Below are 112,639 nucleotides of genomic sequence, written 5' to 3'. Positions count from 1 at the left end.
CATATAACTGCAGCATTCTCCTTTCTCAGCATGATCCAGACATTTTTAGCTACACGATTTGCTCTGTAGAAGCAGTCAAGGTAATAATTTTTGTGTTGTTTTAACTTTTTTTTTATCAAGCACAAATTCGTGAAACACCCTGTAGATCCTGACACACGTTTTGCCATGTACAACACCAAAAAAAAAAGCATACAAATATCTATTGGCATTCTGGAAAGTGTTAGAGGTGATTTACAAATGTGTAGGCTAATGTTGATTTTTTGTTAAAGGACCATGCATTAATGTTTGGTATAACATAATTTATTTAGATATTCTGTAAGATTAAGTTATAAGTTTGATTAATGTTGAGAAACTATTTTTCAAGTTTTAATTACTGTATTAACTAGGATATATCCTGTGCTTAAAGCACGGGTCAACATTTTTAAAAAGTTTATAATATAATAATAAAAAATATTGTTTTATTTAAAAAAATATTTTGTTTGAGATAATATTTATTTTGAATTGTTATGTAAATCTATTAGTCTATTTGAATTACTTATTATTTTAGAATATTATAGTATTTTATTTTTGTTGTATTATTACATTTTTATATTGTTTATTTGTTGTATTTGCATCATTATTTTATGAAATATAAAATAGTAATTTTAATATTATAATTGTGAGCAAATAAAAAATATTAAATTGTCATTTATATAAATTTAGTTTTACCAACCCGCCAATGTGGAAATTAAAACACACATTTTCATACATTGAGTAATATATTTTCGTTTTTAAAAATTCAAATCACAACATATGCAGAAAAAATATGCATTTTATTAATTATAAGTATTATATGAAAATTCTAAACAATTTGTAAATAAAATAAAATAAAGATGATAGGAGAATCATAATTTAGTTATTAAAAATAATTGTATTGTATACTTGGATATAAAATCTTAGTTTTTAAAACTCTGATTGGTTTATATATATTTTTTAAAAAATAATTAGTAATTTCGTCTATAATTTATTAGAGAGAAAATATTTTTTTAGATTTTTTAATATTTGATCTGTGAGTGTTTTTTATTTTTAATTAATTATATTTATTTAAATTAGTTAATTAAGCTTAATTTCTAATGGCAATTGAATGTAATTTTTTACACATTTTAAGGTTAGTTTCATATTTGTACTTCTCAATTAATAATAGTAGGATTTTAATAAACATGTAATCATACTAACATTTTCATAAAAGATTTAACAAAAAAAAAAAAAAAAAAAAAAAAAAAACATTTTCATAAAAGAACACTATGAGATTTCGTTTGGCCCGTACGTAGTACGGGATTAATACTAGTAAAATATAATGCCAAGATCCACCTTTTTACTCTTTTGCTGTATGATTTATCTCAATCATTTTCTCATGTGCAGCCATTAGCCGAAGGTACTCATGTTTGAGTCAATCTACTAACTTCTGCAAGATTCAGTATCTGTCAAAGTCAAGTTACTTATGGCGCAGTTGGTGACTTCCTTGGCAGTCATGGCAGAAGAGAGCGTCTTTTTTGTCTGTTCAGAGTGGGTCGTACATCTAATTGCAATCTATGCTGGCACTTGAATCAAAACTTGGCAGCACTAAAAAATGTTACTACCAGTGAATATGTTCATCAAGCTAAAAGATAATTTAGATATCCCCAAAGAAAATCATGGTGTTCAAACTATTCTGCTTTCTAAACTCATTTCAAAAGCAGAGAACATGAGAAATTATAACAAAGAGGTTAACTGTCTAATAAACTATGCAAAATTGTGTTTTCCATGTATAAAAAATTAAGGAAATGGATTATTTATTCAATCATACAGCATATAATAGAGATCATACCAGCCAAATAATATGATGTGATCTTGAAGTTTTGTCGTTCAAAGCAGTTTCACCTACTTGCCTTTGAGCTATAAGAGCAAATGGAAAATCACATAGATGAAAGGAAAAAATGATTACCAATATATCTCATGAAAGAGACAATGAGTCACATTTCAATTTCATCAACACATTTTGAGGATTTGCCAAACGTATGCACCTAGACTACTATCACCATCAAAGTTGCTGAGATTGTATATGTCTATTTCAGCAATTAGCTTAGTGTTTCCGACCTTTTAAATACCTCTGAATCATCTACCAGTTCAAGGGGACCAGTATCACGATTTAAAAGGTCAGCCAGAGTCTCTTTATAGACAAAGCTCCTTTCTTGAGTCTGCATAGATTTTACAAGATTCATGGGTTTAGAAGAAGACATATCACCTCTAACAAAGGCACAGAAATAGGGACCTTCAATTTGGTCACTCACTTTTCTTATATGCTCGTATATATCTTTAACAACACTTTCAGTAACCCTCAAGTGCAAGTCTAGAGATTTCTCTATTCAACTTTATTTACATCTTTTCTCAACTGCATAATCCTGTAACTAAACCTCAGTCTCCTCCTCATTCGGGGCTTGCGAGATAACTCCAACAACTTCTTTTGCTTTATTTCACTCTGTTTACAACGACCATAGCAGATCTGCAACCTGAAATGATAAAGTATATACCAAAACAAAGGGTCGCTCTAAACACCTAAAATAAAGTCACAATTTGAAGTTCTGGACTATGGACTACGGCACAATGGGTCAACAAATTTAGTATATACCTGCGTGCACTTCCAACTTCCTGACTCCGATTGTAGAAAACTATACCCCATCTCATTACGCAGCTTCAGGTCGTGCAATTGCGTCTTCACCAACCCTTTTTTCCTTACCGAATGGTAAAGACGCAGTATCAACATGATTCTGAAATGAAAATAAACTTCTTTTTGTATGATATGAAGCAACTTTAGTTTTCATCTCTGCCTCAAAAACAAGACCGACACAGCAACTTTGACAACCCAAAAGATCATATACAACTTCTATATATTATGTATACACTGTTATGATACTTTGTACTTAAACAAAAGCATATATTCTACTAGGTACAGAAGATGTACAAAAAGGGTCTTATGCTTCCTACTTACAAGTATGCAGATCCGAAGCTCTTCTTCTGTCCTCATTGTTTATACTTTCACTCACTCTTTTTCTATCCTTATGCGCACAATAAATCTTCTGTCCTCATTGTTTATACTTTCACTTACTCTTTTTCTATCCTTCTGCGCACAATAAATCAGTTTTCACTCTGCAAATAACCGAGAGGGCATGAGCACAACACGTCGTTTCTTATTATTTTCTTCTTAGTTATATTTCTGCATCTTGGTTTCTGGAGAATGTCTCGGATAAAGAATGAGTGCCAACGCTAAAGAGACCACAAGACCAACCACTCCGCTAAAAGGCTGTAAAGGGCGGTTCCCTGCAATCCAAGCCGGGGAACTTGGGTTGTAGGTGAGGAATCCACCTGACTGTAGTAAAAAGCTTGTTGCTATGGTTCCTGCTCGCAACCCGATCGGAACAATCAGATTTCCTTGGCTTCTTGCACGAGCTCCAGCGAGCGCCAACGACAAAAGCCATAACCCTGGAATTGATCTCAGGGATCTGGAGAATTCGACAAGAAAACAAAAACAATCAGTATATAGTTTATACAGTTAGCATTACGCTACGGTACTCCTCATGAACAATAGTTGTGTACAACTGCAGTATGACATACACGTATACCCAGTTCATCCATGATCTATATAACAATAATATACTTGGAAAAGATATATACCTTTGGAACAAGGCAAATATGAAACCAGTAATGATAATGCTTTGATGGTAGCCTAGATCTATAGCAATCTCATCAGGCATCCATGATCTGAAGAGCAACTCTTCCACAAGCACAACAAATGTCGCAGCTGAAAATCCTCTTACTATTAGCATAAGCAATTGCCCGCATCCCTTGAGACACTTCATGGCATCAAAAGGATGTGGAAAATATGGCGGTCGAGAAAAGATTGCAGCTCCTAATATTGCATTTACGAACTGTATTAATAGAACGACTGTCATGCCCCCTGCAAAGGCCTTCAAAAACACTTGAATCTGCAAGAAACCTTATAGTATCATTTCTACTGTTTTAAAAGCATAAATGTATGGAACTGAAGAAAAGGAGAACATATGAAGTTAAGGGAAAAGGAAAATCACAACTACGCCATATATTTTTGCTGTTTGAAATTCAAACAGGTCCACCAAGATCTTTGTTGAAGCAAATTGGCATTTGTATTATTTCCTTGTTTTCATATTTATGAGGGAAACTGATGCTAATGCGCTCATAAAGAAATCCAGAAGGCAGGATCACGGAGTATTAATGGTCAAGAAGTTTTCTCCAGCAGTGCAACGAAAACCAAACTATTTTAATCTCAGTGTTACGTTTAAGGTTTTACCTTTACTTTGACTGATGCCTTAAAATCAAGCCCATATTGCATGAATGGGTTTTCATACTTCCGTACTCTCTTTCCCCACAGCATGACAAGAATAAAAACAGCAACATAGAGGCCAACTACACTAGCTAATTCCGCCACTCTAGAGGGATTACTTGTAGACCAGCTCTGGAGAAGTGTTGGAAGCAATGGAATCACAACCGGTGACCACAAAACGAGCAACATCCCAATAAAGCCCACAGCCCTAATAAAAACAACAAAATAACGATACACACGAGAATCATTAGGACCAGCTGATATGAAGAAGAATCAAAGGACCCAACTTATGGTAAAATCACAAGAGTATGGAATCTTTCACATGATTGTTATCAGAAGAGAATGTAACATGTTTAAAACGAGGAATTTACTAGCAAACATGTATTGAAAACATAGCATATTAAGAACGGGGAATCACTCACAAACCTGTAGAGAAGAATAAAACGTTAGTTCTCCTGTTTGTCTTTAATTTTATGGGAATGGTTAACACACATCGATAGGTAAACATTCATTATTTAAGACCCACGTAAACCATAAAAAACAAAATTTAGTAAAAACATTCTGCCAACGGTAGTAAAAAAATAACAGAATACAAATATGAGCATCCACATTTTTTATTGATAAGAGACTACTTTAAAACTAGCCACATAAGTTCCACGATACTGGAAAGAATCAACAAAGATGCTTAGAGAGAAAGCAGCTTACCTCTTGAGCAAGGGCCACTCATCCATACGCAAAAATTGGATTAGCTTATCAGTTAAACTCATAGCACCACGAAGGCCACCCCAAAGCAGAGCAAGTTTGCCAACTAACTTCAATATACCACCCCTTTGACCCAAATCTGCCAACATTGCCACAATCCTGTTCACATGAAAACCAAGGGCTTTTAGATCAAGAAGAATCTTAAGGCACTGACATAGAGGAATTGACTTATCTACTTTTAATACCTATCCTGATCCACTTCACCAGTTTCCTTTGTTGGAACAGCAGGACCAGCTATGGACATGGCTTTCTCAGCAAAACTTGCCACCATATTGCTCTGATCGAGCTTTCCCGATTCTTTATGTTGACTATCTTTCTCTGATGATTTTGACATGAAGCCACCTCTTTGTGGATCCTGTGCAGGAGACACTAATTACAAGGACGAACATATATATATGATCTCTTCCTTAAATATTTATCTGAATGCTAATGTTAAACAATACCTCGTCTTGAGCCAGCATCGCAGATGCTCCCAAAGCAGCTGTTACAGCACCAACCATGACACCCTCATTGTTAATACTTTGCAGGCCAGATTCCACCATTTCTCCAATGGTCGAGTTGTTTTGTTTGGTCTCCTTGCTCACTTTGCTTGGCATAACACTCGTTGTTGCACCATTGTCACTAACCATGACACCCTCATTGTTAATATTTTGCAGGCCAGATTCCACCATTTCTCCAATGGTCGAGTTGTTTTTTTTGGTCTCCTTGCTCACTTTGTCTGGCAGAACCCTCTTCGCTGCACCATTGTTCTCGTACTTTTGTGTTCTACCCGGGACAATATCTTTCTTAGCACTGTTGGTTGTTGTAGACACATCGAAATATTTTCTCAAAGCAGCTAAAACAGAGCCAACAACAACACCAATAGGCAGTACTTGTCTGAGAAAATGCGCCTCCTGGACAGCAGATGCAATTGCCTTAATGATAGCGTCCCCATGAAGTTTACCTACTTTTCCAGAAGGGCCATTGGAAGTTTTGCTATTCCTTATGAAAGTCCAAGTAGGCTCTGCATATACAACAGCATAAGAAAATCTCTTTGCCACCATTTTTATATCTTTACTGAGTTGAGACTTAATTTGCCTCATGCCAGCTGAACCCATCCTGCGTTGAACTTCTACGTTCAAAGAGTCTGATACAATAACTTTAATGAGGTGCTCTAATTCCTCACATCCTTCGTCTAATTTGTGAGGACCATCATTTTGGTTGTTCGATGCATCATCCATTTCAGAGAGCTCCGACCCTTGTTCATGGTCCAATATCACATATGCAGGCTCAATGATGTTCTCTTCATTACCTACACTAAGGGAAGGAACCTGAACATTTTCGTGCGTATCTCTGCTGGATGCTGCATCGTCAGCAAGGTTACCCAAGTATTCTGGTTGTTGATCTAGGAGCTTCCATTTACCTTCCTCTGGATAATAGTCATCATCCAAGTGTTCTCGTTGTTGATCAAGGAGTTTCCATTTACCTTCCTCTGGATAATAGTCAAGCATGAGAGCAGTGGTTGTATCTAAGTCTAACTGCTTTGCAATCTTTTCTTTTGAAAGTTGCTCCCCAAGGGATCCATCATGAGAAGAATTTTCGACAGAATCTGTATTTCTTTCAGGCAGAATCTTTGGTGAATGCTTACTATTCACAAATTCATCTCTGCCCAAATCTTTTTCAATCATTTCCCCTGTTACCTTATCATTGTCAGAACTTTTTTCAGTTTCATTCACACTGCATGCAGGATCATGTGAGTTTTCAGAGGGCATAAGGCTCTCGGTTTCTCTCTTGTCGGGAATTTCCTCTTCAGATGGAGACATTCCCTCATTTGTGACATTCTTCTCATCCTTGAGATTCTTCGTATCCTTGAGATTCTTCTCATCACTTACCTCATTTCCTTCTTTATTTTCTTCATCCAGCTGAGAAATCATGTTTTCGAGCACACCGAAAACACTATTGACAGCTACCTGAGTTTCATCATCCATCCCCGTCAATGCTTCAAATGCGTGGGAAACATTAAATTTGGACTGATTTGGTTCCTGAAGTGCTGGCTTAGTTTGGTCTGATACAGGCTGCATAATTTTGGTTTCTTTGCTCTGATCATCACTTATGTCTTTCTCTACAGGCTGTGAAGCAGAAGATTTTCCAGCATCTCCTTCATTGTCGGTAGATGTCACCTTGTCTTGATCTGTGGCAGACTGTTTTTCGTTATCATTATTTTTATTAGTTTCCTCCTTTCTTTGTTCTTGAGATAGTACAGCAGCTTGGTCCACTTTGTCCCCATCACTAGTTATATCGTCTACAACAACTGGCGGTGGGTTGATACTATCATTGTTTGTATCTGAAGCCTTCTCGAAAGCATCAGCTACACTGGATTTTTCATCAGCAATTGGTGCTTCTTTCTCATCGTGTTTCTTAGTTTCTACCCGTCTTTGAAGCGTATCTACTCCAGAACCTTGCTCCACTTTGTCATCATTACTAGTGACATCCTCCGTGCCGATTGGCCCCTGGTTGGCACTATGACTCTTTGCTTCGGAAGCATTCTCAGAACCATCAGCTGCACTGTTCTTTTTATTGGTATATGACTCGTGATTTCCAAGACTATCATCTTGATCACTGTCGACAGGTTGGGACTTTCCAGAATCACTGTCTTTCTGGGAAACCTCGGTAGGGGAATGCTCTAGTTCTGTTCCACCTGGAGAATTGTCCGAGCCAGTAATGGTGTCATCTGAGCCACTCACCAAACCATCGCTATTATCTATCGGATCGGGGGAATAAGAATCCTTTTGATCTATGGCACTTGATGGTTCTTTCTTTGCTTCCTCCGCTTTTTTCAATCCTGGTGATATCCTAGGAAGCTTCAGCTTTTCAAGATTTAATTTACTGCCACCTGACTCCAAGATCCCAGTTACAGCTGTTGTAAGCTTCCCACGAACGTCTTCTGGCACGGCATCTTGCAATGCTGTTAGAACTGTTTCTCCTCGACCAACAGCATCCATAACCTAAACATTTACTGAATAATTGTCAAGCAATTGTCAATGCAGCGACAACAGTAAAACTTGTTAATATTATTGTTACTTTTGATACGTTGGGTGTTACCTTTTTCTTCTCTTCAGCTTTTAGGGTGCCAGGCATGGATACATCCAGCATGTTCACAACCACTTCTGCAGTCTGCAACACCTGACCTCTTTCACTTTCTTCTACGTTAGACTCATTATCTTCGATTGATTCAACTTCAACAAGACTGCTTGTTGAAACTCTACTATTTTCTGTTTCATCAGATCCATTATCGATTTTGACTTTCTTTTCTAAATCTGTTCCAGACGACAAATTTGAGTTTGGAGTGATGTCACTGTCTTCAAGTGTTTCCCTGAAAGAATCTACATGGTAACCATTCACCGTCTTTTTCTGGGCTGCCTGTACGAGCTTCTTGGCCCCGATACTTTTTTCAGGTGCTCTGGTTTCCGAAAAAACTAAGCCCTTTGAAGGGTTAACAGTAACATCCACGTCTTTCAAAAGTGGATGACGACCTTTCAGAAGCCCAAGTTCTACAGCAGTCAACCACTGCATGGCCAACATACGAAAATCAATCTCTCAGACATAAAAAAGAACATAACAGGACAGTCAAGTAGAAATTAAAGAAAATAAGCTTTTCATGTAAAAGAGAATGACTTGCATATTATTTGCATTTTAACCAGTGAAATAACCAGATGTTTATACTAACAGTCTGTCTAACGTAGATAAATTATCAATTACAAACAACATGATCGTAATAGTGAGCATCTTGGATATTGAGGGTATCATGCCTGCCTTTTATCTACTCAGACAGTAAGAAAAATAATCAAAATTATACAAGCTGGTGTATCTGTCGGAGAAGCATTATGTTCCACCAAGATGGATTGACTACTAATCACTGACTTCAATAGATTTTTTTCTTTTTTTCTTTTTTTTTTTTTCTTTTTTTTTCACTGATTTCAATAGATAATATTTCAATTATAATTCATCACATTTGTGAGTATGTGTGACTATGCGTGTGTGAAAGAGATAAATATAGGGAGAGAAGTTGCCTCAATCGCAAGGTCCTGGCACCAAGACACGGCCACTGTACGTCCATCGATCAGAATTGGTGAAGACGAGCACAGAAGCAGGCTTGTATATGGGTTTTCAGCTATTGAACTCCGTGGTATTGTATAAGGTGGTACCACATTGTCATTCTGAAAAATACACACAACTTAGAGAGTCAAAATATGTACAACACAGTTCACAAAAGCCATTCAAGAGACCAGTATTAGATTATCTAACTAAAATTTACATGTAAAATCAAAACTGATTTAAAAATTGAAACCTGATTTAAGTTTACAAATGTAACTTATGAGTACCTGTGTCAAAGGAGATAACCGCATATTGTTCCCTTTTAAGGAAATTTTTAAGCATGTTTATCCTAAGGATCAAGATCCTATTTTGTATCAATGCCAACATCACCCTAAAATAATGCCATCACAGCAGCTAGTAACTCATTCAACATTATTCTCAGATTACTTCATGATCCGTGCAGCATAAAAATATCCTTTGACATAAAATGTCCAATAGTTCTATTATTGAATTCCTTAACTAAATTACACATACCTCTAAATATGAAATTTTAACTATAATGATACCAGAAAAAATAGCACTTCTGAATAGGAGATTAAATCAGGTCAGACAGAGAGGTATAACCTTAAAGATAACTGCATAGCCAGAATATTCACCTGTATAAAGAGGACAGGAACTTTGACTTCCCCAATAACATCTCTGGTTGCACAACTGGAATAGAAATCTTCTATACTCTCGCAACCATATGTCACCATGGACAAGGCTTTATCAAATTCGCGAACTGATTTAGAAGACAAAGCCTTTCCAACATCAAAGGCTTTTGCTCTGCCTTGGAAAAGCTCCTAGAACGTGTATCCATATGCATAGCCCAGTCAGTATAAGAAGAGCTCACTCTAAACGAGTTCACAAATAATTATGTAGCTTTATTATAAGCAATACCCAACCTTATTTGCCAGCAGTATCTCAACCAATCCACCTGTAATTTGTTGATCCAAACAAGTCGAATACGGAGATGTTCGTGTGATCTCCTCAAGGTCAAAAGGATTATCAATGCATACAGCAGCTGTAAGAGGTGATCTTTCCCCAGCTTCTGCCAGGTACTTTGTCAACATATTTGCACCATATCCTCGCCCCACAGCCGTAAGAGTCGTCCATGGCCTTGTCTTGGTTAAGAATCGCAAAGCTGTGGATACATCATCACTGTCACCAGCTGTAAACAACCTACAATTGCAAAAACTGCATCTGATCAAATAGACTCACAAAGCACACAAGAGATAAGGAACCCTTAAGAGAGTCTACTAGCTCACCGAGGTGTAGTGAGAGGCGAACCAGCACAACCTCTAGGGTTCATGACCACAGGAAACAATCCTCGCCTCAGAGCTTCGCATACAAACGATCGAACGCCTTCATCCATACTTCCTTGCGGCGTTCCAGGTATAAAAACCACCGTTGTATCCATCCCACGCTCCTCCTTAATGTCCAAATTAGCAGGCCAATCAATCGAAACAACGCCGCCGTCCTCAGTGGCGATACAAACCCTCTGATACTCCAACGGAGTCTTCTCATCAGCAGACGATACAGTAATCTTCCCGGTATCTGAAGTAACGAAATGCCTCTCATCAGTCACGAGTCTATCGCTTAAACTCTCAGAAGAGTCATCAAAGGAGAGCAAAGAGGAGCAACGGAGAAGAACAAATCTGTTAAACGGTGTAGGAGTCGTGAGAAGAATCCATTCCCCAACAACAACATCATCATCATCAACGATTGATCGTCTTCTTCCAAACAACCTCGACGATAGAAAAACGGCAAAGCCGGAAGCGAATCCGGCGACGGATGGGGCAAAGGAATCGAGAGGAACGCTTCCATCGAAAGGAGGAGGGAGAATTGAAGAATTGACGCGAAACGAAGTCCGAGTCTGTTGTTTGAAACGAGCTCGCTTCCTGTGAAACACACCGAAGCCGTAAGAGCTACGGCGGAGCATAAACGGAGACGCGTTGGGTATAGGTATGGCGGTTGTTGTTGTTGTTGAGTGAAATTGAAGAAAATTGGAAGACGAGTACATCTTTGATTCGTCCAAGATGAATCATCCGAGTTTGTTTGTGAAGAAGAAGAAGAAACTCGAAGATTTGTGAATTTGAAATTTTTATTTCTTCTTTTTTTTTTTTGTGCTTTCTCAATTTGTTCATGTCTTTATTGTGGTCTATATAATTCCCTATTTCTTAAACCATTTCTTAGATAATACACTATTTTTTTTCTACGTTAATGGCGCATTTTTTTAGATCACTCTAACCAAGATTATGCTTTTATATAATTAACAATTAACATTTAGAAAATGGATATAGACAACATGTCCTAAGTTCAAGAATTGAGATAGCCTTGAACAATCACATTGTTTTAACTTTCACCGGTACTTAAGTGTTGGTGGTAAATGGTAATCCTGTTTCTTAAGTAAGACGTTTTGTGTGAGTTTGCTACACTTTTTCAGTTTCTAAAAAAGTCTTGCATCTATTTGATTTGGTGCTCTGCATAAGTTCTAGTTGAGAGATATGAGCAACTTTTCCAGTTCGAAAAAATAGCTTCTTTACTGCCACTTTGACAATGATTGTGAAAGTGTAACACTGTTTCTTATGACCCCAAATTTTTTGTGATGGCAAAGTCTCAAGAAAGAAAGAAGTGAACAAGATCGTCTAGCTTGTCTTTTTGAAACAAGTCTGTGATTAGAATGTTAAACCATATATTTGAAAATCATCGCAGACGGGTTGTGGTGTGGAGCCAGCCAAGTAAGAAAGCTGAGTGAAGCATCATAGAATAACAAAGTTCCCAAATTCAACGATTATTATTATGCCACGATGAACGACTTGTGATACATAATACTAAACTAGCAAACATTAGCAAGGAGAAACCAACACTAGAAATTAGAAAGCCTAATTGAGTTAATAATTAAACTTTTATTAATGGTATCATCAGCTCATAGATGAAACAAAAGATACCAAGGGTAACATACACCAGACTTGGAAACTCAGTCCAAAACAGCTATTGCACCAACTGCCTTCAGCTTCTCCACGATCTCCTCTCCTTCTTCTTTTGATACTCCTGTTTTCAAAACCGACGGAGCCATCTCCACCAAATCCTTCGTTTCTTTGAGAGTCTTACCTGTGAAACTCCTCACCTCCATGATGGTTTTGATTTTCCGACGTTCTTCAAAGGACTCCAATCTAACCGCAAACAGAGTCTTCTTAGCTTTGATCACCACTCTCATTTTTCTTTGATTTCTTAGGTTTCCCTTAATTCTCTACATTTTTATTGACTCATTAGAGAGATACCTATATACATAACACACAACTTGCTCTCCAAGCAAATAATTGTACTAGAGATCTCAGAAACAGAAACAAAGCAATAATTGCACTTACTATCTTTGCTTTCTTGACTCGAAATTGCTCCCCAAGCATAAATATCACTTCACAAAAACGGATATTTTCTACTTATTACGATGTACTTCGTTTTGTCAAATTCTATATATTTATTAGTATTTTTAAGCCACAAGTTACAAGATCATAGTTTAATCCTTTGGTACTACCTATGTTCTTTGCCTCCCACACTATTCTATCCTTCCATGTCGTCTACAATAGTTGAAATGATTTAACATAAAAATACATAAAGAAGAGTCAAAGGAAACCTATTATCTTAAAAGGTCAAAATGAAATCTGTTGTAACTTAACAGTAGTAACTTACACAAGTCTTTGACAAAAGAAAGTTTGAAAATCTAATAAACCAAAAAAGGGGTTAGAAGGGACTGATTGCTCATTTGGAAACAAAATTGTTTTCCTTTCTTTTTCCATATTTTTAAACACATTTATGTGTATATATATTTCTCCTCTGCCCTTCTTTCTCGATTTTGCCTCATTCATCATGAGCTTTGTTAACCTCCTCACTTGTCTTTGATTCATCAGTCTTTGGTTCCTCGGTCTTTGATTCATCAAACGCCATCAACTGCAACAGCAACAAAAAAGAAGAAGAAAAAGACCATAAGCTCATTAATCCTTTACTACAAGACTACAACCATAATATAAACATGTAAAGCAAACACAAGGTAAAAAAGGAAAGTTCTTCTGCTCTGTTAGGCTCCAAACACAATTATAAAAAAAAAAAACTGAAAATGTTTATACATGCATGTAATTGCAAATGTAAAAATTGCATTTACAACATTCGAAATCTACAAGGAGGAGAAAACGAACCGGTTTGATGTCACCGTTCCAAATGCAGTGAGAAGCCAAGAACCCAATTACGGCTGGGACAATGTATAACAAAGCAGGCTAAAACAGAGGCAAAACACAAACCAAAACCCATCAGAGAAAATCCCAAAATTTAGGTAACAATAAAATGGATGACAACAATTAAGACACAGAGACAGACCTGTGCTGCTTGAAACCAGTTCATGACTACAATCGTGAGGATAACACCAACAGCGTATCCGATAAATGCACTTGTGAAGTATTGTGGTTGTCTACGTCTTGACACATCAAATCTTAGAGCAAGTGCAACAAAAATACCTAAAGGAAAACAAAAGCTAATGTCTCATATTCATATAATATCCGAAATACAAGAGTGTATAACCAAAAGCTGTACATAGTTATTGAGTTACGCATTAGAGAACATACCGGGAATGACAATGTCACCAAGGCCAAGCATAGAATAGGGTCTTAGAGCATCGCCCGTAGGGAATAAAAGCTGAAACAAATATGCAACAATGAGATTACTGACAAGATCACAACAACAAAAAACCAATTTAATATTATTTGGTGTGTACTTCTGAGGCAATTATACTAACCTTTATTGGAGCATCAAAGGATTTGGCAACACTAACCATAACCGGAGTGAAGAAAACCCAGAAGATATCATAGAAAAATAGTCCTGCCTGGAAGTCAAGTTAAACAAACACCGAAATGATTAAGACATCTTCGACGACTTGAATTGTCTTATCATCTAATCATTCCAAACAAATTTCAATAATAACATTCAAAGATGCGGCTCTTACCAAAAGGATGGCACCAGTCTTGAATGATCCAAGAGAGAGCATCTCAATTCCCTGTATTGGCCACACGATTAATTAGAAAAAGAAGTCACACCCAACAACAGTAACGACACTGATTCCAGCTCAATTTTAAAATTCTATAATATGTTTTGATAAAGAAGCCACGTAATTTATGTGTTCCCATATAGAATGGACGGAAAGGAACCTGAATGCAGAAGGAAAGGCCGAGAATATTGTTAGCCAGCCAATGCTTTTTCCACGCATACCACGCACAGAAGAAGGTTCCAGGGATTCCTGCAACAACTTGGGACTTTGTGAACTCTACCTCCAAAGCTGTTTAAAAAACAAAGGATTCAGCAACCAAAAAAAAACATTATTTGGCATTGATATCAACCAAAAGGGTAAAACAATCACTGAACATAGTAAGTAGAGTAAAACAGACTTGCGAACAGGACAAACACATAGGAGCTAGGATGATTATTACATCAACCAAATTAACATTTAAAGACTAACACTAATCAAACAATGACAAACAAAACCACAACATCACATCCAAACATAACGACCACAACATCACATCCAAACATAACGAGGGAGAAGGCAACCAAAGAATATTAGTTACATACATTTGAAATACGGAAAACGCCAGATGATAAGGTTGTCATTCCAAGGATCAGGCAAAAATCTTCTGATGGCAGGTAACAATGTCGCCCTGCAAAACACATAATCATGTCATGACTTGACCATAGCTACACGAGAAGGAGAAAGAAAAAACAGAAGCAGAATTTAGATAAGACACATACGAAAGAGCGACAATCCCAAGAACAAAGAAGTAAGCTGTTAGAACAGCATTGACCAAGTCCTTTGAGAGAAACTTGAACAATAAGAAAAGCGAGAGAAGCATAGCACTCCCAACCAATGGGAAACGCATGGCATGTTCTTTAGACATGGTCTCCTACATCATTCAAACAAAACATTTTAGATCAAACTGGAGAACTGAATCACTTAAAACTAATTAAAAAAAAAAAAGAGAGAATCTGATCACGTCTACGTCTTACCGTTGGAGGAGTATCCTTCACTGAACGAAAGCAACCCACATAAACAGTGATACATGCCGTAAGGATAACATTCAAATTTGGATTTACTCTCACCACGAGTGGTGCCAATGTCAAACCTGTAACAACAACAGCAACAAACCCCCTCAATTTTGAGTCTTTACGTCAAAATCAATCACACCCACCAACCCTAAACCCTAGAGAAACCAAACCGATATGAAACAAACAACAAAAACTGCATATTTCCAGCAAATTCGAAGAACAACCCCAAAACCGAAAAAGTTAACAACTTCATCACCAAAATCATATATCAAAAGAAACCCATCACACGAAACAATCACATGATCGTAAAAAACCGATCGAAATTGAAATCCACTAGACGAATTGTAACAATTACAAGAGTGAAAGAGATAAAAGAAGAACCTGCGAGAGCGAGATTCGCAAATTTCTCACAGTTCTTCATAATTGCTTCTTCTGCTTTCGTATAAACTCTCTGTAACTCTGATTGAATGTGTTATGTATAGAGAGAGAGATCCAATGGTGTGGTGGGGTCAAACAAAAGATAAAATTTCCACCAGATCTGTTAAAAAAAAAATTAAGATGAAGACGAAGAAGAAGAGAGAGTATGGAAAGAAAATTAAGATACTCGATGACTACGAAAGTTACGGGACTGTGACCTACTTATGTGACAGACGTATATTATTGGTAACGTTCACGTGTTTATGACATTACGTTCGAATTATATTGGTTGATTAATGACCCCATTCATCACCACCGCATCACAGAATATGTATTTTTTTTTTTTGTTTCCTTACATGTGTTAAGTCCAAAATTAAAAAATATGGTAACCGATACTTTTCTACTTCAACTGAAAACAAAAAGTAGGTGCTGTACAAAATCACATAGTCAAAAATTGTAACACATAATTAAATTTTGGGAGATTTCATAATCACAAATTAGTCTAATCTTTTTTATTTTTGTATTATTGTTTTCCATATTTAGTCAATGTAAAAAAAATTATAATATATACAGTTTGAATTGTTATTTTCTATATTATAGTAAGTTTTACAAATTATGTTAATATAGATATCAATCAGATGACTAAACCAAAATTTGACTTAGGGATGGTAAACGGAAAGAAAAGATAGGAGCCGATTGTGTCTGACTCTTTCATCTAGTTTTGATACTTTTGGATTAAAATTCTTGACATTTAACTATACTTTATATATCATATTTATTTATTAGAACAATTGACTACAAGTTAGAGCCCAAAGTAGGTAGAACATGATGTGCATAAGCACACAGTAAGCCTAATTTAACAAAATCTTCGGACACGGAGCCGTTGAAGTGCACTAAGAGATAACTTTTGGTTCCTCCTGAATTTTGAGCAACTCGAAGATGATTCTTGGAAATATCAACCAGTGAGAGTCATCATTCTGAATTACACTTAACTCCATCACCTGATCATACATCATCTTACCAACATCAAATCTAAGGGCAAATCCCTCTTTTCAGAGAGATGATTCTTGTGAGTAGAGGGAAACCAATTGTAAGCAGCAATCATGGATAGAGCACCAAACAAGGCTGGCATGTTCTTAACGGACAAAGTTTTCCAACTTGATTTGTCTTCTCCAGTAAGAGCTTCAGCAATATCATCGAAAGGTCGGAAAGGCAGGGCAGAGCTCTAAACAAAGTTGCCTCTCCTAATGTCAAAGGTACTTGTTGTGGGAAACCATTGCAACACCAAAGTAGGTTCGAAGAGGCTGCCTCTTCGGTATTATGGTTACATTTTTTCAGTTGGAGTGGTTAATATTGCTATAAAATTGCAAAGTTATATACAGAGGAATGTGTTCTGTATTGAGAACACGGCTTCAAAACAAAAAGAGAGGAGGCACACTGCCAAAATATGCAAGCCGTAGAGCCCTAGCAGCTTTCTGTTGATAAAATATCTTATTGGCGTGGAGATAAATGAGGGAACAGCAAGCCAACAAGAGCACGAAGGAGAAGCTCTCAAGGTAAAAAGTAAATGGAGAATCTGAACAATGCTTAAAAGGATTCTAACTGCAGAACATGACAGTTTAAGTCCTTACATATCAAACAACTAGATAACAAAAACACAACCGCCCAATAAACCAATTAACTCAAACAGTCAAACTTGAACGGAACTCACAAAGTCGACTTCATGTAAATTGATTTTCAAGTTTCACAGTTTGATTTAGGCATAAATTATGCAATAAAGAGTCACATAATACAAGTTTTCTTAGAAAGGCATAAAACATAAATTAAACAAGTAGCGGCTGCGGCGAAGGTAAAAATGACCAAAATATTTAGCAGTGTCTTCTTTTGTGTCTTCAGTCTTTTTGGTCAAGCTCAGCAACCGTACTGTCGAGCATAGCTGTCCTGTAATATCAAAATAGCAAAAGATAGCAACAATTTAAATTAATGACAAGTTACGTTCTTAACTAGTAAGAAGGGATTTAATACTAATAATCAAGAACAAATTTATGTACCTGCGCTTACGACGAGCTTCAGCCTCAGCAAACATACTGTCGAGCAAAGGAGTCCTGTAATATCAAAATAGCAAAAGATAGCAACAATTTAAATTAATGACAAGTAACGTTTTTAACTAGTAAGAAGGGATTCAATACTAATAATCAAGAATAAATTTATGTACCTGCGCTGTATAAGACCACCATTAGTTTCAATGAAGTGTTCGTATTTACGCGTCCTTTGAACGCGGACACAGCGTTTACACCCTATAAAATTAGGATATCCAATTATACTACTAGCACTTCTAACCTCAAGCTTCAGACTTCCCAAGTAACTTCCATCTAGTGCTAATGCCTTCTTTTGGTCCGGCAGTATACTTAAGAAAGCATATCTAAAGAGAAAAGAAAGAAAAGAAAAAAAAAACAACAAGTAAAAAATTTGAGTTTGTATTTTAACTTCTAAAAGTAATAAAAAAAATACGAGCAAGAAGTCACAAACCCCAAGAGAGAACCAGTTTTACACTCTGCCGGAACAAAAACCCGACAGATCACTCCACATGAACTGAAGTGTTTTCTCAATGTACTCTTGATATCAGCCATAGGTAGGGAACAATCGAATCCCCTAACGAAAACGGTCATTGGAGAGTTTCCATATGCATCTTCATTTTCGTAAAGGCAATGATATTCTTCCGCCTTGTGTGTTTTGGAGTCAAAAACAAGAAATGTTCAGGTTTGGGAAAATACAGAAGCTCTTAGAAAGACTAACGAGCTCATACAAAAACAAAACATACAGAAGCTAAGTAAATCTTACCTTTTTGTGCTTCTTCAGAACTACTTGTTCTGAGTCATAGGACTCGGACTCGGACTCCTTCTCTGATAGGAAAAAAATATTACAACTTGCATCTTAAAAAAAGGAAGACATATATAAAAATATCAAACAACCTATAATCAGACTAATATAATTCGAAAATAAAGATTGCAAGAAACCAAGAACAAAGAAGTAAAGTTTAGCACCCCAAGTTCGTACCATTCTGCGTAGTAGAATCAACCTAAATAAAGCTCAGTCAAATAGAGAAGAAATCACTAATACAGAAAAATTGGTTTAAAAAAAAAAGAACTGAGAGAGGGAGAAATCCATAAGGAAAATAGGATTACATCGGTGGATGTGGAGAGCCTCTTGCCCATGGAGAAAGTTGGAATGAAAAAGAGAGCGACTGCTAGCTAAGTTTTTCGATAATGGGGGGAGATGAAAACCCCTAGACTGACTTTTGTTTATATATATTTTTAGTAGCCTGGTTTCAGATGGGCTTTTCATGGGCTATTTATTTTGTCCCGGCTTGTTTGACAATCTTCATCTTCATCAACTTGTTTGACATTTTTCATCAACTCCTTTATTTGGCTAAAGTAAATGTTTTGTTTTTTTTTCGAAAAATGTCAAAAACACATGAATTTTCAAAATGTTGGTTAAGTCACATAAAGTTTGGTTTGATTTTTGGAAAAAAAAAAACAAAAAGGTCAAGCGTTGTTCATTTGGTTTAGACATGTCGTTAAGTTTCCCTTTAAGAGTTAACACTATGTTAGAACCAAAACAACATCATTTCATGTTTTAAAAACAAAACAACTGCACCCATGAGGAATCGGACCGCTGACCTCTTGTATGCCTAACAAACAAGATAACGTTTCACTATTATATCAAACAGAAAGTGATCTGAAAGTGAGCATAAATCCTTAATTAAAGTATGAGTTACGGAATTTATTCTATATAACATTTAAAAATTTTAAAATTCTATTCAAATCTCAAACCAATAACCCCCACTTAATTTGATCATAAACTCGCAATTGAATTTTGAATTGGTATTCTAGAAGACAGATAATTATATTTTAAGTATCTTATATAATTAATTTTTTGGTTTGTTATTTTAAATTAGTTTCGTATATATACATATATTTCCTGCTTTTTTCAACACTTGTCCCTTTGAATAATATTGCCATTACTTATTAGAATACTTAGAAGATCACGTAGATAAAGTATATTCCTTACAATAATAGTCACTAATTAGAGAAAGAGATTAAAATATATCTACTCGCCCCATACAAACATTAGTTTTAAAAATTACATCTAGTGAAAAGTTGAAAACATTGGCTTCACATCATTTCATATTTATACCTGAAACAGAATAAAGACACACTAAGTATCATTTTTTTTTGTCAACAATGTACATGATTAGTTCAACACAGTAAGTATCAATGTGAATTTACATTTAGTTTAAAAGAAAAAGAAATATTTATCTAAGAAGGGATTATTGGTTCTATGATTTTAATGGATTTGGAAATCTAAACAAAAATCATGTGTTATTCAATCATTGATTTTAAAATACTTATCAAAATTATATGTTATTGGTTCTATGATTTACAAATACTTGTTAAAATCTCATGTTATTCATTTAATGATTTGTTTTTGGATTTCAAAATCTACATTATGTTTTAAATAGATTTGAATGAAATTTGAAAGTGTAAATAGAAGGATTTAAATTCAAGGATAAAACATATTATTTCAAAATCTATATGTTTTGATTTTCATAATTTACAATTCTATATGGATTTAGAAATCATTTCTATAATAACAGCCCTTAAATTATATGTACCGTGAATTCAAAGACTTGTCTAATGATGGAAATATGATGAGCCATCTTGATGAAACCACCATCTCCCCACCCTTCTCCAAACGAATCTTGCAACTTAAAATATTATATTTTTCTCAAAATAATAGCCACAACCTGATATAATCAAACCATGATAAGGATACTTTTCCAAAACATTCCTCAGTAAATCAATATCTGAAGGACAATAAATCTTCTGAAATAAGAAATCATTTCCAAATTAATATAATTATGAAATTAAGTGCAAAATGGAATTATACAAACAAATTATGGAATTAACTTACTTTGCCGTCTCACTCATGGAAACTAGGAAGATAGTCAATAGTTATGGCAATATAAACTTTCCTTGCTAAAGAAATTGTTTTTTCCTCAAACTTGAAAAAATCTTCTTCACTACCATTCTTAGGCCGGTGATGAACCTCCATGTCTTTGACATATGACAATAAGAATGGTTTGACATTCTTCATATTGTCAATGCCTTGTACTGTGAAGAGATGACGCCTATAAACACCCTTCAACAACTTGTCAATAGTAAGATCACTCTCTGAACCAGAGAGCTTTTGAGCAGCAAGTTGAGCTCTAAAAAGAACCATTGCCCAACATTCATCTGCAAGAGTTCAATTCCATTATCTTTGACTACTAAGAGAAAAAGTTTACATTTTCAAAGACACGTTGATCGTCATTTTCATGTAAACAAAAGCACGTCAATAGTTCAAATTCAGTAGTTATGTAAAAAAATAATTATGCATGCTTACCATAATATAGTCAATAACCCATGATTTCAGATTAACTACAAAAATCTCTATATACTTATTTAAGCAATGTTGTTATAAGTTTAACCCTATTATCATTTGGTATGTTACAAAAAAATGTCAATGCATTTTGATAAATTTAGTAACTAACCAAACAAAAGCCTATATTTTTGAAACATGATATAAGAAAACAATATTTTAAAAATTATTCAACATATTCCATTTATTGTTTCAAAATCTTAGGAAACAATAATAAATTATTTAGAATAATTATAAAACTTAATTTTATTTATAAAACTACAATTAAATATATGCATCCCTAAATCATTTAATAATATATATATATATAGATATATTAAAACTAAGATACAACATTTCTTATATTTTTAAAATATAAAATTATATTTAATTTATTAAATACTTTTTTGCAATGCACATCAACGCAGTGAAATCTTATTTAAATCTAAGAAATCACAAATGTTATATTTTATTCAATATAGTATATACAACTAAAAAAATCAAAAAGTTAAATCAAGATTTCTAAACACAACCGTTTCAATATGGATTTTGTTTTATTTCTGGATTTTATTCACGGATTTGAACATTTATCATGTATCGAAGATGGGTTGAAATCAGAATATGAAATTAAGGAAATTAAATGAAAAATTATAAAATGTATAGAGTAGATCAAATAAAACTTTAACTATTATTTTATAACTAAAAAGTTACAGCAAAATTTACGCAAGCATTTCCCCATGTTGTACAACACGGGTAACTTTCTTCAAAAATGAATCAAACCCTATGTGACTGTAATTCATTTGGATAGCCTGGATCGATATCGTTGCCTGAGACAACAATACATGACATTGTTGGTTTAGGGAACGCTGGAAGGGGGAGATTATTTGTAGTTTCACAGCTTTGGGAGTATTCTCGCTTTGTCTCAGGCTCTCAATGGAGATAAAGACAATGGAGGTGTAATGGTTTTAGGTGAAAACCAAAGGCCAAATACTTGTTTATCTCTGTTTATTTGTTGATATCCTCAGTTAGTAAATGCAATATCTTGCATTGCTTTGCGGCATGTGACAAGTCGTTGTATAACAATTAATTATTAGTTCAGCGGTAATGACCTATTTTTATCTTGATCAAATGAAAGTGAAGAAAGTGCATATTAATAAAGTTCTTGCCTGATTTTGCTTTGCTTTGCTTGGCTCTTAGACAAAATGGTGGTTTATGATCTTGATCACCAACAGATTAGGTGGGCAAAATATAATATAACTGTGAGTGTGGTTGTGTTTTGAAAGATTTGAATATGGTATAGCCTAATCAAAACGAAAATATGACTTTGCAGGCTCCTTGAATGTGATAAGAGGGCAAAACTACAACATTATAAAAACACAAGGCAATACAACATTAAAATTTGGAACACCCTAACAATTCTTAAAAAAATTGACACACAAAAGTATGTGTAGTTTGTGATTAATATTCATCTATTTTTGTTTTGGTTATTTAAATTTGAACATACAACTCTGACTTCTGAGTCACTGAAATAGATGGTTGCTTAGATTTTGCTTACGTTTTGCTCATATTTTTCTTGATTTTTCCTTGAATCAGATTATCATAATTTTTTGGTTATTTTGATGCAACATTTCTTATGAAATTAACACAAAAAACCAAACCGCACCAAACTAAAATAAATAGTTTGGTTATAATTTAGTCTAAAAATCTATTTGGTTTTCATATTTATAGATTGAATGTTTTACGTTTAGTTTGGTTAAAATCTGTAAACCCCAATGCTTTTTTAGTTTTTGATGAATATTTGGAATACCTATTTAGAGGGAGGTATTCAACTTGATATTTTAAGGATTTTGTATGATTTTAATATTTTAGAATTTTTAAAGATTTAGAAGACTTTTAGGAGATTTGATTGTGTTTTAGAGTTTTTCTATTTTTCTAAAAAGGAGATGAAATATGATTCAATGAGATTCCATGATATTTATTAGTGAACTTTGGCTGATTTTTAAATATTTTACAATACAAAGAAAGAAAATTATATGCCAAAAAGGAAAATTATGCTCAGAAAGTCTAAATCTGGTCAAGATGATCCCATAATAACATACTTATTTGATTGTTGAGATTTGAGTTTCTACTTAAAACCTGCAACAAAGAAAAAAAGCTTCTTTGTGGTGTGACTTTAAAATCATTTGTGATGTATAGTATGGCAGTGAATTCACTAAGTCCGGGGAGCAAGCCTCTGAAATCTGGTCGTTGAATTGGGTAAAAAATACTTCCGGGAATCTATGATCCCCTTTGGTAACACGATCAATGGTCTAGCCTGCGGATCCATAGCCATGAAGCTCTATAGAAAGCTGAGAACCATTCGCATATATATGTAAGATTCATGGAAGAGAGAGTTTACTTCGTGGGCAGTTGAGAACGTCCCCCTTCTTGATTTCTACAGCGTGAAAGCAGAATCACGGAAACAACAGTTGAAGGTTTTGGGACAATGGGTCGAACAGAGAAGCATTATGTTTCTTGGGTACCAACAGTTTGCAAAAATCATCTGCGATGATAACTTTGAAGCAGCTTCAGAAGATTGTAAGCTGATATTGCTTGAGAAACCAACGTTGCTTATACTTGATGAAGGTCATACATCAAGGAACAAGGAGACAAACATACTTATTTCGCTTGCTCGTGTCAGGACTCCTCGAAAGGTGGTTCTCACAGGTACTTTCTTCCAAAACAATGTTGAGGAAGTGTTTAACATTCTGAATCTTGTTCGTCCCAAGTTCTTGAAGCGTCCTGGAACTCGGGAGATTGTTTCCCATACCATGAGCAAGGCGGAGATACCGAGTGGCAAACAGATGAACCAGAGTAGTATTGAGGGAACTTTCTTCGCTGCAGTAGAGTTTACATTACAGAAGAGTACAAACTCTTCTACTAAGCTTGATAAAGGATCTACGCGAAATGACCCGTAATATCTTGCATTATCACAAAGCAGATTTCAGAGGTTTGCTCCCCGGACGTAGTGTGTTCACTGTTATACTATACCTGCAACAAAGAAATTAAGTGAGATGAAGAAGAAACTAAGCCCATTAATTACCCAAAAATAGTTTTATGCGTGTTATATTTTGGTCATGTATCCTTCGATTAAACGTCAAAGAGATTTTATTCATAAAAATTAGGGATTAATTTAGCAAATTCTAGTTTTGCAATTAACTTTTTATGCAATTAGATTATTTCTAAACCGATTTTTGATTTATTTTTAATGCGAAAATAGGTAATTTTACGTCAAGGGGCAAAATATTTCAACATCAAGGACAATTTCATTTATGGTAAAATGGTAAAATTTTACTGAGATTGAATGTGAGACGTTTTCACTTCTTGTTTAATATAATTGATTGATGATTTTAATATTGAGGGTTTAAATTTCTGGCTGCAGAGGTTCCAAAAAATATAAGTGTTGTTTTAAACGGAAAGAAAAGATGGGAGCCGATTGTGTCTGACTCCTTCCACTCTTTCATCTAGTTTTTGGTCCTTGAGGATTAGAGATATATGAAATTCAACTATATTTTTAATGAATCATAGACTATATCATACCATTAGAACAACAATCGGTTGACACCTAAGTAGAACGTTATGTGCAGCAAAGACGCGTCCGAGTTCAAAACAATGCTTTTGGAACCACTTCATGATTAAGTTATTCAATTATATTCAAGAGGGAGTCAAAAGTTAAAGAAACTCTCGTGCTAAATCTTTCATGAAGATTACAAAAAAAACTTGTCATTCGTTCAAGAACTTCCTGCATTTATAGATTTCTTGAGACTCAAAACAAACCCAAAATCCTCTTTTTTCTCTTGGATTCCAAAAAAACGCCCAAGTGTTTTTAACACTATCCCGAAATCTAGTAAGTGTTTTCAACATAATAGAACGATACCCCTTTACGATTGTTTGGTGTTCAGTAAACTCGGTTTCTTCTTGGGGAATTTAAGTTCTGCAACAGAAGCAAACAAAAAAAAAGAGAGATCATCAAAACTGGATCTCTATGCAAGTAATTTTGGTAACCAGAATCATAAGAACTTTATGAGAATCATACCATTTGACTACTGTAGTCTTCATTTCTAGCACTTTCCATGGAGCCATGAGAATGGTTCACGCGTTTTTTGTGCTGAGGCTTGCTCGAAGTCTCTGTTGTTTGAGAAATATAAGGAAAGAAAGTTGGAAGCAGGACAAGACCATGATCCATGTCGAATACATTGGCTCTTAATCGCAACATCACTTGAGTAAGAGCCTTGATTGCTGCATCAAAACTTCCTGTTATCTAAACCACAAGAAAGAAAAACATGGTTTTTAGATAAGCCTCTTTTAAAACAAACAAAACTGGGAAGCATTAAGCAATAATAAAGTGTCAAGATTTTTATAACCTGGACCATCTCCTCGTCCTCACGAGCAATTGTTGGTACATCTTCGCCTTGAAAAATGCGGATATTTGCTTTTGTGACACTCCTCATCTCAGAAATAAGAGCTCCGCCTTTTCCAATGAGACACCCTACTTGAGAACTAGGAACAAGTACACGAGTGGTGATTGCAGAATCACTTGAATCTTTCCCCACTTTCTCACTGCATCGTGTTTGTAAGCGTAAGGCTGCAATCACGGTTGGGGATTGATCTTCGAAGAACTGTCATACATATATAAACTCGGTTCAACATTTCACATAATGAAAATGAGACTCTCAGTAAGTAGAAAAGGTTACCTCTTTTGATGATATGTATATAACGCAATCATCATCTTCACCAGTTTCGGAGGTATCAACTTTGATGGTCGCACCAGATTCTTGCCTAATCTGATTAATGAAGCAGCCGCCTTTTCCTATTACACCTCCAACATTTTCAGCTGGACATATGAAGCAGATAGAAAACACTCTTTCATCGGAAACATCTCTTGGCGCAGAGTAATTTTTGCGAGAGCTTGTTAGTGCAGGACTCATTAGAATTCCACCGTGTTGATGCTGCGGGGTACTAGGGGACGAGAGAAAGTAGCTCTGAAACTGCGACGGATTCTCATAAAGCAGAGAGGCAACTTGGTAAAGAGCTTCTCTAACAGCAGAGGGATTTCCAGTTATCTGAAATTCAACCAACAACATTCATAAGGTATATATCAGAAACACAACCACAGTAACTCTAAGCTCGATAAATTTTCTGAAAAAGACTTTTCTGACAGTACCTGAAGAAGCTCATCATGACTCAAAGCCAAAGCACAAATAGGCAGATTATCACTTATAACACGAATTTGAGCATTAGTTTCATTACGCAGATTTTGGATAACTTGTCCACCTTTTCCAATAAGGCAACCAATTTGATCCGAAGGCACAAGCATCCTTGCAGTAACAACAGTTTTATACTCATCTTCATCATAATCATAATCATCATTGGTAAGTTCTTGTCCAACAATCATATCATGAACCTTGAAAAGAGCGTCAAAAGCAGGACAAACGAAATCCTCATCATCATCATCAATACGATTAGTCTCCTCGCTTGTAGAATATATAGTAACAACGCGCTCGTCACAACCAGGTAAAGCCTGGTTTACCCTGAGGTTTGCTTTCGTCTCAAACCTAATCTGCTTTGCAATCTCACCACCTTTACCAATAACGCTCCCTGCTTTTCTCACAGGACACAAGTAACGATACACAGTATCTTCGAATCCATCACCATTCTCATCTGTATCATCATCAGAAAGAAATTAAAAAGCTCTTATCTCTTACTTCCTCCGTTTCCAATACCATCAAAATTTGAAGAAAAAAAAATAACTAAATCAGATCTCTTACCATAGACGTTCCTCGAATAAGCCATTCTAGTGAGACAAATACTCGAAATCACAAAGCTGAAGAACATAATAAGTAACACAAAAATTAGGGTTTATATTAGGTTTCAAGTAAGCAACAGAAACAAACTTTTATAACTCAGAAGACGACTTCGTTTCTCTATAGATAGATTTTAAGAAACCTAATCGACGACGATCGCTACGCAAAATCAGATTCTCACGCAACCGATCGACGGAACTTGATATGATAGTACACTTGAACATTGCTAAAAGAAACGGAAAGGCGAAAACAGGAAACTCTCACCGGAGAATGAAACAATCGATGATCGGTTAATCCGTCTCGTCTCGCCGGAAAACGCAACGGCCTCTCTCCGTCTTTGACTAGCTTTTGGAATTTGAAATTGAAAGAGTGAGTATTGAATGAGAGAAGAAGAAGAGAGACTCTTTGGGCTCTATAGGAAAACTATTAAAGGCCTAGCAAGTATGTGTGGGCTTTTTTCAATATTTCTTGCATCGTGAGTCGTGACGGCACGTAGCATTTATTTATTCCTTTATTTAAATAAGCCATATTAATTTCAAAATTTAATAAGTATATCGGTTAAACAATGTCATTAGTTGACCATTTAAACAAGTGGTTAACAATCAATTAAACAAAAATTGAACATGATTAATTAAACAATAGTAGACCAATTATAAACACAGACAAGTATTCGATATCAATAAAAATATAAAATAAATAAATTCTAGTTTTTTTTTTTTAATGAAAACTTTTTTAGACTAATCCTAATTTACCAGTACACTAAAATAATGGTTCATATATAAGAATAAACTATATATTGTTTTATAAATTATTTGAACCTATAGTGCTTTTTCTTTCTAGACTAAGTGATAAAAAAATATTAATCAAGTTTTTAATGTTGTAGTGATAACCTTTATCATTTCTATATTGATTTTAACATAACTTTTGATTTAAATAATAATATAATAAAGATCAAATGCTTTATTTTCGAGTATATATTTTGATTCCATGTACCTTAGTTAAATTGTTAAATCCCCATATTTCTATTAAAATCTAACATCTATGCACCAAATAAGTACATACCATTATGTTTTTTAAAATATTAAATTTAATTATTTTCATCGATTATACTCGACTTGATGGAGTATCAATATATATATTGGGATTTTGAGAACACATGTTATCCAAATATTATAAATAGGTTTTAGTTTAAGCATACCACATATTTTACACTTAAATTTTTTTTGCAAGAGTTACAACGGTTCAATTGAATTAATAATGAATAGTTATAAAAAAATTGAAAAAAAAATAAATAAACTTATAATCCACACAAAAATACTATTAAAATAATAATAATATTAAATAATAATAATAATACATAATGAACATACATTAATTAAATTTCAATTATAAATGTCTAAATGGTATTGAATTGTGTGAGGTTACAAAATATAAACAAAAGAGTCTTTGATGCAAAAAATAATAATAATAATAATTAATTTTTTATCATCAAAAAAAAGTATTCGACTAATCCAAATTAGCGGTTCAAAAAATGATATTTCATGGGTCTAATATATAAGTGTTATTTCTTTTTTTGGTAATTATTTGAGCCGATAGTTTTTTTTTTGAAAACGCAAACGATAAACCGGAATTATTATTGTAATAGTGATAAATTTTTATCATCTCAATTTTTTTACATAGTTTCAATTAAAAATGCCATATATTAAGAACATAGGTGGGGGGTGGGGAGGAGAACAGCTGGATTTTAAATTGGGATAAAATATCCAAATACCAAATTCAAAAGATGGGACTGACATTTTATATAAAGGTTTTTAAAATTATAAAGGCAAACAAAAACTCATTATTAATTAAGAACTAAACTAATCATTCCTATTAGGAGCCAATTCAATTCATGAAAGATATATTAATTTGTTGTAAAAAATAAAAAGATATATTAATTTGTTCTTATTGCTTTTTGTGTATAAGCCACAAATAGATCAGGATTATCACTCCAACAAAACATCACATGTTTCTAAATGAATATGAGCTGAGCAAAACCTTACATAATTTAATTCTCATAAATTAAGTACATCTAAATAATAATATAGACATTTTACCTTCTCGTCAGTCTCTATCTCTTTCCCACCTGTGCTTTCTTTAAGCATCTTTCTCCTAGTGTCAATCTATGGGAGTAAAAGAAAAAAGAAAACATATCAAGAATCGGAAGGATCAAATATATTTCAATTCCATTATGTTTGACTACTAAGTCAAAATGTTTACCTTTTGGAGGACACGTTGACCATCATCTTTCTGTAAGCACGTCAATGTTTTGTAAACAATAATATTATAGTCCAAATTCAATAGTTATGTAAAAAATAATTATGCATGCTTACCATAATAGAGCTAATAACCCATGATTTGAGATTAATTGCAGAAATCTTTATTATAAAATTTCCCATCCTTCGATCAACTTCCCCCAAACGTGAATCAAACTCTTCATGAGTTTTCATGTAGAAGTAACAAAATCTGCAAAGATATATTTGTCAACAAATCAACAACATAACGAAATGTGGAAAAACAAAAATCAAATGGCGGAAATTATTTACCCTAATAAAGAATTTGTTGACGTCGATCTAGGACAAAATGATTTCACAATACGGCCACATAGTCTGAGTTTCTGACCAATCTGATCACATAATTCTTGTTTAGAAATTTGGGGATCAAATCCAGTTATGCAAACTGTCACAAAGCTGCAAAAAACAAAATACATATTGTAAAGTGACATCTGGAGAATAGTAATCTAATACGTGAAAAAAAACAATTACCCGTTGGATAACGATGTAGATATGCTGGAATGCCAAGAAGATCTTTGCCTTTCAATGAAAAAACCCTTTATCATTTCTAGATTGATTTTAATATAACTTTTGATTTAAATAATAATATAATAAAGATCAAATGCTTTATTTTCGAGTACACATTTTGATTCCATGTACCTTAGTTAAATTGTTAAATCCCCATATTTCTGTTAAAATCTACATCTATGCACCAAATAAGTACATACCATTATGTTTTTAAAATATTAAATTTAATTATTTTCATCGATTATACTCGACTTGATGGAGTATCAATATATATTGGGATTTTGAGAACACATATTATCCAAATATTATAAATAGGTTTTAGTTTAAGCATACCACATATTTTACACTTAAATTTTTTTTGCAAGAGTTAAAACGGCTCAATTGAATTAATAATGAATGGTTATAAAAAAATTAAAAAATAAAATGAACTTATAATCCTCACAAAAATGCTATTAAAATAATAATAATACATAATGAACATATATTAATTAGATTTTCAATTATAAATTCCTAAATGGTATTGAATTGCGTGAAGTTACAAAATATAAACAAAAGTGTCTTTGATGCAAAATAATAATAATAATAATAAATTTATTATCATAAAAAAAAAGTATTCGACTAATCCAAATTAGCGGTTCACAAAAATGATATTTCATGTGTCTATTATATAAGTGTTATTTATTTTTTTAGTAAATTATTTGAGTGGATAGTTTTTTTTTTTTGAAAAAGCAAACGATAAACCGGAATTAATCGAGTTTATTATTGTAATAGTGATAAATTTTTATCATCTCGATTTTTTTACATAGCTTCAATTCAGAATGCCATATATTAAGAACATAGGTGGGGTGGGGAGGAGAACAGCTGGCATTTTATATAAAGGTTTTTAAAATTATAAAGGCAAAAAAAAAAAGTCATTAATAATTAAGAACTAAACTAATCATTCCTATTAGGAGCCAATTCAATTCAGTGCAGTTGGTTATTGGGCCGAGTCTCCTCTCTAACGACGTTTTTGTGCTATCATAATTAATTTTTGCAAGTCTTATGCTACTCTAGCCCGTTATTTAAATGTTTGTATACTTGCTTTTTTCCACCTTAGAGTACTGAAAAAAATATTTATCCTTCGCAAATAAATCAGTTAATTCTTTTACTTTATATAGTTAGGCATTGAACAAAAGAAAAACGAATGTATAAATATAAAGTTAGGCATACAATAAATTACAATTCAGCTAGTCATTACAATTCACGATAACACAGTTCAGTTGCTACTTTTTCTTTTTTCAATTTTATTTTCTTGAGATAAGAATTTGATAAAATATGTATAGTGAAAGCCTGCTAAATTTACTGTCGGCAGTGGGCTACTCACGGCCACGGATCCATATTGTAGAATTTTTATTTGTTTTTTTCCAAATTAATTGTTTTTTCTCTTTTTTTTTTTCATAATAATTTATTGTACTGTTTTATTAAAGTAACATTTTATTTTACTTTAGGATTTCGGATATATTAGATGGAAAGTGTGTCTAAAATCTTTATTATACATTTATCAGGGCTTCTTTATACCATTTATACTATAGCTATATCTTTGATCACGGAACGACGAACAAAAATATTCAAATATTTAAAATAATAAGACAATACTTGAATATTTGAATATATATATATTAGGGATAAGTCTGAAGATTATAGCTCTGAAGGGATAACTAGAAGTCTAGAATTACGTTTTCTTGAAGCACAAAACATAAATAATATAAAATTTTGAAGACTTGAGAGTTGATACATTTACAAGTTCAAGCTTTTACACGACATACAGTACTTCTCGCTTTACCCATGTTATAGTAGGCATCTATTAGGAATAGGTGTCGGCTAATTTTTTTTTTTTTTTGTTATAGCGTATGCATTTTGTTTGTGATTAAATCTACATGTTATTTATACCATAGTGACAATATAATCACAAATTATCAAAATGCATGTTTTGGCCAACCTTTTTTATCATTTGTGAGTCGTAAACAATACTTTTTCTGTTTCACTTAAAGTAATGTTACTTAAGAATGATCCTATCAGATTATTTGGCAAAACCTTTCTTTTTTTTTAGGGTTAGAACAAGATCAATAACATATGATGACATTCAGTAAGTAATTCGTAGTCATATTTTTTTTCCTAACGTTGAGTTGCCAACTCAACTAAATAAAAATGTAGTAGGGCTATGGTACACACAAAAAAATAATTGGATTTTCATTAGATTTGTTGGTTAACACGTCCTTTTCGGGTTTAGTGGAATATGATTTGAATGTTAGAATCATTAAACGAGTAAATTAAAACCTATAATTGACAATAGCCCTATAATATAATGAACGGGGAAGATATGCATCCTATCAAAGAATCCAAGATAAAATGGTAAAGCCTAATACAAAGATATAAATCAAATGTTGGGTTTAATTTTAAGATTAATCATATCTTAAGACGACCTTAGAGTCTCGTCATATCTCTCGTGACACCTACCTTGTCCCTTATCTTTTTTCGTGACCAACATACATATATGCATGTCATACAATATCATGATTGCAAGAAGGCAAAAACAATTGCACATGATGCCATGAAAACAAAACTACACAAACGAAAATTATCGAGGTTCATCAAAATACTTAAATCTTTATAACAAAAATTACTGAAATCTTCAAACTATTTTGACGTGAGGCACAACAACAAAAACTAGCTAGAGCAAGATTTCATATCTTAGTGGATGGATTAGGAAGGTAATTTTGAAGTTATTATTATGAACAATAATAATATAGATATGTTAACGAAAAGATATATGCTAGTAACAATGATCAGTTCAAAAATTATATAAACTCAACTTGAAACGCTATTACCATGATCAGTTAAAAAATTATACTGTATATGCTAGTAACAATTAAGTTTAAAAATACAATTACATGATGATGTAGGTCACAAGGAATGAAGGAAAAATAACGTGTATTATGTTAATGTCATGCATTGATTATCATGTAGTATTTTGTTTCTTAATGAATGTTCTTATAATTTGACCACTCCAGTTTCCACGAGGAGTGAAACAAAAGTGATATAGTCATGTGCTTAATCATGATTAACAGATTACCTTTTCTCCAATTATTGAACATGATTTAGGCTTAAAACACTCGAGGTTAGTATGACATAGTGTGCTAACTATAGTAACTGTCGGTAGCTTGAAGTTATCCTAAAATTAATAATCAGCTACCAAATTTATATTGTTATCAATTTAACCCATCATCACATTTGTTAATTGTTATAGCTAAGTGGCCAGTCCAGTGGTAAAACTTAAAATGTACGTAAGTGAGAAATTATTTAATGATCGTCAATAACTTAGACACCTAAAACATGTTATGTTTTTCCGCCTAATTGTAGTTAGTACTATTAAGAGAACTTAAATCTCGAATTAGGCTGAACTCAGAGAGCTATGGCAATTTGGCAAATTACACAGACTTTATGTGCCACATACACATCTGGTTTTATGGCACTGTGCAGACACCGAATCAACCCTGCTCGTGCAACATGCGATCAATCTTAACCGTTGAATATAATATTATCAACGGTGTAGAGGAAATCTTAAAAAGGTTTAAGACAATTTCCTTAAAAGAAGAGGAATACCAAAAGGCTGCCTTTGGAAAATCTTGAATTATAGTTGAACGGTTGGTGGTCGTTAAACCTTCTTTTGTAATTAGATACTTTTAGTAATTAAATTTTTTTAAATTAGAGGTCAATTATCAAATTTTGAAAGGTGGTGGTATTACAGGATCACCAGTCAAAGCATAGTCGGACCAACAGTAAAAAACATAAATGTCAGAGAAAAAACATGGGCTGTAATATTAGTAACTTTTTAAATTTAATATTGTTTTTTGCAGAGAGGAAATAAAAAAAAAACAAATTTGGGAATTGAAGACTCTGCAAAATACTGCAAGGAAGACATAAGAGCAAACGAACTTTCACGTCTTTTGAGGAAGCCATTTAAAAAAAAACATTTCATACAATTTTAAGTTTATAATGACAAGAAGATGAAGAAAATCTTTTCTCGTAGTAAAAATGTTTTGACCACATGGGAACTAGTGATTCTTCTGGTTCTGATTAGGCTTAGTGATAAAAATAATATTTAAACATAATTTTCTCCAAAAATCACGGTGTTAATGACTAGGCTCCAGACAGCAAATCATAGTAAGATATCGTTAACCGGGACGCAGCATTATAAAAAGATACGATTAATTTTGTTTGTTTTTTAATACGTTGCATGCTTTATGCTTCAGTGTGGTGTCAATATTATTCTAAAAGTTTTATAGACCCAAACTTTGCTGGTTAGAATTAAAGACTGGTTTTTTCGAATCTTCATTTAATTTTGATAATATATGCTGCTGAATTTATAAATAGTAACTCAATTCGAGATATGCCGACAATAAAAAAAAATAAAAAAATAAATAAATAAGAAGCAAATTCTTATATTCATGATTATACACGTTCATGCAGACACTGGATTTTTTTACATTTCAAAGCTTGCCAAGCTTAGGAGCATCTTCGGAAGTAAAGAAAACATACATCAAATACAGTCGACCACACTTGAAACACTAGTGTAGTGTCTTTTACGAACCTTCCAATGGTCTCAAAACTAAACAAACTTTGGAAATATAAGTCGAAAAAAATACATGAAAATGGTGTATAATTATTTTTATTTGTTTATGGTATGCGTGACTTTTCTTTTTTTATATATCACTACATTTGTTAGAGAGTAAGTGGTCTGCCCATCATTATACATGTTCAAGTATTTTTTTTCTTTATAGCTAGCTATCCCAACATGATTCAAATACCCGAACCAGTACTTCTATATGAACAAGTTAGTTGTCTATCTATATATCTTTAATTATTATTTTGCAAAAACCACATGTTGGATATGATTGATACGGATACAATGATAATGTTGTGTACCACATTACCAAATGCCACATAATATATATGATATATCCCATATATATTTTCAGAAATACTAGCTACATGTCTTCCTTAATAAGTGTCTCTCTCGACCGATGTTAATGTTAACATAAGGAAGTAGGAACCTTAATAAACTTATCGTCTTCACCCACTATAAATATTGAATGAATACATGATGCCCATTTGGATACTAAAGGAAGAAAAAGGGTTGCAGAAGAAAAGTCACACGCTTCCAAAGTTCCAAACCATCAAAACCGCCTGCGACCCCTCCCATGTGCTCTCTCTCTCCATCTCACACACACACACACTATACCAAATTAGTTTAAAGGGATGCTCGTGATTATTTCAAAAGTTTGCGGTTTAAAAACTTTATTTTTAAATTCACCTCCTATATAGAAAATCATCACACGAAAGAAAAGAATCCAACCTTTTTTTTTATGTGTTGCTTTGGTGTAAGAAGAATCGAGCTTTTCGTAAAATTTAAGCATTTGATCAAAATAACCCTATAGTTTTTGAATATCAAAAATTTGAAAATTTAAAAAATTTAGTTGAAAGATCAAAGTTGATGACCCCCTATCTATTTGGTGAAAAACAGTAAATGGGGTATATAGAAAGAAGCATAAAAATAAATGTGAGAAGTTAATGTCAAACGTATAGAACAGGTGAACCAAGCCAACAAATGTTTAACAAAACATTCAATAACTATCAAAATTCTGACCCCTATTTTATTCTTTTATAAAACCATTCTTTGCTGCAAAAAAAATAATAACTTCACCATTTTGAAACCTTAAATAATTTTTTTTTTTGGCAGAGTTACATAAATAAAAAGTAAAAAATAAAAACCTAGGGAAGACAGTTAAAGCAGTAGTAAATGAAGGGGGGTCAAAAACATTCTATAAATACCACTTCAACCTTCAACCTTCTTCTTCACTCCCATCAAAGCAAAACTGTCTCTCTCCTTCACATTCCATTTTTCTCACTCTCCAAAAAAAAAAAGCTCTGCACTTTCTCAAAGAGAATGTTCATGTAATTCATCTCTCTCTCTCTCTCTCTCTTTCACTCCACTTTCTGTTTTCGTTGTTTTCTTGATGATAATGTCTAGAGTTCTAACTTTATTTGGTTAAATTGCAGGGGAAAGATGGGTCTTTTGGGAATTTTGTTGTTGTGTTTTGCTGCAATGGTGTGCTCTGTTCGTGGCTATGACGCTGGATGGGTCAATGCTCATGCCACCTTCTATGGTGGAAGTGATGCTTCAGGAACAATGGGTATGTCTGCTCTGTTTTCTCAAATGCTTCTATAATAACTTTAGTTTAGAAAATTTACAATTTTGCCGATGTTGTTGTTGTTGTCTCTAGGTGGAGCTTGTGGGTACGGGAATCTCTACAGTCAAGGATACGGAACCAACACTGCAGCGTTAAGCACTGCTCTGTTCAACAACGGGCTCAGCTGCGGCGCGTGTTTCGAGATCAAGTGCCAGAGCGACGGCGCGTGGTGTTTACCTGGTGCTATCGTAGTCACAGCCACCAATTTCTGTCCTCCCAACAACGCACTTCCAAATAACGCTGGTGGTTGGTGTAACCCTCCGCTTCACCATTTCGATCTCTCTCAGCCTATTTTCCAACGCATTGCTCATTACAAAGCTGGTGTTGTCCCTGTTTCTTACAGAAGGTAAACATACACTTGTACTTTCACAAAGTCTTAATCTTTTCTACATAAGTTACCTAGCTGCTCTGTTTCTTAAAGAAGAAGTCACTTTTGAAAGTTTCAATCTTTATTAAATTTTTACAAGTCTTGTTAGTTCTCTGTTTCGTTTTAACTGATTGTTGTTGTTTTTATTGATATGTAGGGTTCCGTGCAAGAGAAGGGGAGGGATAAGGTTTACAATCAATGGCCACTCTTACTTCAACCTTGTATTGGTGACCAATGTTGGCGGTGCTGGAGATGTTCACTCGGTTGCGGTTAAAGGTTCAAGAACCAGGTGGCAACAAATGTCAAGAAACTGGGGACAGAACTGGCAAAGCAACAATCTACTAAACGGTCAAGCGCTGTCCTTCAAGGTTGTTGCTAGTGATGGTCGGACTGTTGTCTCTAACAACATTGCTCCAGCTAGTTGGTCATTCGGACAAACCTTCACAGGCCGTCAATTCCGATGAGATTGGCGTTTAAGTCCGGTCTTTATATAGTTTTAGGGTTTGTGTAGTGGTGTGGAAAGATAAGAGGGTTTAAGGCTTTTTAGGGTTTTAAGTGGAGAGCCTTAAAAGAACTCTTGAGGTTGTAATAAAATGGAGAGAAGAGCTTATTTTGAAAGGGCTCTTTTAGTCATTTTAAGGATTAGGGTTTTAGTAAAGTGGGTATTGGGTAGTAGAATGGTGTTTGTCTAAAGGGACCTCTATGTTTCACCAATGGGTTCCTTTTGTTCTATCACTTTATTTTTGTTTTTGCCTTTTTCTGTCTTGTGGTTTAAAAAGCAGAAGTGGGTAGGGGCAGAGGAGGAAATTCACCTCCCGCCTTGTGTTTTCTTAGGTCGTTTGTTTTGTTTACGTTATGAAAGTTGTAATGGAAGGGTTGTTTAAGATCCAACTTACCTAATAATGTGTCTTTGTTATGTGGTTTGTTATCAGATTTTGAATTCTATTTTGTTTCGTGTGATTTGAAGTTTATTATTGCTTTCATAGTTAAGAACAGTAACAGTTTTGAACATTCAAAGACAAAAATAATAAGAAAGCCAATGCTGCCCATGTGAGAGTATGAACATTCTAAGGGAGGACCAAAAAATTATTAAAGCAAAGGATCAATGAATAAATATAACTTGAATTTGAGATTCTAGAAACTTTTTGGGTAATGTTAGGTGACATTAAATAGCATTGCAAAAGGAAAAAATATGTTAATTAATGCCCATGTGATTATGAACATTCTAAGGTAGGATCAAAACATATTTTTAAGTTTCCCACTAAGTAAGTAATAAGTGACCTACTCTATATGAATAACCAAAACTAGCTAAAAGCCTAATTATGGTTTACTATCTTATGGTATGTTACTACACCAAACATAAACTTATGGTATACAATGGTTATGATTGAAAAATGGCCATAATGATGATATCAACTATGAACTATAAGTATGCCATTTTCAACTGAACATCATCAGTGTAATTAGCTTTGCATAGTTGGCTAGTGGAGGCCTAATGTAAATTAAATTTACAAACAACTAAAAATTATCTTATGCTAATCCTTGTGGTTTATTTGATTTGGAATTTAGTTGGTTTTATGTACATAATTCTTGTTCATCTGGTGACTAATAAGTTAATGAGTCTAAAATTAAATTTTGTATTTTATTCCTAATTATGTATATATGTAGTAAAGTATCATCCGTTTGATATTTGTAGTAAAATTTTTTTTTTCTTATTTTATTTTGTGTTTTGTTTTAATAACCAAATCATGTGTATATATGAAAACATATAAATGGTGACCAAAAAAAAATATATATTATAGGAATCTGATAAATAAGAAGACAAAAAAGCCTGCCTAAAATCATGAATTAATATGTATGAAAAAGCTAAAACACGTGTAAAAGTTATTAACAATATCATGTACTATGAAGTCTATGTTAATAAAATGTGTCTTGTTATAGATGAAAAGACGGTGAGAAGGATAGGAAGATGCAAAGCTGTATTCCATTATTCGAGTTTTTAACAATATGAAGCTTAAAGAGACATTTCACAACTTCTACTTTGTCTCCTTTATCTATCTGTCCGTTTCATTTCCGAAGCTACTATGGCTGGGCTAGCCTGGCTTTGGTGTTTGCATTTACTTCATGACAATAGTATTATAGAGAGACAAGAGAATTTGCACGTCCCCCATTTGTCAGATTCTTTTCTTGTTTTTGAAGCCATTTGTCAGAATCTTCCCGGAGACTTTCTTTGTTTTCTTTTTGTGTATGTTAAGCATTTATTATAGTTTTGGGCCAATCTCATTCTTAGCTATTTTATTAACTCTAGTTTTGTACTTATAAGTGGTTAAAGTAATTAGCATAGGCTAATTTGGCTATCATTATATTATCATTCATAACTTGTACTTTCTTGTGAGGGGTTAAAATTCAGTTTATACATCTGAACTTTAGATAGAAACTGATTATTTTTCGGTGCAGTTTGATTCTAAAATTGGATGAAGATTTTTATAAGAGTTTTTTGGGTTTATTTTTAGAGAAATTATGCTTTATATTTACACCTACGTATATAAGATTTAAATCAATTAAGAAAAGAAGACAAACCTAAAAATAAGTACATAAAAAATGAAAATGCTAGTTGTATACAAATTTGGTTGACAAGAAAACAAAAGAAAAATTGTCAGAAACAAATTAAATAGCTATCGAGTCGCAGTTTTGGAGCTCTCAGAAAACAGGTAAAGGGATTCTCATAGACACGTCGCTGTCTCGAGTCCCGTGTACAACAGAAGCGCGTCTACGTTTTGTCTTGTACCCATCAACGGCGTCGACATGTCCATGTCTTTGATACGTGTCGAATCCTCTACAAACTTGTCAGAACCATATCGATCCTTCACCGTCCGATCTCTCTCTGCTTCACGTTGGTTAGACCGCACAGTAGAGTAAGTAACAAAGTAGTGTGTGAACTGTGAAGTACAAAAAACTTGTGAAAACTTGGCATTGTTCATTTGTTCTTTCTTTTGAAGTTTAGAATGAGTCAGGCCCATATTAGTAGTACTACAAACGTATAGGCCTATGCTGATTACAAGAAGCCCAAATCATAAGAAAAAAGGATTATTGAGGATTCTGTTGGTGCCTTTGCTGCGCGTTCTGCTGCATCATGTTATTATTAGACTGTAGATTCTGCTGATTGGTCTGCATATTTCCATAGCCTCCTCCTTGTTGTTGTTGCTGCTGCTGTTGTTGCGATTGCTGAGGTTGCGATTGCTGCGTTTGCATCATTCCGCTGCTGTTAAACACTGGAAAGACAGGACAAATTAAGTACTGGGTGAATCGGTTTACTAAGAAAAGAATGTTTTGCAAGACTTGTTTACTTACTCTGGTCACCCAACATTTGAGAAGAATGGCTTCTTTGAGGATTTGTACCCGAAACTCCAAATTGCTAAGAACAAAAAAAGTCCAAGAGAGATCAGATTAGGACAACGTTCATCGTTTTGATTTGGGTAACATAGTGACGTAAAGGAGTTTATGAGCTAACCTGCATCCTAGGAACCAGTGTCTGAGATTGCATAGATGACATGTTTGGTATCTGGAATTAAAGGAAAAAAGTCAAAACCAAATCAAGTAATCACAACATAAGTTCTAAACCAAATAAAGTATTTAGTTTCAAGTTCAGCAATTCAGTAATTCAAGAGGTTTAAAGAGAGGTGACTGACCATTTGGCTACTTGGGGAGCCTTGTGCAGAAGTAAACAATGCACTATTGGCGCCACTTGAAAACTGGTTTAAGTGACGGTTCGTCGCTGGATTCAGCTGTCCTTGAGACATGCTATGCTGAATATGTCCACCTGAGAGCTGTCTAGCTTGGAGTTGTTGGTGCCCAGCCATTGGCTGGGAATACGACATTTGATGTTGCCCATGTAACTGAAAAGTAAGAGAGAACTCAACTTAATAAACTTAACAAGACAAAAGCTTCTTCATTTGATTCTATTGTTTGAAACTATAAACTCTCAGAACCACTTTATAAAAAGAGCTTCTGCCAAGATCTAGTATAATTTCTCAAGCGTATGAATCATTCACTGCATACATACGTCTTATCTTCTTCAATTATGGCCTTAACAAATGTGCACAATGATTCAAACAATTGACAAAGGTTGGGTATGATCCTTTTCGCGTTACAGAATGTAAAACCTCATAGCCTAAATATGTTTAAGCTCCATCTCTAGAAGAACTTACCGTCTGAAACTTCTGCTGAGGTTGTCCATGCAAATCGTGAAGTGCTGGTATCTGGCTCTACACAAAGAATTAGCATGTTGCCTGAAAAAGCAGATGGCAGAAAACCCTGTCAACTGCTACGTAAGAAAATGTTCAAGCCTACCTGACCCAATCCTTGCATAGAACTTTGTCTGAGCTGTTGTTGTTGTGCAAGTAGTTGCTGCTGATGTTGAGGCATCTGCATTAATTTTGCCCTTTGCTGCTGCTGAAGCTGTTGGTGCAGGATTTGTTGCTGAGGCGAAGGTGCATTAACCATACCCGTAGCGCGAGGAGAATTGGAATATGGTAATGGAGATGTTGTGTTATCAAAGTTAGGACCAGATGGTGATGCAGCTGATCTTCCCATGAATTGTGTTCCAGAAACCTAAAAACACTCAAATACATAAGCCTCCAAAGACAATGATACTAACAGAAACAATAATCATCACATCTGGAGAGAATATAACTTAACCTGCATCATTCCTTGATTGTTGATGTTGTTTGACTGCCCAGGTAATGCAATCTTACCTAATGAAAGAGAAATTTTGGACCCATTAATATCGTAAGAATGCCATTGGTAATAGTAAAAAATAGAAAAAAGATTCACGCATTGGGTTTACTTCTACCAGACAGATCAATGAAACTGTTACCTGCATCGTTGATAATTAGCACATCTGCGAGATGTGGTGGAAGTGCAGTGGTTATCTGTCTCTGGTCTGGAGGCAGTCTTGTTCCTTGAAACAATAATTGTAAAAAAAAACATGAGACAGAACTCAAAAAAACCAAAAAATGCAGCTTCTCATCAAATCAAATGTTTTGATGATATAAGTTAAAGCGAATTTGAAGCCTCTTCTTACCTGCGCCGTCGTTCACAGCTGCTCGTAACATGTTCTCTTGTTCTTGAATCTTTGCAGCTTGACCTTTATCCATGGTTGGAAGCACAGATGGGCCTTGACGAGCGCCAAATCCGTAAGCTTTACGAGTATCAGCTAATACTTTCTCTGCATTTTCACAAGCTGCTGCAATCATATCCATCCTCGCCTGTAAACAAAAGTTCCAAAACAAAGAGTGCTCTCTCAAAACCAGCAAAAGCCTAAAACATAGAGAGAAATCACAACAAAAATTTCATTCAACTCACCTTTAGCCTTTCAATCTGCATTGGTATAGGCAAACTCTGAACACCCTGAAGCAACTGCTCTCTCTTGGCATTATCATCAGTTTCCATCTCCGGAAGTAATTTGGAAGACAACATAACCGGTAAAACTGCAGATTCACTAATAAAAAGCTAAGCTAAACCAGTTCCATCGCACTCACAACTCAGTAACTCATCAACCAAAAACAAAAAACAAAATAGAACCATACTTCCAGCATTCACGGCATTGACGTTCTTAGGAAGAACAACAAACGCATTGGAAACTTTCTTCACCTCTTCCACAATGTTAAAAAGCTCCAGATTTACCATTGAGTACTGCCCTAATATATCCTGCCTGTTAAAAAAAAAAAATCATCAATCTCTGTTACAAAAACTCAATAGACCAAAAAAAAAAATCAAAATCTGGAATTCGAAGATGAACCATTTAGGAGTAGTGTTCGTTCGACCGTAAGCGTCGAAATCTTCAAGGATCCGAGAAATAGCTTTGAATAAACTAAGGGCTCGTGTCTTCAATGACTCCAGATTTAGTTCCTTCTCCAATTTCGGATTCAGCTTCTCAACCACCGGTGGTGGTGGTGGTTGCTGCGGCTGCGTCGTCGCCGCTAACCCAACTCCGCCGTCCATTGATACACAGAGGTACTAAACAATCCCTAATCCCAAATTTACGAAATTTAGGGTTTCAAACATCACAGCGAATGCGATTGAACTATTGACTAGGTTACGATTAGTAAAAAAACACAAACACATACTTACGATTAGAAAACGAAACCAAAACGAGGAATGCGAAAGCAAAGACTGGTAGTCTAAACGCAATGATTGAAGAAGGCTTCGATTTTGGAGAAGACGAGAGAGAGAGAGAGAGAGAGTTTGTGAAAAGAGAGAACCGGGAAACAATAACATACCAATCCATAATCAAATATATATATGTTTTCTCTTTGAATATTGGGTTACATGGTTTGATTGGTATGGGCATCCGAATTTGGTTCAAATTATATAAGTATCTAATTTGGTTAGGTATCACGTTTGGATTGGTGTCAGATCAGTTTTTGTTCAATTTTATTTTTATTTCGGGTTTGGATTGGTGTCATATAGTAATGAATACACACGATCTATATCAAATTGGGGTTCTTGTACATTCACTATTTAAAATTGGCAAAACACACACTTTCATTATCTACTACTACTGTTTATATTATTTCCTAACCCTTAACAAATCATTTTATTTATAAATATGTCTTTCAAATTAAATATACATATATTTTTCTTATTACATTACCACTAAAATTTAATAACTAAAATACTAGTTAATATAAACCAGTTTTCAAATTCTTTTTAAGTATAATTATAAATAGTAAGTATACTAAAAAAAACTAATTAAATTTTGAAAAATACTATTTTGCTAAAAAATCTTACAATTATGTTATATATAACTATATCACACTTCCAAAATCACAATAATCATCCAAAAAATATCAAAGCTACCTCAAATTGATACAATTTCCATGTAAAGAAAATCATCAAATCAATGATGAAGTTATGAACTCTAGCTAATCATTTATTTTCTGTCTATAGAGTCTTGTGCTTCCCAGAAGGTGTGATGTCCAAAATCATCTTTTGCATTTTGATTTGTTGGACGATACACTTTCTTAAACCTAAAATTCTTATAATCATCATCAACAACATGTTCAGTTTTTGTCCGTAACTAAAAATATTTTCAGGAATATATGGATAAAAATATTGTGAGTTAGATGATTATTTATTTTGTTAACATGATAACAAAAATTATAGATATATCTTGTTAAAGCATATAATATCGCGGTAAGTTTATAACTTAGGTGATAAATTCATATTATCATGTCAAGTCACTTATTACACTATATACAAAGGTAAAAACAAGTTACTATAATATTTGTGAACGTAAATATATCATATAATATCTATATTACCATGCTAATATACTTTGTCTATCACATGATATTTATATTAACGTGATAAATTATTAAATATATCAGATAATATACATATTAACGTAAAGTTATATACACACACAACAATCTGATCCCTTCCAACCTTGCCAAAAAAATTTAATTATCAATTCAATTTTGTCCAACGATGTATTAATTGGTATTATTGACTTAACATGATATTAAAAGTTGAAAAGAAATGCCAGATTATGAATTTTATTTAAAATAGTATTATTGATAATATAACCAATAATTACATAAACTGCGAACCAAGTTTGTTTTATTCATATGAACGGTTTGTTGGTCCGTGGTAAGTTTCTTTTATATGGTGAATGCAAAACCAGGCTACTACGAATTAATAAATTATGAATGGTGGATGCAAAACGATCTTCCACGCAAATAGTTCACCATACCAATGCTGGGTAGTATATCTATCCCAGAGAAAGTTACCAACATACCAATGCTGGACTCTAATATGCATGGTTGGAACTTGGACGCAATAAAGATGATTGAGAAATGGGAATCTCAACCCAGTCCATTACTTCTCAATGTCAATACATATAGAAGAGAAGACTGCAATAGAAGAGAAGTTGATCGTTGATAAATAGAAGAGAAGAATAAGGACATTGGATGTTACTGAGCTGGCACTTGAAGAAGTTAAGTATGATCGTTTATAAATAGAAGTTTGAGGATCCTTGTGAGATCATCCTGCATGATCACATTGATGTTGTTAGAAGATTAGAGCCTGCGCTGCTCTGTTACAGAGGATAAGAAGAAAGAATTGTATCTCACTCCTTATCACAGAAGCTATTAGCAAATGGGAAAGATACTGAACGTGCTGATGCTCATGGTGATTCAAAATCGTTTTACGACCTCCTCCAAAGAGTCCTGGAAGAATCATCAAATGTAGTCTCCCTACCTCATAAACAAGGCTTCTTGTAAACTCTTGTAATAACCACTTAAATAAACCAGAGTACTTTGACGACAAAAAATTTAATAAACACTGTTTTGTTTGTTTTACAATTGAATGAATGGAAAAAGAAACATAGATACAGCTACAGTTTGTAGGAAGGGAAGGAGAGAGAGAGAGTTCCTCATCTTTTTGGCTGTCATGGCGTTACTTTGACAGCCTCACCAGAAGACACTAACTTTTTATCGCCGGAGAAAGAAAAAAATGGAAAACCTCAAAAATCTCTCAAAGCGATTGAGAAATTATGTATAGAAAAGAATAAAGTAAACACAGAACATCTATTTTGAAGATATTGAAATAATGTATTGTGTGTGGTTTGGTTGCAAATCTAACCAGAATTACCACTGGTTCTTCTTCTTGGAACCGATTCAGAAATCTGCAGGAGTTTCTTGTTTTCTTGCTGTTTTCTGAAACAAAAAAATTGGTGAGTTTCTCCAATGATGTGTTTTTTTTTATCATCATCATCATTCATCACATCTCTCTCAGTTCGGTTGCTGCATCTGTAAGAAAGAAGAACAAAATGTCAAATCACTTTAAAGAGCATAAACCCTGAGAAAGTTTAGATTTTGATGCATCTGTAAGAGACATGAACAGAAAAAGTTTTGTTTTGTTTACCTGGGAGAACAAGTATTCGTCGAACATTGAGAGTGAACAAGGCAAGGAGCTGCTGCTAGAACCAAACCTGGTTTGGTTGGTGTTGTTGTAAACAGAAGATCCAGGTGGTGGTGCTTCAAAAAATCCATTCATATGATACTCTCTCTGATTCATTGGAATATAAACCTGAGGGGGAGGAGGAGGAGGCAACGTTGGTTGATGATTCATATCATTATGCATATTGGGATTGTATGGTGTGATATTTGTATTAGTGAACTGCTGATGTGAGCTTAGTTGCGGTTTCAGCTGTCCTGTGTTTAGTTCATCAAGAAAGCTTGTTTCTTGACCCGAAATTGTAATTTCAGGAGATTTCCCTGTTCCAAAGTAGCCTGGATAGCTCCCGAACGAAGAACTCGCTGAGCACTCGACTTCCCTTTTGAGAATAGAGACAGAGATTTTGTTTTTAGATATGATTCAAATTGGAAGAAAAGAAAATGTCTCTCAGTCAGAGTTTTCACAAACCTCTGCGGGATTGGATTGTGTTCCTCTGTGACAATGTTGGTGGTGTTGCTATTAAGAATCCATGACATAGACTGAAGCTGCTGTTCAAGAGGAATCTGAATCCCATCTTGCATCTGAAAGTTGCAAAGCCGGGTTTACAGTTTGATTGTGTTTCAAATGAGATCTCTAAAGAAGAAGTAAATTACCGAGCATGTTGACCAATCTTTAACAAAGTTTGCGTTATCTATTTGCATTGCTTGTTGCTGCTGCCCAAAATGTTCCTATCAACCAAATAGTTTTGAGTTTTGAGTTTTGACGATGAAGTAAAAATGGAAAATTTTCAAACAAGAGATGATACCTTATGTGCACGCAGTTGGTCAATGGATTGCCTAATAGAAATTTCGAGTTGTCCCAAGTGTTCAACGTTATTAATCTTATCAGGTTCTGTCCAATAACTGCAGAACATGATACAAACAAGTATGAATTACCAGAGCACAAACATCAAGAAAACAAAGAATCACCATCTTCAGAAAGATCATTACCTTAATCTTCCATGTATTTCAGAAATCCGAGCTTGCAGAATCCTTGCTTGAGCACTCAAGTCCTGAATACAATGCGGTTTTCAAAAGTTTTAGGCTTTGGTAAATGTCATAGACATAAGAAATGGAAAGAGAGTCTTATAGTGAATACCTCTATTGTCGAATTACTGAAACCACAGAACCAAAAACAAACAAGAAAGAAGACAAAAAAAGAGTTAATATTCATATAGAGATTATGAAGTTTCTTGCAAAAGATTTAGTTAAAAACTGTTTCCTTTACAAACCTCGAGGCTATAAATTCGCGTATATTTACATCGTGATCCAACTTTTGGAAAGTTTTCTTCAAGTTCTGAGCTTTTCGAAAGAGAAACATGTGAATCAGGGATTCTCAAGAACATACATTTAAAACAAGACTTCATTTGATTGTGTATAAAAAAAAACTTACTTCAAGACTCTCGAACTTCCTGTTATCAAAAGAATTGCAACCAATGAGTTAAAGCAAGACAACAAACAAAAACACCTAAAGATAAGAATCAGAAGATTTAAACACCACCAAACCTTTTCGTTCTTTCCTGCGGTGTTACTTGAGAAAACTTAGCAATCACCTCTTCCATACTACTAAAGAAAAAAACCACAAAGTAAATCAACAATGAACAATCAGACAAAACAATATCTCTCCTAGAGATGGACATAACATATATACCTTCGTGTACCGCAACATAACGCAGCTTTGCCAGTAGGAGAGAACATAAGAAGAACAATATCAATGTCACAAAGAATCGAAAGCTCATTAGCCTTTTTCAAGATCCCATTTTTCCTTTTAGCAAATGTAGATTGGCGTCCATTTGGGTTCTCTAACTTCTTTATCTTCAATTTTACCCTTCCCATCCTGTTGTTATTAATTTCCCAACTAATTAAAAAACCAAAACCAAATTAATCAAATTCCTTCTTCTTCTTCCTCACAAAAAAAAATCAAAACTTGAATTGAATCATCAATAAAAATCCGATCTTTTTAAGACGAAAACAGAGAAACCCTTCTGTTGTTGGGAGAAGAAGAAGAAGAAAAAGAAGAAGAAGAAGAAAAAGGAAACTTACCTAAAGAGGCAAATTTAAACGCCAAGCTGATACTAACCATGAGCGAGATCTTAAAAAGGACCTCTTCTCTTGTAAACAAAAAAAAAAAAAAAAAAAAACTATTCAGAAAAAAAACGAAGAATCAAAAACCAGAGGTAGAGATAGAGACAGAAAAGACGATTGCGGTTAACACGAGACCCTGCGCAAAAACCGGTCTTATGATAAAGCCGCTTGAGAATAGGGATCCCCCCACCCATTGGAAAGAAAGAAGAAGACGAAGCAGAAACAACTACGTCGTTTCATCGTTATTATCTGACCGTTACAGCTTGAAATTACACTTTTACCCTTCCTCCATTGTTATGTTTTATCCACACTTGAGAAGTGAAAAAAAGATTGAAACTTTTTTTTTTTTTCGGTTCTCTCTCGCCGCGACGATGATGATTGCAGCAAGGTGCTGTCTTTTGCCACCGCCGTGTTTCAGGGTTAGATGTTTCGCCGGTGAAACTTCAGATACAGGGATTTTATTCAGAGAGAAGCTTATTTACCTTCAAGACCTTAACGTAGATCCTCACAAAGCTCTCCGAGTGAACCCATCTCTCCGTTCTGCTTCAATCTCCTCCGTCGTCTCCGTCGAGAATCTTCTCTCTTCAACCGGACTCTCAAGACCCGCCGTTGGTCGGATTCTCGATATGTTCCCAGATTTGTTAACTTCTGATCCCGAATCTGAGATTATACCGGTGCTTCGCTTCTTAACCGACGAGATCTCGATTTCAGAGCAAGACATACCCAAATCGATCTCTCGTTGTCCTCGATTGCTAATTTCATCAGTAGATCACCAGCTTCGTCCCGCGTTGTCGTTTCTCAAAACCCTAGGATTCGTGGGACGAGACACGATTACGTCGCGGAACACTGTGTTGCTTGTATCGAGTGTGGAACGAACCCTAATCCCTAAAATTGAGTATCTTGAAGAAGGGTTAGGGTTTACAAGAGAAGAGGTAGCGAAGATGGTTGTGAGATCTCCGGCGTTGTTGACGTATAGTGTGGATAACAATTTAGCTCCTAAAGTTGAGTTTTTTATGGAGGAGATGCGTGGTGATGTCAAGGAGCTGAAACGTTTCCCTCAGTATTTTTCGTTTAGCTTGGAGAGGAAGATAAAGCCAAGGCATAGGTTGCTTAAGGAACATGGGATTTTTATGCCTTTGTCTGAGATGTTGAAGGTTAGTGATGGTCAGTTTAATAATTGGCTTTTAGAGCTTCGTCTTAGGTCTTTTGAAAGAAGATGATGATAGAAGAACAACGATGTAAGGCAGCTTTCTTTTTTCTTTGTTTCCTTCTGTAGATTAAGCTTTTTGATATTGTTCATTGTTCTGTTTACTGAGATTAAGTTTTGGGCTTGAGACACGCCAAGGCACTTCACATGAGCTTGTATGTAGTTTTAGTTTCAAGATTATGTTTTGTCAGATTATGTAAGGTGTAATTAAGAACCTAGTTGATGGAGAAAGTTGCTTTGAGGTTTACATCAGAAAGAGGCTAATTGACTGCAAATATTGATGATTTGCTACCAAGTCATTGGTTTGAGTAGATGATCACATTTTCCTAGATCAGTGAATCAGTAAACTTTTGCGTTTATCCATTCAAATTATGATCAGTGTATATGAGGATCGTTTAGTTTTTCTTATTTTACTGTATACTAATTCACAAGAATTGAGTATTCATTGATTCGAATAGGTTTTGTGCTTCTCGCTTGCTTCATGATTGAAGAATATTTTGTGGTGTTCTTTGTAGCTTTCAGATTTTCTCCTAAATTGCTAGGATTTGTTAGAGTTGACTCAAACCGAAAAGCCATAATTTTTTGAACCATATAGCTTGGAAACCAATTTCTCAAAGTTGGGGTTAACGGGAAGAGAATACGGTCCTCAAATACTGATTCATTTACAATAGATCCTGACCGTATCGTTGAGTTGAGTAGGGTGGGAATTAAGTTAGGGATAAACATGTGCGGTAAAGCCCGTAAAGTGTAAAAAACGATGAATAGTCTTGCCCAAGCACTGGTTTTAACTCTGGCACATCTTGATGTTGTTTAGTTGTTTACCCATTCAGTTTTTAAAGACCGTCATCTCCTCTTGCGTTCTCACTGGCTTTCACTTTTGGTATTAAGTGGATTGTATGCAGTGAATCCAAAACCCTCAGTAATTATCTGATTATAATATTTACCAAGATGAAAAAAAAATATGCCGATTCTTAATTATGGAACAGAGCGGATCATGCATATATAATATTATCAATAATCTAAGATATTCGATATGTGCCTATCCCCTGCTCCCTGGATTTGGGCGTAACAACTAGATTTCAAGAACTAACCTTGTTGACTGACGCATCCTTTGAGGCTCTTTTTTCTCCTAGCTAATATTTTTGATTTCACCCATTCCCCTAGCTATATAAATAAAGAAGCTCACAGATCACATCTATCTGAATAAATATCGAAAAACAACCAAAAAGTTAAATAATGGAAAACGCTAAATTGTGTTACATGACGAGTCTGTGGGAATCATTAGAGAATGAGAGACTGATGGGTTTTCGGGTATTCACTCGTGGGATTTGGTACGCGTTGACAATTTTCTCTTGCTTTGGCTTGTTGAAACCAGATATTGAAGTTGTCTTCTCTCCAATCCGACTTGGTGTCACAATCTTTTTCCTCGTGATGCTACTCAATTGCTTCTTCTTCGTCAAATATGAGACCCCAACAACTCCGGTTTTGAAAAACCTCAGATTTGTAGTTTCTTTTCTCATATTACCATTCATGGTTTGCCTTCCCTACAATTACCCTACGAAGAATGTTTTTGTTTCAACCTTTTCGTTGCTCGCCGGAGGAACCTCAATCTATCAACTCTATTGCACTATGGACATTGGACATGCTCTTCTCCTTCTCTTTCTTGCCTATATTGGTGGTGACATAGCCATCGGCTTTGCTTCTCAAAACCTTCCTTTACCCTGTTGCTTCCTATTATTTTCTTTCTTACAATACATTATCTACTCTTATAATTTCAGCTTTCTAGCTTATGTAACCTAGTCATCGTTATTGACAACTAATGAGTTGATCCATAATTAATAGAACAAGTTTTTTTTTTTAAATTCTATTTGATGGTTTTTTCTTAAAAGATTTTTTTATTTTGTATTACATAACATTGTTGAAAAATGTGACATTGTTAAAAAGTACATAACGTCCAAAAAGCATGGCCATATATATTACAAACTTGACAATGCCCTATGGTATTCACACCACAAAATGGATTTAGCAGTGCACAAAGATTAGGTTGGAGAAATGTTTTGTTAGATAATTGTGATGTGTAACACACGTCTATGAGGATAGCTGTTTATAAGTTTATTCACGTGAGCTTGTAATAGTTTTGTTCCAAAGATAATGATGGGGAAATGTTTTGGTAGAGCACGTCATGTGTAATTAAGAACATATATAGATTACCGTCGCTTACAAATAGTATAGAAGATGGGTTGTCTTCTTCTCCAGCAGCATCGTCTGTTATGGTCAATGCATGTCGTAAGAGAAGAAGAGCCATCAACTGCAAAAGATAAAGTTTGTGTTTGAGGTTATCATAAGCGAGGGGTTGTTGTTACACTTGTTAGAAACTTCACAAAAAGAGCTTAACGGCTTACTATTAGAGCAGCTGAACGACTAAACGCAGCTCCAGTGGCATTTGAATCTGTATATATAGTCCACATATTCAGACTCTAAATACCGACGCTCAGCTTCTGCGATGGCTAGGAGACGAGGATCATGCAAATCCAAACCTGAGATTGTCCATCCTCCACTGCAACGCACATATGCATAAGTCAGAAACAAATATAACTAAGCCTCAAATAAATTCAGAGAAGATAGAAGCAGAGAAACACATGAAAGTAACCGTACCCGATGGCAATAGTGGTTTCTTCAGGCTGAACGGGAGGTGATGGAGCGGTATATCCAGGTTGGTTAAGGCTAGTAAGGGAAAACTTTAACCTTAAAGCCATAATTTTGAACCGACTAGCTTGGAAACCAATAACTCAAAGTTTGGGTGAACGAGAAGAGAATACGAGCCTCAAATACTGATTCATTTCCAACAGATCCGGAACGTATCGTTGAGATGAGTAGGTGGGAAGTAAGCTTCCTCTTATCCTTGAAATACAGTAGTAATAACTACGATGAGATACGGTACAAAGTGTTAAAACGGATGAGACTTATGTACCTAAGTTCAGGAAGTAGCAGGTGTTGGCCATCTGAATTGCCCTGCTCGAGGCAGTGACTGTACCTCTGGCACATGTTGATGTTGTTACCCCATCCAGTTTTCAAAGTCTATCATCTCCATGTTCTTACTGGCTTTCCCTTTTGCTACACTCAAGAAGTGGACTGTATTAGTCCAAACTCCAAACCCTCTGTAGTTTTGAAGGAAGCATTGTCGAGATTCTTGGTGAGTCCATCATAATAAGACACGCGGTAGAAACTAAAGACATTTTTCAATTGGTTTAGTTGGTAAATCTTAGTTTTGATTACTTGACAACAACAACAATAACAACAAATCTTAGTTTTGATTCCTGGTAATAGTTTTCTACTTTTCTACAAATTTATTTGGGTAATATTCTTCTTGCTTCTCTTTTGGCTTATTGTATGTCTTTCGATTGAATACAGAAAAACAAGTATTGTGAAAAGAAAAATACAGATATGTCTTTCGGTTGAATAAGTAGGTGACAAATCATTTTTCTATATAATTATATCCATATCTATTACTCACTCTGTTCCATTATGTATAAATTTTTTGGACTAAAAGTACAAAGATTAAGAAACAAGAAATATTGTTTCATTTAACCAAATTCAACCAATAGAAAAAAACTGTAAAATTTAAGCAGTCAAAATTATTAATTTAATAGAAAAGTGCATAGAAACTTTTAAAAAATCTTAAAAATAGAACAGAAAAAACCTAAAGATCTTATACATTGGAATAAATGAAATATATGAACTACAAAATATACCAGTACATTAAAAAAATATATATTATAATTGAGTTATAATTTGATGTAAGTTGCAGTAAAAATTATGTGGTAAAAATGACAGTTTGATGTAGTAAATTTGCTGTAAAAATATTAACATTTTTAAAAAACAACTGACTGGTAACATTTGTGATGTATCAATTGCAGTATATATTATAAAACTAAATTAAATATAAATTTTTCTTAATAATGATATTTATAAATTTATTAATAAATAAAATGTTACTTTTAAAATAAAAATAGTTAACATGTATATTTGGTAATAGTTTTAGGCACCCATATATGTTTTAACAAATATATATATATATATATATATATATATATATATTTTTTATATATTTCAGTTTTGTTTGAAATAGTCAAATATAACTTTAAAAAAAAATGAAAACCGTTGACCAGATTGGTTAATGCTACGAGTGTAGCATTATTAAAAATGAAAACAAAAAAAAAAAATAAAGAAAAAAACAAATCATGGGAAGTAACTAAAAATATAAAGAAAAATAAAAAAAAAATTTCTAACTCAACTCTAATGCATGAAATTTTGCATGATGTTGAATAATCTGTTGAATTAACAATTTTACAAAGGGCATAACTCAAAGTTGTACATCAACTATAACACATTGTAATTCAACTTCAACTTCAAAAAAAAAAAATTATTCATGATTGGTAACATTTTTGAATTATCTATGAATAAAGTCTTAACTCAATAGTAACTCATGTTACCAATCAGAGCTTATATCGCTTAAAGTAACACTTTATTATGTATTAAAATTATAATAAAATTAAAAATTATCCCCCGGTACACCTACTATATTATTATTATAATATTTACTGATTCACATATGTGTGGGGACGGAAATGTGTGGTATAACAATTTAATTTGCACATACTTAACACATCAAAAAAATTTAAAGTTGTATATTAAGCTAATCTTCTTTGCATGTCATGAGCCAATCAAATCCGTCTGTAATGTTTACATACTATTGATATGTATCTATGTCGATTTGAATATCTTGGTGGTTCTTGTAATTTTTCATCAAAGAATACATTTTTTCGATATGTGGTACAATTTAGCGAAAAAGTGATTTATTCTCTCACGTTTTTGCTACTAGATCTTCAAAATCTTCAATTGAATAGTCAAATTCTCACTTAGATACCTCTCCACATTCATATGCATATTATTCAACATAGTCAGCCTCAAGCATTTCGATACAATATATCCCCAACAAACTAAGGTTTTTCCCAATACCATATAGAAATTATATTGTGTATAAATACCTCAATTTTTACTAAAATAAAAATATTTATACACAATACAATTTCTTTATTTTTACATATAGAACTAGATACTAACCCGCGGAAAACCGCGGGCTGAACATTTTTTGATTAAAATTTATAATAATTTATTTTATTATTATGTTATTTATAATAGTTTGTAAATAAAATTTTGGTTTACTTATATTATAATTTTTGTATTTTAAAAATATTTATTGAAACATTTGCATGTAATGACTAAAATTGTTCAAAGCTTTGTCAACTAAACACAATCTTTACTAACATATGGTATAAATTTTTTTCTGTGACTTTCTTTTTTTGTCTGTAATAATTTTAACATGTGGTGGAAATTTTTTTTGATAAAATTTATAGCTTTATATTTTATTTGATTTGGTTTTTAAAATCCTACCTGTTAATTTTTTTTAAGTACGAATTAGTTTTGATTCTAATAGATTTTTTTTACTATTGAACAATTTATTTTATTTGATGTGTCCCCGGTTTCCATTTTTAATTAATTTTATTTATTTAATTAATTAATTTATCTTAATTCAGTTTTTTAAATGGAAATTGAATGTAATTTTTACACATTTTAAGGTTAGTTTCATATTTGTACTTTCTAATTAATATAGTATGATAAAATTTGTAGTTGTAGATTTTATTTGATTAGATTTTTAAAATCTTAGCTGTTAATTTTTTTTTAAATACGGATTAGTTTTGATTCTAATAGATTTTTTTTTTACTTTTCTACAATATATATTATTTAATTTGTCCCTGATTTTCGTTTTTAATTAATTATATTTATTACATTAATTTATTAATCTTAATTAAGTTTTTCTAATGGCAATTGAATGTAATTTTTTACACATTTAAAGTTAGTTTCAAATTTGTACTTCCCAATTAATATAGTAGGATATATATATATATATATTGCATGCTTTTACATATAGAATATATAATTATATACCCAACATTCTTGTGAAATATTCATATTGTCTCCATATCGTCTCTGGTTTATTATAGAGAACGAAATCTAATATATTGGATTTTGCCAACTCTTGTTTAAGTGTTTTTAAATCATTTTTATGGTTTATGGTTTGTAAGTGTTGATTCGACTTTTGAGATACACTTTGTTAATGTTTTAATTTTGTTTTGAATATTCGATTAACTTTCTCATATCAATCTGTGTTTTGTATATTCGCTGACTTTTTTTGGTAAATTTTTCAATATGTATTTTTTTAAGTAAACATAAAACATAATTGAAAATTGAACTAAATTATCATCGAGTTCCCACAAATTTTTATTACGTCATATCTTCTCTTCGACCAGACCAATCTCCATGAACAAAGTAGACAAAAAAAAATCTTCATGAATAAAAAAAGATCGATTCCGGTTTAATTGATAGTGAAATGAATTTAATCTTGGCTCCACGTTTTCCATAGCGGAAACCGGACATTCAATTAAACCGGACGTTTTCCAAAGATAGACTTGGGACACTCAACCCAAGGAGTGAAACCAAATTGACTCTTTTATTGAATCTAAATAATACATAAGATATATATATATAAAACCAATAATTAGACCAATGAGATCTGAACCGGAAATTAAAAAGAGACTAAAATTAAAACGTACCGGCTTTGGTTAGAGCACGAAGGAGATTGGTTTTCGGTTAAGAGCGGTTTGGAAAAATACTCATGTTGCTTCTCCCATTCGTGTTAATGTACTAGTATGGTTCGCATAGGTTGTGTTTCTAATATAGTTGTGGTTTTTCTACAACTATATATAACTTCAAAGTTATTAGGATTTGTTTACTGTGAGTTGACTCAAACATAATTTTTTTAACCTCGATCTATACGAGTACATTAAACCTAATGGAAAACCGAAAATAAATGACAATAATATAAAGCTGGTTTGACTGGAAGGGGGATACGGCAATGATCACAGACGGATTAATTCACGATAGAAGCTAATCATGCTCTTAACAAAACATAAGCCAGTTAAAAAAGTTATTAAAAAAATCTCGTGCTATCTGTCAGTCGTATGACGGTATGAGTTACAAGTATCATAATCACGCACTAGAACCTTATCATCATCACTATCCTCAACGAAACGCTAACCTCACCACCGTTGCTCTAACCTCATCACTTTCAAGAGGCATCTCGTATCCACACTGAGGACATGTGGCGTGAATCCTCAACCACTTGTCCACACACGTACGTAGAGTGTATACCTCATACCTGTGTTTACATGGTAACTCCTTCGTCCCCATGTCACCTTTGCCCCATTCCTCCAAACATTTCACACACTCTCCTTTCTCCACGACCGTTGATACATTGATGATCGTCGTTCGTGTAGTCAAACTCGATGTCCGCATGTTCAATATCGACGATGGTACGCTACGTACGTTTGATCTGTGTGATCTGCGGAGCTGGGAACTTGCGTTATAGTTGTAGAAGAACTTTTTCTATTCGTAGCGGAGTGAAATCCAATATCAGAAGAACGGTCGTCGTCACCGGTCATTGTAGGCATGTTCGATGTTGGTGGTGGCACGAACAACGTTATACGTCGAGGTCTGGTTTTATTCGTAGCGGGGGTATAACGAAGAAAACGCTCATCGTACAAATCCGGCGACATGTGCAACTCACAAAACCTAAAAAACAAAAACAACGATTTTATTAAGAGATCGAAGTTTTTTTTTGTTTTATCTAAATACTCCTTTTGTTTCTCAAAGATCGATGTTATGTGATTTTTTTTGTCCAACAAATATTGATGTTTTACCACTTTTAGTTAATTAATACTCCATCTGTCTCTGATAAATTGATGTTTTAGAGATTTTTTCTTGTCTCTCAAATTGATATTCTAAATATTTTTAATACTAAAGGTGGAAAAGTAGAAAAAGAAAAGAAAATGTCATAAAAATAAATCATCATGATATAACCAAAAATAAAAAGAAATAAATCATAAAGAAAAAGTAAATAATAAATTAATCATATATACTCATTGTCTTAATATGTGTGAAAAATCCTAAATATCAAACTATTAGGGACAGAGGGAGTATTAAACTTTTGTAAACTTCAAAAAGTGATCACTAAGAAAATTCAATAGTTATTGGTTTTATAAATATATAATACTTTTTAGTAGGAATATTGTATTTAAAATTAATAATCATTACTCTCTCGGTCCCTCATAGTTTGATGTTTAGTATTTTTTACACATTTTAAGAAAATAATGATTACTGATTTTAACTATATTATTTTATCTCACTAAAAATATATTATTTAATTTTAGACCAATAACAATTCAAAAATTTAAATATTTTCAATGATTACTTATTGAAATTTACAAAATATTAAATTTAATTAATTCAAAATTGTAGAAAATCAATCTTTGAGGGACAAAGAAAATTCTCTAAAACATCAATCTATGTGAGATAGAGAGAGAGTATTTCTTAATTTGTGTGAAATCCGTCAAACATCAATCTTTGAGGGACAGATGGAATATTGTTTTTTTTTGTTTTACCCGAAAAAGAAGTACTATTAATTTTAATTTTTGTTTTGAAGATTCATCAACTTTATATAATCAAATCTGTTGCAGACTTGCAGTCATGCAGATTTTGGGAGAGATATATTCCGTAAATTTCTCAATTATTATCTCTGGTTTATAAATAAATTAATTTGCGGGAGAATTACTAGTTTGACCCAAATTGAACAGTTAATTGCTAGATTAGCTCCTAAAATTTGAGGGTCAGTTGGGTTAGTTTCATACCAAAAATACCCTTTTTTGCTTTGTTAGGAAAAAAACAAAAGTCAATATTACCCTTTGTAAAAAATTCCTGCAATTTCGTTTTTTTTTTTTTTTTTTTTTTTTATAAAAGTCTGCCATATATGTAATAGCAGACTAATTTGTAAGTGGCAGATTTATTGTTGATGGCAGTTTTTTTTGGCAGACTTATTTTAGATGGCAGATTAATTTGCAGAATTTGATGGCAGATTTGTTTTATATGGCAGATTTATTTGAAGTGTATAACGACAGATTTTTCATAGACAGCAGATTTTCTTAACACGACAGACTTATTTATAAAGTCATGACAGATTTTCATTGTTTTAGTCAAATTTCTAGGAATTTTGTGGCAGATTTTTTATGATTGTTGCAACAGTTTTATTTTTCACTTAAAAAATCTGTCACATTGCGACAGATTTATAAACGTAAAAATAATTGCTAGTTTGACATCTAGTGGTAACAGATTTTTTTTTAGTTATGACTGACTTTTGGATTGAAGGGAAAATCTGTTGTTTGATAACAGATTTTCGAAAGTCTTTTTAAAATTGCTATATTGACCCACATGCACAATATACGTTGTGGCAGATTTTCTTATGTTATGACAGTTTTTTTTTTCTTACTAAAAAATCTGCTACTTAATAACAGATTTATTATATATGAATACAATGATAATAGTTTTGTTTTTTGTTGATATAGTGACAGCAGATTTGTTATCTGTAATGACAAATCTATTATTTCGCGTTTGATAACATATTTTTTATAACAGATTTTTTACAGAGTAATGACAAATTTATTAGTGCCTTTGGTGACAGATTTTTTGTTTAAGTTAAGTGACAGACTTTTGTAGCAGTTGCCATATATGGCGAGAATCTAGGGTTTACCCTTTTTTCTCTTTTGTATCGTGCCTCCCCTCCCCTATATCGACTGAAATTTTTTTCTTTTTTTGGTTCATCTTATTTTTCCATAAATTCCTTCTTCTTCCTCTCCAATGTGGATTTAATCATGCTTTCTTCCTTTTTGGGGTTCATAATCATTCCAAACAGGTTCGCTGGTTTGAAATTGTTAGAAAGTATCAAACATATATGAATAAAACAATTTCAAAGGTTCTCTTTTGTTCTTGGTTGTAGCGAAGGAGAAATAAGAAACTGAATGTCCTTTTTTTTTTTTGTTATGTTTGAGTATTATTAGTTTTATTTAGTATTTAATTCTATATTTTTTGTTTCCAATTTCAGTTTTTGTTGGCTTTTTGGTAATTTAAACATAACATTGTGTCAATCTAGTTTTTCTCTAAAGGAGGATGTCAATCTAGCAATATTTTTCCAATTTTGTGTTAATCTGGTCTATTTTCACTTAATTTGCATGGAGATAATATTAAAAAGCATAATGTAAATGAGAAAGGAAAAAATAAATAAAAGGAAACATAATTTAGTACTTTGAAATTGAACTAATATCATCATCATCCAATAGCATCCCATAAATTTTTATTACACCATTATCTTCTCTTTGACCAAACTAAACCAATCTCCATGAACAAAAGATCGATTCCGGCTCAAGAGAATGTGAGAATTAGAAATTGGAAAATTAAAAAGAAGGGAATTCGATCTCGGCTCCACATTTGCCATGAGGGAAAACCGGACATTCGATTAAACCGGAACCAGACCGGTCAACACAAAGATAGACTTGGTACAATTGGCTGTTGCCTGATTCATCTCTGTTACACTCAACCCAAGGAGTGAAACCAATCGACTCTTTAATCGAATCTCGTATGCTCTCCAAAGAATACGAATTACCATCCGGATTAATCCCTATTACACACATAAAACCAATAATTAGACCGATGAGACCCAAACCGTGGAAAATAAAAAAAAAAGAGAATTGAAAAATTAAAACGTACCGGCTTTGGTTAGAGCTCCAAGGAGATCGGTTTTCTGTTTAAGGTTAAGAGCGGTTTGGAAATACTCATGTTGATCGATAACCGATTCTGAGCAAGTACCATGCTTCTCCCATTCGTGTTCCCAAAACGCGTCACCTGAACCGCTCGGACAAGCCAGTGTTGGCCAGCTCCTCTTCATTGAGGTGATAAGATCTGATATCTGTACCAAACCAAATTAAACCAACCCGGTTATGTTTCAAAATTTTCCATTAGTTGTGAATCTTTAAACCAAGAAGACGGTACATTTTCCCGAGATCGAACTAACACACATAATAAATAACTTAGTCCGATCATATATATTGCAAGGTGCAAGCAAACCGAATCAAACCGGTTAAATCTTATTACCGTGGATTTATCGAATGGTTTAGTGTCATCGCAGTTAGATGGATAAGTGCCATCTTTGTAGTTAGGCCAGAGACCATGGATACCAAAATCAGCAGCTGGTTTGCCTGAAGTTGGAAAACAACACTTCTTCTGTGTGTCACAGTATGATCCTGGCCACTTTTTAAAATCAAACACACACAAAAAAAAAAAAACATTAGAACAAAAAAAAAATGTTAAGAACAATCATTATAAACATTGTTAGATGACGGGTTTTATTACTTGTTGGACGAAGTAGAAGAAATCGAAATCTTCAGAGGAAGACGAAGCAGCGAAGACAGAAGGCAAGATTACGAGAAGACTGATCACACACAATGATGCTAGAAGAATCTTCATCTTTGGTTTTTTTTTTTGTAAGAGATGATTGTGTTATTGAAGTTATAGGATTGAGATTGTTATTGGGTGAATATATATATATATACAAAGGGAAACAGGAGCAGAGGAATGTGAACAGAGAGATATCAGTTTCCTTGTTTATGTAATAATGAAATAGACAGATACATCAAAAGAATCTGTGAGATTTATGGTATATACCTTTTCTATGTGAAGTGTATGTATATTTACGAGATTTGTTTCCTTTTAATTTTGTATTTTTTTTGTTTCTTGGAATCTTGAATGACAATATTACTATGAGATTACGTGTGAACATAGTTGTGGCTCAAGTCATAACGTTCACACTTGCTGGTTAGAAGGTTTGTTTTGTATGCTCGTAACGGCCCAATAATTTGTATATATAATTTATGTATTTAAGGAAGCCCAATTATTTGCACTTATAACTTATCTAATCTTAGTAATTAATAATAATTTCATTAAGATCTTTATCTAAGAAAAAATTGCAGTTAGGCAATAGAGATAATGATAATTAAGATGGATAATTTTAAATTTTGTCACGACAAAAAAAAAAAAAGTGTTGACAAAACAAAATTTTGAGTTAAAATTTTGTCATTTGCTGATAACAGCTTATTAATATTACTTTTATTTGACTAACATTATAAGTTTATAACTAAGTTAATTAAGCAAAATTTCAAAAACTATTTAAAAAAAAAACTCAGTCTGAACTCAATTTGAATTTTATTGGTCCTGAGCCGTTGCCGACAAAGTTTGTTTTCTTTACTTCTCATGGAAGAAGTGTTCTAAAAGTAGACGATATGATAGCTAAACTGTTTTATTTCTTGCTGTTATTAATGATGGCGATGTGATGGATCTAAATTGATCACAATGTCGATCTCACTTAGTCAACGAATTGTGTAATAAACTACGGAAGATGAGATTTTAAAAATAATAGGTATCTTATTTACTTCCTTAATTAGTTCCAAAAATAATTTCTAAATAAAATTGATGAAATCAACTTAGCTGCGATTCCAACATAAAAGTTTGATGAAATCAACTTAGCTGCATTGTGACAATCTCAACTACAAACCAGAAGATTCATAACTAGAAAGTCTAGAATCGTCGTTCCTGCTGGAGAGTAGTACTCAACTATCCCAAAAAAAAAACTATCGCAAGCTCTTGGTCATCCAAGCTTTTGTATCGGGGGATATTATTACCACGAGTCAGAGATTCAGAGATAAAGATTATAACTCGATCACTTCCACCATTGTATAGCTTGTAACTTTTAGTTGTAATAAGAGAGATCAGTTGTTTCGTTACAGCGTCGTGGTCGAAGGCGGAACTACGGTGAGCAGGATCCACGTGTATACGTATGAGGTTGAGTCCGGTAAACCCGTTCAGAGTTTAGAGTAGCGGGTTACTATAATGAAAAGTTGCATCCGGGTCTATCAACGTACGCTGATGATCCTGATGGAGCAAGTATATCATTGAAGAAGCTGGTAGAGACGGCGAAAGGGAGGATTCCGAAAAGAATGTGGAAAGAGACTCAAGTAAGGTTAATGGCGACAGCGGGGAAGAGATTGCTTAAAAAACCTGTTCAAGAAAAGTTTCTCAAAGCTACTAGAAGAGTTCTTGAATCTTCTGGTTTCATGTTTCAAGATGAATGGGCCTCTATTACCTCTGGTGAGTCTTCATCCTTATGTTCAAGTGAATTTTAAGCTTAGGTGGATGTATCAATGTTTCAATCCTACAATTTCAGCATCTGAGGAGGATGTAAATGCTTGCGTTGTTACAAACCTTGCCTTGGGCTCGCTTGGTGGTGATCCTCTTAATATAAGAAATGTTGTCAAGGTGATTGAAGCATCCCAGGGATCGGAGAATGTGTTTGCCCAAGGCCAGACCAAAGAAAGCAACCAGGGCATTAATGCCTATGTGTTGGTTACTGTTTTGATTTTGATTTCGGTTGTAGTAATTTCTCTAAGATATTAGAGACGGGAGCATTGTATAAATTAAGAAACAATATACAAGCTACTGTACATATGTTTTTATCTACGAACGAAGATGACGTTTACCAGAAATCCCCACAAGAACATTTACCATCTTCGAAATGGTGAAACCTTTGAACATCTCTAAGAACAACTCTCCTACCAAATATAAGAGATATTAACTTAGCTGCATTGTGACAATCTCTACACACCCTAAGGTTCTTTACAACCCGAATCGTTGTCCCTGCAGGAGTATTCAACAATCCAAACGCTATAGCAAGTTTTTCACTGTGATATCTAAGTGTAATCTCCTTCTCTTCATCACTCATATCGGCGTGAACCACCATCGATGTATCGGGAACATAGCCTGCAAGCTTTAGCTCTTTCACCATTACATCTAATACTCTGTGAAGCTTTGTGGTTGCAGACTTCACACCATCCCCTGAGAAAAACTCATGAACCACGTTGTTAACCTCAATGGAACTGACCCCAGGAACTTTAACCGCTTTTCGATCCTTCATCACCTTTCTTAGAGAATCTACATATTCCCATTTCTTGTTTCTTGCGTATAGATTTGATAAGATCACGTAATCACCACCGTGCGAGTCATCTAGCTCAAAGATCCTTTCGCTAACCTTTTCAGCTAGCTCCAAATTGTTATGACTGCTACAAGCAGATAGGAGAATCCTCCATAACAACGGAGTTGGCCTTATTGGGAGCCTATCAATGAATCTATACGCATCATCTAACCTTCCAGCTCTACCAAGAAGATCTACCATAGAACCATAATGCTTTATACTCGGAACAATCCTAAATTCGTGAACCATCCGGGAGAAATACTCACGCCCTTCTTCCACTAGACCTGTGTGGCTACAAGCGTTTAACAGACCAAGAAATGTGATCTCATCAGGATGAACATTTTCAGATCTCATTCTCTCAAACATTAACATTGATTTCTCAGCTTTCCCATGATTCGCATAAGCTACAATCATCGCTGACCAAGCTTGAGTATCCTTATACCTCATCTTTTCAAACAGAGACACGGCATCATCCAAGCTACCGCATTTCGCAAACATATCTATCAAAGCTGTGTTTACTTTCACATACTTACAAAACCCGTGTTTCTTAGCATACTCATGTATCCATTTACCTAAATCTAACGATCCCAACAGAGCACAAGAAGACAGAACACTAAGAAGAGTAATCTCATTCGGCTTCAAGTACTTACCTTGCATTTCACGGAACAAGGATAAAGCCTCGTTCGGTCTGTTTCTTCTCGAGTAACCCGTGATCATAGCATTGTAACAAACAACGCACGGTTCAACAATCCGATCAAAGACGCAACGAGCAGCATCCACATCTTCACACTCAGTGTACATATTGATAAGCGTAGGACAAACATACACATTATCATCAAGCCCCAGTTTCATCGACACACAATGCAATTGTCTACCTTCTTCGAACGCCTTTGCTACTGCACAAGCTTTGAGAAGAGACGGGAAAGTGTAGTTATCAGGTAAAAGACCATCTCCCAAGATCTCAGCAAAGAGATTAAACGCTTCAAGAGGAGTCGTGGAGCGAGAATACCCACGAGTTATTGAATTAAAAACCACGATTTCTGGTTCAGACATTAAGTCGAACAGGTGGCGTGCGTATGACATTGAAGACTCCGTTGGAGACTCAGTGCAGAAATTTATCAGCTTTTTGACGAATGAGATATCTCCGTGTAGATCTGATTTGATCGCGTAAGCTTGAATTTGCATCAGCTCTCTTAGAGAGTTGCATCTTGAAATTAGAAGAATCGGGTTTGGTGGATTCACAGTGTAATGCTTAGTGAAAGTTTCTGTGTGGGAGAATGATGATATTAGTGAAGCTGAAGATAACGCCATTAAAGCTCTGAACTTGAGCTTCTCACTGACATTTCTTGAAGATAACGATAAGCTTCCTGTTTCGTGATCATGACCCGATTGCAAAATTAATGAACAAATAACCCGACTTGATCGACCCGGTTCGTAATTAAATACCAATTTTAAGTGCTACCGTCCGGTTAAGCCTTTATAACAGAATTCGAACCGAATATCCAAAATCTCGATTCGGTTTAGTTTGGTTATTTATTCCAGGGATAATTTAATTCTTCGGGTTGTAATTTAATATCAATTCTAGGTCCTGCTGATCGGTTAAGCCTTTATAACCGAATCGAATACCCAAAATTACGGTTCGATTCGGTTAATAATAATAGGGCTACTATAAAAACTCGTAAAAGGCGCTACAACGACCAATTTATTTTTTCCAATTTAATTTTTGCTTTTAATCTTCTTTTTTTATTTTTTATTTTTTTTCCACATTACCGAGAACGACATCGGAGACTTGAGAGGCGGCGACGAGCTTCACCGGCGCTGGTTCACGGCGGCCCTCTCAATCTCCATTATTCTCGGTTGAATAATAAAAAGCTTCAAAAAAAAAAAGAACAAAAATTCGAAAAAAACCACGAGAAAATATATTAATTTTGGTTTCCTTTTTTTATTTTTTTTTCCATATTTTGATTTTTTAAATCAGATCTTATGATTCATTGTTCTTCGTTCTTCTCGTGGCGGTTTGTGAATTGTTGATGCGACGATCGCATGCCCGTTCTAGGGTGAAGAGTAGTACTAAATCAGATATGGATCCGATTAAGTTCCAGATCCGTTCTGGGAACCACCGAGCATCGTCTTCTTCCTCGACCTACACGTTTACGAAACCTAATTCGAAACACGCGAAATCGAATCTCATGTTAACAATTGCTTCTGTATCTGTACTGTTGGGGTTTCTCTTTCTTTGTTACTCAATTTTGTTCTCCGGCGGTAATCGTTTAGGATCGCTTCGTTACAGCGTCGTGATCGACGGAGGAAGTACAGGGACGAGAGTACATGTGTTTGGGTACCGGGTTGAGTCGGGTAAACCCGTTTTTGAATTTAGAGGAGCGAATTATGCTAGTTTGAAGTTGCATCCGGGTTTGTCGGCGTTTGCTGATGATCCTGATGGGGCGAGCGTGTCGTTGACGGAGCTGGTTGAGTTTGCGAAAGGGAAGGTTCCTAAAGGTGTGTGGATGGAGACTGAAGTAAGGTTAATGGCGACGGCGGGAATGAGATTGCTTGAGTTACCTGTTCAGGAAAAGATTCTGAGAGTTACCAGAAGAGTTCTTAAATCTTCTGGGTTCTTGTTTCGAGATGAATGGGCTTCTGTTATCTCTGGTGAGTTTTAAAAATCTTTTCTTTAAGTTCAAGTTAGTCTTTTTATCTGATGCCATTGTTGAAAACCTTAAGAGTTGTATCAGCTTTAGGAGGAATACAAAAAGGATTTTGATTTGAGAGTTTGTTTCTCTTGTATTACTAGCTTAGCAGCTGAATCTAATTTATGGTTCAATCCATCTGCAATTGGGGGTGCTAACTATATATTTCCAGGATCTGACGAAGGTGTATATGCTTGGGTTGTTGCAAACTTTGCTCTCGGTTCACTTGGAGGTGATCCTCTTAAAACAACCGGAATTGTTGAACTTGGCGGGGCTTCTGCACAGGTTTAGTTTTTTTTTTTTGGTTAAATTCATTATTGAGGGATTTAAACGAGTTGTGGAACTTACTAAGAAGAAGGTGACGATTGTATGTTCTTTTAGGTGACATTTGTGTCAAATGAGCCAATGCCTGCTGAATTCTCACGTACAATATCATTTGGAAATGTTTCATACAATCTCTACAGTCACAGCTTCCTTCATTTTGGGCAGGTATATTCTTTCGATCTGTTTGGAATTGGTTTTACAAGCTTACAGTAGTTAGTTTAATCCTTTTTAAATTCGTTTAGTGGAAACTTAATCCAGTTGACCAAACAATTGTCTCCTTAACTGTTGTTTCTGTTAGTTTGTTTTATCTTTCTGAAATCTTTAGAAGGACGGATTTGATCTTTTGGCAATGTCCTGGATGCTATTAACCATCTTCCGATTGCAGAATGCTGCTCATGATAAGTTATGGGGTTCGCTTCTCTCAAGAGACCATAATTCAGGTAAGCTGTTGATGATTGTATAAGTCTTAAATGTCTAATTGATGGATCATTAAATTACCAATTTAAGTTTTCTAAAGTTATCAGATGACGTCTTCAAGTCAAATAGCAAAGTCTCTTTTCCTTCTCACTCATTCATTGTTTCATTTCTTGCAGCTGTTGAACCTACACGGAAAAGAATATTTTCAGACCCTTGTGCTCCAAAAGGGTACAGCCTCGACACAAACACACAGAAGCATTTATCTGGACTTTTAGCTTTGGAAAGCGGATTCTCAGATTCTTTTCATGCTGGGGGTAATTACTCAGAGTGTCGATCCGCTGCACTAACAATCTTGCAAGAAGGAAATGGTAGAATGTTAATCGATATCCCTGGATTTACATTCACTGGATCATTTTCCTTGTTGTCTCTAATAGATACAAATTTCTTCTTTTGACTGCAGAGAAATGCACGTATCAGCATTGTTCTATTGGATCAGCTTTCACGCCTAAGCTACAGGGAAAATTTTTAGCTACAGAAAATTTCTTTCACACCTCTAAGGTACTTTGTTTTCTGATATCAGATTCTTGCTCGTAGTGTATATAACCCCCATAGACCTACACCGCAATGTCCCGTCTTTGGAGAATGTTATGAACATAGGTCTTTTGTTTCTTGTACCAGTTTTTCGGGTTGGGAGAAAAAGCGTGGTTGTCGAATATGATTTCAGCTGGAGAGAGATTCTGTGGTGAAGATTGGTCGAAATTGAGAGTAAAAGACCCGTCACTCAGAGACGAGGATCTTCTACGGTATTGTTTCTCATCAGCATATATTGTGTCATTGCTTCATGATACTTTGGGTATTCCTCTTGATGATGAAAGGTATGTAAATTCAAGAACTCTGACCTAAGACTGATTTATAATTCTCGTAAGCACGGCTCAGTCCAAAATCTTGTTTCTCTTTATTTGGCAGAATCGAGTTTGCGATTCAAGCAGGAGATATACCCCTCGATTGGGCTTTAGGTGCATTTATTCTACAGACTGCAACAGAGACATCTCAACATGCAGCCATTAGTAATCACCATTGGTTCTATGATCTGTTCAGTAATGACTCGAAGACGCTTCGCTATGTCATCGGGATACCGATACTTTTGACAGTTTTGGTATATCTGGTATCTAAGTGGAGAAAACCGAAGCTGAAAACAATTTACGACCTTGAGAAAGGCCGGTACATAGTCACCCGGATTAGATGATCTTGGTTTTAAAACTGTTTTTGTGCCTCTCAAAGAGCTTGTGATTGTGAAGTTTCTTCATCTTCTCTAGTGATCAAGGGAGCAGCATCTGAGTGATTTATATGATCAACGGCTTAGAAATTTTCTAATTTGCTTGGAAGCATTGGGGGGTAAGTAGTAGAGTAAATACATGGGGGTGGGATGCGTAATTTCGATTGTTTTAGAAGGGATGCAACGAGTCTGTTTAGATATTACTTTACCACCATGTGTGTTATCAAAAATATAATTAAAATTCGATAATATAAGATTTCCTTTTTATACATACCACAACTTATGGAATCATTCAAGTCTTCCAATTGTTTTTTTCTTTCTAAGATGTAGATGTAGTAATTTAATCGTTTCGTTTCAGAGTTATAAAAGTAGTTGACATGTTTACGTGTCTAAACTAATCATCTTTTTTATTCGTTTGACAAAAAAAAACTATGTCTCCTAGTAGTATTTTATTTGATAATAAATCTGTAAAGTTGTTAAGTTACTTCCATGACTCATGCACCTAATAAATTTGCTCTAATAATGCGTCATGTACTACAATTTTATCTTACACGACAATTATTCTCCCACTTTAATAACTATATCACACCTTATAAATTATATATTCAGTAATTAATCTAATTGAACAACTATATCATGTTATGAAAAAAATGAATAATAAATCTAAATAAAAAATAAAAATTATTACAACCATTATTGTGTTAATAATAAAAACAAGTAAAAATGTTATCCTGTACAGGGAACATCTCGTTAACGTTACAGCGCGGCAAAGTATAGATAATACCGAAATGACCCTTAAGAAAGCAGTATAATTACTTGTAGAAGTCAACGGCCATTAACTTTTTCTTTCTTTCTTTCTCACACGTCGTTTCTATATTGATGATATTCTCTCAGCCCTCTCAGGTCTCATCAGGGCTTAATATAAAAAGCGAATTCTCTCTTCTGCTCGATTTGCGGGAAAAAAATATTTCGATCTGCGTCAGAAAAAATTATTCTATCGTCTCTCTCTCTCTCTCGTTTATGTTTCTCCAGATTCTCTGATTCCCTAAATCAGAGACGACAGACAACGCTATATACCAACATTTCTTCAGGTGATTAATGATTTGATTTCTCTAATCTCAAATCCGAGTTTCGAATTGTTTTTTTCTGATTCATATCTCCGATTTTGTTTCCCCGTTGATCATTTTGTATGGGTGGATCTAATTCGATTTTTGATTTCGTTAGGGTTTTTGATTTTGTTTTTTGGGTGGAATAGTTTTGTGGAAGGGAAAGGGAAAAAATGATAACTGAGAGTAGTGCCGTTGTGGTAAATGTTGATGGATTGATGCGTCCTACTCCTCCTCCTCCGGTTCCGGTGGTGCCGTTGTCTCCGGAGGTTAATAATAATAATGACAAGGCGATTGATATCTCCGATGAGAATGAACCGCTTATTGCTTCTGCGGAATGTCGTATTTGTTCTGATGATTCTCCTATTGACAATCTTGAGAGTCCTTGTGCTTGCAGTGGCAGCCTCAAGGTTTACTACCTACTATTCTGATACCATTTTATGTTTTGATGTTTTTTTTTTATATATATAATGATGATGATGAGCTGATAGTTTTGGGAAATGGCTTTGTTACTTTCAGTACGCTCATAGGAAATGTGTTCAGCGTTGGTGTAATGAAAAAGGAAACATTCTTTGCGAGATTTGTCATCAGGTAATGTTGTTTACCTTTTTAGTAGATGTTTCCCATGTAACTCTGATAGCAGTCATAGGGTGTTATCAGTATCTGATGGTCTTTTAACTTATCTTACTAGCCTTACCAACCTGGATATACTGCTCCACCACCTCCTGTTCAGCCTGAAGAAACCACTATTGACATCGGGTACGGTTATAACTTCATGTTTCTCTGCTTCTATCTTCTCAGATTTTATGTTACTGACATGTGCATATGTGCGTTGCAGTGGAGGATGGACAATCTCAGGTTTGGATTTGCATGATCCTCGTCTCCTTGCCATTGCAGAAGCTGAGCGTCGGTATTTAGAGACTGAATATGTGGAATATACTGATTCAAATGCCAGTGGAGCTGCGTTTTGTCGTTCAGCTGCTCTAATTGTAAGCCGTTAAGCTTTTTTTTTGTGAAGTTTCTAATATGTGTAACAACTACTCCTCGCTTATGATAACCTCAAACACACACTTTTTCTTTGGCAGTTGATGGCTCTTCTTCTCTTACGACATGCATTGACCATAACAGACGATGCTGATGGAGAAGAAGACGACCCATCTTCTATACTATCTGTAAGCGGATCTGGTTTTTTTTGGACTCAGAGCAGTTCATGCTTAAAAGTATTATTGTAGCCTCAAAATCATCTGATTCTTATTGTAGCTTGTCTTGCTCCGAGCTGCTGGATTTCTTCTTCCATGCTATATCATGGCTTGGGCCATCAGTATTCTACAACGTCGAAGACAAAGACAGGTCTGTCCGGATAAACTCTTTTCTTTTATCTGTTGTAAGAATCGAACTGAATCAGAATCACGGGCATTGACTTAATGCAACCCGACTGAACAGGAAGCTGCAGCTTTGGCTACACAGTTTGCGTTGGTGCTTCAGTCAGGGCAGCCTAGAACAGTTCACTTCACGGTATCACCAGTCTCGCCATCATCCTCCATCGCTCATGCAACTACATCTACACAACAACAGGATGACGATCCTGTCTGATGTACTCTGATCTAATATCATAAGTATGGAGCCATTTACAAGGAACGATGTGAATGAAAATGAAGAGTTTGATTTCCTGTAAATTTAGAATGCTGTATGAGTAAAGGATCGGAATCATTTGAGTTCTTGAAAGGCTAGATCTCATTCCAGAGGAGTTCATTCATTTTATCTGTAGCTAAAAATGTCGATATTTTACTGTTTCTTGCAATAGTTTTTGCATAAAGTTGTAAATTCTGTTTTACAATTTTTTTTTTCAAATATCAACTATTTGAGTACATTTTTATACAAATGGATATAAATATAGGGTAATAGGGAAGAACACAGGAGACATATTACAACAAAAAACTGGATTAATTGGAATTATAAAGTTACAAATATTGTTATTACAACAAAAATTTATGAACATAAGTGTTAGCGTATGAATCATGTTGATGTGTTAGTGTATGAATCATCTTGTTCTCCACCAACATTCTCACCATCACAACAGTTGTCACATGTCATAAAAGGTGGAGTTAGATGTAAAACCTGATCTATCCTTTTCTCAATCCAAGCCAATCTCCTCTCAAAGTTCAACACACCTCTATGCATATTCCTCACATCAACCTCAGCAACCTTAGCACAAGCCCGCAAAAGAATGTAGTAATCCGCGTGAGCCGCATATATCAATGCTCCATCTTCCTTTTTCCTCACATATTGAAGATAGTCTAGTCTCTTTATCTTCACACGAGGTGGTATGTAACAGAACAAGTTCTCTCCCATGTCTGTAGTTAGTCTTTTTATCGCTCTCTCCTTTAATGTCTCCTCTTGATGATGATTCTCTGGTGATGATGAAACTTGGTGTTCTGAAGATAGATCAATATCCATTGATACACTTTGGTTACTCCTTAAAGGACTACTACCATCTATAGAAAGTTGGTTAAGTGATAGATCATCTTCCCTATCTCTTCCCCTCTTGGATGGAGTCCTAAACCGATCTAATTCCTACATCAAAAGAGACAGTTTATATGCAACCTTTTAAAGAACTAATTTCTTCAGATTATTCTAATAAGAATCTGAAGCATAATTAATATAAGCAGATTCTTACCTCGTCTTTTGGATAACTATTCCACAAGTTATCAACAGTTCTGTATGTATCATTAGGTAAATCTTCTTCTAAACCAGCAAAGAAGTCGTTTTTCCCGAGTGATAAATATGACAACAGATCCTTCTCGGATTCAAGGGTTTCTGAAGCAGCGACCTCATAATATTTCGCTTCAAGGTTCTTCAGAAGCTCCTCGGTATCAAATTTGGTTGCTTTCCTGACATCTGATGGCTCTGCATCAGCCAAATTTGTCTCTGAAACATCCTCCTCATCATGAACCGGAGAATCAAACTCGTCAGAAACGAGATCCTTCTCACTAGCATTAACTAACCCCAAACTCCGTTCCCATACACCAAAGCCATTGATGTTATAAAGCATCCGTATAGCTACAATCAGTATAGACATGACACACACACGGGTAGGAAGCTTCAGCTCGTTCTTCGATAGATATAACTCTGGAGGCATCGACCAGTTCTGTATAAGACGCACCAGATCAAGAATCTTATCCTCAGGAATAGACAAACGCTTTAGATAGTTTGAAGCTATACCATAGAAATTCACAGGAGGCAAAGGTAAACCTATAAAATCAGCAATCAAAGCAGCTCGTGATTCTAACATCTGAGCAGAAACAATCTGAAAAGGCCTAGCCATTATGCTCGTTTTCACAGGACACGCAGCTGATCGCTCTCCCATTTTCTCACGAATCTCGAGAAAACAAGACAAATACGGAAGCTTTCCTTCCCGTGCCCATCTCACAATGTCCGTGGGTAGAACAGTCGCTCCCGCTTTGTGACAAGCAAGGAAAGATATAGCCAAAGATCTCGATAAAGGCAGAGTCTTTTTAAGCATACCAACCCATATCGTCACTGCTCTTTTACCATCTAAGTTACGAGGCTCGGCTCTGTGTGTTTTAGGCCTCTTAGCATCTTTTAACTCACCACCTGCGAGACACCAACAAGAATGAGAGTTAGTAACAAACAGAATCACACAAAAAACAATAGAGAACTCTTCTTCTTGATGCTAAATTTGGAATGAACAAAACATCAAGTTTGAAACTTTACCATCTTCTGATTGACGCTCGGAGTCACGAATGGCGTTATCAGCCCAATCATCATCGTAGACGCCAGAGAGAGCCACGTAACGTAAACAGATAGGTCCAACCAAACCAATAATCAAAGGAGTGACATTGAACTTGTCAACCAAAGCATCACATTGATAAGTAACCATCATCAGAAAAGCTTTAACATATCTATCTCTAGCCTCATCGTAATAATCTTCATAACTCAAAGGCTCTGCTCCAAAATCCGCAGGCTCAACATCCTCGGGATAACTCTCAGGCTCTCTCTTCACTTCACGGAACAAATCCTTCTTCTCGTGTCCGGATTTGGGAATCTGGCTCAAGGATTGTAGCTGAGATCGAAACTGAGAGTAACGAACTGTTTCATCTGTGTAACGAGGCTGTGAAGGAGTGATTAGGTGTGGTATAATACGGCGATGTATGTTGTTATACATTGCGCCTTGGGTATCTCCACCTTCACCGATGAGATCTCCGTCGTCGACGCCGGTTTGGATTATATCTTCAGCCATAACACCGCATCGTTGGCAGTAGAAAAACCCGTCGTCTGCTTCGTCAAAGGCTTCGTTGTCGCACTCCTTGCAGATCATTGTAGTCATTGTAATCGAAAGGACTTAGAAAGACGAAAAAGGAAGAAGCTTTGCGAGGGATAAAGGAAACCGGCGAAACTTGGCTTCGGGCGTTTAGGATTTGGCGGCGGAGGAGCAGGTAATTAGGGGTTTTGATCTTGGAGTTATTGCAAAAAAGGCCCTCAAATTTTCTTTGTTTTAAAAATGTACCCATTACCAGCAAAATTCTGCAGCAGAGTCCGTCCTTTAATAAACACTAATTAGTTATCTTCAGCTCCCTTCTTGGTTTAGTTCGATGCTTAGGATTTTAGGTTCATATTGTGGTAAGATTCTCTTTAGTTTTCGATCTCTATTGTGGTAAGATTCTCTTTAGTTTTCGATCTCTATCATAAACAGATATGAGAGTTTTATGCTGAATGGTTATTTTTTTTGCATGTCCTATCACTCCTGTTGGGACTTTTATATGCGATGATGACATTGACTGTAACAGGATAAAGTTACCGTTACCCTCTACCTTATCTTTATCTTCACTTTTGTAAACCCGGTTTGTCCCGGTTATGCTTTTAAGCCAGCTGTAGTGGTCCTGCGTGACCCAACGTGCTTATGTACGAACCTTATCCCATTTTGGGAAAAACAATCAATCAATAATCATCTTCTCTTTACTGTCTCTCTCTCTTATCTCACTATCTGAATCATATCCTCTCATCATCCGTGAATCTCAGTCCCTTCAAGGTGATATTCTCTTCTTAACGTCATCTTTTGGGTTGTGATTTACCTACTTTCGGACTCGCGGTGAGTTTCTGAGTGGGGTTTATCTTTCATTTAGCTAAAACGTTTACATTGGTATCAGAGCCGTTTCAGATCGTCGGACAAAGCAAGCCATGGGTGACGCACACGCTACACGCTTACAAACCATGAACAAGCAGATAGATGACCAAAAGCCTGTCCGGTCGTTTATCTAAGATCGGTTTTCCGGTGTTTGATGGCTCACTCTTACAAGACTGGCTTTACCGAGTGGAGCAGTTCTTTCATCTGGACGGCACACCCCCAGAGCATAAAGTACATATGGCATCAGTACACATGGTGGGAAAGGCGTTACAATGGCACCACAACTTCCTTGAGAGCAGGTTTGGAAGATTCCCATCTTGGACTGAGTATATTATAGCTTTGTCTGGTAGGTTCGCCGAGGTAATCGATGATCCCTTATCTGAGTTGGTGAGCACTAAGCAGTCAGGGGATTTGGTCGAGGACTATTTGGAGAGGTTTGAGAATGCTCTAACCAGGTTGACTCTGCCAGAGCAACACGCGCTCAGCATCTTTCTCACGAACCTCCACCATCACTTAGCTCTTCATGTCCGTCAGTTCAAGCCTGCAACGATAGCTGAAGCAGCTCGACTTGCAAAGTTACACGAATCATACCTCATCTGTGTAACACAGAAGCCACAGAGAGCTCCCTTCAATCCATACCAAAAGACAAGCAACCATTACCCTCAGAAACAACTCCCTGCCATACTTCCAAATCCTGAAGGTAACAAGGCTCAAACGTCCAAAACCGGTTATAATCCTAAACCTACCTCGGAGAAGCTGCCCAGAAAATACACCTATGAGGAGATGCAGGAGAGGAGGTCTAAGGGTCTCTGTATGTTCTGTGAGGAGCCTTATACACCTGGCCATCATTTGAAACACAAGAGGTCCCAGATTTTCGTTTTGGACCTAGATGACGAGGAAGCGAGTGACGATGAGGAGATGTCAATCGTAACAGTGGAGGAATTGGCAGAGGAACTAGTGGAGAACTCGCCAAAGATATCCATCAATGCGCTGAACGGATCAACAACTTTCACATGTATGAGGTTTGTTGGCCAAAGTGGTAAGAGGAAGCTGCATATCCTAGTTGATCCAGGTAGCACCCACAACTTTATCGACCTTCGGTTAGCTAAAGAAATGGGCTGTAAACTGGAAGAGACCAGGCCGATGTCAGTCGAATCAGCCAATGGGGTGATGACATCTAGTCACAAGTGCTACACATTCCCTTGGAAGGTACAGGGGTACTCCTTCGAAGCTGAGTTTAGAACACTCCGTCTCGACTGTTGTGATCTGGTTCTAGGCGTGCAGTGGCTGGTTCCATTGGGCCCTATATTGTGGGACTTCTTGAACTTGAAGATGGAGTTCACGTTCAATGGAATCAAGCATTCACTAAGGGGAGTCACTAAGGGAGGCTGTAAAGTCATTAAAGGAGGAAGTCTAAACAAGATCATGCAACAGAGACCTCAAATTGCTCTTCTACAGCTGCAAGAGACAAACGCGTCCACATCTCAGTGTGGGGAACCTGAGGCGTTGTTTCACCATATAGCGGCACGTAATATTGAGCACTCTGATGACCCGAATTTGCAGATGCTGCTGGAGTCATTCAGGTGTCTGTTTGACGAACCAACAAGCCTACCACCATTCAGAGAAGGGCATGATCACCGAATCCCTCTGGAGGTTGGTGCCAATCCAGTCAATCTGCGTCCCTATCGGTACTCTACACTGCAGAAGGACGTCATTGATAAAATGATTCAGGAAATGCTAGATCAGGGAATAATCCAGCACAGCTCCAGCCCTTACGCCTCACCAATCGTCCTGGTAAAGAAGAAAGACGGCACATGGCGTCTCTGTGTTGATTACAGGGGTCTAAACAAGCAAACAATCAAAGATAAATACCCCATTCCCCTACTCGAAGATCTGCTAGATGAACTGGGAGGTGCAAAGTACTTTTCCAAGCTAGACCTGCGATCAGGGTTCCACCAAATCAGGATGTGTCCAACGGACGTGTACAAAACTGCTTTCAAAACCCATTCCGGCCATTATGAGTATCTGGTAATGCCCTTTGGCCTTACCAACGCGCCGTGCACATTCCAAGGACTCATGAATCAAGTGTTCGAATCAGTGGCCAGGAAATCCCTGCTGGTTTTCTTTGACGATATCTTGGTGTATAGTCAAACCTGGGAAGAACACCTGCAACATCTCCACGCAGTGTTCAGGATACTACACCTCCAGCAACTGTACTTGAAACCTTCGAAATGTATCTTTGGAGCTACTATGATAGAGTATCTGGGTCACTTTATCTCTACTGAAGGAGTGAGCACTGATCCTGCTAAGATTAAGGTCATCGAGCAATGGCCTGTACCCGTCAACCAGAAGCAGCTCCGCAGCTTCTTAGGATTGGCCAACTATTACCGGAGGTTCATACAGGGTTACGGTGTTATCGCACGTCCTCTCACCAACCTTCTAAAAAAGGAGGGCTTTCAATGGAACGGTGATGCAGACAAGGCATTTCAGTCTCTCAAATCAGCTTTGTCTTCGTCCCCGGTGCTGGCACTACTGAACTTTGAGAAGGTTTTTATTGTCGAGACTGATGCCTCAAACACGGGAATTGGCGCTGTGCTCATGCAAGAGAACCATCCCATCTGTTACATCAGTCGAGCTCTAGGACCACGACACCAAGCTTTATCAGTCTATGAGAAGGAACTTATGGCCGTGGTCCACGCTGTACAGGTTTGGCATGCATACCTCGCACATCGACCATTCATAGTCAAAACTGATCAGAAATCATTGAAGTTCATGATGGAGCAGAAAGTAACCACCCCCTTCCAACACATGTGGCTATCTAAGCTCATGGGCTACACCTTCGAGGTACAATACAAGAAAGGCAAAGACAATGTGGCAGCGGATGCTTTGTCCCGAGTCACTGGTTCTCAACTGCTACAAATCACGCTATCTCAGGTTCATCAAGGGTTCTTTGACTCCCTGAAGCTATTGTGGCAGACCGATCCACATCTGCGGACGCTCATTGCTGAACTTCAAGCGGATCCTAACTCTCATCCCACTTTCTCCTACATCAATGATGAGCTACGTCGAAAAGGGAAGCTAGTGGTGGGAAACGATCAAGCATTGAAACTTCAGATTCTCAAGTGGCTGCATGATTCACCCACAGGAGGTCATTCTGGCAGAGACGCAACACTTCATCGGATCAAATCTCTGTTCTTTTGGCATCGAATGAGCCCGGAAATACAGAACTATGTCCGAAACTGCTCTGTCTGTCAGAAAAATAAGTATGATCTAGCGGCCAAACCAGGTTTGCTCAACCCTCTCCCTGTTCCCAATGGTGTGTGGGAATCTATTAGCTTGGATTTTGTGGAAGGCTTACCCACATCCTCAGGAAAGCATTGCATATTGGTGGTTATTGATAGGCTGAGTAAGAACGCACATTTCATGGCCCTGTCTCACCCCTACACAGCTATTGATGTTGCTCAGTTATTCCTAGACAATGTCTTCCGTCTCCACGGGTTGCCAAAAGACGTTGTTAGCGACAGAGACCCCACGTTCCTCAGCGAAGTGTGGCAAGACTTGTTCAGGGTTCTTGGCGTGGATCTAAAGTTCTCCACGGCTTACCACCCACAGACTGATGGTCAAACCGAGGTCACCAACAAGACCTTGGAGACATATCTACGTTGCATGAGTGCTGAGGCTCCGCATACATGGTCCAGCTGGTTACCTCTCGCAGAATGGTGGTACAACACAACATATCACTCAGCCATTCGCTGCACCCCCTACGAGATCGTATATGGACAACCTCCTCCAACACATCTCCCTTACCTAGCTGGGGAAAGTTCCTCTATTGTTGTTGATCGCAGTTTACAGAAACGGGAAGAGGTCATATCTATGCTCAAGTTTCATCTACACCGTGCTCAGAACAGGATGAAACAATATGCAGATTCAAGGCGTTCCTTTCGAGAGTTTCAGATAGGAGACTATGTGTACCTGAAGCTCCAGCCATATCGACAAAACTCTCTCAAATCCAGGAACGTTCCACACAAACTCTCACCAAGGTACTACGGACCGTTCAAGGTAACTGACAAGGTTGGAGCGGTAGCCTACAAGCTTTCACTTCCCCCAACAGCGGCTATACACGATGTCTTCCATGTCAGTCAGCTAAAACTGTGTCCCAATCCATCATCTGAACCACCAGTCTTACCTCAGTACTGCCTTGACATCGGGAACTCCAAAGAACCTGAACGTATCCTGGATACTAAGGTGGTCAAACGCTGCAACAGTGCTGCTACAAAGGTGTTGGTACAATGGAAGGGTTCGACTCCAGAACAAGCAACATGGGAGTTCTACCAGGATATCACGGCCAAATTCCCGCATTTTCAGCCTTGAGGACAAGTCTGCTCTCCACAAGGGGAGTATTGTAACAGGATAAAGTTACCGTTACCCTCTACCTTATCTTTATCTTCACTTTTGTAAACCCGGTTTGTCCCGGTTATGCTTTTAAGCCAGCTGTAGTGGTCCTGCGTGACCCAACGTGCTTATGTACGAACCTTATCCCATTTTGGGAAAAACAATCAATCAATAATCATCTTCTCTTTACTGTCTCTCTCTCTTATCTCACTATCTGAATCATATCCTCTCATCATCCGTGAATCTCAGTCCCTTCAAGGTGATATTCTCTTCTTAACGTCATCTTTTGGGTTGTGATTTACCTACTTTCGGACTCGCGGTGAGTTTCTGAGTGGGGTTTATCTTTCATTTAGCTAAAACGTTTACATTGACATCCATGGATCCTGTCAGGTTGTAAGCATGACATGAGCTTGTGTATATGAATTTTTACTTTCTTTCAAAGTTAGTGTTTTGTTAGATTATGTAAATATATAATTAAGATTAAGAATCTAGATGATTAAGAAAGTTGCCTAGGTATATTTATTGACTACAAAATTGATGATTGGCCGCATGTACTTGGTTTGAGTAAATATGATTCACATGTTCTTAGATTAGTGAATCAGAAACATTTTTGTGTCCGGTTGCTTTGAATATTTCTCACTATTTGTGTAACCTTCTTTCATTCTAGAGTCCTTCAAACTCTCATATATATATAGAATCTTGTTAGCATTTGCTTACTGCGAGTTTGACTCAAAACCATGACTTTATACAATAATTTTGAAGGGATTATACAATTCTCAATTATGGATTTATATTCTAATAGACCCTAACCATGTTTAAATAATGAACGGAAAAAGTCACTTCTCCACTAAGAAATAAAACAAAACACTCCCAAAAAAAAAATCAATAAAAAGTTGAAAAGATCATTACTCTATTATTCATTCGTTTCAATCAGAATCAAAATAGTCAATAGAATCATCATCAACGCTAGTACCAACGTTCAAGTATAAAACTTTACCATCTTCTTAATAGGGAAAGTATATTTCTATCTGATTAACGTAGCTGTAACAGGAGCCTGATAGATTGTGTTAACTTTGCTTTTTGATATCCCCTTTTCAGTTATGATGAATATGTTTTTAATCCCTGTTTTTGTCTTGCTTACTTTTAGATTGTCGGATTATTGTTACCTGTTCATGAAATTCTACTTGTGATTGGAACTGTTATATTTGTTGTCTTATGGTCGGTTTATCACTATAGCAGCTCTAGTTTCATGGTTACTACCTGGTTACGTTTACTAAATTAAATTGGCATAATTCATCAGTGCTAGTTAGTAATTTGTCAATGATTCTGGGCATCACTCTTATCTTTTATATGAAACTGCAGGTATTTCTATGCCTTTATGACAGTATTTCAATTTTCAACAAGTTTGGGGGAGGATAAAGACATGAAATGTAAACAAAACTCAGGGTTGTATCGTTCTTGTCATCTCATATCGAATTCTTAAGGTCCTGCATTTAGAACAGGTCTCTGAAAATCTCTGTTTTATTCTTTCAGTTTTGACTTGTCTTTTCCCTTCTTTTAATGGATCAATAGAAATTAAATGATTAGTGTTATGTTGATGGCAAAATGATAACTTTTTCATTGCAATGTCTGATCTTAAACATATGGATCATGTCGACCCTTCTTTAAATTGACATGATCCATACAAATTTGTTTTTCCTCTTTATCATGAGAAAAGATTTGCTTTATGGTAAGAAAACATGGAGGATAGAGGAGGAAAATGCGAAAAGACGCATGTTTCTTGGTAAATCAAGTTTACTTCATCAGGTAATAAGTATTTCCAAATAATCAACAAACTATACTATTGTATTCAATATCAAATGAAATAGAGCATTCACAGAAGTTTTATTTTATCTTTAAGAAGAGCGACATTTTATAGAAGATTGTTATAGTGTGTTGTCGATGTGTCATCAGTTAAATTTTATGGGAAAATTGTAAATTTTCATAGGAGATTGTACTGGTTTTGTCGATGTGTCACTACATGTACGATTTAATTTTATGGGAGGAAAACAACAAATTAATGTTGGTAAGATAGTTCGACCACTGGATGGATATAGCACATAGCTTCACATCTTTCCATTAGACGAATGGATCACATCAAGACAAGCATGACATATTTCAGACATAAGCTTCTCTAATAATCAAATATGAACCAACACCGACAAGACACTCATTTTACACTAGTCAGAGAAGACATACTTTGCTCTTTCAACAATGTGAACACCAAAGATAATTTAGTCTTTATACTAAATAAAACACATCAAACAAACAAAAAACACTGTAGTAACACTCACACTGCATGTAAGTAAATTTTTCTTAATCAAGATCAATTGCCACAAATAAATGTGTAGTTGTGATCTTTGTATATAGGAAACAAGACCCTACCAAATATTAAAATTAACACCAGCTCAGTGTTCCATGGAAATTTGACTGACTAAACGAAAAAGCATTAGTATATAGCAAGTTGAAAAAAAAAGCTTAAACTTAGCAGTCAACTCTAACTTCTAAGAGCGCAAACAATAGAAGCAGAGACACTGATCACAAAGTGAGTGCAAGCAAACTTTACATGATGATGATTGCAACAGGAATAACATCTAAACATGCATCCACCTCTGGCTGAATCCCATATAACCAAGGTCAGATCATAACAAGAATAGGACCAAGAAAGAAAAGGTAACATGAAACACACTCAAATCAGATGCCATAAGATTTACAAAACTAAAAGAACTCATGCATTATTCAGCTTCAACCGTAACAAGCAGGCTATGTGAGACACATTTCAGATCAAGATAGATAGCTTTAAATAACTATCTTACGAGAGCAGATGTACCTATTTCTAAAAATTAGGTTAAAGAGACAAATTCACAATAAAATGAAAAGAACAACATAAATGATAGAAACACACAATATCATAAAAATGAACAATTACAGCCAAATTGTGGACATCATCACTTTGAAATTGCAAACAAACAAGGGTATACAACAACAATAACAAGAAGACAACCAATACAGCCAAAAATGCAAAAGAGAATTCAAACATAAGCTTCTCTAAGAATCAACTAAGACAATTAAGATGTTTGATTTTCAAACGTGTATACCACTTTTTAATTGTATTTGTTTGAACATCTATATAATGAATTGTTAGCGGGGCAGCTAGCGGGGGGCTGTAAGTTGTATACAGGAAACAAGATCCTACCAAGACAAACAATTGTAGACATGTCATCACTGGGAAAACCCAAACAAACAAGGGTGTATACAACAATAACAAGACAACCAACAAACACAGCTTAAAAATGCAAAAGAGATTTCAGATATAAGCTTCCCTAAGAATCAAATATGAACCAACACAGACAATAAAACACTCATTGTAATAATCTTCCACATTAGTTAGAGAAAAAATAGTTTGCTCTTTCAACAATGTAAACATCATATATAAATTAATCAAAATAGAAATGACAACCCCAACCAGCTATGCGATCTTCAAAAATAAAATTCCTGTCTCCTAGTCATCTACATGGTAACACGGCTACATTTGAAGTAAACAGACAAAAACCCCGAGAACTGCATGCAAACTGCAAAGGGAGCTAAAGAATAACCTGAAACTCTTACGACGATCTTCAGAAACCCGAGAACAACTGCATGCGAAGAAAGATAAAAAAGCGATGTTAGAAAACCTATGTAAGTTTTTGCTACTTGTCGAGAATGGGTACACACGGTAATGAATTTTGTAAACAACAGAAAATATTAACCTTAAGAAATAGAAATTCACATACCTGATTTTCAGACGTAGAATATCAAAAAATTCACATACCTCAGATTAAATGTAAGCGTGATCACGCATGCTCCATGGATGTAATAATTCTACAACCCAAGCAGTTTAAAGATTTGGGACTGCTTCATTTGATAATCAGAGATCATGACCAGGAACAATCAAAGTGGTAATTTAGATTACCTCAACAACCGAGGCATTTGCTTTTAGCACCATGTGACTAGGAACCTGAATGCATTATAGAGACAAGGACAACCAAACCGATAGGGACATGGACAAGGAGAGAGGTAATTTAAATTACCTCACCCAAACCAAGGCATTTGTTTTCTTTGCTCAGGTGACTAGGAACCCAAATACATTAAGGGACATGGACAATTAAACAGATAGGGACAGGGACAAGCAGAGAGGTAATTTAAATTACCCCAGCCAAACCGAGGCATTTGTTTTCTTTGCTCAGGTGACGAGAAACCCATATACATTCAAAGGGACAGGGACAATCATACCGATAGGGACATGGACAATCATACCGATAGGGACAGGGACAAGCTGAGAGGTAATTTAAATAACCTCAACTAAACTGAGACATTTTTAGTTTGTTCAAGCGACTAGGAACCTGATACATTCAAGGGACAGGGGCAAACAGAGAGGTAATTTAAATTACCTCAAATAAACTGAGGCATTTATTTCTTTGCTCAGGTGACTAGAAACCCGAATACAATCAAGGGACATGGATAATTAAACCGATAACAACAGGTACAAGCAGAGAGGTAATTTAAATTACCTCAACCAAACCAAGGCATTTGTTTCTTTGCTCAGGTGACTAGGAACCCAGATGCATTCAAGGGACAGGGACAATCATACCGATAGGGACATGGACAAGCTGAGAGGTACTTTAAATTACCTCAGCTAAACCGAGGCATTTGTTTCTTTGCTCAGGCGACTGGGAACCTGATGCATTCAAGGGACAGGGACAAGCAGAGAGGTAATTTAAATTACCTCAAATAAACTGAGGCATTTGTTTCTTTGCTCAGGTGACTAGAAACCCGAATACATTCAAGGGACAGGGACAATTATACCGATAGGACAGGGACAATTATACCGATAGGACAAGGACAAGCATAGAGGCATTTGTTTTCTTTGCTCAGGTGACGAGAAACCTGTATGCATTCAAAGGGACAAGGACAATCATACTGATATGGACAGGGACAAGCTGAGAGGTAATTTAAATTACCTCAGCTAAACCGAGGCATTTGTTTCTTTGCTCAGGCGACTAGGAACTTGATACATTCAAGGGACAAGGACAAACAGAGAGGTAATTTAAATTACCTCAAATAAACCGAGGCATTAGTTTCTTTGCTCAGGTGACTAGAAACCCGAATACATTCCAGGGACAAGGAAAATTAATCCGATAGTGACAGGGACAAGCAGAGAGGTAATTTAAATTACCTCAGCCATACCAAGGCATTTGTTTCTTTGCTCAGGTGACTAGGAACCCATATGCATTCAAGGGACAGGGACTATCATACCGATAGGGACAAGGACAAGCTGAGAGGTACTTTAAATTACCTCAGCTAAACCGAGGCATTTGTTTCTTTGCTCAGGCGACTAGGAACCTAATGCATTCAAGGGACATGGACAAGTAGAGAGGTAATTTAAATTACCTCAAATAAACCGAGGCATTTGTTTCTTTGCTCAGGTGACTAGAAACCCGAATACATTCAAGGGACAGGGACAATTATACCGATAGGACATGGACAAGCATAAAGGCATTTTTTTATTTGCTAAGGTGACGAGAAACCTGTATGCATTGAAAGGGATAGGGACAATCATACCGATAGGGAAAGGGACAAGCTGAGAGGTAATTTAAATTACCTCAGCTAAACCGAGGCATTTGTTTCTTTACTCAGGCGACTAGGAACTCTATACATTCAAGGGACATGGACAAGCAGAGAGGTAATTTAACTCTACATTCAAGGGACATGGACAAGCAGAGAGGTAATTTAAATTACCTCAAATAAACCGAGGCATTAGTTTCTTTGCTCAGGTGACTAGAAACCCGAATACATTCAAGGGACAAGGACAATTAAACCGATAGGGACAAGGACAAGCAGAGAGGTAATTTAAATTACCTCAGCCAAACCAAGGCATTTGTTTCTTTTCTCAGGTGACTAGGAACCCAGATGAATTCAAGGGACAGGGACAGTAGGGACAGGGATAATTAAACCGATAGGGACAAGGACAAGCTGAGAGGTAATTTAGATTAACTCAGCCAAACCGAGGCATTTGTTTCTTTGCTCAGGCGACTAGGAACTTGATACATTCAAGGGTCATGGACAAGCAGAGAGGTAATTAAAATTACCTTAAATAAACCAAGGCATTAGTTTCTTTGCTCAGGTGACTAGAAACCCGAATACATTCAAGGGACAGGGACAATTAAACCGATAGGGACAGGGACAAGCAGAGAGGTAATTTAGATTACTTCAGCCAAGCCAAGGCATTTGTTTCTTTGCTCAGGTGACTAGGAACCCAGATGCATTCAAGGGACGGGGACAGTAGGGACATGGACAATTAAACCTATAGGGACAGGGACAAGCTTAGAGGTAATTTTGATTACCTCAGCCAAACCGAGGCATTTGTTTCTTTGCTCAGGTGACTAGGAACCCATAGGAACCCATATGCATTCAAGGGACAGGGACAAGCAGAGAAGTAATTAATATTACCTCAGAAACCGAGGCATTTGTATTTTCAGGTGACTAGGAACCTGTATGCATTCAAGGGACAGGGACAATCAAACCGATAGGGACAAGGACAAGCTGAGAGATAATTTAGATTACCTCATCCAAACCGAGGCATTTGTGTCTTTGCTCAGGTGACTAGGAAACCATCTGCATTCAAGAGACAGGGAAGAGTAGAGAGATAATTTATATTACCTCAGAAACCGAGGCATTTGTATTTTCAGGTGACTAGGAACCCCATGCATTCAAGGAACATGGACAAGCAGAGAGGTAATTTAAATCACCTCAGCCAAACCGAGGCATTTGTATTTTTTGCTTAGGTGACTAGGGACAAGGACAAGCAGAGAGGTAATTTAGATTACCTCGATAGAAACAGGACAAAGAGTATTGCATACCAATACATAACAATTTTAGTTATGACTATCTCATCATATGAGTGAGCGTGAGACTAGTTAATTGGCAAGCAACCAAAAACGTATAATACACAAGGGAAAACCAAACCTATAAGGAGCACAGACACACACAAAACTATAGACAAAGTAAACGATTTTGAAACCCAAGACACAAAATTGAAAACCAATAACCGAAAGAACTAAAATCAAAGAAAGTAAGATTTTTGTTTTAACAAAAATTATGTAGGAGTATTGAGTAGCATCAAAGTCATCCCATACCTTTCGATAACCATTAGGCTTCCCAATAGATTTTATCCTGATTTCCAGTAACGAGATTATCTGATATCGAAGCTAACGCTAACGCCCCTCCACGGAATCCAAAATTTTCACTGGATGACTCCAAATCATGAAACTTTGAAGTGGCTGTTTCCACAGATTGCTTAAGATAAGTTTCTCAATCGAAAACTAAGAAGTGACCTTTATTTGTGCATCAAACATAAAAGATCGCCACAACTTACTGTATCTTTTTCCCAACAAAATCAAATCATCTCTGGAAACGCCTGATCCTGAAAACCAAAACCAGTAAAATAATTCCGAATTAGGACTCAATCATGTGGAAAAAGTATTCATAGTGGAGCTATACTCACCATCATCCACAACCTTGACAGAGCACGAAACAACACCCACAAAGATAGAAACCTGAAAATAGAGAGATCGGTCAGAAGAAATCCAGAGAACCAGATCAAGAAATCGAAGTAGAAGGGGAGAATTTGATTTTTGCGGACCTTGGTTGCGTCGAGACTGTTAAACACGTGTTCCTCCACGACCTTCCTCGTCATGTCAAACATCATAATTCCAGAACGCTTGGAAAGATGAACACCCTTAGGCAAAGGCTTGATCGAATTCATCCCCTGAAACACGGAGAAACAAAACCCCCAAAATTTCCAAGAAGCAATTCTGGGGATATCAATTATTGGAGATCGCGAAGCTATTTATCGCCATTAGACAAAAGAAAACAAAAAAAAAAAACCCTAACGACAATCAAATCGAACTTACCTAGAGATGGCGATTTCATAGGAACTGGGAAGTGATTGATCGTCGCTAAAGGATGAAAAGAACAAAACAGAGTCAATACAATCGAAATTGAAAACCCTAAAATGGGATAAAATCAAAAAGGCAAAGAAAGATCTAGAAACTCATATAAAATAAGCGAAGAGAACTTATCTAGAGACTGTGGATCTCTCCTCGCAAGAGATTGATTGATTCTTCTCTTGAACTTGATTTTGTCGGGAGTGAATCAACAAATTATCTCTCAAGGAAGAAGACGATGAGAGCAGAGAGAGAACTTTAATTTAATTAGGTTTACAAAGAGAAAGGGAGCGTCGAGTGTTAAAATAAGACTTCTCTCTCTCTCAGCCTTTAAACGGTGCCGTTTGGTTGTTTATCGTACCATATACAATATAGCCGTTGGAAAATATTGAGATTTGGAATTGGAAAATAAGCATTGTACAAGCCTCACAAAAGTTAAATAAAAATACTCAAGTTTTTCCTTGTATATTGCACAGTTGGCCTTTTTTACAACGGTTATTTTCCAATATGCTGAACCCATTGCAATTGTGACCCAAAAAGGAAAGATAAATGATTTGCTTTCTCATTTAGATCACAAATAAAACGAGCCAAAACATAAGACATTGTAGTTTTTGTCAAGTAATCACTCACAGTGTAAATGCTCAAAGAGTGATCCGTTTGGAGCATATTCAAATATCAAGATGCTGGTGAAAGGTTCCTTTTACTCACAGTACCCTGACCAGGTTTACAAAATTCTTGTTATTGAACATCGACAACATTTCGATCTGAAATCATGAAATAGAACGCGCTAAGTCCACTCTGTTAAATTGGGTCAATCAACACCACCCATATCTCCACCTTCACCGATTAAATCTCCGTCGTCGACGCCAGTTTGAATTATATCATCAGCCATAACACCGCGTCGTTGGCAGTAGAAGAACCAGTCGTCTCCTTTGTCAAAGGCTTCGTTGTCGCACTCCTTGCAGATCATTGTAGTCATTGTAATTGAAAGGACTTAGAAAGAGAAAAAAGTAAGAAACTTTGCAAGGGATAAAGGAAACCCTAAATTAGATCGACGAAGATTTGCGTTCAAAACTTTTGCGGCAAAACCTGGCTTCGGGCGTTTAGGATTTGGCGGTGGAGGTTTTGATATTGGAGTTATTGCAACAAAAAGGCCCTCAAATTTTCGCTGTTTAAAAAATGTACCTTTTACCAGCAAAATTCTGAAGCTGAGTCCGTCCTTTACTATATGATAAACACTAAATTTTCGATTTCTATCTTATGTTGTTGAATTGGCCATTAACAGATATTAGACTTTTAGGCTGAATGGTTATTTTGTTGCATGTCCTATTGGGATGTGGTGATGGCATCCATGGATCCTGTCAAGTTCTCACGGCGCAATTCTCCATTACCCAGACTAGCCCTAGGCATTTTATCCAAACCCAAATGCCCACCCGAACTGACCCGAATTAAATGTAAAAATATGCATCCTAGGAGATTTGAACTATAACCTTGAACATTTAAGAGTGCATCTTTAACCATTTTGCCATCTTAGTTTCTCTGTCCTAATATGAAATGTTAAATATTTATATATATACAAGTTTTCTAAAATTTATATAAATATATATATATATATATATATATATATATATATATATATATATTTTTGGTTCATGGTTTGATTGAGTTCGGGTAAACCTGAATTACCCGAACCCGAACGGGTAATACCCGAACCCAACCCAAAAATGTCAAAACCCGAACGGGTTCTATATATCTAAACCCGAAAACCCGATCGGGAACCCGAATGCCCAGGGCTAACCCGGACTGGTTCAGCCTAATGTTGCATAATGGGAGTGGAAGTTGACAAAGTTGTAAGCATGACATGACCTTTTTTCCTTTTTTTATATAAGTTTATGATGGGGAAATGTTTTGTTTGATTGATTAAGAAAGTTGCTTCCAAGTATACAACATGAGAAAGAGGCATATTTATTGACTACAAAATCGATGATTGGCCGCATGTACTTGGTTTGAGAAAAGATGATTCACAAGTTCTTAGATTAGTGAATCATAAACATTTTGTGTCCGGTTGCTTTGAATATTTCTCACTATTTGTGTAACCTTCTTTCATTCTAGAGTCCTTCAAACTCCCCTATATAGTATCTTGTTAGCATTTGCTTACTGCGAGTTTGACTCAATCATACAATCCTCAATCATGGATTTATTCCAATAGATCCTAACCATGCTTAAATAAAACGAAAAAATCACTTCTCCACTAAGAAATAAAACAAAACACACCCAAAAAAAACCAATAATAAGTTGAAAAGATCATTACTCTATTAGTCATTCGTTTCAATCAGAATCATAATAGTCGATAAAATCTTCATCATTTTTGGTTCATGGTTTGATTGAGTTCGGATAAACCCGAATTACCCGAACCCGAACGGGTAATACCCGAACCCAACCCAAAAATGTCAAAACCCGAACGGGTTCTATATATCTAAACCCGAAAACCCGATCCGGAACCCGAATGCCCAGGGATAACCCGGACTGGTTCAGCCTAATGTTGCATAATGGGAGTGGAAGTTGACAAAGTTGTAAGCATGACATGACCTTTTTTCCTTTTTTATATAAGTTTATGATGGAGAAATGTTTTGTTTGATTGATTAAGAAAGTTGCTTCCAAGTATACAACATGAGAAAGAGGCATATTTATTGACTACAAAATCGATGATTGGCCGCATGTACTTGGTTTGAGAAAAGATGATTCACAAGTTCTTAGATTAGTGAATCATAAACATTTTGTGTCCGGTTGCTTTGAATATTTCTCACTATTTGTGTAACCTTCTTTCATTCTAGAGTCCTTCAAACTCCCCTATATAGTATCTTGTTAGCATTTGCTTACTGCGAGTTTGACTCAATCATACAATCCTCAATCATGGATTTATTCCAATAGATCCTAACCATGCTTAAATAAAATGAAAAAATCACTTCTCCACTAAGAAATAAAACAAAACACACCCAAAAAAAACCAATAATAAGTTGAAAAGATCATTACTCTATTAGTCATTCGTTTCAATCAGAATCATAATAGTCGATAAAATCTTCATCAACACCAACATCAACGCTAGTACCAACGTTTTTCACCACTTCTCCTTCACCTTCAAGAGGCATCTTGTATCTACACTGAGGACACGAGGCGTGAATCTTCAACCACTTCTTCACGCACGCCAAGTGATACTTGTGTTTACATGGCAACTCCGTAGCCACCTCACCTTTGCCCCATTCCTCCAAACATATCACACACTCTCCTTTCTCCACAACCGCTACACTTGGCAACATCTCTATCGTCCATCTCGAAGCCGGCGGTCTCCCGTTTTCAATGTCACCGAAGCGACGACGATATCCTCCCGTTGTAAATATAAATGGAAACGTCGTCGGTGCAACTTCACCGAAGAAATCCTCTTGGTCGCTGGCGGTTAGGATAATATCATTAGCCCTAACAAAGCATCGTTGGCAGTATAAAAACCCGTCGTCTCCTTCGACAAAGGCGTCGTTTTCGCACTCGTTGCAGATCATCGTCGTATATATCTCGTAATTGTAAGAATATTAGAAAGAAAGGGAAGAAACTTTGTGAGCGTGAAAAGAAACCCTAGATCAGGTTGGTGAAGAAACAAGTAGACGACGAAGAGGGTGAATGAGGAAAAATATTATAATTAGGGTTTTGTTATAAAGAAGTGATTATTCATCACTAAACATGACACATGTTTTAACACTTGTCATGTTTATCTCTTTTGATTAAGTGACTCATCATTTGTTTTGTAACTATAAATATGTGATGAGAGTGAGATATAGACAACATATAAGATTTCAAAGTAAAAAGAGATGTGTTAGTGTCCCTCACCCTCTCCCTCACCATCACGTTTCTTCTCTACTTTCTTTGTGCAATTACACAATTGCATAAACATAAGCATATACATACACACATATATATATTTATATAATAATCTTCTATATTTGTGTTATTATCTACAACACGTTATCAGCACGATCGTCTCTCTGCTCCAACCGATCTAACGGTTTCTATACAGATCAATCTTTTGAGGTAACATCTAATTTATGTCGAATTTGTTTATTTAAAATTTCTTTAAATTCCTTTAAATTCAAGAATATATATATGAGATATTTACGGAGTAAAAAGACTATGTCTTCTCCTTGATCATAATGGTAGGCTCTGCCTCCTTGATCATATAGATCTACATTCTTGATCAGAAAGATAGGCTCTGCCTTCTCGATCATATGTTAAGATTTATATTATATTATGGAAAGCTCTGCCTCCTCAAAATCTCATGAATAAATTAATAATGGACTTATTATTCATGTAGATAATTATGTCAAATCTCGCCAGACTTGAAATCCTTGCCCTTGATGTATCTGGAAAAAATTATATGACATGGGCATCGGATGCACGAATGCATCTGAGATCGGATGGGCTTTTAAGCACCATCGATCCGTCGAAAACAACGTCAGATGAGGATAAGGCCAAAAGCCATGGTGTTTTTACGTCACCACCTCCACGATAATCTGAAAAATGAGTACATCACGAAAGAAGATCCTGTAGATCTTTGGCAATCACTCAAAGATAGGTTTGATCACCAGAAATATGTGATCTTACCAAAGGCTAGACATGAGTGGTTAAATCTCCGGTTCTTGGATTACAAAAGTGTTGGTGAATTTAATTCCGCTATGTTCGGAATCACCTCCAGGATGGCTTTGTGTGGCGAAGAAGTGAGCGATTATGATATGATCGAAAAAACGCTCTCAACTTTTCATCCTGGAAATGTAATCCTGCAAGAACAATACCAGACCAAAGGATACACTCGATTTTCTGAGTTAATGCACGTTCTTCTTGTTGCTGAACAAAATAATCAACTCGTGATGCTGAATCATCAAACTCGCCCATCTGGATCAGCTCCACTTCCAGAAGTGAATGTTGCTTCATCCAGTTATAATTGGCAAGGACGAGGACGCGGACGCGGTCGAGGCTGTGGCCATGGTCGTGGGCGTGGAGGAGGTCGTGGTCGAGGTAGAGGAAGAGGTCACTATTCTAATAGCTTCAACGCTGGCAAAGCCAACAACGATCTTCATGTAAATGATGCCAGCCGCATTATAAAGAAAAAAGATGAGAGTATTTGTTACAGATGCGGCATGAAAGGTCATTGGTACCAAACTTGTTGTATACCAAAGCATTTGGCCGATCTATATCAAGCGTCTCAAAAGGAAAAAGAAAGAGACGTTGAGACCAATCTCATCTCAAATGAAGCTGGACCTTCCTACCATGGTCTCAATGATGAAACTCATCTGGATATCGCAGATTTCCTCGTCAATCAAGAGAGCGGAAAATCATGCGATTAAAATCTTTATGTAAAATAATGCTTGTAAAACTTTTGGTGTTTAAAGTCTTTTTGTAATATATTTTAAATCTCCTAAGAATTTGTTATATATTAATGCATATTTTATGAATGTTTTATCTCCAGAAAATGTCAACTTTTGAGATTGAGGACGAAGAAATGTGTCTAGCAGATAGTGCTACTACGCACTCAATATTTAGAGATAAAAAATATTTCTCCTCTCTCAAAATAAATGACTCCGCTAAAGGCGTGAGCACTATATCTGGAAATGCAAAGATTATAATGGGCTTTGGCGAAGCCAATTTTTCAATGCCAAGGGGAACAAAATTTGAAATAAAAGATGCATTATATTCCCCTAAGTCTCAACGAAACTTGATAAGTTTCAGAGATATCCGAAGAAATGGATATCATATAAAGACTATGAATAAGAATGGCATTGAATATCTTTGCATCAAATCCGAGGAAAAACATATTGGAAGAGTTACCAATGTTATCCTCTGGATTATATTGCACAAAAATAAATGTATTCGCATCGTATGTTACAGTAAACTCAAAGTTTACTAATACGTTTAAGATTTGGCATGAGAGACTTGGACATCCTGGTTCAATCATGATGCGAAAAATTGTGCAAAATTCTAATGGCCACCAGTTAAAAAACCAGAAAATTTATTGTTCTGGTGAGTTTTCATGTGATGCATGTTCTCAAGAAAAACTCATAATTAGGCCATCGCCAACCAAAGTCGGGAATGAATTGCCAATATTCTTAGAGAGAATACATGGTGATATATGTGGACCTATTCACCCTTCATGCGGGCCATTTCGTTATTTTATGGTAATGATTGACGCATCTAGTAGATGGTCATATGTGTGTCTTTTGACAACACGAAATACGGCTTTCGCAAAATTCATTTCCCAAATAATCAGGTTAAAAGCACAATTCCCTGATTATGCCATAAAGAAAGTAAGGCTTGATAACGCTGGTGAATTCACTTCACAAGCTTTTAATGAATATTGTATGTCAATGGGAATTGATGTTGAACATCCGGTCCCTCATGTTCATACACAAAATGGCATGGCTGAATCTTTGATTAAATGGTTACAACTCATTGCTAGACCGTTGATATTGAGAACAAAACTCCCAATTTCTATATGGGGTCATGCTATATTGCATGCTGCAGCATTGGTCCAAATACGACCAAGTGCATACAATACATATTCCCCTTTACAATTAACGTCTGGTCAAGAACCAAACATTTCTCATCTCCGTGTTTTTGGATGTGCGGTTTATGTTCCTATAGCCCCACCGCAAAGAACAAAAATGGGGCCACAAAGGAGATTGGGAATATACGTCGGTTATGCATCACCGAGTATCATAAATTATCTTGAACCACAAACTAGTGATATGTTTACAGCACGTTTTGCTGATTGCCATTTTAATGAAGATGAATTTCCAGCGTTAGGGGGAGGAATTAAACAGGTACCAAAAGAGATTACATGGAATACACCATCTTTGGTACATCTTGACCCCCCTACGAATCAACGTGAGCTGGAAGTTCAGAAAATTGTACATTTACAAAATTTGGCAAATCAATTACCAGATGCGTTCACAGATACAAAAAGGGTGACAAAATCACATATTCCCGCTGCAAATGCACCATCAAGAGTTGAAATTCCAAAAGAGGAAATCGATGGGAAAAAGGATAATGAGCCTAAAGTTCAATTGAAACGGGGGAGGCCAATAGGTTCTAAAGATAAAAATCCCCGAAAGAAAAAGAAAATGGGAGACGGAAATGAAAAGGTTCAAGAGGAACCAAGTGAAGAGAAAAGTCATCAGGAAGACGATACAGAAAATTATGAGATCTCTATTAACTATGCCCAAGATGGAAAATTATGGGCTAGAGATGAAATCGATGATGAAAATGGAATATTTTCTTTTTCTGTATCTAAAGAGATTGATTATGAAAATGATGATCCTGATCCAAGGTCTGTGTCAGAGTGCCAACAAAGGCCTGACTGGGAGAAATGGAAAAGTGCAATGCAAACTGAATTGTTCTCCCTTAATAAAAGAAATGTCTTCGGACCTATTGTCACTGCATCTAATGATATAAAACCTATTGGGTGCAAGTGGGTTTTCGTGAGAAAGAGAAATGAGAAAGATGAGATAACACGATATAAAGCCCGACTTGTTGCACAAGGTTTTTCTCAAAGGCCGGGAGTTGATTATGAGGAAACATATTCTCCGGTCATGGATGCAATTACATTCAGATACTTAATGAGTCTAACAGCTTCTAATAATTTAGAAATGTACCTTATGGATGTAGTGACAGCGTATTTATATGGATCATTGGATAATGAAATATACATGAAAATTCCAGAAGGATTTAAGGTTCCTCAGACTTTAACGGAAAAGCCTAATGAGATATATGCGGTAAAATTACAGCGATCACTTTACGGATTAAAACAATCCGGACGCATGTGGTATAATCGCTTAAGCGATTACTTATTGAAGAAAGGATATGTAAATAATGAAATATGCCCTTGCGTCTTTATAAAGAAATCCTCATCGGGATTTGTGATCATTGCTGTATATGTTGATGATCTCAATATAATTGGAACTCAAAAGGAGATTGATGATGCTAGAACTCATATGAAAGAAGAGTTCGAAATGAAAGATCTTGGAAAGACAAAATGTTGTCTCGGTCTTCAAATAGAACATCTCCAAGATGGAGTATTTGTGCATCAGTCAAATTATACGAAAAAGATTTTAAAGCGCTTTTATATGGATAAAGCGACTCCTTTGAGTACTCCAATGGTCGGTAGGTCCCTGAATGTTGACACAGATCCATTCAGACCTTGTGAAGAGAATGAAAAAATACTTGGTCCCGAAGTAACTTATATGAGTGCTATCGGTGGACTTATGTATCTTGCAAATTGTACCCGACCAGACATTGCATTTGCAACTAATTTACTTGCAAGATACAACTCAGCTCCTACCCGCAGGCACTGGAATGGAATTAAGCACATATTACGTTATCTTCAAGGTACGATTGACTTGGGATTGTTGTATCGTAGAAACTCTGCGTTTGGTCTAGTTGGTTTTGCAGATGCAGGATATTTATCGGATCCACATAAATCTCGATCCCAAACTGGATATGTTTTCACTATTGGAGGAACTGCAATCTCATGGCGCTCATAGAAACAGACTTTGGTCGCCACTTTCTCAAATCATGCAGAAATAATTGCTCTTCATGAAGCATCAAGGGAATGTGTATGGCTGAGATCAATGACTAACCACATACAAGAATCAAGTGGAATAATCACCAAGAAAGAGCCAACAACATTATTCGAAGACAATGCTGCTTGTGTCGCCCAAATCAAAGAAGGTTACATCAAGAGCGACAGAATAAAGCATATATCTCCAAGATTTTTCTCCTACACTCAAGAACTCGAGCAAAAGAAGGAAGTTGATATCCAACATATCCGCTCAAGTGACAATGCAGCAGACCTATTCACAAAGGCGCTTCCGACTACCATATTCAGAAAGCATATTCATAGCATCGGAATGCGTCATCTACGAGATCTTTGAAGAAAAGACCACTCATATCTTTTCCAGGGGGGATTACGTCTTTGTCATGGTTTTTATCCCAATGGGTTTTTCCATGATAAGGTTTTTAATGAGGCAGTACGTAATTCTCTAGTGATGAATATTCAAGGGGGAGTGTTATAAAGAAGTGATTATTCATCACTAAACATGACACATGTTTTAACACTTGTCATGTTTATCTCTTTTGATTAAGTGACTCATCATTTGTTTTGTAACTATAAATATGTGATGAGAGTGAGATATAGACAACATATAAGATTTCAAAATAAAAAGAGATGTGTTAGTGTCCCTCACCCTCTCCCTCACCATCACGTTTCTTCTCTACTTTCTTTGTGCAATTACACAATTGCATAAACATAAGCATATACATACACACATATATATATATATATATAATAATCTTCTATATTTGCGTTATTATCTACAACAGGTTTAAATATGGGAAAATTGCAAAAATATACCGTACTAGGTAACAACCCGCACATAGTGCGGTATGAAATAATTATTTAATCTTTTTACTGTAATTTTTATTTACAAAATCTATTATATTTATGGATAATTGTAATATTTAAAATTTGATTGTGTAGTATATATCTATAAAAAATTTGTATAATAATTAAAATTTAACGTGTGAGAGTTATTTTAATATCAATCTTATATTATTATATTATATGAATAAAGGGTTCTTAAAATTCATTTTAAAGATTTTATGAAAATATAATTAAAGGGTATAATTAAGTTAGAAAGATAATATAAAAATTTAATTTTGGGTGTTAATTGTATTTTGGAAAAATACAATGGTAAATAAATGTAAATATTTTTAAAAGTTAATGACAAATAAAGGAAAGAGTGTCCTGAGCTCTGTAATACTGACACCTCAGTTTTCTTGCCAAAATGTTCCTCTATTAATATATAGGGGATAACATAAAAATATTCGTGGACATGAAGGTTCAAGTTTGAGCGTTGGTTCACTTTGAAAAAATAAGTTGAGTATTTTATTTTCTTTTTATAATTGCAAGTAAAGTTAGTTTGTGTCGTCATATTTATAAATGGAAGTTCACCATTTCTTAGTAGTAAAAATCATGATTGATTCCATTTTCATCGCGCATTCGATTTGCTATAAATCTGATAAGCAAAACAAAAAATATAATCTAAACTAGCCACCATTAAGAAATTAAAGGATATCGTGATATCACATAAATAGATTGGTGATCATAACGTGTTGGTATAATTTATTTTTGATATTGGTAAAGCCGTAAGTGGTTGCTACTTGTAAATCTTTTTTAACGCAATGGTTAAAAGAAATTGCTACCATTCATATGTCTTTGTTTTTTTTTTTTGTTGGACAAAAAAGGTTGAGAACGAGAATCAAGCACGTATGCTGTAGGGTCAAGCTTAAAATGCTACCATTCATATGTCGACTATTACAACTAATACGCATATTTATAAATTCCATTACACATTTTCCTTGATTGACACTTTGACAGATCGTATGTCAATCGTATGTAGCAACCGGTTACCCCTCTTGGTTATATTGTATTTTTGTGGAGGACATAGCTAGAATCTCTGTATGATTTAGCTTTGGTTTGCTGGGTTGATTGCCTTCGATCCATTTTGTAAGTTAAGGTCCAATATATCAATATCAATATAATATTTCAGTGAAAAAAAAAAAAAAAAGACACTTTGACAGATACATGGATTTTATGTTTGAGTTTATTTTATTCTCCTTATGTATTTTTGACGAATATTATACACATTACAATTATTTGATATGTATTATATCACACAAGATACGACGATCCTATGATTTTTCTAATATTTATGCACCTAAATAATAGAGTGTACGTCAAATCATTACATGAAATATTAATATATTTAACAGAACCCAACTCGATGGTCTTTGTCAATATCTCCCCATGCAACAAAATACGTACACCCCTCGTGCTTCCAATTTTTTGTATTTTTGTTCCTCGAGTGAAATTCATATCTACTAGCTAGTCAAGTATAATTTCTTTTAATTATGCGCATTCACTTCTTTTCGACATTAATTTGTTAATCATACGAATATATGATCGATTAATAAGTTTATATCTTTATTCAATGTATTATTATATTTCATACTTACAAAACATACTAAATTGCTAATCAAACATTGGGCTTAATTAAGAGAGCCCTTAAACAAATACACAAAAAAATTACTTTTGGTTTTAAGAGCAGAATATTGAAGGACTGTGACATGAATACAGTGTGCAACTTAGGCCGGTGCATAAGATATCGTGTTAATTAATAAACTGAATTATATATCGTGTAAGAAAAGAAGTTAGGAGCTGCATAAAATACAGTGTAATGCTGTTTAAATCGGCGTTATAATCGTGGTTTTATATGTCGTACGTGCCTGGTTTAGTTGCTAATTCTATTCGTTTATAAACTGTAGTGTTTATAAAAGCTTTATGATACCTCTTTAACCAAAAAAAAAAAAAAGAGAGTAAAGGATAGACCAGAATTTAAGAGATCCAATTGCAATGTGAGTAGTACGTAGTACTAGTTTTGTATTCATAAGTCTCAATCGTATTAATACCATGTCATTTTTGTCACTATAATTCCTTTATTTAGTGGTCACGGGGTAACATTATAATTTACCTATTTAGTCTCCATTGATTGACAAAGATTCATCATCCAACATTTTTATCAAAATAAATATATAAATCAGTTCACACACAACTGGCCAAATAACTCTCAATGTGGAACCCTCTCCCATTGATCAGATCAGAACACTTTAGCTTCAGAGAAAGAAAAGAAAACAGCTATCAAACATTTCGTCTTTGTTTCTCTATTTATACCCTAATTCCACATATATCCACAAGCAAGTAAAAAGAAAGAGAAAAAGAAACATTAAGCCACCACAAAGTTTTTTTTTTTTTAAATGGTGACACTAACATCATCTTCTTCAACTCCAAAGACATCTTTTGATTTCATGAAGAATAACAACAGTCACAGTGTCTATGTTCCTTTCTCTTCTCCTCCTCCACCTTCTTCTTCTTCTTCTTCTTCCTCTTACTTGAACATCAAGGAAGATGCTGTTGTCACAACCAAGAAGGTCATGGAACCCAGCGAAACCCTAAGCGTGAGCATCAAACCAAAAGAAGAGGAGCTTGGTGATGAGAAGAAAATTGCGAAGAAAGTTTCTGAAGAACCAGAGATTGGTGTATTTGGAGCTGAGAAGTACTTCAATGGAGACATGGATTCAGACCAAGGCTCTAGTGTTCTGTCTCTGTCTCTGACAAACCCCGAAGTTGAGAGAACCATTATCGATTCGAAGCAGAGCGCGAAGAAATCTACAGGAACTCCTAGTGTCCGGTCTGAATCAAGCTGGAATAGTCAGAGCGTGTTGCTTCAGAACAAATTGGTGAATAGCTGCAACAGTTCCTTGCAGGAGAAGAAGAACAACAACAATAGTGGTCAGATTCAAAAGGTGAGCAATAATAAGAAAAGTTTTCTCGCAAATCTGGGGTGTAAATGCGCATGTTCTGATGAGAACTCAGTAGATGTCGACGAGAAAATCTCGGTGAAGAGAAGCTCTGATCCGAACATCTCTGTTTTCACAAAGAGAAAGATCGAAAATCAGATGAGTTCTTCTGAGAATATGAAGTCAGACCTGATCAGGATCCAGAAGCAAGAAGAGTTATCGCAGAGGAAGTCACTTGAAGTGTTTGGATCTCCTATAAATATTGAGAAGAAGAGGATTGTTGTTCAACAGAAACTCGCATTGCGTCCATGGGAATCAAGAACAGAGGAGGAAGACCAAAAGAGCGAAGGGAGTGATACAAGCGCGGATCTTTTCGAGATAGAGAGTCTTACAGGGAAACCTAAACCTTTTCTTACAAGGCAAGGAAGTGATCCAGCTTCACCTACGTGTTATGCTCCAAGTGAAGTAAGCGTAGAGTGGAGCATAGTGACAGCAAGTGCAGCAGATTTCTCTGTTATGTCGGAATGTGCAACAAGTCCTGTAAGAAGAAGCAGCCGATCTTCTCAGATTCCTCGAATCCCTATCACCGCTAAATCATCAGCACCGCAGAGACGGAATTCGAGTAGCAGCGGCGGCGGAGGCGGTGGTTTCTTGTTGAGCTGCAAGAGTCATAAATCTGTTAGGGTTTCTGGTGATTTAGAAAGAAGAAGCAGCAGCATGAACAAGACACAACCGAGTTATGTTCCAAGATTCCCAATGGAGACTACTACTAAACCTAAGAGTTTCGAAACACGAAGAAGGATCAGCAACAGCTCCGTTTCTCACACACAGTCATCTCTTCTGTATAGTCAGTGATTGCATAAAAGTAAAAAGAATTTAATGTCTTTATCTCTCTTTATCTGTAATTTCTACTGAGTGAGAAAGATTTGTAAACTTATCTAATGTCTTGTTGAGTTATTGATGACAATGTCATCTTGCACCTTAGTAAAACTTACTCAAAGAGTGACAAATGATTACAGAGTGAAGATAACATTTTGCCAAGTCAAAAAAAAACACAGATCTGAAATTCTGCAAAATGAGTAGACAAATTCCAAAAAAAATGCCCCCACCAAATATTGCTTTTTATTTATATTTTTGGATTTAGTCTCACGAGAGAGATACGGGTTTTGTCTTAGCTTCTCAAAGGGTTAAATCAAAGGTACAAAGAGTTTGACAGAAAGAGCTATTAATGAGGAAACTTAAATAAATGAAAATGTCGTTTTACCTAACATATCTAAGATCTGGCCCTGAGAAACACATCTAAAGGCCATTGTGTGTGTGAGATAAAAGTAGAGTAGACAAAACCTTAATTGAATTCGTTGAAAATATGAAGTGATGTGAGAGGAAAGAACCAAAGTGCTTGTTTAGACAATAAATGTGATGAAGATGTATGTTTTTGTAGCCTACTCATAAAGGAAAAGATTGTATTTACACCCTAAATGATCTTATCCAGTCCATTGAACCTTCTCCTCTCCAAAATCAAAAAGGGCTAATTACATTTCAAGAAATGAAACCAAGATGATGATCCGAGACAAATCAAAGCTAATACAGCATGGGGTTTTAGAAACCAAGAATATACATACAGATCTTGAAGATAAGTATTGTTTGTATCCCTTGTCAAAAAAAAGATATGGGGGTATAATTGAGCCATCACTTATATTCCTATAAAATATTAATTGAAATCAAATCATCTAACTACTTAAGTTTTCCCGTATGTGGAGGAGAGAAGAACAACAAAAGCAAGAAGGCAAAACAAAAACCACTCATCCTGGTAGGCCGTGATTCAAAGCATCCGCTTGCTCTTTTGCTCAAAGTGAATAAGGCAAGTAGGTACCAAGAATCCGATCCCACATGACAAAGAATGGCTGAGAGTAGTTCTTTGTTTACTTCCATATACTGTTCGTGGTGAAACATTGACTGTATGTGAAAGGGGTTCATAAGCCTCAGGAGAGGAGAAAAGTCGTGTGTGGTCTGCTCGCTGCATCTGTATTACCAGAAGGATACAAAATAACAAACATGAGTACAATCTGATCAGTTGACCCAAAGAAACCAAAAGGTACAATCTGATCGATATTTCCACAAACAGTCAGTACAGAAACTAAGATAATTAATTTATAAGCTACGTCTGTCTAACTATTAGATAGTTATTGATTATATAATTAACGTTTAAGTTTAACACGGTTTTCTATTGGGATGACAGATGATAAAAAGATTGGACTAAGTTAATGGCGGGTTGAGCCAGGCCCGTGCAGTAGTGCAACGCATGGGCGACTCGTGAAAGCCCAGATAGCAAGCTATCTTAACGGGCCTTCTCCCTTAAAAAACAGAGTTAATATCGTGTGAGCCGATAGCCCACATATCAGATATTAAACTGATAAGAACAGATACTACACTTGATCTTAGCCAAAAGGCCGAGAAAGGTATGAATTGTTTAGTCCATCGACCTTCTCTTATATACACCCATTCCAATAGCGAGCAATCCATAGCTGAGCGATGTGGGATATGAAAAACACCAAAACCTTTTCTTTAGCCTTCGCCTTCGGACGAATTAATAAAACAATTTAGACATTATTATTAATTAAGTAAGTAATCAACACTGTAATAAAGAAAGAAACAAAGAAGAACAATACATAAATAAATACAGTTTCTTCTCTAAATCGCCACCACCCACCGCACACACACAGGTTTGGTTTCATGGTGTGAGCTAGATAGAGATCTCGGGTAAAGAGTTCTTTTGTTGTTTCCTTTCTCGAATCTGGTGTTTTTTTTTTTTCACTCAGTTCTTTGATTCTCTGAAAAATTTCATGAATTCTCTTGTGATTCCATATCTGCATCTTGGACATGTAAAAATCTTGATTTGGTTTGAACTTTTGGCAGTGTGTTTTGGGGATTAGATAATGTTACCGGAGAGAAGAAGTACGGTGGTTTCTTCTACTTCATCATCTTCTTCTTCGTATCTGAATCCATCTGGTCACAATGATAATTCTTTTTTACTTCTCCGAAGAGGCAAAAAGTTTGGTCGGATTGTGAAATTGAAGCTCTCACATTTCTTCTTCTTCTTTCTTTCACTCTTTTTCTTCTCTTGCATCTTCTCTGGCCACAAGCTACTCTTTCATGGTAAGCTTAAAATTAAGAAAAAATGTCTTCTTTTTCTTTAATTTGGTTTTCTCAAATTTCGGAGATTATTAGTTAATCAAACACTCTTGGATATTTGGTGTAGGTTCTGAGTTCTTACCTCATTTTGAGCAAAACCGTAAGCTTACTTATATCTTAGTACTCTGGTATTTTGTGTTCAAAAAAAGCTATTGTTTATTTATTAACTGGATTTTGATACAGATGCAGCTTACATGAAAAGTCAATTGCTGGTTTCATCGGAGATTAATGTAGGATTAAACAAATCCAACATTGAGAAACCACCCGGAAGCAAGAAGAGAAACAAGCGTATGGATTGTTTTAATCTCTAGTCATTTCAGTGAGTGTTAGTGTTGTTTTATTGATGATCTAAGGTAACGTTTTTGGTATATAATTGCAGATTTGCCATGTGAAGTTACACTTTCTGAATCTGTTGATCGCATACTTGAGCCTCAGGATTATTTGAATTTCACGCGGTTTTCGTTAGGCTATGTAGAGGCTGAGACGTATAATGAGCCTAGGTTTGGAGGGCATCAAACACTCATGGAAAGAGAGAGATCTTACTCTGCAGTAAATCAGACAATTCACTGTGGTTTTGTCAAAGGTACTGGATTTGATTTGAGCGAAAAGGATAGGGCGTACATGAAGAACTGTGTAGTCTCTGTGTCTTCTTGCATTTTTGGAAGCTCTGATTTTCTAAGGAGACCTGCAAGCAAAAAGGTTAGAACTTTATCCCTTAGTAGATAGATACTAGATATTAGCTTATGCATTAGTATTTAGTATTTGTTGCGGTTATCATTAAGTAAAGACTATATCTGTGAGGCTCATCATTCATTAGGAGCTCTCATTTTGCTTGTTTGTTTCTTTAGATCAGTGAATTCTCGAAGCGAAATGTGTGTTTCGTGATGTTTGTGGATGAGCAAACACTATCGAAACTTGCTAGTGAAGGGCATGTTCCAGACAAGCAAGGATTTGTTGGTTTGTGGAAAACTGTAGTAGTTAGCAATTTGCCTTATTCTGACATGCGAAAGACTGGAAAGGTTCCAAAGTTTCTGTCACATCGCCTTTTTCCTTCTTCTAGGTGAGGTTAGTTGGCTTAGTACTCAGGCTCTGAAGTTTTGAATCACTGACACAATCTTTTTTTACTTATCCCTCGTTTCTTGTTTCAGGTATTCCATTTGGTTAGACAGTAAGATGAGACTCACTACAGATCCCATGCTTATAATTGACTTCTTCTTATGGAGAACAAAATCAGAATTCGCAATCTCAAACCATTATGACCGGCACTGTGTTTGGGATGAGGTGTTACAGAACAAACGGCTGAACAAGTACAACCATTCGGCCATTGATGAACAGTTTATGTTCTACCAGTCAGATGGACTCAAGAAATTTGACCCTTCAGATCCTAATTCTCCTCTTCCAAGTTGTAAGTAATCAATCAATCATTAGCTTCTCTCTCACCCATACACATTTACTCGTTTTGTTTGTTAATGTTTCTTGAGTGTGATGTCTTGTTGTTGTTGTTGTTGTTAGATGTACCTGAAGGTTCTTTTATTGTAAGAGCCCATACGCCAATGTCAAACCTCTTCACCTGCCTTTGGTTCAATGAAGTTGATCGGTTTACCTCACGAGATCAGTTGAGTTTTGCATACACATACCTAAAACTTCAGCGACTGAATCCAGATAGACCCTTACGCCTAAACATGTTCAAGGTAAAATAGAGATTGGTTTACCTCACGGTTTCAAATTATGAGTACATAATCATAAAGGGGTCTTAGATCATAAAAAAAATGTTGTATTGATCAACCTTGTTTTCATTTCAGGACTGTGAACGTCGAGCATTAACTAAGCTTTTCCACCATCGCGTAGATTCATCGCCTCCTTCACCTCCTGCTAGATTCATTGAGTGAAGATAGTTTTCTACAATTTGAAGGAGATGAAAGATGAAAGATGAAAGAGTAACCTAATTGACATTGTGTATGAGCCAAGATAGAAACTTAGTAAGTTTACGACACAATTCACGCCGATATACCAAAAGAGGCATAACTATACTAGTTGCTGCTTATAAAAGGTTAAGGAGACGCAACAACTAGAGATTAGGATCTCTTTGTTCCTCAAGTTTTGCTGTTTTATATGTATATTCACATCAGTGTCAAATTCGTTTATGGATTTGAATAGTTTAAGAAGTTCACTTAAATCAAACTTGAAGAAAACAAATGTACCAATTCTGAAAACTTCTAATTGAGAACTTATCATTTTTTAATCTCGTTGACCATCCAACGGACTATTAGATGAATTTATCTGTAAATAAATCAGACATTGTATTTCGCAAATCTGTGCAAAAGAGATGCAGATTTTGCAAGTAAAAGACTCTAAATAAGATAGTAACATGTTACCTATCGACAACAATGGAAATGTAGCTCTCAGATGGTTGAGCGCTCACTTAGCATGCGAGAAGTTGATTCCAACACACTGGTGTGTGGCTGATGGAATGGACGGGAAGCATAAAGTAAATTGGCCTAATTCACTTTAGCCTCGTGGTTAAACCAGCGACCATACGTTCTTCATGTAGCCCTTGCCAAAGACTGGCCTCTTCGTCAGCTTGATGTCAAGAACGCCTTCTTACATGGTGACCTTAAAGAGACGGTCTACATGCATCAACTACCTGGTTTCATCGACAAGTCTAAACCCGACCATGTGTGCTTGCTCCGACAGTCACTCTATGGCTTAAAGTAGGCCCGAGCTTGGTATACTTGGTTTACTTCGGTCGCTCGACAGGTCGGTTTTCAACAAAGCCTCTGCGATAACTCTCTTTTCCTTTATGGTTCTGGTGCTACTAGGGCCTATCTTTTATTGTATGTCGACGACATTATCCTCACGGCCTCATCGCCGGTCTTATTTGACAAGATTGTCTCTCATCTTGCTGCTGCGTTTGATTTCACTGATCTTGGGACTTCATCATTTCCTCTGTATTACAGTCAAGTACAACAAAGTCGATCTTCTTCTCAGCCAACAAAACTATGTTGTTGACATCCTCAACCGTGCCTCCATGACAAACTGCAATCCATGCAATACTCCAGTTGATACAGCCAACAAGCTTGAGGCTACGAATAATCCTTCGGTCTCTGACCCATCTCTCTATCGCAGCCTTGCAGGTGCCTTGCAGTATCTGACATTTACACGCTTCGACATTGCGTTTGTCGTTCAGAAAGTATGCTTGTTTATGCATGACCCACAGGAGAATCATTTCACTGCTCTCAAACGGATCTTACGCTACATCAAAGGCACCATCTCTCATGGTCTTCAAATTCACAAGTCTTCAACAATATACCTCGTTGCTTACTCTAATGCAATGGCTGCCCCAACTCACGGCGCTCCACATCCGGCTATGCGGTGTTCCTTGGTGACAGCCTTATCTTCTGGTCTTCTAAGCGTCAACATACCGTCTCCCGCTCCAGTGCTGAAGCAGAGTATCGCAGTGTCGCCAATGTTGTTGCAGAGAGAACTTGGCTCAATAATCTCTTCCTCGATCTTGGTTATCCCCTCACCAAGGGAACACTGGTCTATTGTGACAATGTCTCTGCGGTTTACCTCTCCACTAATCCAGTACAACATCAGCGGACCAAACATGTGGAGATTGATAGTCACTTTGTCCATGAAAAAGTAGCCCTTGGTCACATTCGTGTTCTTCATGTACCATCCTTGTTACAGTATGCAGACACCTTCACCAAGGGACTACCCTCTCCATTGTTCACCGATTTTCGAACCAGCCTGAACGTCTGACCTCCTCCCATTCTGACTGCGGGGGAGTGTTAGTTAGGATATGTTCTCATATATTTGGTTCCTAGAATATCCTTAGTAATTTAAGTTTGGGGGAGGATCTAAGAATGTATTTAACATTGTGTTTTATTTTCTTATTTTCTTATCTCAAATTTTTGCATGCTAGTTTTATTCATTTGAGTCTGCATCTATTTGCATAGAAAACCCCAAAAAAAAAGAAAAAAAAATTTGAAAAAAATTATAAAAAAAAAAAAAAGTGTTCATGTAGTTGCATTTACATATTAGGATTGAGTCTAGATTGCTTCATATAGGATTGTTGCATATGCATTTTAGGGGACAATGATTAAAACCACCTTGTTTAAAGTCCAACCTTAGGATTGAAGTTATAGTTCTTAATCACAGTTCATTGTTGCTAGATAAATCTCTGAAAAAAAAAGAAAAAAAATGATGAAAAATCTTTGTATAAAATCTTGTGTCTTTTGAAGGCTTCTTCCACTTGTGTGAAAATTGCTTGAACATTGTAGCATCTCTATATTATTGGACTTAACCTGAACTTAAATTATCTTGCTTATGGAACTTGAATGTTTGCTCATGGTAACTATAAATCTCGGGTTATCACTCCATTTTTGCCAATCTTTTCCCTTAACCCAAAATTGTTTTCCCCTACCCTTGAACCCAAACCTTTCCTTTCAACTCTTGTTGTGATTTGTTGAGTGAGGCCTTTTCATGTTTTAATGGTGTTATAGGTTGTGAAACCTTGAGAGTATTGAGAATGACAAAGAATTGGCTCTTGTTTTAGCTAAGTTTAGAACCATCTGGACTAGCTAGTAGAATCGGTTTTGAAAGATGGGTGGTTAGCATGTTTATTTGGGGTTGGGTTGAGGAATAAAAGAGAAATAAAAAGAAAAGAGTCCATGAGGTTCAGTTTAATTAGCTCTAAGTCTTAAGTAAAAAAAAAAAAAGAGAGAAAGGTCTTGCTATAGTCTCATATCCTAGAAGAAAAAAAAAATTAGGAGTATTAGCAAAGAAATAATTTTTTTTTTAAAAAGAGAGCTAGATGTTTAAAGTTAAAAGAAAGCTAGATTTTTTTTTTAAAAAAATAAGGAGTATTAGCACCCCTAAGGTTGGGATCCTTGCAGCCAAAAGGCGGAATTTAGATCATCCGGATCTAGGTTTTCACTAAAAACATAAAGAAAATAATAAAAACCCTAAAACGATTTTATTGAATCTCGCAATTTACACTTTGGTTCTTGAGAGGAGACAAGCTCCCTATTTATATACAAGGGAGAGGTGGTGTAACAAGAAATAATAAGTTTTTTTCTAAACCTAACCGATCTGTTCAAGCACACGTCGAACGGTGTCTTGTCCTTTTGATCTCGATTGGTGTTGGATGCGTACCAATTGGGGTTGATTTCACTTCAGGTCCCTTTTGACGCATAATCATCCATATATCGACTTCTCACCAAACAGGTCTAGCAACCTAGCTGCGTTGATCGATGCACTTCTTGCATCAACCGATGCAACCTCGCGTCTCCTTCGAATTCCTAACTGCGTCGACTGATGCATACCTTGCATCGATCGATGCAGTCGTGCGGATCATCGCCGAAACGGTTTCTCTCGGATTTTCTTAGCTCCAAACATTGACACAACGCCGGTGATACCAAAACCGCCTCCCACAAGCCACAAATATCATTACAAACACTCATAAAAGCAATATCAAACACACCAAAACACACAAACACATAGATCTAATCACTTAGATAAGCCATGGTCACGCACTCACCTTTGCAAAACAGAGAGAATGGATCACACACCACCAGAGACAGCACCATAGCATGCTCCTAGTCCTAACACGTTCAGGGCCTCAAATCTCCAACCACAAGAACATATATCTCAAGAACAGCCACAAAACTCACATGAACTCTCTGAAAAGTTTTTCTCACTTTTGCAGAATGGAAAAACGGTTAAAACAATTAAAGGGCGTCGATAATAATCCTTTTATATCGACCCCTAGGGCTCCCAATCCCTAAACGCAACCAAAACAAGCTTTTTGACTTAACTTGTCCCGTAGAAGAAAATCTTGCATCGATAGAGGCACATCCCAATAACCGGGATTTCGGTTCACGGACGTTACAATAAATATATGAAAATTGGCCTGCTACGCAATTAGAATTTTGGTTGAATATATAGTATTCAATCATAATTTTTGACTTGTTACAATTTTGTTAATAGATAGAACAATTTATATATTCGTTTAAAAAAATTCAAATCATAGTAATGCAGAAAAATAGTTTATTATCATATAAATGATATGATGATTTATTTGTTTCGTAAAAAGATAAGAGGTAAAATATAATGATTAATGAAAAATTAATATGGTAAGTTAGATATCTATTCTTATATACTTATTTTGATTCGATAGTCATTTTTTGAAGTTAATAATATGTTTTTCGTTTTTAATTAATTAAATTAAATAAATTAGTTATTGAATTTTTATTTATAATGACTATTACTAGTTTATTCTTTGAAACCTATCTGTATACAATAGCAAACTCACTTTTAGTAGTCAGTTTAAATCTACTGGATAAAATTGTTTTTATTATCTCATCTAACAGTTCAGTTTTGTTAATGATCTCAAAAATTGCAATGCTTTGATCCAACAATTGTGTTTCTTCGTCATACCTCAAGCTTTCAATGTTCATACTTGTCAGTTGTCGCTCAATTTTTTTTTCACACCTCTTTGTCTTCACACTTTTTTGTTTATATATATAGATTTTTATAGACCTTGAAAAGAGTTTTTATTTTTTTGAGTATTGCTTCACACTTCCGAGTTTTAAAAAATTTAAGTATTGTTTTTTTTCAATTTATTAATCGAGGTTGATTCACTCATCTTTGTTAAAATCTAGACTATTTTATTTATTGATTCATTTTATCCAACATTTGTTTGGTGTTGTTTTCCATCTTATATCCGCATCGATCATCTCTTCTAGGTATTAATCTAGGTAATTGATTAGATTATATTTGTTAATGATCTCAAAAGCTGTAAATTTTTTTCCCAACAATTTTGTAGCACCTTTGGCTTTCAATGTTTACACCTATTAGTTTTTCACACCTCTTTGTTTCTACACCACTTTGTTTATATATATATATATATATATAGATTTTTATGGACTTCAAAATAGGTTTTGTTTCTTTGAGTATTGTTTCACACCTCCAAAATTTTAAAAATCTGAGTATTATTTTCTTTCAATTGATTAATCGACATTAATTCACTCATCTTCTTTAAATTTTGGATTGTTTTATTTATTGATTCCTTCATCCAACTTTTGTTTGGTATCGTTTTCCATCTTATACCCGCATTGATCATCTCTTCCAAGTATTAATCTAGGTAATTGATTGTGATTTCTAATTTTTTATAGATCTATCTTTTTAGTCAATTTGGTTGGTTGTAAGTTGTAACTATGAGATCTATCTTCCAAACTATTAAAGAGGGGATATTGTTCTACTATTAAAGAGGGGATATTGTTCTAATATTAAATTAAATTGAGCACAGACAAACAAGGTTGATTGATAACAAAAAAAAAAAAAAGACCAAAAATTTATAAATTAGAAAAGAGAAGGGATAACTCAATGTTCAAAAAGAAAAAGAAAAAACTCAATGATAAAAGTTACATAGAGTGAGAGATGACTCTTCCCCTTCGTATAGGATTATTATTGGATACGGGCGACGCGTATTGCAAATACCGCAAAATCGCCGAGGAGAAGGGTTGCGTAGAAGTTGGAATTCATTATGACTCAATGTGAAAGCTTGATCAGGCTTCAAATATGGATAAGGGCCAAGTAAACAAGTACTATGAAGCGTGGTGCAGCAATCGTTGCACTTATAGAATCCTTCTTTTCCTCCGATAACTCTCAGTACTAATTTTCCCTCGCATAACTCACACCAATCTGAGCCAGTCGCCTCATCCCCATGACAGAATGTGAGGTAATGTTCATCATGCTTATATCTTACCATGTACGGTAAGGTGGCACATTCAAAACATATAATAAAGTCACACTCAATGGCAATGCAGTTGAGTACCTTGTTATCTTTTGTTGACTTGCAAATGTGGCACATTGCCTCTACGTTTGGGGGTAACGCTAGGAATAAGGGGTGTTGATGGCCTTGGTAGTTGAACGGCTCGGACGCCGAGGCACATACTACATCTAGTATGTAATCACAATACTCTTCCATACACCCATATCCGAAACCATTACATAGGTTTTCACAGGCGTCACATATGAATACGCCATTTTCGTGGATAACCTTTTGTTTAAGCGCATGGGGATGTAATGGATGGAACTTCTTAAAGGGAGCTTCTGCACATGCTTCGTGTAGAATGAAGTCACATTCCACACATACAAACAAATTTTCGTCGTTGATTGGAAGAGCACACGCTTGACAAAACTTGTTTCCGTCGACGTAAACTCCACTACTAATCTCAAATTCCAGATGACAGCCATGAGAAAAATGGAGTATTATTCCATCAGAAATCCTTTTGAACGGTGGCTCAAAATCTTCATCTTCTTGTACTCCCTCAAGTTCTTTTCCGTCCCATATATCATTACGCAATGCACATCTTGTGTGAACAGCATAGCCACTACACACATTGCAAGTATATGCACCATACTTACTGTAAACTTCTTGACGGCAAACTCCACAGGACCTATTTCCAAATGGAAGAGAAGAAATGAAAGAGATACGGTGGTGGTGACGAGATATTCTTATGGTTTGTGGGATATATATACAATCAGTATGGGTGACAAAATCGCATAAAGGGCAGACGTAGGTGAAATGAAGTTTATTGAGTAGACCACAAATATTGCAGGTTAAGGAAGCTTGCCTAGGGAAAAGGGTGAGGATATGGTCGTGCCTTTTTGGTTGGTCTTTAAAAAAGGGTATTGCCGCCTGGGCACAGAACACGTGCATATAAATGTCGCATAGAGCACAATAATATATGGAACGATCTGCTGTTTTTCTGCACAAGATGCACTTCTTGAATCTTTTCTTAGAAAAGTAGAGTTGGACAGAATGATTGGCGTGGGTAGGATAACTGATCTCAAGTGGAGACTCGACACATTCTTTGTGGTACCTAACATCACACTGGACACAGAAATAATAGTCTGAGTCTACCTTGTGGGATACACAAATATAGCAATCATCATTCTCTAGATCAGCTTCCTTGTTGTTGCACCAAAACAGCGGGAGTACGGGATCATGATCATTTGACGTATTGTCACCATGGAGAGGGGAAGTCTTAATCTCGAAAAAGCGTTCGAATACTTTACCCTCTTCATCTTGTAATGTAATATTCTCGTTACTCGCTGTTGACTGGAGTCGTAAAATAGGGCATGCGAAAAGAAGTGGAAGAGGGAGGTCGTCGCCGTCGGAATCAATGGCTACTTTATTGGAGGAGTGTGTTTTGTTTTGGATTGATTCGATGATGGTGTTTTCAGCGGAGGAGTTTGGGGTTTGTATTTGTGGTAATGGTTTCATAACGTTTTGGTATACGAGAAATGGTTTCCCATCGATTTCCACCTTCTGAAATTCTCCGAACAAGTCCATTGGCTGCCTCGCTCGGAGAATTATTATTTCTTAGAGGATTTTGGGATATTGTTAACATACATAGACTGAAAATGTGTTATCCTCGTTTTTAAAATAACGCTTAAACAACTCCCATTTGCAATTTGTTTAGTATTTATTTCATAATGATTTGATCTAGTCCTATTTATATTGTTTATCGCGCAGTGGCAAATAATTAAAACTATGGGATAAATGCTATTTTCACATTTTATTATGGTAAGGAAATATATTATATTACATCGTAACGTAGAAAGTCATTGTTTTAACTTTATATATATACAAATACGATACAGCTAAGCTGGTTGACTAAAAAAACACAGATCCAGATTCCAGAAATATATATATGTATATATTTTGTCGGCAACCATTATATTATTAAACCCATAAAGGGCAGATCCAGAAATATTAATTACAGACAGCTAAGGCTAGTTGATATATTTTAATTACTCTGTTTCAAGAAGGTTTTATGTCTGGAGGGGATAGTGAGGAACATTTAATAGCATGGTCTCATCTGCGAATTGGCTGGATAAAACTGAATACTGATGGGGCCTTGTATGGTAACCCAAGGAGGGCAACAGCTGGGGGCGTACTACGTGATGGTGATGGTACTTGGCTAGCTGGTTTTGCTTTGAATATCGGATTCTGCTCAGCTCCTCTTGCAGAGCTGTGGGGAGTTTATTACGGGTTGGTGATGGCATGGGAGAAGTGTTATACACGGATGGAGCTTGAGGTGGATTCTAAAGTGGTGATTGGTTTTCTAACGTCAGGGATCAATGATAATCATTCCTTGTCTTTCCTAGTACGTTTGTACTATGGCTTTATTTCGAAGGACTGGTTAGTCTGTATTTATCATGTGTATAGGAAAATTAATCGTTTTGTAAAAGAATTAGCAAACTATACGTTTTATCTTCCTTTAGGTTTTCAATCTCTGGATGTTAGTCCTGATTGTGTTCAAGGTCTAATGTTTGAGGATGATGTTGGGTGCACTCGTGCACGGACAGTCAAACTGTAGTTTGTTTTTTCTTTCATATTTTTAATAAATGGGGAGGTTTTGCTTCCCCCTATTCTACCAAAAAAAAAAGTTTTTATGTCTAATTCCCATGAGTATTTTAATAATATAATATTAATATTTTAATAAATTTACTTAACTAATTAAATTTTATTTTGTCAACAAACTAATCTGATAAATAGGTGATATGTGTAGTTGTTGTGAATTATAATTAAAATACACTTATATGTGTTTGCAATACTTTGTAAAGAGAACAAGAAATAATAAATTGAGAGAGAGGGAGGAGCAGCCAAGAGAGTGGAAGTCTTTTTGATCAAAGAAACTTATGCATATTACTTTCCTACAACT

At 35.7% G+C, this 112,639-nt stretch overlaps 17 protein-coding genes, 1 long non-coding RNA gene, 1 other non-coding gene and 2 pseudogenes across 56 annotated transcripts; 8 read left to right on the top strand and 13 right to left on the bottom strand.

The window, feature by feature from the left end:
* Positions 1-2,273: 2,273 nt before the first annotated feature.
* Positions 2,274-11,432, bottom strand: LOC104710222 (uncharacterized). Of its 2 annotated transcripts, XR_015565920.1 has the most exons (13): positions 10,519-11,432; positions 10,156-10,432; positions 9,868-10,053; positions 9,187-9,333; positions 8,219-8,683; positions 5,581-8,121; positions 5,323-5,492; positions 5,081-5,236; positions 4,343-4,583; positions 3,691-4,001; positions 3,008-3,518; positions 2,648-2,786; positions 2,274-2,528 (listed from the first exon to the last, which is right to left on the bottom strand). XR_015565920.1 is itself a non-coding variant. In XM_087464637.1 (11 exons), the coding sequence occupies exons 1-11, from the start codon at positions 11,271-11,273 to the stop codon at positions 3,221-3,223; spliced, it is 5,547 nt and encodes a 1,848-aa protein (XP_087320763.1). In that variant the 5' UTR covers positions 11,274-11,432; the 3' UTR covers positions 2,873-3,220. The 2 variants fall into 2 exon arrangements, 1 of the variants encoding a protein (XP_087320763.1); XM_087464637.1 differs by lacking the exons at positions 2,274-2,528; positions 2,648-2,786 and having other exon boundaries at positions 2,873-3,518.
* Positions 11,433-12,874: 1,442 nt separating this feature from the next.
* On the bottom strand, positions 12,875-16,008 carry LOC104710221 (signal peptide peptidase). The gene is made up of 11 exons (XM_010426794.3): positions 15,722-16,008; positions 15,302-15,417; positions 15,047-15,198; positions 14,870-14,955; positions 14,449-14,576; positions 14,247-14,297; positions 14,040-14,126; positions 13,870-13,939; positions 13,625-13,761; positions 13,447-13,524; positions 12,875-13,201 (listed from the first exon to the last, which is right to left on the bottom strand). Exons 1-11 carry the CDS (start codon positions 15,759-15,761, stop codon positions 13,112-13,114), a joined length of 1,035 nt encoding a protein of 344 aa, XP_010425096.1. The 5' UTR covers positions 15,762-16,008; the 3' UTR covers positions 12,875-13,111.
* A 1,445-nt stretch (positions 16,009-17,453) lies between these two features.
* LOC104710220 (nucleolin 2) lies at positions 17,454-19,037 on the bottom strand. Of its 3 annotated transcripts, XM_010426791.3 has the most exons (7): positions 18,943-19,037; positions 18,815-18,836; positions 18,599-18,660; positions 18,287-18,480; positions 17,973-18,179; positions 17,809-17,862; positions 17,454-17,698 (listed from the first exon to the last, which is right to left on the bottom strand). In XM_010426791.3, the coding sequence occupies exons 1-7, from the start codon at positions 18,970-18,972 to the stop codon at positions 17,650-17,652; spliced, it is 618 nt and encodes a 205-aa protein (XP_010425093.1). In that variant the 5' UTR covers positions 18,973-19,037; the 3' UTR covers positions 17,454-17,649. The 3 variants fall into 3 exon arrangements, with proteins under 3 accessions (XP_010425093.1, XP_087320490.1, XP_010425094.1); XM_087464364.1 differs by lacking the exon at positions 18,815-18,836 and having other exon boundaries at positions 18,943-19,035; XM_010426792.3 differs by lacking the exon at positions 18,815-18,836 and having other exon boundaries at positions 18,599-18,655; positions 18,943-19,020.
* A 5,851-nt stretch (positions 19,038-24,888) lies between these two features.
* On the bottom strand, positions 24,889-27,467 carry LOC104710219 (KH domain-containing protein At4g18375). The gene is made up of 7 exons (XM_010426790.3): positions 27,325-27,467; positions 27,025-27,080; positions 26,421-26,917; positions 25,951-26,319; positions 25,621-25,875; positions 25,293-25,517; positions 24,889-25,190 (listed from the first exon to the last, which is right to left on the bottom strand). Exons 2-7 carry the CDS (start codon positions 27,047-27,049, stop codon positions 25,155-25,157), a joined length of 1,407 nt encoding a protein of 468 aa, XP_010425092.2. The 5' UTR covers positions 27,050-27,080; positions 27,325-27,467; the 3' UTR covers positions 24,889-25,154.
* An 8,283-nt stretch (positions 27,468-35,750) lies between these two features.
* LOC104710216 (expansin-A15) lies at positions 35,751-37,517 on the top strand. The gene is made up of 4 exons (XM_010426789.3): positions 35,751-35,894; positions 36,000-36,133; positions 36,224-36,536; positions 36,715-37,517. The coding sequence occupies exons 1-4, from the start codon at positions 35,887-35,889 to the stop codon at positions 37,019-37,021; spliced, it is 762 nt and encodes a 253-aa protein (XP_010425091.1). The 5' UTR covers positions 35,751-35,886; the 3' UTR covers positions 37,022-37,517.
* A 1,997-nt stretch (positions 37,518-39,514) lies between these two features.
* Positions 39,515-42,903, bottom strand: LOC104710215 (mediator of RNA polymerase II transcription subunit 8). Of its 13 annotated transcripts, none has more exons than XM_087467265.1 (13): positions 42,690-42,903; positions 42,358-42,586; positions 42,146-42,270; positions 41,922-42,046; positions 41,641-41,824; positions 41,434-41,517; positions 41,256-41,311; positions 40,908-41,168; positions 40,766-40,816; positions 40,247-40,453; positions 40,069-40,119; positions 39,909-39,972; positions 39,515-39,829 (listed from the first exon to the last, which is right to left on the bottom strand). In XM_087467265.1, the coding sequence occupies exons 2-13, from the start codon at positions 42,558-42,560 to the stop codon at positions 39,645-39,647; spliced, it is 1,596 nt and encodes a 531-aa protein (XP_087323391.1). In that variant the 5' UTR covers positions 42,561-42,586; positions 42,690-42,903; the 3' UTR covers positions 39,515-39,644. The 13 variants fall into 13 exon arrangements, with proteins under 13 accessions (XP_087323391.1, XP_087323392.1, XP_087323388.1 ...); XM_087467266.1 differs by having other exon boundaries at positions 42,686-42,846; XM_087467262.1 differs by having other exon boundaries at positions 40,766-40,822; positions 42,690-42,836.
* A 1,974-nt stretch (positions 42,904-44,877) lies between these two features.
* LOC104710212 (agamous-like MADS-box protein AGL30) lies at positions 44,878-47,744 on the bottom strand. Of its 6 annotated transcripts, none has more exons than XM_087467579.1 (12): positions 47,600-47,744; positions 47,208-47,414; positions 47,063-47,119; positions 46,950-46,968; positions 46,789-46,853; positions 46,656-46,671; positions 46,508-46,569; positions 46,324-46,420; positions 46,172-46,246; positions 45,987-46,099; positions 45,486-45,897; positions 44,878-45,370 (listed from the first exon to the last, which is right to left on the bottom strand). In XM_087467579.1, the coding sequence occupies exons 2-12, from the start codon at positions 47,390-47,392 to the stop codon at positions 45,353-45,355; spliced, it is 1,119 nt and encodes a 372-aa protein (XP_087323705.1). In that variant the 5' UTR covers positions 47,393-47,414; positions 47,600-47,744; the 3' UTR covers positions 44,878-45,352. The 6 variants fall into 6 exon arrangements, with proteins under 6 accessions (XP_087323705.1, XP_010425080.2, XP_019084778.2 ...); XM_010426778.3 differs by having other exon boundaries at positions 47,063-47,122; positions 47,208-47,393; XM_019229233.2 differs by having other exon boundaries at positions 47,208-47,393.
* A 52-nt stretch (positions 47,745-47,796) lies between these two features.
* On the top strand, positions 47,797-49,104 carry LOC104710214 (transcription termination factor MTEF1, chloroplastic pseudogene; annotated as a pseudogene). The gene has a single exon (XR_015567163.1). The product of XR_015567163.1 is annotated as a transcription termination factor MTEF1, chloroplastic pseudogene (transcript).
* A 9,975-nt stretch (positions 49,105-59,079) lies between these two features.
* On the bottom strand, positions 59,080-60,571 carry LOC104710211 (ribonuclease 1). The gene is made up of 4 exons (XM_010426773.3): positions 60,207-60,571; positions 59,949-60,104; positions 59,565-59,763; positions 59,080-59,475 (listed from the first exon to the last, which is right to left on the bottom strand). Exons 1-4 carry the CDS (start codon positions 60,318-60,320, stop codon positions 59,252-59,254), a joined length of 693 nt encoding a protein of 230 aa, XP_010425075.2. The 5' UTR covers positions 60,321-60,571; the 3' UTR covers positions 59,080-59,251.
* A 1,706-nt stretch (positions 60,572-62,277) lies between these two features.
* Positions 62,278-64,291, bottom strand: LOC104710210 (pentatricopeptide repeat-containing protein At2g02980, chloroplastic). The gene has a single exon (XM_010426772.3). The coding sequence runs from the start codon at positions 64,186-64,188 to the stop codon at positions 62,383-62,385; it is 1,806 nt and encodes a 601-aa protein (XP_010425074.1). The 5' UTR covers positions 64,189-64,291; the 3' UTR covers positions 62,278-62,382.
* Positions 64,292-64,561: 270 nt separating this feature from the next.
* On the top strand, positions 64,562-67,855 carry LOC104710209 (putative apyrase 6). Its single transcript, XM_010426771.3, has 8 exons — positions 64,562-65,529; positions 65,740-65,852; positions 65,949-66,056; positions 66,277-66,331; positions 66,485-66,676; positions 66,769-66,866; positions 66,987-67,183; positions 67,275-67,855. Exons 1-8 carry the CDS (start codon positions 64,908-64,910, stop codon positions 67,552-67,554), a joined length of 1,665 nt encoding a protein of 554 aa, XP_010425073.1. The 5' UTR covers positions 64,562-64,907; the 3' UTR covers positions 67,555-67,855.
* A 519-nt stretch (positions 67,856-68,374) lies between these two features.
* Positions 68,375-70,572, top strand: LOC104710208 (uncharacterized). 2 transcript variants are annotated; one of them, XM_010426769.3, is made up of 8 exons: positions 68,375-68,675; positions 68,840-69,100; positions 69,210-69,281; positions 69,382-69,449; positions 69,529-69,679; positions 69,776-69,862; positions 69,951-70,040; positions 70,134-70,572. In XM_010426769.3, the coding sequence occupies exons 2-8, from the start codon at positions 68,864-68,866 to the stop codon at positions 70,281-70,283; spliced, it is 855 nt and encodes a 284-aa protein (XP_010425071.1). In that variant the 5' UTR covers positions 68,375-68,675; positions 68,840-68,863; the 3' UTR covers positions 70,284-70,572. The 2 variants fall into 2 exon arrangements, with proteins under 2 accessions (XP_010425071.1, XP_010425072.1); XM_010426770.3 differs by having other exon boundaries at positions 68,385-68,675; positions 68,809-69,100.
* Positions 70,573-70,613: 41 nt separating this feature from the next.
* Positions 70,614-73,718, bottom strand: LOC104710205 (TATA box-binding protein-associated factor RNA polymerase I subunit B). 2 transcript variants are annotated; one of them, XR_015567153.1, is made up of 4 exons: positions 72,426-73,643; positions 71,943-72,305; positions 71,368-71,838; positions 70,614-71,264 (listed from the first exon to the last, which is right to left on the bottom strand). XR_015567153.1 is itself a non-coding variant. In XM_010426768.3 (3 exons), the coding sequence occupies exons 1-3, from the start codon at positions 73,036-73,038 to the stop codon at positions 70,707-70,709; spliced, it is 2,109 nt and encodes a 702-aa protein (XP_010425070.2). In that variant the 5' UTR covers positions 73,039-73,718; the 3' UTR covers positions 70,614-70,706. The 2 variants fall into 2 exon arrangements, 1 of the variants encoding a protein (XP_010425070.2); XM_010426768.3 differs by having other exon boundaries at positions 71,368-72,305; positions 72,426-73,718.
* A 4,994-nt stretch (positions 73,719-78,712) lies between these two features.
* On the top strand, positions 78,713-81,140 carry LOC147937605 (uncharacterized). The gene is made up of 2 exons (XR_015567162.1): positions 78,713-79,730; positions 79,946-81,140. It is a non-coding gene; the product is annotated as an uncharacterized LOC147937605 (long non-coding RNA).
* Positions 81,141-81,621: 481 nt separating this feature from the next.
* Positions 81,622-86,577, bottom strand: LOC104710204 (DNA mismatch repair protein MLH3-like). 11 transcript variants are annotated; one of them, XR_015567160.1, is made up of 8 exons: positions 86,220-86,527; positions 85,949-86,120; positions 85,811-85,862; positions 85,682-85,729; positions 85,443-85,586; positions 82,220-84,921; positions 81,864-82,128; positions 81,622-81,777 (listed from the first exon to the last, which is right to left on the bottom strand). XR_015567160.1 is itself a non-coding variant. In XM_010426766.3 (6 exons), exons 2-5 carry the CDS (start codon positions 86,069-86,071, stop codon positions 85,456-85,458), a joined length of 354 nt encoding a protein of 117 aa, XP_010425068.1. In that variant the 5' UTR covers positions 86,072-86,120; positions 86,220-86,527; the 3' UTR covers positions 81,622-84,921; positions 85,443-85,455. The 11 variants fall into 11 exon arrangements, 3 of the variants coding, with proteins under 3 accessions (XP_010425068.1, XP_010425069.1, XP_087323704.1); XR_015567155.1 differs by having other exon boundaries at positions 81,622-81,902; positions 82,079-82,128; positions 82,220-85,586; positions 86,220-86,577; XR_015567159.1 differs by having other exon boundaries at positions 82,220-85,586; positions 85,949-86,074; positions 86,220-86,547.
* Positions 86,578-89,302: 2,725 nt separating this feature from the next.
* Positions 89,303-89,806, bottom strand: LOC147937604 (uncharacterized). Its single transcript, XM_087465190.1, has one exon. The coding sequence runs from the start codon at positions 89,804-89,806 to the stop codon at positions 89,303-89,305; it is 504 nt and encodes a 167-aa protein (XP_087321316.1).
* Positions 89,807-90,618: 812 nt separating this feature from the next.
* Positions 90,619-91,768, top strand: LOC147937603 (uncharacterized; annotated as a pseudogene).
* A 6,122-nt stretch (positions 91,769-97,890) lies between these two features.
* On the top strand, positions 97,891-99,718 carry LOC104710203 (protein PHYTOCHROME KINASE SUBSTRATE 1). Its single transcript, XM_010426765.3, has one exon. The coding sequence runs from the start codon at positions 98,166-98,168 to the stop codon at positions 99,561-99,563; it is 1,398 nt and encodes a 465-aa protein (XP_010425067.1). The 5' UTR covers positions 97,891-98,165; the 3' UTR covers positions 99,564-99,718.
* Positions 99,719-100,975: 1,257 nt separating this feature from the next.
* LOC147937602 (U2 spliceosomal RNA) lies at positions 100,976-101,171 on the bottom strand. The gene has a single exon (XR_015567740.1). It is a non-coding gene; the product is annotated as a U2 spliceosomal RNA (small nuclear RNA).
* Positions 101,172-101,224: 53 nt separating this feature from the next.
* LOC104710202 (putative hexosyltransferase MUCI70) lies at positions 101,225-104,142 on the top strand. Of its 5 annotated transcripts, none has more exons than XR_015567151.1 (9): positions 101,225-101,468; positions 101,625-101,864; positions 101,968-102,000; positions 102,084-102,188; positions 102,280-102,599; positions 102,749-102,965; positions 103,049-103,305; positions 103,413-103,591; positions 103,703-104,142. XR_015567151.1 is itself a non-coding variant. In XM_010426763.3 (9 exons), exons 2-9 carry the CDS (start codon positions 101,645-101,647, stop codon positions 103,787-103,789), a joined length of 1,407 nt encoding a protein of 468 aa, XP_010425065.1. In that variant the 5' UTR covers positions 101,230-101,468; positions 101,625-101,644; the 3' UTR covers positions 103,790-104,142. The 5 variants fall into 5 exon arrangements, 3 of the variants coding, with proteins under 3 accessions (XP_010425065.1, XP_010425064.1, XP_010425066.1); XM_010426763.3 differs by having other exon boundaries at positions 101,230-101,468; positions 102,090-102,188; positions 102,749-102,960; XM_010426762.3 differs by having other exon boundaries at positions 101,230-101,468; positions 102,749-102,960.
* A 5,022-nt stretch (positions 104,143-109,164) lies between these two features.
* Positions 109,165-111,393, bottom strand: LOC104710201 (uncharacterized). Its single transcript, XM_019230177.2, has one exon. The coding sequence runs from the start codon at positions 111,262-111,264 to the stop codon at positions 109,315-109,317; it is 1,950 nt and encodes a 649-aa protein (XP_019085722.2). The 5' UTR covers positions 111,265-111,393; the 3' UTR covers positions 109,165-109,314.
* Positions 111,394-112,639: the final 1,246 nt, after the last annotated feature.

Source organism: Camelina sativa, chromosome 9, assembly GCF_030686135.1.
Source record: "Camelina sativa cultivar CO46 ecotype springtype chromosome 9, ASM3068613v1".
NCBI lineage: Eukaryota > Viridiplantae > Streptophyta > Magnoliopsida > Brassicales > Brassicaceae > Camelina > Camelina sativa.
Note: the sequence above shows the minus strand (reverse complement) of the source record. Positions and strands in the feature narration are given on the sequence as shown.

Coding starts and splice junctions, on each gene's coding strand:
- LOC147937604 (XM_087465190.1), bottom strand. CDS start 89,806: ATGATCTGCAACGAGTGCGAAAACGACGCCTTTGTCGAAGGAGACGAC.
- LOC104710204 (XM_010426767.3), bottom strand. CDS start 86,071: ATGAATTCGATCAAGCCTTTGCCTAAGGGTGTTCATCTTTCCAAGCGT. Junction 85,730..85,810: donor TGTCAAGGTTGTGGATGATG/GTGAGTATAGCT, acceptor TTTGGTTTTCAG/GATCAGGCGTTTCCAGAGAT. Junction 85,587..85,681: donor TTTGTTGGGAAAAAGATACA/GTAAGTTGTGGC, acceptor CTGTGGAAACAG/CCACTTCAAAGTTTCATGAT.
- LOC104710222 (XM_087464637.1), bottom strand. CDS start 11,273: ATGTACTCGTCTTCCAATTTTCTTCAATTTCACTCAACAACAACAACA. Junction 5,493..5,580: donor CGATGCTGGCTCAAGACGAG/GTATTGTTTAAC, acceptor TCTCCTGCACAG/GATCCACAAAGAGGTGGCTT. Junction 4,002..4,342: donor AGGCATCAGTCAAAGTAAAG/GTAAAACCTTAA, acceptor GGTTTCTTGCAG/ATTCAAGTGTTTTTGAAGGC.
- LOC104710209 (XM_010426771.3), top strand. CDS start 64,908: ATGCGACGATCGCATGCCCGTTCTAGGGTGAAGAGTAGTACTAAATCA. Junction 65,530..65,739: donor ATGGGCTTCTGTTATCTCTG/GTGAGTTTTAAA, acceptor ATATATTTCCAG/GATCTGACGAAGGTGTATAT. Junction 66,867..66,986: donor ATTTCTTTCACACCTCTAAG/GTACTTTGTTTT, acceptor TTCTTGTACCAG/TTTTTCGGGTTGGGAGAAAA.
- LOC104710203 (XM_010426765.3), top strand. CDS start 98,166: ATGGTGACACTAACATCATCTTCTTCAACTCCAAAGACATCTTTTGAT.
- LOC104710201 (XM_019230177.2), bottom strand. CDS start 111,264: ATGGACTTGTTCGGAGAATTTCAGAAGGTGGAAATCGATGGGAAACCA.
- LOC104710215 (XM_087467262.1), bottom strand. CDS start 42,560: ATGGACGGCGGAGTTGGGTTAGCGGCGACGACGCAGCCGCAGCAACCA. Junction 41,518..41,640: donor AGCTGTGAACGACGGCGCAG/GTAAGAAGAGGC, acceptor TATTGTTTCAAG/GAACAAGACTGCCTCCAGAC. Junction 40,823..40,907: donor CTATGCAAGGATTGGGTCAG/GTAGGCTTGAAC, acceptor TTCTTTGTGTAG/AGCCAGATACCAGCACTTCA.
- LOC104710205 (XM_010426768.3), bottom strand. CDS start 73,038: ATGACTACAATGATCTGCAAGGAGTGCGACAACGAAGCCTTTGACGAA. Junction 72,306..72,425: donor CGAGCGTCAATCAGAAGATG/GTAAAGTTTCAA, acceptor GGTGTCTCGCAG/GTGGTGAGTTAAAAGATGCT. Junction 71,265..71,367: donor ATAGTTATCCAAAAGACGAG/GTAAGAATCTGC, acceptor CTTTTGATGTAG/GAATTAGATCGGTTTAGGAC.
- LOC104710202 (XM_010426762.3), top strand. CDS start 101,645: ATGTTACCGGAGAGAAGAAGTACGGTGGTTTCTTCTACTTCATCATCT. Junction 102,189..102,279: donor AAGCAAGAAGAGAAACAAGC/GTATGGATTGTT, acceptor ATATAATTGCAG/ATTTGCCATGTGAAGTTACA. Junction 102,961..103,048: donor CGCCTTTTTCCTTCTTCTAG/GTGAGGTTAGTT, acceptor TTCTTGTTTCAG/GTATTCCATTTGGTTAGACA.
- LOC104710210 (XM_010426772.3), bottom strand. CDS start 64,188: ATGGCGTTATCTTCAGCTTCACTAATATCATCATTCTCCCACACAGAA.
- LOC104710212 (XM_010426778.3), bottom strand. CDS start 47,392: ATGGGAAGGGTAAAATTGAAGATAAAGAAGTTAGAGAACCCAAATGGA. Junction 46,421..46,507: donor GAAATACATGGAAGATTAAG/GTAATGATCTTT, acceptor CATGTTCTGCAG/TTATTGGACAGAACCTGATA. Junction 45,898..45,986: donor CACAATCCAATCCCGCAGAG/GTTTGTGAAAAC, acceptor TATTCTCAAAAG/GGAAGTCGAGTGCTCAGCGA.
- LOC104710219 (XM_010426790.3), bottom strand. CDS start 27,049: ATGGCTTATTCGAGGAACGTCTATG. Junction 26,918..27,024: donor TTATTCGAGGAACGTCTATG/GTAAGAGATCTG, acceptor ATGATGATACAG/ATGAGAATGGTGATGGATTC. Junction 25,518..25,620: donor AGGACGAGGAGATGGTCCAG/GTTATAAAAATC, acceptor CTTGTGGTTTAG/ATAACAGGAAGTTTTGATGC.
- LOC104710216 (XM_010426789.3), top strand. Junction 36,134..36,223: donor TGATGCTTCAGGAACAATGG/GTATGTCTGCTC, acceptor TGTTGTCTCTAG/GTGGAGCTTGTGGGTACGGG. Junction 36,537..36,714: donor GTCCCTGTTTCTTACAGAAG/GTAAACATACAC, acceptor ATTGATATGTAG/GGTTCCGTGCAAGAGAAGGG.
- LOC104710211 (XM_010426773.3), bottom strand. CDS start 60,320: ATGAAGATTCTTCTAGCATCATTGTGTGTGATCAGTCTTCTCGTAATC. Junction 59,764..59,948: donor AACCATTCGATAAATCCACG/GTAATAAGATTT, acceptor GGTTTGGTACAG/ATATCAGATCTTATCACCTC. Junction 59,476..59,564: donor TGGAGCTCTAACCAAAGCCG/GTACGTTTTAAT, acceptor TGTGTGTAATAG/GGATTAATCCGGATGGTAAT.
- LOC104710220 (XM_010426791.3), bottom strand. CDS start 18,972: ATGGGCAAGAGGCTCTCCACATCCACCGAT. Junction 18,661..18,814: donor TGATTCTACTACGCAGAATG/GTACGAACTTGG, acceptor TTTTCCTATCAG/AGAAGGAGTCCGAGTCCGAG. Junction 17,863..17,972: donor GGTGGTCTTATACAGCGCAG/GTACATAAATTT, acceptor TTGATATTACAG/GACTCCTTTGCTCGACAGTA.
- LOC104710221 (XM_010426794.3), bottom strand. CDS start 15,761: ATGAAGAACTGTGAGAAATTTGCGAATCTCGCTCTCGCAG. Junction 14,577..14,869: donor GCGTTTTCCGTATTTCAAAT/GTATGTAACTAA, acceptor TTTTTTAAACAG/CTTTGGAGGTAGAGTTCACA. Junction 13,762..13,869: donor TGGTGACATTGTCATTCCCG/GTATGTTCTCTA, acceptor GTTTTCCTTTAG/GTATTTTTGTTGCACTTGCT.
- LOC104710208 (XM_010426769.3), top strand. CDS start 68,864: ATGATAACTGAGAGTAGTGCCGTTGTGGTAAATGTTGATGGATTGATG. Junction 69,282..69,381: donor TTTGCGAGATTTGTCATCAG/GTAATGTTGTTT, acceptor TTATCTTACTAG/CCTTACCAACCTGGATATAC. Junction 69,680..69,775: donor GTCGTTCAGCTGCTCTAATT/GTAAGCCGTTAA, acceptor TTTCTTTGGCAG/TTGATGGCTCTTCTTCTCTT.